Genomic DNA, 144,179 nt, shown 5'->3' on the forward strand with positions numbered 1-144,179 from the left:
AGATGTAGAAACACAAGCTACTTTACGTTAAGCAGGAGGTAACCAAAGAAGATGGTGTTCAGCAAACATTAAATTTCAGGGTAATTTACCAGCGACTTCCACCCTGTGTATGTAAAGGTATAGTGAAACTTTCTGACCAGCATAAAGAAAAGCACTGAACTTCGAAGCTTTAATGTTGTAAAACCCAATTATTACCAATCAGAATTATTCTTCAATACTTCCAAATTCATGACTCTAAAAAGCACGTACCTTTGTATTTGAATATTTTAGGTGGCTGACAGAAGAATACACAGAATATATCAGGCAATTATGGGCTTTTCAACCTTGCTACATGAACTAGTTAAGACATTTTTACTTACAGGACTTCAGTTAAAATATGAAAGATCATGCTGAAGAGCATATGCTGCAGTATTTCATTAGGAAAACGGCAGCCAAAGTTTTTTTAACTTGTGACCCACTTTTCTTTCATTAGAAAAGAAAGCTCTGGTGGAATTAGGGAGTATGTGAACACACTGAAACCTCAATTAAATAGAATTTCTTCACCAAAAGCAGCTAAATTTAAGAGCAAATAGTATGACTAACTGGAAGAAGATTGTACTGTAACTCATGGGCAACAGCAACTTAAACATAGAGGCTATTGCAGTCTTCCCTCCCCCTCCATGAAATACCAAATCTAACAGTCCCCAAAGTTTACTGGAGCTTCGTGCGTTTTCTCATTTCGTGTCCAATCCATTGGACCACATGACAAGATCTTCCCCATCAAACAGCATCAAGCTTTTTCATCTGCTCAGTTCTGAGCCAGAAAGGCACATTCTTCAGGTTCTAAACTTGTTTCTGGTTGTTGTAGTGTATAAATAGACCACAGGAATCTTGAGAGAAAAAAAGCAAAGCAAACCAAACCGCCAGGATATTACTAATTCATTAAAAAATACATAAATTTACCTTAATGGTTGCTTTAATGATACGTGATCTGTGCTACTGTTCATACTTAATATGAGGTCTTATATCATGAAGTCTCCAGGTCTGCTTGTTCTGTGGAACAATAAGTTGAGTTTGGAGATCTTGTCCATTAGAGACTCTTCTCTTGCCCAAACAATCAGCTGCTGGCTTTTAGAATTACATGTTAAGAATAGAGACACAAACCATCCTTCAAATAGCTAAACATAATTCCTAAGACACTTGGAAACATCTGTGTTCAAATGAGACACTGATTATTTGCTTGCCATTAAATTTTGTCACAGATAATCAGATATCTAATGGTACTGTATTGTCGTTCGTCTGTTTCTTCCATACCAGTTTATATTTTCATGGTGGAAACATAATTTCCACTGGTATTTCTCCAAGTCCTGTCGTGGCTTTCTGGAGTGTGCTCAGCAGCATCCTCTTGGTCTGCTTTAATTTGTACTCTGACCAGCACCCAACAGAAGATGTGCTGCTATGACAGCACTTGTCATAACATCACGCTCGACAATCGTGTGTGTGCATGTGGACATGTATATACATATACAAAGACAGAGATGGTAGGATGCATAGATTCCCTTACAAGATTTGTACATTTCCATTTCAAGTACTGGATATAAATATATTCCAAACCTATTTTAGAATACCATTTTAAAAAGGCACCAGGTTAAAAATGTTGTGGAAGATCATTTTCAATTTATATAGTACATCAACAGCACTGCCTTGGAAGACACTGGGGCATACTTCTCATTAATCTGATGCATAAGTACCACCTTGTGAATAGAGTTCATACCTGTGAGATCAGGCTCTGGTTTTATACATTTCTTAAATCCAGCTATAAATTACACCTCTCAAACTGGCAATCCAGCATTTTTTCTCCTAATATATATATATATTAACTACCAGCTGAAATTAGTCATTGACAAGCTAATAGCTAAAACTGGAGATAAATAGGAAGCATAATGGCAATATTGAAAACATATCTCTGTAAGCCAGTAGTACAAATGGTTTGTTACAGTCAGTTAAAAAGATGTATAGAATTCATCTACAATGATGTGCTGCTTATTGCCCTTCCTTTGTTATTTCGTCTGTTTTCAGCAAGTCACTGTAGGAACAGAAAGACCTGTAGCGTTAACAATTTCCACAGCGCCATATTAGTGCTTGATTGTTCTGGTAATGACCATCTGTATCCAGCACTGCTGCAGTTCAGTGGTTCCTGCAATACGATATGAGATTTTGATAATGCAGCCAACTATTTCAGTTGCACGTCAGATTCACGCTTTGTGCAACTCCATTTTATACATGGTTTGAAAACATATTGGGATAAACTGCAGACTTGCAATCTTGCAAAATATATATTCAAGATTAATTCGCAGCCTGGATTTCATGACGATTCCTCAAGTCATCCTTAAGGATAAGGAGGAGAAGCCTGCTAGCTCTACAAGGCATGTTTTTCTACATGACTTGTAGCAGAGTATGCATAATCTGTAGCGCTTGGAGAAACTTTTCTTTTGTAGTCTGAAGAGTTGCTCGTAAAGAAAGTCTGACTGATAACTGGGTAGGCTTAAAGAGAAATTTGAAATTCCCATTTACTTATAGTCAACTATCAATTGGAAGTGATCCACATTCAGTGTCAGGATTGATATCTCACCAAAAAGTGCAGATCAATCTACAGTAGCTGAGCATAACTGTTTTAATTCAGTTTTTAAAATGATAACTTGTTACTTGCATGGAATGTAAAGTTTGTACAAATCCAAAGTCTGCATTCAACTATATAGAATAAACAGGCAAAATGTTGCCATGGAAACATAATACTAATGAGATTCAGACTCGATCTACAGTTCACAGAAAAGACAGCATTTCTTTTTAATTGCTGCAAACAGTTAGCAGCACTGCTTGTGAAGATACAGTCACAGAATCACAGAACTGTCTAGGTTGGAAAAGACCTTGAAGATCCTCCAGTCCAACCATGACCCTCACACTGACGGTTCCCAACTCCCCCAGATCCCTCAGCGCTGGGTCAACCCGACTCTTCAACCCCTCCAGGGATGGGGACTCCCCCCCTGCCCTGGGCAGCCCATTCCAACGCCCAACAGCCCCTTCTGCACAGAAATCCTTCCTCAGAGCCAGCCTGACCCTGCCCTGGGCAGCTTGAGGCCATTCCCTCTTGTCCTGGCACTTGTTCCTTGGCTCCAGAGACTCATCCCCCCTCTCTGCACCCTCCTGGCAGGGAGTTGCAGAGGGCCAGGAGGTCTCCCCTCAGCCTCCTCTTCTCCAGACCAAACCCCCCCAGTTCCCCCAGCCGCTCCCCAGCAGACCTGTGCTCCAGACCCTGCCCCAGCTCTGTTGCCCTTCTCTGGACACGCTCGAGTCATTCAATGGCCTTTTTGGGGTGAGGGGCCCAAAACTGAACCCACTCAGCGAGGAGCGGCCTCACCAGTGCGGAGCCCAGGGCTCAGATCCCTTCCCTGTCCCTGCTGGCCACGCTATTGCTGACACCAGCCAGGATGCCACTGGCCTTCTTGGCCCCCTGAGCACACTGCTGGCTCCTGTTCAGCCGGCTGTCAATCACCGCCCAGGTCCCTCTCTGACTGGCAGCTCTCCAGCCACTCCTCCCCAGGCCTGTAGCGCTGCTGGGGGTTGTTGTGGCCCAAATGCAGCACCTGGCATTTGCCCTCAGTGAAACTCCCCCAGTTGGGCTCAGCCCATGGCTCCAGCCTGTCCAGGTCTCTCTGCAGAGCCTCCCTGCCCTCGAGCAGATCAACACTCCCACCCAACTGGGTGTCATCTGCAAACTGACTGAGGGTGCACTCGATCCCCTCGTCTAGATCATCAATAAAGATGTTAAACAGGAGTGGCCCCAACACCCAGCCCTGGGGGACACCACTCGTGACCGGCCACCAGCTGGATTTAACTCCCTTCACCACAACTCCTGGGCCCGGCCAGACAGACAGTTTTTTGCCCAGCAAAGTGTGCAATAATCCAAGCCGTGAGCAGCCAGTTCCACCAGGAGAATACTGTGGGAAATGGTGTCAAAGGCCTTGCTAAAAATCAAGGTAAACTACATCCACAGCCTTTCCCTCATCCAATAAGCAGGTCACCCTGTCATAGAAGGAGATCAGGTTTGTCAGCAGGACCTGCCTTTCAAAAACCCATGCTGACGGGGTCTGAGCATCTGGTTGTCCCGCATGTGTTGTGTAGCGGTACTCAGGATGAGCTGCTCCATCAGCTTCCCAGGCACCAAAGTCAAGATGAAGTCAAGAATATTTAAGTGAAAGCCAGCATGAAGCAGTTGATTCCTACTTACTCTTCCACTTCTTTCACCTGCACAGGTTTTTCTCCACAACCAGTCATCAAAACTCCCATGTGTTCCCGATGTTGACCAATACTGAGAGTTGCCAAGGGCTAGTATCTTATCCCTGAAGCAGCACCAGTCATGACCCTGACACCAAGGTAAGGCCTCTGCTAAAGGGCTTTGGCACACAAGAGTCTCGGGGTAGTTGCATTAAGCATCCGACTTGGTACTTCTCAAATACTACCTGTAGTAGCTAAACTTTTTGCTGAAGCTCCTCAAAGAAAGGCAGCCTGAGGCAAACACCCACGTGAAGAATTTCAGTCCAAGCAGCTCAAATGTGGCAGCATTAGAAAAAGCTCAAACCCAAATCTTGTCATGCTAAGTGTCAGGAAACTTTAACAGAGTGACACTAACACATGGGTCTATAATAAGCACATCTAAAAATGCAGATTTGAGACAGTATTTTTCTGCAGGGTCAGCACAAGGACAGAGGGTTTTGCAAGATCACCCTTGACAAAAATAGTTCACATGGGCTTCTGCTATAGTTGAAAAAGTTTCACTGGAAAGGCTCACGGACTGCTTGTTCGCTTTTCAGGTGGTAATTCGTAAGAACATGCTCAATCACCATGAATGTTTATCAGCGGACAGTAAAGGGCCAGGAACATAAAATCCTCTTCCCGTGGCCATTCTCCTCTAGAATGGGATTAAAACATTAACAGTCTCAGAGACTGATGTGTCCTGAAAACTGTGGCAACCAGTTTCGGAAACACTGGTGAATAAAGACAATTTACTGCAACAAGATTTGTTGGCAACACAATGCACAGGCAAAATTGTGGGAGTTTAAAGAAATAGTGAAAATGTCATAATTTCACTATGGTTATGGGAATGCAAACTATATGGTCTGCATGATGATTTCTGTTCAATTATTCCTAGAGCCTTCATTAAATATAGTCAGTCACACCGGAAAGCAGAAGTTTATATAATTTTCTAAGGTTTATAATGTATTTTGTAGGAAATAATATATTTCAAATGGAACAATAAAAAAGTCATAGTTCATTTATTGTTAAGTGACATTCTAGAATTGTATACATTTATAATAACATTTTGATGAATGTTCTTGTTTTTCCATATAGCTCTGACAAGTTTAACTATTATAATTTCCTAGAACTCCATTATAATGTTTTATAATTGATCTTAACCTTTACTTTTCCAATTTCTATTTATTGGACTATGATGTGGCATTAAACTGTAAATGAAGTTCTAAAATCATTACTCATTAATTTAGTGCTAGTTGTAGTCCATATGTCTAGGTAAAGTTTAGATATGTTCTTCTATCATTTCAAGGAGATAATTAAGGCAAAGAAACATTGCTACGCTCATGGAATCACACAGACAGGTTGCCGTATGACTGAAGAGACCATGAGACATCAACATTGCAAATATATGCCAGAACATGCACCCATGGGTGTTGGTGACAAAATAATTTACATATCACTAAAAGTTTTATCCTTAAAATCTAGTCTGATACTCTACACAAAAAGGGAAAGAAAAAAAAAAAGATTTCAGCCAAGTGTGCTGTCAGACACTCCAGGATTTGCTGACTGCAAACATCAATTTTTGATACTTTGTTTTGGTACAGGAAGCATATATTACTTTTTTCTTAAGGTAAAGGCTTAATTTTTAAGTCACATTTCAGGACGAGAGAAAAATAAGTGCATGTCTCTGCCCTTCACCTTTTGGGTTCCACCCCCCCAACCACACCCCCATACTGGTTTAAAATGTTTAAGTGAATCCAAGTGTTCCCCACGGAGCAGATACAACAGGTTTAAGCAACCCAAACACACACAAATAGTACACTCATGTATGAAAATACCATAGCCTTGTAGAAGATTCTGTAGGATGTCCCTGCTCTCACAGCCCTACCTTTTATATGCCACGCTCTTTGCAAGGGCCTAAGCATTGCTCAAGTCTGAAGAGGCAACTCTACAATATAACCCACATTAACGAGTGGTCAACCAGTAAAAGACCCAAAGAGGAAAGCATGAGAGCAGCTGCATCAAGCCAATTTTGAGCAGGACAAAATTCCAGCAAGAATATAATCCTTTAATAGGGTACATTAAAGCTGTACCAGTCTCTGGGAAGACAGACACTATGGCAGGGAACAGATTGTGAACCCCTCTGTCAAACTGGTGATGGTTATTAGACACACAGACACCAGATGTGCAGCAGCTTAATTCCAGTCTGTACCCAAGATATGAAACTGGTGCCCCAGGCAGGGCTGGAGACTATCAGGTGCCTGCAGAAACCAGGCAGAAAATAACAGGCCAAGAATCATCCGCTCTCATCCTTATCCAATCGTGGGAAAATGTTCTGCATTTTATTTGTTTTAGAAGTTACTTTATGCCAAATAACTCCCAGTCTATCTCTGCTGACATGCTAGAGGGAGAAAGCATATGCATTGCTGTATGTCTCGTTCTTGTAAAGAAGTTCAGTGCACGGTGATTTTTCAAACTGTGTAGCAGTACAAAGGCAAGCAGAGTGCAGACTGACCTTAAAAAGCAGTGAAATCTTCATTCTCGGTTTTAATTGCCCTTGTGCTCAAGCACAAGCTATTTCATGATGCAAATTTATCCTTAGAAGTGGTGACTGTAAACAGATGTCCTTTTGGCAGTCCATAATTACTGTCTGAGGTATTCTGAACTGATAAATGCATCATATGACCACGCTCAGCACAGTACCTAAAAGCATTCTTTGTTTCAGCTAGAAAAGAAATCAGAAGGAGCTTCACCAGGGTTCAGAGTTTATCATATGCTGGACAGTCAGTTGAGCAGGACTTCCACATGCTCTTACAGATTGTATTCAAGTATATGACACTACCGAGTCGTACACTCAATTTTCCCAGAAATGTTAGTGCTTCATATGTATGCTTTTTTTGCAAAGAAGGAAAACATATGGACATAAGGCTTGTATGCAGCATGCAAGTTTTTGGTCACCAACTAGCAACATCCATAAACCTGAAACGCTGTCTTGCTTCTGTGGAGCAGATCGTGACAATCCATGAGGAAAGATCTGAAGCTAATGGAAGGGGATTCATTGCTAATGAAGAAAAACTACCAAGATTAGCTGAAAGCTTCTGAAGTAAATTAAGTCCTAAGTTAAAAAACATCCCTCAGCCTTCATGGACCTCAACAAAAGCTGTACTCTCAGATCACAGAGTTTGAATTGCAGTCTGACATTCACAGTAATCCCTAAACTACAGTCTAAAAAGAAATTTGAAGAAACTCATGAAGTGAACACTGAATATGTGCATTCAAAATCTACAGTTAAGCACTACACCATATTCACTCACCTCTGGTTAGAATGAGTTACAATAATAAGTAAATTTTAAAAGCCAGCCTTGCTACATTCTTTAAACAAATTCTCAAACTTTCTATGGTGTTGAGAACTAGTTCTTTTAATCTGTCATGAACCATTACTTGTATATTTTCATCTAACTGCTTCTTACAGATCCCTTGTCCTTCTTTACATATTGTGCAGAATTATATACTTCTAAGTAGAGGGAAGTACTAAAGTTCATTATTATTTCACCGCTAATATTCTACTATGCACATATATAAAATATCTTTTTTTTAAATTGTCCAAAACGAACTGTATCAAATATAACTCTTAAGATACAGACTTATAAAAAGACACAAAATACTAAAGTCACTAAATTGCGCTCATCCTATTCAACTGTCTTTTCTCTAGGCCCACAATCAACCATAATAATTAAGACCCTGATTTGGCAACAGTAAGCAGAGATCCTTATCTTTTCCTACCATGAACTCCGATGGAACTACTAAGAAGGTGCTGTGGTGAGAATGAACTTATGTTTTAAGATTTCATGATCTCTGCGGTGGGAATCAACCTCCTCATATATAAATAAAACGCTATGAATAGAAACCAGAGTCACACTGTTCGTTAAACCCTTACACCAGTACTCAGAGCCTGCATCTCTAGTAACTGTGCTTTGGATGGAAAGCTTTACACACATGGCTCTTCTTGAACCCCCCTGAGAACAAAGGAGCCAGAACAAAGCAGCAGAGGATCTAAAACCAGCACCATTGCCAACTTCAATATATTCAGCGTGCCTGAAGTGTAGCAGAGTCCACCTGTTTCTTGCGGCCAACTACATACTGGCTGGATTATACATATTTTATACAGCACTTGAGCGGCCCTGAAGGGGACAGGACAGAGGTGGAAACGTTCCCTTGCAGCCCAATCTGTTGTTCTGCAGCTGTCAGGACTCCATAAGCACGTTTCCCTGCATTGCAGGTGGCATTTACACAGAGACAAGAACTTTTCTACAACCAGAAATTGATTTTCCCCCTTTAATTTACTACTTGGAGAGGATGGCAGCAAGGAACAACACAGCCAGAGAAGAAATAGTGTAAGTGGGACTGACTTAGTAGAACTGCTGGAGGCTGGCTAACCAAAGCCGATGGACACTGCCTGTCAGGACCACACCAGCTCTCACGGATATCAGTGACAGCCTTCGAGTTGATTAGCTTCAGTCCTTTCTTATTGATATTTAAGCCAATGACTAACGACTACAGAGTTACATATCAGGGCCACAAAGACATATATAAACATCCACAGATGCTGCAATGACTTTCCAGCAGACAGCCTGGCACTAAGCTCTTCCAGGCCTTTCCTGGAAAGAGCTCCATGTCTTTGTTGCTCTAAAAGCCACCTATGGCAAAAGCAAGTACTGCTGATTCCCAAACAACAGTTACAACTGAGGCACAGCCACTCTTACAGACGCTCGTCTTTTCTTGAAGAAAGATTCCTAAAGTTTAAAATTCAAATTAATATTTTTATTAGCTGGAAGAGAGGTACAATAAGTAACTGAACATTCTCAAGTTAAATCCCAACTACAATTTAACCATCAGTGAGTTTTACTTTTTAAATAATTAAATGAGCATGATAACTTTTTACACTATCAGTCAGAAATGGATTCTCTCTCTAGGTTTACGTGTAATAGCAATAACATGAATCCTTCATTATCAGGAAGTTTCCACATTCAAAAGGTCCACACTACAATTATGTGCCCCTTTAGACTTCATACTCAATACTCTCTTTTGTAGTGGCGTAACGATATGAAGAGTTTCAGAAGTTGGAGGTATTGAAAAAGGCATTTATGGGGCAGACTGAGTACATGTAAAGACTAATTTTCACTCTGGAATTGAAAGTCATCAACCTGTGAGTCACTGGGCCAGGCTTCTCGAAGCAATTTACCTGCATTATCCTAAACACACAATAGTGCAGGGTGAAAACTGCCTCTTTTTCCCCCCCTGCAGTCCTTGTCAGTTATTCTGAAAAGCTTTCTGGCACTTCCAGAAATCTAGCAGAAAGTAGCATCTTCATTCCTATTTGAAGCCACACTACCTGTAATATCAAAACAAAACAATAAATCGAAGGTGTGGTTATAGATTTGGGAAACAGAGGAAATTTTTGTGTCAATAGTACCATCTGCTGGCTTTCAAGAAGATAAGAGAGTTAGAGACTAATCAACATTGATCAAAGTCAGATTAAGATGCAGTTCAATACCATTCTTGCCCAAATGCCACCATAACTAAACCATTACAAATGAACCGATCACAGATTGCGAGATCTTCTAATGAGCTGCCAAAAACCTGCAGAAAGGTCACGGACATTTTCAATACGTATTTCTTGTTGAATCAGATATTCAAAACTCACTACACACAATTCATCACATGAATAAACAAATTCAAATCGGTCAGCCTAGCAGCCCCATTTAAAAGCAACGTGCAACTACTATTAAAGCCAGTGTTAAGTATGGTTTCTTTTTTTTTTTTTTTTAAATAAATAATTACATAACTATATGTGTTATTCCACTAAAACATTATTTGTTATGGTGGACAAAAATGCTCCCAAAGACTAAAACAAACAAACAGACCCCCATCATCTGTTCCTGTTGAGCTACCAGGCATTAATATTTCCGATCTCACAGCATCAAAAAATATTCAGCATGCAATTAATCAAAGAGCATTGCAACCCATAACAGAACATTCTTTGCTCTGTCAAGTGATCACTGCTGTGTCTATGAAGATGAACTTCACCCCCAAAGAACAAAGGATGCTCTGCACTGTTCACACCCAACACAGGGAGTAAGTCTCCAGGAGAAAGAAAAGCAGAGATGGAGTGGTAAGGATTAGAAGATGCTCTCTTAAAAAAAGAAAGATGGGTAACTGCTGCTGAATATTTTCGGATATGCTTCCTGATGCAACACAGATGAATTAAGCCAAAAACCACTGGCCAGGTCTGCTTTACTAGTGCTATCACATATCACACAACCGCTCCAGGGAATCAGCTGCCACAGTGCTACAGGCCAGAGCTCTCTATCAATCCTCACCCAGCTCTTGGAAGGCAGAAAGGTTAACTCCCCACTCATACTGAGCCTAAATCACCCCCCAAATCTGAATTTGTATCTAATTTCCAAGCTATTACTTGTTATCAGTGTATCTGAACAAAGATCCTGCTGAATTAATTTCAAACTACACATCCTCAGGATTTCTTTAAACTCATTCTGGGAAGTTTCAAGAAGAACCAGTTTTAAAGGTCCTCAGTCTAAGTGATTTTACTGAAAGGTTATCCCTAAAACTTCAGCAGTAAAACATCAGCCTTGAAAACCATCAGTGTAGATCCTTTGTTATAGAAAAAAAGTTGTTACCATATTTTCTGCTACTTCTCCATAAAAAACTTTGACTGACTTCTACAAGCACTTTGAAAAAACTGAAGTTTTGTTTGAACCGCTCACCTTTTCAGTTACGTGATTTGCCAGTTCATACCACCAGAAAGTGCAGAGTTGTGTCCAAGTGCGCTTCAGTCTTCCTCTAAATCTTCTAGATGCAGCACAGTATGCTTCAGCTGCTCAGGGATTATCATCTGATGGATCAAACCGGGCACTGCAATCAGCCAACAAGCCCTCAATTCTAACCTGAAGCTTGACAAACACTAAGCACTTAATCCACATAACTATAAACCAATACTTTAAAATTAAAAATAAAACAAAACCCAAATACTTCCATTATAAAGCAGAAAGTTAGATCATTACACCATGAAGCAGGAAAGTTACAGCACCTCTGCTGCAGCTCCTAGGCCAAGACAACACAGCCCAGCTGCTCTGAAGAGCTTTTGTGCACTCCTGCAGACAATCAGCCTCGCTAGAAGGGGCTGGGAGCAGGTGAGCCCCCTTCTGCTTCCCCTTCCACCAGCCTCAGCAGTCTCCCACAAGCACAGCGAGACTTCTGCTATCCAACTCAGAAAGCCCAGGACCAGGTTGTGACTGATGTGAAGTACTTAGCAACGTGATAAACCTCTCTGATGGCTAATTATAGCTGCAGCGAACAAACCCAAGAACTTAAATTACTACTTTACAATAAAATATGACACCATGGGGCTGTGGAATAAATCATAGGATAAGAATGTGGTGCAAAAAGGTATACCTTGTTCAAAATCAGAGAGGCAGGAGAGAGGCTGGGTGGATGTTGCATTGCTGATGAAGAATACATATTATACTCTTCACATACGCCTTAGAGATGGAGTAGATGCCAACACACAAATTCAGGAAATGTTGCTGAATATGGTAATGCTTGAAGTCTACTATAAATAGCTAGACGAGAAGGTGGCAACATTTTAAGAAAGAGGAAGAAAAATAGCAAAAGAGCCAGAAAAAAGACTTTTTGTTTCCTCTGTTTATTGATACCAAGTTTTCCAGTGAAGGCCAGCAAGGACAGAAATTCCTGCATGGCAGTTCCTGGCAGTAAGCCACAGCAAACCACTTCAAAGCCTGCAAAAGACTGAACGCAAAGTAAAAGCATTAATCCATCTAAAACCAGGAGCTTTCTAAATGACATGAGCATTTAAAAATACTAAAGGAGGGGAAAAGACTAACATACATCTCAAGGTGAACATAAACGATTAGCAAAGAAATGTGAATCGTGTTGCCCTCGGCTACATGTGCAAGTCCAAAAGGCTGAAAGCTGCTGGATGAGACACGGCTGTGGGGGGCTGCAGAGGTCCTCGCAACACGAGCAGCAAAAAGCTGCTCACGCAGATGCTGTTGGCACCTGCAGATGGGAAGGCTGCAAGCACAGGCCCCGCTCTTGTCCCAGGGGCAGATTGTTCCCCTGGTGTGCAGCAGGTCAATAGTCACACGCAGGAGAGACACTGCTTATTTATTTTAGGGTGGCACGAGCCCAGGTGCTCGGCGGTTTCCCACAAATCAAGCACACCAAGGGCATTTTTCGTGCTGTATTTATACACAAAACTTGCAGAATTAGTAATTTTCCAAGTCCACCCTCTGTACGATTGGTTGGTAATTTACATACAATTATAATACTGCTGACACAATACTTCTACATGTGCTCAGGGGAAGGGTCTTTGCCTGGGCAAGGGTCTTGACCTATAGGTGTGATTTTTGGTATTACAATGAGGGTAGTTCAGCCAAGGGTACATGGATTTTGGGTTTGCTTGCCAAGTTGGCAACGTATTCTCTTCAAGGTCTAATTGCTCCAGGATGTCCTTGCTCAAAGGCCAATCTACTGGTTGTTCTGATGCGGGATGCCTTCAGCTTTAACACGGATAACATCCTTCCTGACCTAAGCACAATATCGCTACGCTGGCCTAAAAATTAACCTTCGGCAGTGCCCGAGCACTGACGGGTTTGGCAGGGGCAGAGCAGCCCTGGCTTCGGAAAGAACCTCTGCGGCACCACCGCAACCGTCACCGCCGTGTTTGAGCTTCCAGCCCCGCTCCGGGCTCGCCCCCCAGCCCCGCTCCGCGCCAGCGGATGGCAGCACCGGCGCAGGGAAGGGAGCCGCCCGCTGCCGCTCCAGCGGAGCCCCAGCAAGCGCTGAATCCCGGTACCAGGTTACCGGGGGCGAGCTGGAAATAAAACTACCGTCCGTCTGCCCTGAGACCACGGGTTTAGTTTAATTCTCTGGGGAAAGGGCGGGGTGCGGGACTACCGCGGGCCGCCGGCCCCGCCGCTCCGGCCGGCCATGCCCGCCGCTGCCGACCCCAGCACGGGGCGGGCCCTGCCGGAGCGCGGCGCCGGGCGAGGGCCGCGGGCGGGGCCGGGGCCGGGGCCGCCGCCTCCTCGCCAGCCGCCGCCTCCCCGCCAGCCGCGGCCGGCCCTGCCGGGGGTGCCCCGCCATGGGGCTGTGCCTGCCCTGCATGGGGGGCGCCGTCAAGGACGTGGTGGAGACGCCCGACCCGGTGAGTGCGGGGCGGCGGCTCCCGGCCCGGGGGCGGTTTCTCTCCTTCCCTCCCTCCGCCCGGTTGTTTTCAAGCGGACGGTGACGCCCCGCAGCACCGGGACGGGGGACGAACGCGGGGCGCTCCGGCCCTGCCCGCCGGGGCGGGGTGGAGGGGGGGAACGGGGGAACGGGCCGCCTTCCTCAAAATGGAGGCCGGGGCCTCCCTGCGCCGCCGGGCGGGCTCCGCCGCAGCGCTGGGCCAGAGGCCTCATGGCTGCCGCGGGCAGCGGCCGGGCGGGGAAGCGCCTCCTGCGGCCTCGGCGGCCCCGGGCCTGCCCCCCGCCCCGGCCTGGGAACGCGGGGCCTGGCCCCGGCACCCCGGGGGCTCCCTCCGGCCTCTCCCAGCCCTCACTGGGGGCACTGGGATGGACACCGGGGATTGCGGGTGAAAGGGGTTCGGGCCGGAACCGAGGCCAAGAGCACTCTCCTTTTAACCAGAAGTGGGAAGAGCCGTGCTTTTCTCTCCAGTGCCCAGCGATGCTCGCTTCTAACTAAACTTCATAGAACAACATTTCTCTTCCGTGCGTAGGAGCCCCTCCCCATGCTTCCGTACCCCTCGCCTCGGGGTCGTGTGGGGGAAGAAGCCCCTGGGGCCCGGACGAGGGAGCTTTTCTCTCTTCAGAGTCGAGGCCATCGCAGGCTGCCAGCCTTCCCCGTCCAGCCTGGGTGTTTTGGAGTGAGGGCGGAATAGAGCTGAGCCCAGACTGCTGGTGGGGTGGGACTGGGGGTATGTCAGCAGCTGCTCTAGCGCATTAGTCACTAAAAACACTTTGTTCTTGCGGAGTGGCAGCGGAGGGAATGATGATGCTGACTTAAGGGTGGCATTTTGTGGCAGTTTTCATTACAGATTTGAGTCATATTCAGAAATTAAGACTTCCCAAAGAGTGTACTGACTGTATTGGAATAGAGTTTCACTGTCTTTCACATTTTATTTAGGAAATAAAAAGAAGACAGCTAGCAGAAGCTGCTGAAAAGAGGCAGATGGAGGTAACGTCTGATAAAATGCCATGTATTCAAAATACGTTTAGGTAACTGGTTTGTGGGGAAAATGGCAAGGGCTTCTGTGGGAACACTGGATATCATGCCTGGAGTGTGGCAATTGTCAATAAATATTTTCATAGTATTCTTGTTTTACTTTATGCCATTTAAAAAAAAAAATATTTACAGTAGAGTTTCACAGCTACATAGACGCTCAAAGTCCATTACAAGATGACTGAGCTTGTTCAGATAGGAGAAGTTTTGCAGTAGTTGAAGAAAGAACCTAACAATCAGAAGACTGAGTTCAATATTATTTTTTACCTCATTATAAGACTTGAAAGCAAGAGATTGAGAAATATCTCAAGCCAGCGTCGTCAAACCATTATTGTGGTGGCAATTTCAAGAGGTACTGCACTTGTACTCCTCTCACAAATACCAGGTTATGGGCAATTGCAAGTTCAGTTTATCAACATGGCAACAATTGAGCAAGTTCCTCTGCTCAAATTCCAGTAAAGCAGTATCTTTTTAAGGTTGCTGAGCTTTAAGTACTTCAGTATCCTTAAAGTTAGAAGAGGTAGGATTCAAATGTTCTAGCAGAATATGAAACTAGCTACCCTATTTCCTCCTTCCCTACCTCTCAAATAGGCTTATAATATGCACCATACAAAATCTACAATAAGTAAAAAGCACATCTTAGAGACCACAGCAGAACTAGGTAGAGAAAGGAATGTGTTATTTGCATGAGCGTTAGTGACAGTACATATTGAATTAAAAATCGACCATTATTGATGACAACCATGTTGACCTGGTTTTAAGGGAGTTCGGTAAACGGTGCAACAGCTGAGTGATGCTTCAGAGGCCTTCCTAAAAACTTTTGTGTCAGACGAAAAGCAATCCACGTGTAATCTTAAATCACAAAAGGTTTTTTAAGCATAACTGCAGGAAACGTACTTCCGAGAAACGTGTGAAAGATGAACATACCCATCTAGCTCTTTAAATTGCTAAAAAGCTTTCCTGAGAGGAAGTAGAAATGAAGCAACTTGGGTTACAGATGGCTTTGAGGTTCTGGGGTAGCCGTTAAGCTGCTAAAGAAAAATGGAAGTATCACTGTGTTACTTTTTGTTTTCTTAAAAGACAGAGATAAAACATCTAGCAGGATTTTTCAGCACTGTCTTTGAGAGCATTTTAGCCTCTGAATGTTGGGTGATAGCGACGCCTTGCAAGCAGGCTAATTCAGTTTTCCCTGCACGAGGGACAAGGGAGCAGATCAGATGTCTTTCTCTGCTTAGTGTTTTCTTGTACATGCTTCCTAACTGCTCATATTCAGCCTGAAGTTGTGTGAAGTGTTTTTCCTTTTGGGGTGCTGTAGAGACAGTCAGGGTGCCTAACTCACTTGGAAGGCCAAGTGCCTAAAAGCTAGGCATCACAGGGTCTAAGTGAGTTAGTATGTGTTGGCAAGATTTGCCTTAGGAGCCCATTGAGAACTGGGCTTGTCATCGGGGCTTTGGGTTTCAGGTGAGAGCATTGCTGTTGTCCCTTGGTAGATTTTAATAGCTTTTGTATAGCTTAGGCTGTAGAATCATAACCCTAAACTTAGCTAAGAATGAGTTTTTAAAACATTTTCTGTCCAGGTTTACAGTGTTACCTGTCTGTAGTTCTGGTGCTCTCGCCGTCTAGTCTAGGTCCTCATTAGACCATCACCATGAGGATGTGAAGCAGGCACTTGACACCAGGTTTTCTCATCCGTACTGCTGCTATCCACATGTCCTGTGAAGTCTGAAGGGTAGACTATCACACAGGTTTTTCTGACAGATCACAGCTCAGAAGTTGGGTTTAACAGCCTGGGCTAGCACTACTAACACAACGGTGTTTTCTCCCCTGCATGTAAAGTTCCTCTTGATTTCTGTAGTAGTTATAGAGAGCTTGTGACTCTGGCTGCTTCTGGAGTCTTACAAGCAGTCGTTATGATTTCCATCATCTGTATCCTATCTCTAGGTAGCTTTCTGATAAAACGAGATGGAAGAAGTGAACAGATGATGAAACAGCTAAAGTTTTTGGAAGTTTTCTTTGCCCAAAACATATCTTCCCAGTTAATTCTGTTTGTGAGGGCAAGATTAGACCCCAACACTGAAGAAACCACAGACTAGAAATTTATGGGACATTTAGGAGGGGACGTTCTGGTTCTACATCTTAGGATGCAAAGCAGGTACACATAATTGCATTCATTATGTTCACTTGGATGTAATAACAATATGAAATAAGACCACCTCACATACCTATGGGAGAAAGGGCTCACAGTACAAAGAGATATCCTGAAAGGTCTGCATTTATGTTATAGTAGCATTACTTAACATTTAAGTCTTTTCACGCAAACCAGAGTTCACAAAACGGTGTTGCCAAGACTTGCAGTTTGCTTTCTATCCAGACAAATATCTGACTGGTCTCACCCAAACGTGTTTTCTCCCAGGCTTCCTCTCGAGGTATTAAGAATGTTTACTCCGTAGAACAAAAGAAAAAGAAACAGGAAGAAATAGAAAAAAGAATTGCAGCTTCAGGTTCTGGAGGAGAAGGAGGACTGAGAGTAAGTTTAAAAAGAAACAACACAATGTAACTGCCTATATATTCAATGAGAAAATCCTGGTTTGTTGTCATCTACAAGATAGAATAACTCAAGGAATAACCAAGAGGAAAGGAAATGGAATAGCAACGGACTCATGGTTATTATCACACGGTGTTCTCAGTGAGACTTCAGTTCAGGGACGCAAAGATGGCAGAGAGCTTCCCCCCCCTCCTCCTTGCCCAGTTTCTGCACCTACAGTGCATCAGTTGTACAGTACTCTCAGCACTGGGACTCCTCACGGAGTTGACCCGTACTCAGTGTCCCTTCTCAGTACTGCTTTAGATTTTCTATAAGCTCTGAGGGAAGAGAGAAAATGTACAAACTAAGTAGGGTAATGACTCTGGGTTTCATGTATCCCTCTCTCTTTACAAGAGGGATATACACCGTTAGCACAGATTCTGGTGAACTTTCTGTTACTACTACTATTTTTCTCATGAAATTTTTGTCTCAGAAGGCCAGGCAGAGATTTAATTAAGAATTAGAAACTCTCAAAGGCAATAGATGCATCTGGTTATTGAAACAGCAGCTTTGTAAGCCTTCATCTCTTACCCTTATTGATGTATACAACTCAGGGGCAGGAGTTTGTATAAACTGCCACTGGTGAGCTGCGTGTCCCCTCCCTCACTGGATATAAACAGTGTTAGAACCAGACAAGCTTGTGGTTGAGTTTGTTTTGGGGTTTTCGGTTCTTTTTTTTCTTTCTTTCCCTTTTCTTCATACAGACCTGTGGCATATATTGTTGTTTTTGTTTTTAGTGGCAGGTCGGATAAAGAAGTACGAGTTCTGAAGAGAAGATGGATGTTTACTGCCAATAACTTGCTGGTTGCTGCAGCTGAGTGGCACTTACTCATCATGTGGCTTTTGCTGTTTGCATCTGAAGACTCAGCAGTACTTTGCCACTGTGGGAGAACCGATGTGGAAACATACACTAAGAAACTTAGGAACTAACTGAACACTAAAGTTTTGGCCAAATTGTTTGTTTTATGTGCATGTTTTATTGCTTCCCTGTCAAGGGAGAGAGATGGGTTTTCTCCCATGGAAGTGGTCTCCATACCTGTAGTCAGTCTGTATGTGTGTGCTGTCTGGTCAGTTGATGTCTGTCTGTCTGTGTATGACTGGCTTAGGCACAGCTCAGGTGCCCATGTGTTGTTTTTGACGCTTTTTTCAAGCTCTACAGTTAAACTTTTCTCTAAGTCCTCACTTAGAAAGTTGTTCATAAATAGATATATTTGAATATGTGGGTGACAGCATTTCTCTTCAGTTTCAGTTTCCAGACTTTTGAACTGCTTAGGGATTTAGTGCCTTTTTTCAAAAAAGAAAGTGGGTTGTTAAAATTGGAAGCATTTTGTGATGCTAGTTAAAAATAATTAGAAACCTTTATAAACCCTGTATCCTTATAGCAGGAAAGCTCTTTTATTACTAGTCTAATAATTGTTCTCCTCGTTTTCTGATGTGGATTTCTTTTGAGTCTGTAAGTATTTATAAAGAATACTGGAAGTTAAACATATTAAAGATACTGTTATTAATTGTTCTCCTTTATTACCACGAGAGGGCAATGCTGCACTTCTCAGGATTTAGAAAAGAAAAAAAAAGCAAAAGACTCCGTGCATCTCTTGGATGGCTCATTTCCTAAAATTTCTGTGCTATCTAGGTGTGCTTGTTACAGCGCAGTAACATTTGCTAAATGCCCAAAGCTCTGTCGCTTTTATTCTCTATTCAACAGCGTCTGTAATTCCTCTCCCAAATGTGAAGCTGCCTTTGGTTATTAGAGCTAAACCACCGTGTTAGAACTAGACGAGCAACAACGGCCTCGACCCGCTGCTTTGTTAGGGGAGGGAAGTTTGTTGCAGCATGATCATCACTAAGAGTCTAGCTCTTCTTTTCCCTGGAGAGCATTATGCTTGGATGCTTGGCCTCAGTATCTTTCTGGCCCTATTTCTGACCTAGTTTAGGCTATAGAGGCTTTTTTTTTTTTTCCTTCCCTTGAACTAAATATTTCTCTTTCCTTTCCCAGTAGTGTCTCATGCTGTCTTAGAAGCACAGTCCTGACACAATGTGTTTCCTGGCTTGGCCTTTAGAATTGAGTTGAGAAGGGAGACTTTTCAATATTAATATAGTATTTGGGCTAAAAAGCTGTGTCCTTGGCAGATGAGTATCTTCAGTTTCCTTTAATTGCTGGCAATTGCTCTCCTCACTGTATTAACTGGTCATAGTGATTTTTTTTAAAGTCTGATGAAAAGGCATTGAATTGTATAATAAAATACACCAAACATTAATTTGAAATGTGAATTTCAATCTAACAGCTGTCACAGTGGGTGTCCTGCAAAGACACTTAAGCACCACTTAACACTTAGTCTCTTGGGATATTTCAAGCTTAATAGATTCTTTTCTTCATCCTCTTATCATACCACTGCCCCAAATCTGTAAGGGGAGGAAATTACCAGCAGCATCTTCACCCAGGCCCCTGCTGTGTGAAAGAGGCAGTACACTGACCAAACAGGGGTCCGTGTCTGATTAAAATCTTGAAGACTTTAATTTTAAACCGTTGAAATAACCTAGTGAAAGAAATGACGGTTCCTGGTGACCCATTGATCTTTCGGTGCTGTCGGAACTGGAGTTTGGTGCGTGAAGCAGTCACTGCTCTGCGGCCCCAGGCAAGCCCGGCCTGGGCTGCTCGAGGTGCTGTGTGTTTGGGTAAGAGCTTACCACCCCGTCTGAACACCCACGCTGCTCCTCAGCCACTCTTAGTCCTGCTGAGGCAGTTGGCTGCTTGCGGCTGTCTGCCTGGCAGCCGTCCTGGAAGGTGGGAGTAGAGGTCTGAACGGCCTCCCACGAAGCAGACCTTGTATTTCAGAGGGGATTCTTGCAATTCAGAATTACCGTAGAAGAAAACACTGCTCTTCTCTCTCCGTCCCTCAGGTAAAAGCCAGATATGTCTGTGCTTTTTAAGAGTCCCTGTTACGAATGCCAAATTTACTCCTCCAGCTAAGAAACACATCAGCAGATTTGGGAGTGTCTAGTTCCTGATTACAAATTCCTGACTGATAAAGTTATTTTTTAAAAAGTTTCTATACCATACCCATCTAACTGTTCAGATGGCCAGTCTGAACTGAATCTGGGAAGTTATTTGGCTAAATGAAACCATCTCTTTTGGTTTAAGTTTTTTAGTAGCATTAATGGCAGTTGAGAACAAAAGAAGCAAACACAACAGTCTGGTAGTGGACAACCAATATATGAGTGGACAGGTAAATGGTGAAGCTGAGAGCTACGTACATCAGAGCTGCTGTATCCTTGTAGAACTACACACCTCCCCTCTCTTTACCACTCAGTGCTGCACTAGGTAAATAATAAACACAACGGGAATTTTGTCCTCATTTCCCCCAAACCTAGATGTTTACTTCCCCTCAGAGGCTGTTAAAATACATCCGCTCATGTAGATTATCTAGGCAGTTGCCATTTTGTTTGCTTTACAGCAGCACAACTGTACCTTTTTTCTCCACCTTCTAAAAGCACTTTCTGGCAGATGGCTAGAAAAAACTCCTGGCAGTCAAAGACCAGTGCTCGTAAACTGAACTGAAAGGGCTGCCTCTCGGTGACTGCGATAGCATAATCTCTGTGGCAGTAACAGAAAACGAAAACATCTGCTACTGCATATTGTTAAAATACACAGATTATGCCAAGGGAGAGAGCGTTTGGGGCAGAACTCCCCGAGGTTTGGGAGGACACAGAAGCTGCCTCCCCACAAGCGTAGGGAGCACCGCTGCGGGCCCTTAGGAAAACAGATGACTTCAGCATGAGGATTTGGCACGGTGACAGGCCAAATCGTTGGGACACAGCTCATCAGGCACAAGCAGTGCCAGCAGTTGGACCGGGATGGAAAATCCTCTCCAGCCCCATAAACATTCACATGATCCCACGTGTCTGCTTCACCTTACTTCAGATTCTTAACATAGCACAGGCTAAGACAGTAGGAGACACAGCGCAAAGAGAAATAGTTCTCCCTCCTTCCCCGTCAGGTACTGCGCGTTCACAGCCAGCGAGGCAGCACAAAACAGAAACCCAACGAGAACCAAACCCTTGTAAGCATCTCCAGCAGATGCTTCTGTAACACCGCGGTGTGGCAAACAGCTCATCTCCCTGATCTAAAACGAACACATATAATGAATTCAGTGTTGGGTCTTAAGTTATAAGAAACCTGCTATACCTTCCCACACACATATATTGACACCTCCCGATTTCACTCGTCCCCACCAACAGCCCTTGAACTAGTTTGCATAGCTTTGACGTATCATCTCTAAATCACTATTGGAAAAAAGGTGGTAATGAAAAGAAAGGAGCAATTATCAGTATAATAAAGAGAAAAAAACCCCCACCCCATCCTCAATCATTTATTTAAATAATCCTCCTTGGAAGAAAAACTCCAGGCAATATATGAAGAGCAAGGTGACAGAAGGTACCTCCTGCAGTGAGAAGTAACAGGTGTTACATTTCCAAACTAATTCTGAATTGCTTCCAGCATGGTGATGCTTATTTGACATTATACAATACTAATAGTTTTTAAAAGTAATCTTACATAATTTAGCCAGCTGAAGTTTTAGCACAGTTACTTATTTGCAGCCAGCAGGAGCTCCCATGGGCTTTGTCTTATGATCCAAGAAGGATTTTGAGAAGAGGTTTCATTGCAGCTCATAACAGCTTCAACTTTCCAGGATTTTCAGCCTCCTCAACGCTCCCATTCAGCAGCAGAATAAATGAAAATCACTACATAACGCTCTTCCTTACAATCACCTCCCATGGCCAATTTAACATTTCAGCATCCCATCGCCTGCCCTTTTAACAAGAAACTATTTCACAGACTGAGCAGACCCTGCCTCACTTAGGGGAACAAAAGAAGAGCTGCAGGTCTTTCCTGTTGGTGCTCCATAATTCAGTTCAGCCTCCTAGAAATCTACATCAGATACCTTAATACCATAGATTTTAGCACAGAAACTTCAAGCATGAGCCACTACAGCTAGCTAGTCAAACAGTGGGTTTTACTTTCCCACCAGATACATTCTATGTGAAGTCTGTTCTGCCCCCCATCGCTGCAACAAGGGCCCCATGTCTCTGAGCAAGGTTTTGCTGCTCAGCTTTAGCTCTGTAAGTCGAGCTTTAGGCTCCTAACAAACTCCCCAACTCCTACATTGGATTTAGTACACTAAAAAAATACCACTTACTAAATTAGCAAGACTTACCTTCTGAGTAAGGCGCACCCAACCCCTTCCTCCAGATTTAGCTAGCTTACTGCATTTTATTTTTGTTTACTCCAGCAAGTGCTTCTACTTTAATATCCTCCCCTGCTGCCCACACCCACCTCACACCACAACTGCTTTAAATGCAGTAAGTGCCACCTGCAAGCTTTTTACACAGATTAGGTGGTCATGGCAATACTTTAAGTCAAGTCCTTTATAGATCTCACATTCTGGAACTGCCTAAATTGAAGTTTTAAGTCAGGAAGCATTTTAATGTGTTTATTTTTTTGGTATTTTTTTTAAGGTGCTTGAGAACCCTGAATCAAAAAAGACTATTTTGATAGCTACAGTCCAAGCACATAAAGTAGTTCACGTTTAATTTAAAGTCTTGGTTTGGATTTACCAGGATTATTTGTTGAAGTTTAATATTAAAATAAACCTAAGAATACTTTTTTATCATTATCTGTTCCTGATTTATTACATGTAAACACCTTCAAATACTTTAAAGAAAAAACTTAATGGTAATGCAAACTTAATCCTGGATGGTGGAAATACGTTTATGTTTAAAAGAGTAACCGTTATTTCAAAATAAACATCTGACACTTTCACTAGTGATTTTTTTTTCCATCTCTGTTCATTTGAAAACAGATCTCTCAGTGCATATATTAAGATCATGATTTTTTTCAGCTGTGCTGCATTTTTTCAAAATAACATTACTTATGGTCTGTTCTCTGTTCCCATGAGGGCTAAATACGTTGCTTCTATGTGCACTGGGCCTTCCTATGGCTTTTCAAAGGATTTACTGCTTGAGTATATGTTTCATCTTCCTAGAGAATGTCTCAAAGTAAGAATAAAAGGTTGCAATTTTTCTTTCTAATAACATGTTTGTAATTATGTACTGCTACTTAGAATGATGCACCAAGCAGGCGCGAACTGTTTGTATTTAGCAGATATTTTTAGACTGCGAGGTAGAACAGTTCCACAGAAGTGAGATACAACACGCTGATTTTAATCAGGCATGGAACATGAAAGAAGGTGGTCTTGATCCTGTCTAGCCAGTAGATATTTTGTTGTTAATTTTAAAGGCTATGTTTTAAAATTAAACATCAAAAATTACAGAAAAGTACTGCTTGGTACTTCAAAAAATATTTCAAGAATGCTTTTGATTTTTTTTTCCTTTCCCTGCAAAGGAAAATTATTTTTCAATAAAATCCAGGTATTTCTTTGCTGTCTGTAGTGAGCGAATGCTTGCCTCGTTCACTGTGTAGCTCATTATTAGTTTAGCAAGCAGTATTGTGTATTGTAGGTATCCAGTCAGTAGCAGCAAACTGCGGGGACACAGATTACAAATGATAAAGACGACTTTCAAAATGCATGAGTATTTTAAAAAATTTTATTTCATTTGTAATGAAACAACTGAGTTCTGCTCCAATTTATACAGTCAGTGAAATAATCCTATAAAATGATTTTTCTAGAACGTTACAAGGCACATAAATTACCAAATATAAACATAGAAAAGTAGCCAAAATAATGAACTAAGCCCCCATATGCCTTTAGCTATTTTAGAGGTGTGTGAATGATTTACAAGAATGTGAATCACTCTACTGACAGAGTAATGAATATTTCACATTTGGTATGACCAACAAAATTAAAAATAAGGGGAAGGAAAAGCTCGGATTCAAGAACAGTGTAGTGTTTTGTGACTCAAGAGGGACTAGCATCTTCTGAACCTCCTCCTTGGGTCAAAGGGCTGGGCATCCTTTACTGCTTCCCTTGGTGGGCTGCAGTCCATCATCCCGCTAGTACAGCTCCATTGTCTGACAGAGGAAGGGGCAACCTCTCAACTTCCTCATGCTTCTATATTGGGCAACTTGGTAAAAAACAGGAAGGATCTACGTACAGATCTAGCACTGAGCATTGTCTTTAGCTTTAAAGAGTTGAAGGTGGTGGTGGTGGGGTTTCTTGAACTTTTTTTTTTAAAGTCATCACTTGGGGAAGTTGTTTGGCATGCAACAAGTCTTTATATTCTACTGGTTAAGAAAATCTTGCAACCCATAAAAATAGTCCATTTTTATTTCATTTCAAGAGGCATTACCAAATAATTTCCACAAATATTAATTTTCCACCTGCATATATATTTTTCAACTAGCCTAACAGTCAAGGATTCAATGTAATAAGTTTTTCATACAAATATATTGTATTGTGTATTTTCTTCCATTAACAGGATCCACTCCTTTATGTAACTCTAAGATACATTCACATATTAGAGAGTAATAATTTGGCTAAAAATATATGTCTATTTCTTATCTGATTGTAGTAATTAGCCTATCAAGGGTAATTTGCTATAAAAGATACAGTACTAGAAATAAATAGTTCTACAATTCAAAGATCGTCAAAATGGGTTGCCATTTCCAGTCTGTCTTAAATTTTCCAAAGTCCTTTTAAAGCAGAAACTAAATTTACTACATTTGAGAAAATAATTTGGACCTACGTACGTAGAGTCCCGATCACATGAGAAGCTTATTTCACTTAATCTCCTTCTTGGTTTTGTAATGGGCAGAAACAACCAGATAATTGTCTGGATTCATGTCCCTGAGGGTTGGAGACTTGCTCTGGATTGGAGAAGTTTTCCCATCCACTCGGGAGATCTGCAACATTCGGCACGGGTCGTGCTTCAGTAAGTAACCTGCAAAAGTCTCCCATCCTCCTCCAACACGAACCATCACATGTTTGTTGTGCAGCATCTGAAATTACACGTGCAGAAAAAACCCACAAACACTCTTGAAAGTGAACCATTCACTGGGAAATCACATTTTTCTACTGGAAAAAGCTGTGCTTACTTTAATTAAAAGTCACAGACATAAGTTAGTAGTCTGCTTGATAATAAAAGGACATTAAATAGTAGAATAGTTTTTATTTGAATTTAATAAGTAAATTATAAAAAAGCTATAAAAAGAATAGATAGTATTTAAAACTAAAGATGCTCATATTTTATGTAAACGGTGCTACATGTTTTTTTAGTCCTGTAGTACTGAGCGATCCTGTTCTTCATGCATTTACTATAAATCTGTTACGGAACATGAATGTTTTTCAGATTAATTTTTTGAAAATGTGTTAGTAAAGACACCATCTTCTATGTCTTGAAACTGTTTTTTCTTTAGAGGATAGGGAACTAAAGAAAGGGAGTAGTGAAGGACAAACAACCAAAACAATCACCTCTATCTCCTAAAATATCCAAATAATTATTTAATAAAGTACCATTTACTTTAACAACTTAGTACTGCTGACATATATTCTAACAAAAATAGCCTAATACTGTAATTAAATTAGTCTAATGAGGGACATCAGAAATAATATATCTCTAATTGTTTGGAGACACCTCAATTTATCCTGAGCTGTGAAAGAAAAAACAAGAGAAGTCCCCAGGCTCTTACTAGAGGGACAGCTCAGTACTGCTTACGCCTGTTTTATTCCACAAACACCGGGGCTCGACCTGCAAAGCAATTTCAGGTTGAGAGGAGTATCCAACTGCCAAATTAGGTACCTCAAGATCCACACTCATTTTCTGCCTAAACATAAATCAGATTTTTCACCGAGTGCCAACGTAACTTCTCGCGTGTCCGCGCCTGTGAGTTCAGCTGGCAAGTTCACTGGCATTTCTCTCCTCTGGTTCTCCATGCAGAACAGCCAAATAAGTACCAGTGAGGTATCATAGTGCAGCATATTCTATAGAAGCTACATCATAAATCACACACTGAAAAAGGCTTTGATTAGTACTTCTCATGAAATGCTAAACATCATTTCGCCGTAGAAATGAAAAACTGGCCCTGTAAAAGGCATGCTAGAAGATGTTTAACATAGTCTGGGTAATGACATTTAGATTTATGGCTGTGATGTGTATTTGAGTTCTACGTGTCCAAAACTCCCTCAGGGGCTGACAGTATTTGCAGGTGAGACTTATGTGGCACAAAAGCCTTTTGTAACATAGCACAATTCAGATCAGCACACATGGCATAGAAAACTAAACAAGAAAAACTCTTAAACAAATAAAATCACATATAATAAAGGCAAAAATATAACTCTCAAAAAAAACCCCAAACCAACAAACATCCCACCTCGGCCTAAAAATATGTTGTTTGACTTGGGTTACATGAGGAAACAGATTTGCCTGGAGGGATGAAAGCACGGCAAGGTGTATGACTTCCTAAAGTTTGAAAATCCGGGTAAGTTTCTATGGAATCAAACTCTTCATTTGAATGAGCAGCTGCAGATGAAATCTTGTTCAAAAGTTTTCATTTAAAACATTCAATTGCAAGAAAAGTCTTGTTTCTGCATTTTGATTTTTTTATGTGAAACAGTGGAAAGTCAGTTCATCTTTACAGCTACTGAAAAATAAAGTTAACTTCTGATCCATCCCAATGAGAGCACGCTCAAGTACTCTTAGTTTAATTAACATCTCTCAGCTGCCGAGTCTGTGCTGTTCTCTGGGTTGTAGGAATATTACCCTCTGCCATAGCTATACACAGGTGAGGTTTTTCTCTAGATTTACGTGGATATGAAAGCAGAATCAGACTCACGTCTTCGCCAATGACACTTTTTCGTCTCAGGCTTTGCATATTAGTTTCAAGACTTCATTTTGAACTGACAGTGGTATGATCAGCCTTCAGCAGTATGAGATTTCAATCATGTCTTTAGTCTGGACAATATGTCATGAAAGCAGCAAATGGTTTTTAAATCAAGTTTGAAAAGTGCAGTTCAAATGGTGACACAGCGTCGAATCAACAGTCTACAGAATTTTATTTAGCAACTTTCTCCTCTTTGAACGTCTGAAAAAGCCTTTGAGAAATGCCCCCGAATCTTTTCATATTAAAACAGTCCAACTTTGGTCCGCTACAGTGTGTGATGCTGCTGCGAGAAGGAGTTAACTGTTGCTGAATTTCAGCTTCCACATATTGTCACAGGGGGGTTCACGTTCCAAGAGCAGTTAGTATCTGGACTTTTGATTAAGAGTTTGGAATGGAAAGTTCACAAAAAGTATATTTGGTTCAATTTCCCTTAGGGACTACTGTGCAGACAAATAAAACCTACTGCTGGTATGTTATTTCCTGATGCTCAGGTTAAATGTACATCTTCTGTCTTTCCCCTCTTTTTTCTTTCTCTTTGTATTAACTTACTATTATAAAATTCACTGAATGCTTGCTTTCTATAGAGACTGGGTTTTCCTACATCCTAAATATAGTCATTGTTCATGCTCTGCTGTGCCACAAAAGCACCATTTTACTCCTACAGCCATGTTTTGATGTTAGTAACACCAGCACAAATCCAGAATAATTCTCTAGCTTCAGAATCGCTCCAGTTTCACAGAAGTATAGAGGATTTCTCACCAAGAAAAAAAAAAAAAAAAAAAAAAACACCACAAAAAAACTTGCTCTACTTTCTAACTGAAAAAGCCATTTCCTCCCAAAAATACTTCAGCTGGAGATGAAACTTTTGAGATTTAATGATCCACCCAATTCAGCTTTTCCATTGCATGAGAGTTGGATTCTACAATAATGAAGTTTATTAGTTTAATTAAATTAAAAATATATATTTACATTATCAATGTAAATAAATGAATGACATACATGTATTTTCACACGGCTATCCAGGCAACTGAAACTGAGAAAACCCCTTCTGTAAAATAAAATCCAACATATGTTTACGATTGCTGTAGATCTTCATTATTTCAGTTGTGTCTGAACAGGGCTGTCACCAAAGCTGTTCTCTCTAGAATCTGTGTTTAAGTTGAATCTACGGTGAAGCAAACATACGAGAAACCAGACAATAGCATGGCAGAGGGAGAAATTATAGATTGCTTTGATATGCATCAAGGCTGTATCAAGAGAAAACATGAAAAACAGTCAATAAAAGTTGGGTGAAGATGTCACTGCAGAGGGCTTTGGCATCAAAGTGAAATACAGTCTAAACGGTTCTGGTTTTCGCATGAATTTAGGGCTTATTGAAGAGATATTAGGTTGTATGTAAAGATATTAAACTCATGTAAATGAACACAGCTTTACTGACTTCAAAAAAATCTGTTGTTTCATAGGAACTGAAAATCTGACCCTATATTGTTATTCTTGATATTATAACTTTTTAAAAGAATCCTTCAGGAAGAATAGGGGAAGCAGGAGGAGGAATTACGCCCTAGATCTAATCCAAGTACTACAAAAGCCAATGGAAAGAATCCTACTGACTTGAAAAGAACTTGGGCTGGGCTCTGGAAGCCAAATGCAGCAACATAAAGCAAATCATAGCCTGGAGTTAGTTGGTATGATTTTAGGCCAACCTCAGAAACAGTGTAGGCTACAAACTGTGAGAATATTAACTATAAAATCCAAAGGTGTTTGGCAAAATAGCACAGTGTATCACACCAGTGGCTGTGCAAAGAAAATTTTGTATTCCAAAAGTGAGGCATTAAAGAGATCAGGAAACAGAAGAATCGAATACATTTCAATCAATATTTACTGAATATGAGCCACTTAGACTCACTGTCATCAGTAGGGGGAAAAAAAAAAAAAAAAAAAAAAGGCTTTCTCAAATCATTCACTAATTAATCTTAGCAAAAAAAAAAAGGTGAGAGCAGGGTACAAAATTCAGACCAGGCATGGAACCCAAATCTGGGCTGTCAGCCCTCCCCAGCAAGTTTTTGGGCCTGTATCTAGATTATGGTATTGTCGAAGTAATCATAAATTATTCCATAAGGGCATAGCTCATGTGGACATTTTCATGGGGTAGGATACTGCTTCCCTATGAGAGACTATGGTCTCCCTCTGCATCTTTCTAGTTGTGACCTGAAGGACTGATGTTAGGAGATAACTTGCAGCCTGCGCCTCTGTGTGTGGCTGACAGAAGGTGAAATCTTGCAATCTGGTGTACATATCCATATGGAAGAGGAAAAAGTATTATTTGGGGACTTGAGACACTATTGCTTCAGAGAACAAGGCTTGTAGCATCAAGTGTCAAAATTTTATTCTTTCTCACGGCAAAAAATTTTCACGGCAATCTCTGAAACCAGCAAAATTAGTCCTCAAAATCCCCAACAATTCCAATGCTTAGCAGTTACCCAGGTCCTCCTGAAGGTGGCCACTGAAAATTCCCACATCTCTCATTTAATGTGGAGCCAGGTCTAGCCTGCTGAGGTCCCGAGAAAGACACTGAAAGACTGGGAATGTGCAGAGAAGCCTGTCTGGCTGTATGACTTCAGAGAAGCTCCGATGATATTAGTTCAACAACCTTGACAGTCACCAAAACACACAAAAGTTCATGTAACGGTCCATTGTGTAACGCTAACAGTCCCTCAAATGGGTGATGGCTGGGGGCTTGTCAAGAAGAGAGAGGGCCCTGAGCGCTGGTCTGATAAAGGTCTGACAATTGGGCTGAAAACGGGTTTGATAAAAAAAAGAAATGGAGGAAAAACTACACAGCTGTGCAACATGTGCTGAGAGGGGCTGGTCTCTGATGGGGCAAACCAGGACCAGAGTGGAGTTTGCGTTCCTACTTGTTCCATGGAGGTTCTGAGGAGACCCGACATGAGCAAGGGCCTTGAACAAAAGGAAAGGAGCTGCAGTGCTGCGCTGTGGGTCATGGGCGAGCAGTACTAAATAGTGATGTTTAGGAACCTCATGATTTCTATAACCATTAATGTTATCATATTGACAATTTACTCAGTTCCAGTAAGCACATGCCTGTGCAGTAAACGCCGTAGTAGGTGACAGTACAAATTTACACCTACTAAATACTAAGTTTTCTAAATATATTCAAATGAGGATTTGAATTTTCAGAAACATGTAGATAACTTGCTACATGGAGTCTTTCTACTCTCTCTGAGAATTCAGTGACCTGAAAACACCGTCAAGAATGCCTAACAGTCTCCTGATTAATTGCTCCAAGCTACAGTACAGACATTAGAAATACCTTGTTAGCAGAGATTATGCAACTTTGTCTCTAGAGTTGGTCGGAAAATTCATAACAAAATGCTGCAGTACCGTCAGATTTAAACACCAGTCAGGTTACATTTACATACATTCCTATTTTTAAAAATTTACAGCCACTGTAGCATACATACATAGAGTTCACCCTTATAAACACAGGGGATCACGGGAGCAATTCCCAAGAGGATATGGAAGAAAACCAGATTCCAGCTGGACAGCTAGGAAGCTTCCCTCCAACTATCCTTTTTCTTGGCTTTCATTCTCCTTTTCTCATTTAATTTGTGTGTGTTGTCTTCTTAGAAAAAAGTTTGAGTCTAATAAAACATAAAGCCTATTTTAGACTTTTAAGAGCTCACTTATGTGCCTAAGTGCACATCTAAGGAATTCAAATCAAACCTCAACTCTGCGAATCTGAAGAAGTGCAAATTATGTAGCCAATTCCAGATATTAATTATTCATCCACACTGAAGTAATCTACTTAGAGTATATTAATGTGTATTTTGGCAGGCAACAATATACTCCTTCCTTCCAACCTGAATTATCATATGATCTGATTGTATTAAGAAAAAAAAAAAAAATTTAAAAAATTAAAATCTTTCCCCACCTGAAAAACAGGAGAAACACACTCCTCATTTTTCCATGTCATTCCGCATTAAGTCACATTTTGCCTAGCCCCCATCTTGATGTAGGGTGATACAAAACTGTTTTGGATTATGTCTGCTCATGGTAAAAGTTCCAAATGACACAACTTGTATCACTCCAGTCACTGCACATGGAATGGTTTAGGGATCCCCTCTGAGTTTCTGTCTTGTCACTCTAAAACCCCAGAAAAGGAGCCTGCACTTCCCCTCTCTGCAGACACCATGATAATGACATGGAAAACAGACAGCTCGCTGGATCATCGTCTCCCTCTCATTTTCAGGGATTTATATGTAGTAAATCACACTAAATGAATCTCACTTAGCTGGAAAAAAGCATTATAAAAAGCTCAGCTTGAAAAAAAAAAAGGACGTCATGAGTGCACGCTAATTGCTTGTCACAATATTTCTAGCTGTGCTAGAGTTGGGTTTTATAATTAACACGCTTTCTGAATTATAAAGAATTTTATTTTAACGTTGTCTCTTGGGCTGTATCAAACCCATGAACAGGTATCCACCCGGTTTATTGAAACAATCTCTTACACTATGTTGTATAAACAAAGAAGGGAACAAAATGATACTTTATAAACGATTTATAACATTCATTGGTTCAAGTCTAAATTCCTGAAACGTATCAAATGCAAACATTCCTGATTTTATAATAAATATTAAAGGTGAAAAATAAACCAGAATGGAGGCATTCATGAGAGTCCTAAATATCCATTTTGGGGCAGAATAACCTTTATTGCTTTGTGTCAAGTGGTATTTCTCACTGAACAAGAAGCTCAGTTTTCACATAGAACCTAATAAAGTTCCCAGCTGATTCAAGCAACACCATCACACTTATATTCTCCATGTCTATTGACTGACATATGGGGTGGAGGGAACTGAAAGAACTATTGGCTTAAATAGGTGATACAAAAAAAATCTCGTATCAGTGTAGTTCCAGCTGAAATGATTTTCAGTGGCTGCGGATACACTGAAGCCTGATAGATTTTGCAGGTGACTCAGCCATAGAGGCTCACACCAATAGGGCCTTCAAAGCATATACAGGCCAGGCCTTGCACTAAATATAGATCAGACGCCTAAAATTCACTGAGTAATTTTTTTCAAAGTTTGCTGCAGATCAAAAGAACAAGCAGATTTCATGTATGTAAATACAAAAGGCATCTAAACAATCATTTGCACGTGTAAATACCCAAAAGGCAATTTAAACACAAGAAGTATGAAACAGAAAATGGCAGGTGGAAATATCCACTTTTCTCCTTTTCAAAATCTGGCTATCCCTTCACTCGGTCAAACAATCGTCAAAGAGGACCATAGACTTACCTCTCTACAGACAGGACTTTCATTTAAGAGGTCAGCCAGAGTAAAGACAGAGGTTTTAAGCTTATTCTTATCCCTTTTGAAGTTAAAAATATACTCAGTGAGGCTTTCTGCAAAACTGAGCTGCGTACTAATTGTCACACATGCTCCTGGGCAAGAACTGTTAGTATAGTTAGAGTAGTAAACATAAAAGAAGGAATGTTAATGGTGCAGTATATATATATATAGTGACATATTCAAGACAAACACTGTCTTTCATTGTCTATACAGCAAGTTCAAATACTTAAACATTGATATTAAAATGAACCGCCTGAGGTACAGAAGTTAACTCCTGGTCTCCTAGCAGATTAACTAACATAGGCACCAAAAGGTCTCAGAGGAAACAACGAAATCTAATAAAACTGAATGAGACCAGTTACACGACATTTTCATTAAGCGACTGATCCAGTTCCTACCAAAGTCAACAGGAATTTATCCAATTCTTCAAAATGTATTTTGGGTCATGTTTTTCTGAAATTTGAACCTGACCCTTTTTCAAAAATAAGTATGTATCTTTGTCTTTTCTGAAAATGCTCCAAGGATAGAGGCTTTAAAACTGTACCCACCATGACCTTCGTTAATGAAACCCACTCCTTACAAAATAGCCCTCTCACTCTTCATTTCACAGATATTTCTACAAAAAGATATATAACATCAACTTTTTTACTTCACTAAATCACACTGCAGAGCTCTCTTTCAGAATCTGAAGAGAAGTGCTTTCGCCCAACTCATCCTTACTTATTTGATCAGTCAGACATTTTGCTTGCACACTGATTTCTCCTTTTTCTAGACTGACTGTTCATTCATCAACTGTCCATTTGACAACTGCTTCCACTTGCAAAAACACTCCTTTCTGTGAAAAACTTAAGGAATAGGAGGGCAAGTAAGGCTGACCTGAGATGAGCACACCCTTGCCTCTTGGGACTCAGTTTCTTTTCAAACCTTCTTTCTTCTATTTGCAAGTTGCTGCTAGAGTATCTTTGGACCTCATCTGAGATTTCCACCTCACAACATTTCAATTTATTTTTCCAATACTTACCCAAGCTGTTAAACTACCTTATCAGGCAAAATTATTTCTTTATATTGCTTTATGAAACACTCTTATAAAATGTCACATTTTCAGCACAGGGCTGATGTTGCAACTGGGAACTGAAGACATCTGTATCCTGCTGAAGACAGAGGCACACAACTAAGTGTCTAGTGATTCCACTGAAATCAGATCACTGTAGCTCAAAAAGGCCTCATATATTAACATACCTTGTCGGTATGACCTATATTACCTGGTCACCTGCTGAAGAACATTAAAATGCTCTAACACTGCTTAAGTGATATATAATTCAGACATGATTGTAAATTCCCCCTAACAGGAAGGCAAGCGGAACTTGTATAAACCTTTAAAAATCTGGGGATGGTGTGAGCAAGTGTATCAAGTCTCTGCATTTCACTCTTACATAGAGCTAAATCCTTCTCCTCTGTTATTGTTTCTGAAGGACGCAAATCCTTCTCTCCAAGCATCACAGCAGCATGAAATGAAAACAAAAATTCATTTAGATTTAGTCACAGCTCAGCAAACTAGCATGTAATCGGGTTAGAAACCCAATAAAAGTAGAAAGATTTTATAAATTGTTCCTGGAGCTATCCCCTCGTTGAGCTACCTATGTGGAAAAGTTGAGATGACTTCTTAGTTACATCCCGGTTTATAAGAAAACGCTGCTCAAAGTGGCCAGTTTATAAAGGTCTGAAAAAAGCCAGGAAGCATACAGTGGAGCACGAAAACACAGGCTATCTAAGCAAACAGAATGAATAGAATGCTAGATGAATAAAGCCTCATACAATCCGAGGGAAATAACAGAGGATAACTAGGACCGTGACCTCCCCTTAAGGCAGCCAGAGAACAGGCAAGTGGCATGTTTACAGTGGTAGTAGGCATGAGTGCCAGATTTTTCCATTTGATATTTCATCAGAAGATCATACTAGAACAGCACACAGCCTCCCAAAAAGGGCAACAGCAACTGCTGAAAACAACGCTCCTGCAAATCTGATGTAACGGCATACACGGGTACCAATAAAAATCAGCAATTGTGGATTTATCAGAAGTACAGTAACAACAGGGTGGTGACAGAATGGGAGAGTAGAAAAGAGGGTGTCCCAGGACGTGGGGATGAGTGAGATGCTGACAAACGGGCGACCCAGAAACACCCACTGAAACATTAGTGACGGCAGCACTTAAGAGCCAGTCGAAAGAAAGTTTCCTTTTGACAAGCATATAACAATAAGCAAGAATAAATCACCACACAAACACTGAATTGATGCAAGACATGGAGTATTAAAGGATGGAGAGGGAGATCGCAGAGCAACTAACAGTTATTACTGAAACTATTGAAAGACAATTTAAAGATGCAAAGGATAAACTGGAAGTGTGACCGACAACACTGTCCCATAAATTATGGGGTGTAGCATAGAAATGATTTTTAGCTGATACCCAGTCACCTGAAGGAATGGTAGAGATTGAGACTGTGGTGCAATGATCAAAAGAATCACACACGACACCCGCCATCGGGACCTGAAGCACATACAGAGACATACATGGAAGGTGGTGTCAGGGAAACACTTTTCTAAGAATTGGGGTAGGAAAGAAGAAAGGTCCACTTGTACAGTGAAGTGAATGGAAAGATCTCACTAAGCCTGAGGCACTGAGGAACAATCAGCGGATTAGTGTAGAGGTCCCAGCTTGAGGAGTGCATTTCTGCAGTCTTTCTACCATTAAAGATGCTTAGAACCTGTGAAATAACACCTCACCTTCTGCAAAAGAAATAACGAAGCAAGGATTTCTCCCTTTCACGTTACAAAAAATGCAAGCTCCTCTTGGCAAGAAATGAAGTGAATATGCTTGGTATAATGGCATAAAACACTAATGCACAGGAGTTTCACCACTTTTCATATACCTCAAGAAGCCATGAATTGGCTTAGAGGTTGAAACCACAGCCATATAAACCCTGCACGGCACAGACACATTAAGGTCAACAGCCTCTTGATCTCTGGAGGTTAAGGAAAAAGCAAAGCTGCATAAAAAATTTTTTACAATGGGAAAGCACAGGGGAATGTCAAATTAAAGTATTGTCTGTAGCACAAATGTTGCACTTAACAAAAGTATTTTTTTCTGTTTTCAGAATACAGCAGAGTCATTGAAACAATTACTCAAAGTATTCCTGCTTAACTAACTAAAATCAAGATACAACTTTGGATGTGTACTGAGACAAGTAACATGAGAGTTTGGACATTTAGGATTATCACTCTTGATTAAACTTTCCCTCAAACCTTACTTTCAGTTTCTGACACAATTTTATAGAATTTGGGAATAGTACACATTTGGTGTCTAATTAACACTAGACCTTGATTGCTGTTTGAAAAAAGCATCCTGTGTAGGCGAGCACTTTGTGTGCAAGAAATGACTCAGATGAAGACAGGAGTAAATACACTTGTTTATTCATTAAGCAACAAGCGAATATCTGACAAGTGGAGGCTTATATTTTTTGGATAAGGAGGAATAATGCCAAGGAAAATTAACTTGATGTGGGAGTCATGTTCAGAATGGCATTTGTAGGTAAAGGGACTGGGCATTCCCAAGCACTTTGGGTGGCACCTGTCTGGCTCTGAGGGCAGTGAAGGTGACACTTCCTTGTCGCTTCCCCTCCAGACATTTCTGTGGGGGCCAGCCACAAAGCAGAGATATTCCCTGTCAACTGAAATGTGGGATATTTAACAGATATCTAGTTGCTTCTAGCTACAGCACTGACTCATAAGAAATACTTTATGCAGCGCTCAGCAGAAAAGAGAATATGGCAAACAGATTAAACACAGAGAAAGAAATCAGGCCGAGTTTATGAGGTTAAGTGAAAGAGAAAGCGTAAACTGGCAAATGCTGTCTCTGGATGGAGACAGGGAAAACCAGATGTATTAAGATCACATAATGGGGGAAGGGAAGACTGTCTTTCAGAAAAACCATTTGAAAAACATAAGGCTGCCAAAATAAACCTGTGAATAATTGCTTAAAAGGAAGAAAAAGGCTTTCTTCTTGCCTTCGAATAAAAATTTTAAAAAAATATAAATTCTTAACTGTGGACAGTTAATGTTTCTATTAGCATTTTGAGCCTTGGAAAGTCTCTCAAAACCGAACAGCTAAGGGGAACAATTCTGTCTCACTTTCTAAAGTTAAGTAAGTTTTGTACCCCTCAAGGAATACCACTGAAATCATATATTGGAGCACTGAGATATTACTCAGAATGAGTGAGAGAGGCAAAAATCTAATGAGAACTCAAAACGTGAGTTCTGCTTATAAAGAGTGCGCAAATTTAAAACAGAAATTTCTTTAAGTAAAAAAGGAATTAATTTTACGCAGACTATGAAGATTCTCCTGATTTACATTCCTTTAAGGATATCAAGTCATTTACAGACTGTATTCAGGCACAGTGTGATCATCCGTTTCGATTTTGCCACTGATTTCAGCAAATCTAGGATTTCACCATGCAAATGTGTGTGGGTTGCATGTGAACACGCTCGTGTTAGAGCACTGCAGAAGTACACGAAAATGTTCTTTTGAACCCTAAAGTACCATCTGTTTTCTAGCTATTTTCTCAAGACTCATTCTGACTTCCCTGATTTTCTGAATAACAGCCTAAAAACAGTCAAATAAAAGAAAAGATTTCCCACAACCAAATAAGAATCTCCACCATCTACAGAATTCTTCTCACTGCCTGCCTATGGCAGTGATGTGCATGTCATAAGTGGCACAGACACATTAGAAGTCTAGGACAGATTCGTTTGACTTATCACATGCATCCAACTGCAGCAACCTGTACGCTTCCCTAACTCTGCCTAGACTTCTTCTTTTTAACGTTTCAGCTTGCTTTCAAGTGTATGCAAGATTAATGCAGAAGCTGGAGTTAAAATGTTTGATGTGCTTCCTTCACTGTGCACCCATATCCTCAGGGATACCAGTACAGCAGAGCCAGCAATAACTCTCCTGCAGTTGGGATCTTGGTAATATTTGTCACAAAAGTGACTGTAGGCCATCTTCCCCAAACCAGTATTTTCCTCCGTGGACAAGACAGGCTCTGGCCTCTATAGAGAGTAAACCTACAAGAGTGCTTTCAGAAGCAGTGTTGCAGCAGGAGCTTACCCTAAGTACAGAAAAGCAACCAAGTCAAAATGCAGTTTCTCAAAAGCACAGAGGAAAAAGAAGTAAAATTTCCTTATTAGAAGTCAATCATTCCACTTAAAGCATATGACAAGCAGAGGTGTTGTGGAGATCTGAAGTCCTTGAGCCAAAATAAAGTTTTCAGTATCTGGAATTATATTTTTCCTAACACACAGAGATGCTGATATAAAGCGCTCGTGAACACAAATTGCTCAGAGCCGGAAGGTGAAATCCCTTACCTTACCTGAAACAACGGGAGTTCGAACTGCATTTCACACAGACTATAATTCACTAGCGTGTGTTTTAAACCATCAGCATCTAAAGGCAATTCACGCTGCTCCCCATAATTCTGGTGCCCTCACTCCTTTCCTGCTTGCATGTCTCAATTTTCTTCCAGTTGAAACCATGTTCTGTTGAAAAATAATATGCCCATCTTTTGCCTCCTATTGAAATAAAGAAGCCAGCTCCTTTAGTGGTAAGAATCAAAACCCACGCATTTTAAAATTATGTTTAAGGTATTTTGATTTACCCAACATTCAAAATTCATTTCAGTTGAGATAGGTATGGCAATGTCCTCAACTTGGCTGTTAGTATTTCAGTTTAACATGTTAAGTCCAAAATCATAATCCTTTGGAAGAAAAAAATCCAAACCACAAACCCCAATATTAAAGCATAATCACAACAATTGGTGCCATTATTTTTCTTAGCTGACTTTCTGAGCTTCTGAAGACCTCAGGTCTAAGAAAGTCAGTGAGACAGGATGGATCAAGAACTGGATGCGTGACTGACCGTTATTTCCAGTTTGTATGACTGACATTCTCTATGATCCTGAGAAATTAATTTCATGAACGCACTCTTTTTTCTTTCACTACCCATTCACTTACTTTATCTAATCTGATCATCTGAAAACCTAAACAGAATCAGCTTTTAGTATGAGTTTTTACAATGTCTAACGCAAGAGACCCAATTTTGATTAGGTCCTGCAGACTTCACCGCAGAATAAAACCAGAAGATATGATCTTAAAGTTGTAAAACAGAACTACCCCATTTTCTTATACTGCTAACCAAATATTTGCAAAAATATCACCACTCTGTCCTAACCTTTAAAAAGACAGACATGTAACAGAATAATTCATTCAGGATTCCAAAATTTCAGGATTTTTTTACAGTTGGATCTGATTCTAACCGTTTTATTTTCAACCCTTTTTTAGTGTAACAACTACTTTTCATAGCTGGGCTTCCTATGCTACAGATATAACATCACTTAAAATAGAAAATGTGGTTGCCTGGAGCAGCTAAAAGCCATGCACAAGATGAAGTCACTTTTAGGATAGTGAATGTCTTAATGAGTCACAGGATTAAAAAAAACCTAGCCAGCAATGGGAAGGTATGATAGCATCAACTATCACTTACACAAAGAAAAAATGATGACAAAGTATGGGATCACACTCATCTGTTCATCAATGAGTCTCTCAAGGGCATCACTCTTACGTGTTTCTGAGAAATAAATAAAATATGCCATGCCGAGGTCATCACAATACAATTCAATTGCTTAGCATGGCCAATGTAAACCAAATCAAACCAACAAAAAACCCACAAAACAAACGAGAATCAAACCCACCAAACGCATCAGGCCTGCAATTATAAAGAAAATCACAAGGAGGCAGACAAACACCACAATCAATTAAATGCCTAAGAAAAAGAAACAAAAAAGAATATTCAGGACAAGTGAAGATCTCACAAAGGATAGTTAGAACATTTTCACTTGTTTGTGTAATGAAAACTGATGGAAACTAAAGCTCTTCAGACATTTTAAACAGATTACAAGGAACTGAATAACTGAATGCTATGTATTTTCTGTTTGCAGATTTATCTTTGTGAAGAACTAAAAAATATTTGACACTGCAGAGGTCTTCTGCACTGATCAGCATAAGCAGCACCTTGACTTTAGATAACTTTCTGCAGTCTGTGAGCTCATTTGGTATCAGTACTTTCCTTATTTCGTCTGACACTTCCAAGTAAGAGAAAGGAAAAACAATAGCCTGAGGTGTTTTATAGACTGGAGAAAGGCTTTATAACATAACAACTGTTACACTGAACTTGAAGCTGATGGCAACAGCTCCTGCTGTGTGTCTGGGCTTAGATATCCTCCATGAAAAGCTTGCTGCTGTACCAAGGGAAGTTCTCACAACCATAAAGTCTGCTGCTGCATCTAGCACTATCTCTGCATCACACTCAATCTCTGCTATATGGAGATGACATTGCCTTTGGAACTTACATAGGAAGTTATTGCATTACATCTTTTTTCCAGAAAAGCAACAATAACACTCAAACAAAAACCCTAGAAAGCACCCTGCAGTGAGGGCCCCAACAAAAGAATACCAGTCAGATTTGTATTTTTCTGGACATACTCAGAATAATCGGCACACTTTCACGTGCAGAAGTAGCCTAGAATTTTTTTGGTGAAAAGTTCCAATAACGCTTTTATTACTCAGACTTCTTACCTCTTCATGGCATTGCTTTCAGGACTGGCAGAGTGTTGGGGCGTCTGATCCAACCCATAGGAGTAAATAATATACAAGGACTATAATACAATTTCACTTCATCAAATTTATGAGATGTAGGTTTAAATATAAACTCCAAGACATACTTTTTGCATGACCTTCAGCAAGTAAATATACTGTAATTCTAAACTTCAAGTCTCTAGGCTGGGCATAACAAGACTGATTTTTTCCATTTCTTCTGTGTACTGGCTTGCCGGCTCTTCAGAGATAGGATCTTTGAATATATATGGATAAAACATCAACATTAGAAAGTACAGTTTCCAGTAACTGATGTAAAACAGTCAGAGGGTAGCTATGGTTGAAATTAAAAGGAGTTTTTAAGACTGACACACGCATTATCATGACTCCTCACTGAACACTTGCAGATGAAATTGGTCTGTGCTTATAATTATCAAGCCGCCTACATGTGCCTGAATATGCAGCAACTATAGCACACAATTTCCGTCTGCACTAGGCCCCTATATCACTGCGACTGCAGCTTATTAAAAAAAAAAAAATCCAACAAACACAAAAGAACACCACCAACACAACGCATCGCAACGATGATAGGTACAAAGTTTAAATGAAGTGAGAAATTTAAAACTGGGGAAGCCCCAGACGTGTGACTACATCAGCCTGGGGAGATCATGTGCCAAAACCCAGAAATGATTCAAGAGGAGCTGTAATATGCTTACAATCCATTTATTCCTGTGCCAAAGAACTAATGTTCTTTTAAAAAGCTTTTAAAAGCAATACAATATACCAGCCAGGCATAAAGCCGTTTGTCCTTGGTTGCTTAGTGATCCTAGAATAGAGATGTAAAGAAATTCACTGGGCCTTTATTCTGATGAATTCAAAAGGTGACATGCTATTATCTAGTCTTATCATTAAATACATTTAATAATATAGTCTTTTCGAAGGAAACTATTCCTTTGTACTATTTTCTATGAAAAAGTCTCATTAAAATGTGGCTACATGGAGGATATTGCTTACAAAATCTTTTCTAATAACGACAAGAATTAGTAAACACCACCAAGGTACATCTATTGTGTTTAAGGATGGTTTACATTTCAGTGATTTAATCCATCTATTTTTTCTCCATTTTACCTCTACAGGATTTTTTTTTTTTTTCCCCCTTCACTTTCCACAACCCACAAGCTTTAGGGAAATCTGCTCTCTGCATTATAGGCGAGAGAAAATTAAAACCTGCCAAAGAATGGAAGCACAGAGGAACAAGTATGGAAACGGAGAAGGGTGCAAGCCTTCTCTTTACAAGTGCCCCACGGTAATCCAGTACTTTGAAATGGCAAGGAGGAGAAAACAGGGGACAGTTCTTGCCCCGGTCTCCTAGCTCTCAGGTATTCTGAGGCCAGAATATTTTTCAAATAGGTGCAGTATAATTTTAGTATCAGTCCAGGAGGGACTAGTACTTAACATTTACCTTAAGGTGAAAGACTGCACGGGAACACTTGTGGACTAGCTGACATGCTGCTAACTCGCACCCTAAAAGTAACTTGGTTAATTTGCACTAAAAAAAATCTAAGTAGCATAATCTAGCTCTATAGAGATGTAAATTAATTCCCAACATACTGAAACAGATCTTCTAGTCTGACTCTCTTCCAAAAAAAGTTCTGGATCATGGAGTGAAGGCTTGGCCTCCAACTGCTTCCCCCCATGGTGTAGTGCAGCAGGAGCTGTAATCCCATCTCCTCATGCTCTCTCTGGCAGGAATATTTTCACCACTCCAGACTCGAACTCCTTCCCTTGATGAGTTGCAGGAGAGCACCACGTTGCATTAAGCACCTCACACCCTCACTGCTTGTCGTCAGCAGTGAGGAACTCTGGGCTCCAGACCAATGCCACTCCTGCCGCACCCGGGGTATGTCATGTATATAAAAGAGGGTACACGGACAAAAGGACAGAATAGCTAAGAAGACAAAAAGCCTTTTTTTTTCTTCCCCCCCCAATTTATACAGTTCCACCTCTACAGCTCCGTTCAGCTAGGTGTCCTTTTTGAAAAATGCCCTCCTAGATTTATAAACCCTGTAGGCAGAGTACAGTAAGGTAAAAAACATGAACTGACCAACATTTAAGATTAATGGTCGTGATATGCATATGTGTCTATCTCCTCTATTAGTTGTCATATATCTGGTAAACAGATAGTAGTGAATAACTGATATTTAAGTATACTTAATTATACTGATATCAGTATATTATACACTCATTCTAACAGCTATTTTTGATTCATTTCAGCCCAGGTTTATACGGGCTTTTTCACTTGTACAGCAGCTGTCTTTGAAAAAATCCATCATTTGTATATTTTACTTTATTCTTTTTCACATTATTTCTCTATCTTAGCCTTGAGTGCCAGCAAGTCTCTGCACTGTACTTGTCCCATGGCCTCACTCTGATGTCAATTCCCCCCCCGATTTGATTGTTCTCTCTTCTGGCCACACAATGTTCTCACTGTTGTCAAATTCCAGCTCAACTTCTTTTAAGATAGCAATATACCTTTATATATTTGGTACAGTCTAAATACAAACAATTTTGTGTGTCATGTAAATTGGAATTACATAACACAATAAGGGAACAAATGTTATCTACGAAACTGAGATCCCAAGTATTGAAGTACACTACCAACTCCATCCTGCCATAATAACGGCTCACATTGACCTACCACTGGAGAGGCACAGCTACAGGTTTTGTGGGAAAATTATTGCAGAGAAGAATCATTTGGTTACTAGCACCTATAAAGGAGATAAAGGGAGATCGGTGAGCTGACAATATTCAGATAACATTCCTGCAATCATCACTGACGGATTTAATTGACAAGAACTGTCAGGATTCTCTAGGATACTTCAGAAAACCTCTGCAAAGCACAAGTAGCTCAAGATACGGGTTGGCTGCTTATAGAGTGCTTCAGATTCCTTCTGTTTTGAGACTCTTAGTTATGCTGGAAACCTTAGTTCATGTTATCTTTTAGAAAAGATCTAATAGACAAAGAACACAGAAGTCTCAAGATTTGTTTTCCACCGTCTTATATATGAACAGTTCAGGGCGACACCAAAATTATGAAAACAGTCACAGATGTCCCAAAGTAGGATGCAGAGATTTGGAAACTGCCTCCTGCCTCCATCCCCTGTTTTTTAAATCAACAGAGCTACATGCCTAACCAAGAAAATGACATTTGGAAAGTATCTAGCAACAGATTATTTTATCAGATCTTGCTTGAATTAAGACTAGATATTATTCTTTTAAATGAACGGGCCTGAAACTTATTTAACTCTGTGGGTTTAATTTAAATGTCTTCTGATTTACACTGGGGTAATGAGGGGATAAAGAGGGTAGCATAATTTCAATAATGTTTATACTTAGGCTTAATTTCCTTTAAATAGTACAAAGCATCCTCTCAAAGTTTTCAAAATGATGTCAGTGTGAGTCTATGGGGTATGATGTTACAACGTTGGAATGAAATTATGTCACTGCAAATCTATGAAAGCAACATTGTAAGTAACGAACCAAAGCTATATTAATGTGTTAAAAATTGTGAAAACAATCTGAATGGAATAAACAACTCTGAATAAAATCAAGATATTACATACCAGAAATTATTTATCTGAGACTGCGATCATTGCTCTTGACTATAGATCCAAATATATATATATATATTTGGCTTTAGAGCCAAATCCAGTCAAGTGCAATCTGTAGTATATTACCTAAATTCAAATCCACCATAGTTCAGGTGACTGCAGCTTGCACGGAAGTCTTGCATGGGCCAAATTTGTTCACAGCAGAAATAATACTGGAAAGAAATAATAGTGTACCAGGTACAAGAACTAGAGAAGAGTGCAAATGGTTGGAGAATTTAAACTAGCACATCAAGTGGATAAAATTTACTCCTGATACTACATGAAAGCAGGAAATCCACATCTGGTTACTCTCCCAGCTTCTAAGAACAGTCATCCAAATTCAAATCAGAGGTGATTTAATTGCACTGACGAGGATAGCATAAGCACAAGTTCACATATGACAACACAGCTGCACGATCTTTCACTATTACCAAGATTTTTTGCTCTACCTTTTCCTTTCTTGCGGGGATCAGATTAGCACTCGCAGTCATCTTGAATCAAATTTCCAATGCGTTTGAATCTAAAATGGGTTTACTCTGAAATTATAGTGCCATAGTGAAATGAAGGATCTGCATTTCAGCTTACAAAATGTATGAATTTTACATATTAAAGTTGACTATTTCATTTCACACACATAACTACTTTGTCACAGTCATTACACCCATTTTTGGGCCTCCTTACCAGCACCCCATATACAGTCTTACACTATTTACGCCAACAATTCTGAACATAACCGAACAATTACAGTGATTTCAGTTCTCAGGAACATTAACAAATCTTTGATAACGTTCTAAACTGTACATATCTGATTATTTTTTTTTTTTTAAATCAGGCATTTTCCTTAAAACAGTTTAGTCTAAAGTGAAATTCAGCTGACATCACAGTTTCATCTAGTTTGATGTGCAATGTTGAACTTTTAATTGTTTTGACACAAGACTACTAATACATGGATATGAAGCTGCCAAGATTTACCAGTTTGGTACATTTGGGTGATAAAAGAGAAAATACTGATGTTTTTGTTCTCCTCAGCCCTACTTTGACAGCACATCTGATATTAGATTTGTGCCTAATCCTCACTTTTCCACAGGATGGATCCAGGAAAAAATCATGGTAATACTATCACTTTTGTTCTGCAGAATTCCAAGTTTATCTTTGGAATGTGTTCTAGGATAGTTTACTGTACTGTATTTTCATGACACCCGTGAGTCGCTGACCAGGTGCCAAGGCCTGAAATTCGTTCAAGCGCTGTGAGTGCTACCAAAAAAAGCCACTTCCTTGGTGTGGAAGTTAAGATAAAGAACCGATGGGGTCAAGTAGAGAAGAAATCAGACTTAAACAGTGCACAGATTTTTCACGTCATGCTCTTTTTCTTTGGGATATTTAATAATTTTAGGACTCTGATAACTCTCCTGACACAAGAATGAATTATTTAAAGTTAGTATTAGTAATTTAGTTTAGTTTTGATAGCTGCCAGCTGTAACTTGACGGCACTTAGATTTAGTCATATGGAAATCCCCAGTTGTATATATTCTAGTATGTTGGATCTCTTTGCACTCATCAGTTTTATATCTTTCCGCAAATACCAGAAGAAAGATCTTTTTAGGTTCTGGCAAAGATCTTGGAATGGGAAAATGTGCTAGTTGCCAAAAAGGCACTGATTACTGTAACAGAGTAGCCTGGAGTTTCTATCCTTTCCCTTTTATTATGTTAACTTGTTTCTGATTTAGAACTGACTCTCCTGGCAAAGGTGTTTTCCTCAGTGCTAGTTCGTGTACAGCCAGACTGTATGTGACTCTGTGGTCTTGGAGTACACAGCCCAGGTTTCACTTACTCAGAAGCACAAATAAATGGTATAATATTTAGTTCTACATTGCAGGAGATAGAGCGGGTACACATGATAGGGACAGAAACAGTACTCCTATTGCAGGTATGCTCCTTAACCATGATTTCAATAGCAGGAACTATGGAAAAGTCCTTAAAAAAAAAAAAAAAATCCATCTAACAAAAGGAAGAACTACCTTTAAACAAATCCAGTATGCAAGGATACTTGCACACTTCAATACTTCATTTTGAAATTTCACTTCCTTCAGAGGTATGATTTTTGCTTACTGTCAGCGTAACAGATTTTCCTTTGATAATGCTCCAATAGAGAATTTAATGAATGTTTACAAGATGACCTTGGACAATGACAACATTTGTGACTGGAGGGTGGAGGTTGGAGGGGTTGTTTTTCTTTCTTTTTTTTTTTTTTTTTTCTGGTAAGATGATCAGCTGATGCTCCAGTAAAGCCTGAAAAAGTTATGAAACATTCTTGGCTGAAATACCTTCTCAAATATTCTCTCAATCATTGAGGCTACATCTGAATTGTGGGGTAGAATGCACTTCTGATGTTCCATGTCTACATGGTGTGCCCTGGCCATATCTTAATTCATGAGAATGAAATACTTCTTTTTTAACTTTATCTCCCCTCTTACCTTCAGGTTTCCACAGAAGAAAAGCCACAACAGCTATAGCTGCATACTCAGTGTGGATATTCAAGAAACCCTGTGTGCCCAAAATGACATCTACTTCATAATCTAAACATAGTCAGAGCTGACTATAAGAAACTACTGTTGCAGCTCCTAAAAACCTTACCTGAATCTACAGGTCTGTTAAATTATTATGATCCCTTAGTCCATCCACAGAGAACAAAGCATTATTTTAAAAATATATACAATCTAAGCATGAAGCATGACAATCCTTGTCTTCCTGAAATCACCTGTGAAATTCTACAAATGTAACATATTAAACAGTGAATGAGTGCATCCTTTTAAACGAGATACTAAAGGCCTAAGTTTTCATGTCAAGAGTCCTGCAAAGAAATCCATTACAACTGTATGACGAGTTAGATACAGTCACTAAGCCAGATCCTGGTCGCATGTATTTTATGAAAGAAAATCAGGTCTTATTTCAAGGGTACTATCTGAGAAATCAGTTTCTCAACCAGCACCGGGGAGATTCCTTTCTACTGAATCCTTGTGCGCTGATCTTTGTCTTCACAGTGTCTCTCACCATATGCTATTTTAATTTATTCTTTTCACTACAGTGTATATGTTCTGCAAAAGAGTTTAACTAGATTAGAAAGTAGCATATAGACATAAAAATTTCCAATTCAGGGCCAAAAGAGAGAAGATTTAATCAACATTCCCTTCTTACATGTACAATGTTTAAAGGGCACGGTTCTCCGCTTTAATTCACTTTGGGTGTTTAACAATCACCCAGATAATATATATTTCAAAAGCAGATTGAATTTCATGGTCTTTGAATATTGTAGAATATTTTAAAAGGCATATCGAAGTGAAGGAGAGAAAAAAAAAAAAATTACAGAAAATGTGCAATTTCACAGATTGCTCTTCAAGGTGGGGATTTGGCAGGGTTGGATGACACCAAGAGGAGGGGGCTGCACTCAGGTCAGTCAGAGCATATAGGTGACCAGCTTATGTACAGAAGTAGAAGGTCAGCTAGCCTGAATTTGCTTGAAGCCATAGGCATTTTGTGAAGCAGTTAGGGTACTAAACAGGCCTTTAGGCTAAATCAAGAGCTATTTCTCAAAAGGAAAAAAAAAATAAAAATCTAAGCTTGGAAGACTGGGGGAGTAACTAAAAAAACAATGGTAACTATTGGAGAAACAATGGTGAAATTCAAGCACAATGAAAAGGCAGAAGACTATTTCTAAATCTGAACTGATTTATCTTCTCATCCTGTTTCTTACAAAGTTCACAACAGGGCCTACAGACTTTGCTACCACCAAAGTACAGCACAGAATGGAAACACAGAAGCACCCAGCTGGCACAGGAATTATACCTGGGAGCAGGTATAAGTGTGCACGTGGTAAGTGAAGCTGCTGTCTGCTGTTATTGCAGATCAGTGTCTGCCTTACGCTTTGATCTGACCTGCAGTCATCGTCCAGCAAATCAAGCTATCCGCTGGACACTACCGCTCTTTGATGTATTTTGAGCTGACATCACACAAATTTTAGTCAGAGGACTATGATAAAAGTGTGGCAGGTGTGTGTTTGTACACACCCATGTATAGGTGTACACACACACACCCCCTCACATAAAATAACTGTGCCCAGGTAGCATGGTGTATAAAGCAGATGAGAGTTCCTAAATGCAAACATATGTATTTAGGTGGTAGGTCAACTGGTTCATAAAACATCTTCCTAACATTTTTTTCCACTTCTGTACTATCACTAAAGCCAAAGAACTGTGTGTTGTAAAACAAACCACCTTCAGACTGGAGCGTCTATTAGGCTAGTTTTAGCTTTCATTCTAAAAAGACTTTGCTTTTAAAATAGTTTTTCTTATTAAGTTAATCTTGAAAGTGGGAACTAAATATTAGGATAAGACTTAGATTTAACTTCTTCCCTGATCATGGATAACCCCAAGCAGTAGCTCTAGACAAGACAAAGCTACAGAGATTTTCCCCTTAGAATAGCACTGCTAATGATAAGCACCAGTTCTAAGAAAGGCTTCCCATATTATTTTCTGCTCATAACATCTCTTAAGCAGGTATTATCCATTTTTAACAGCTCAGAAACATGAATGAATTCCTTTTAGGAAGATGACAGTGTAAAAATGTAATTATTTCTATTTTCACATCAACATCATATTTCATCATCATTATAGACTTCTTTTTGTAACTGGACTCTTTATTTCAGTATTAGCAAAATGGAGATATTATGTAACAATTCCTGAAACATCAATACATTAATATGCACTAGAATCTGCAAAAAATTACTTGATGTCTCTAAGCCAAATACAGCCAGACTCTTGGCTTCACAGAAGAACTCACTGACCAACCTTTTATATAGAAACAGATACACTGCCAGACCTGGATCAAACACTTGATCTCCACACTTCCTACAGCAACGATTTCATACCACAGACATCATACTGCACAACATAAAGCTTTGAGCTTGAAGGCATCTCATCTGGCTTAACCCTCAGGCCAGCTTTTTGGACAAAATTTAAACCCCAGTAGAGAAAAGTAGAGAAGTTAAAAAAAACCAGTATCACAAGCTTAGTCAGTATGTTAAGGGGGTTTTGCAATGCTTTTCACTAGCTGGAAGAAGGGATCTGGCTGTTTAGCACATTTAACAAAAGGTCTTTCCCCTACAGTTCTATACATACTCAGGTACTCCTAACCCACTGGCCGTTTACTCATCCGTACTACATTTTTTTGCACTGATGGGATTTGCTGAAGCACTGAGAAGCAAAGAACCAACTCGACTCCAGGTTTGGTTTTTTGGGTTTGTTTGTTTGTTTTTTGTCACTGGTTGCAAGGGAATCAAACTTAGGTCAATACCAAATACTTAAAACTATATCTGATTAAAAAAATTCCAAACCAACCAACCAACCCACTCCCCCACTTTGCTATTAGTTTTCTGTAGTTGGAAAATGTGTTCTAAAATTAGGCCAGTAAGACAGTAACCCTAAACAATTTAGCTACACTATATCTGAAACTGTAAAATAATGAAACACAACTATCAATACATGCAGACCAGGCTTTCATGGACTCCTTCAAAATCAGGGCTTATACTCAGAGTTGTCTTATGTAGGATTTTCTGTAGCATAATTTGCAAATACCATATTTAATTTAAACAAAAAAAAATATCACCACTCTACCAAAGCAGACTAAAGAGAAGGAGGGAGACTTGAGAACAATGTACACTTTCAGCATGAAAGCGCCATGATATCATTCTTTGGCTTGCTAATATATATATTTTGAGAGACTGGGGAGGGGAGGAGGGAAGGAAACAGAAACAGAGTTCTTTGTACCCTTATGAAATGCCAAATGACTCCTTCTCCCTCTTGCCCCTCAGTAAATCACAGTGTTAAATAACACGAACCAAGAAATTAGCACAAACAGCATAGTCATTTCTGAAAAACCTGCTTTAACTAAAATGCCAGCCTGTCATTTTACCTGATTTATGTGACTCTGGTTAGATGATTTTACACAGAATCCCGAATGCCACTGTAGTTCTACATCTTAGACACAACAAAATATTGATATTTAAAATACATACATTTTGCAAAGAAGGTTTTTTAGGCCAGCTGGGATTATTCCGATGTTCTTTGCAATAGATGTCTGTGTTTTACATGTATACAGAGAAGAAATCATAATAGTAATTATGCCTTGACATCAGGAGGCTGGGGGGGGCACGTTCATTTGGGGTTTTTTAGCTCAAGCTGTAAACTGTCTTGGAGTTTATTTTTAGACATTAATTTTACTTTCCACTCACAGATCCCATTGGCTTCATTACTTTTTTTTTTTTTTTTTTTTTTTTTTTTGTATTTAAACAGGGAACAGACTGGAAAGATATTTGATGGCACATAGAAAATGAACACCATTCTAAACATGCCAAAAGAGAGAAATTGACCTTATTTACAAGTGGAAATTATAAGCTGTTGGCATTTAACAGGCTGCTGTACCAGCCAGGAACACTTAGGCAGCCCAAAGGCAACGTCTTGCACTTTTTAATTTTTGCTATGCTTTCCCATGTACAGCAAAATTAGACTGGGCAATTAAAGATGGTCTAATCAATGCTCGTTTCGAAAAATCCACTGACATGAGTTTTGTAACAAGTTTAGCAAATAGCTGCTTTGGTTTCCACGTTGAAAGTTTTTCCCAGAACAGAAAAAAAAGCCATGTTAAAAACAGGTTGAAAATTTTATACTAACAAAAAGGAAAAATGGGAGTGGCTTTTGTTCACTTCATGTTTATATTTGCATAACTAAAGCGTTCCAGTTCTATATTACCTTCCCTAATTCCTTGATAAATCTCAGCCAGCTAGCAGAATATCAAACCAGGAATACTGATAATCCTGATGGATTTGTGCTGGATTTTATTTTTTTCCCCCACATTCGAATCTTTTATAGACTCAATTTTTCCATGCTTTCAATATGGAATTTTACTGATCTATGTTGAAGTTGTAAAACTTTTAAACGTGTTATTAGTTTCTTCTAATTTCAGTTTACCTGCCTGCCAGTCCTTACATCATAACACTGTGGGATCTCAGCACATCCATCTTAATGGATGGAAAGTGCTTACTAACCTAGAATGATAAGAAAATAACAATAAAAGTAATTGTGAAATACTGTTGTGGACTCTGGGCAGCTTATTTTCCACCTGACTGTTGAATACCCAGGGAACCAAATGATTCCTTTCAGTTGTGTGTGCAACCTTATGAAGGGTCAGCTTCACCCAGGTGCTACTCTTCATGACTGTGTCACCAAGGAACATCTTCATGGATTGAAACAAGATTTAAATACATGGAGGATGGGAGCCAAACCAAAGCCAGAAAACACAATATGAAAACATCAGTAGTTTTGTAAGACCATAGAAAAGGGTAATACAGTTGGAAGTGTTATGAAACAGGTCCTCAAAAAGTCAGTCAGGTTCCACAAAAATATCAGCTATTTTTGTTTCATGTTAAAAAAAAAAAAAAAGAAATTGTCCAATACAATGAAAATGGATGAAGAAATGAAACAATACAGATCATTGTGCTGATGATCAGATAATAAACATTAAAAGAAGCATCAGCAAGATAAACTTAGGAAATTTTTGACAGGGAAACATTTAGGTTACAAATTTTAAAATTCTGTCATAGAGTTAAAAGAATTCAGCTTAATTTTCAAAACAATATTCAAATCTTATGATCAACTACAGTCTTTGAAACTAAGTGAGCTGTATTAGTTTAACTGGTTGGGTAACAGGCTTGCTAATGATAAAATATTTCTCAGGTACAATATTGAAAGAAAAACCTGAGGTGTAAAAAGAGTAACTACTACAATTTAAACTTTTTTGAATGTGTTCCCTTGAAGGAAACAAGGAGAGATTCGAATGATGAAGAGATACTGTATACTGTATCAGGTAAGTTGAGCAGAAATGTCTTCCATGAAAAGCAGTGTGGTATCAGTTTAAAAAAAAAAAAAAAATTACAATAGACACTCATTTTGTGACTTAGTTACGTCATCTTTAAGTGATCTATAAATATGCTCCATGTAAAATAACGCTAGTAGAAAGGGACCAGGAAGCTGCCAGTTGCTAAAGGCAAAAGGCCCTGGCCACATGTCACATCCTTGTGCCTCCCTGCCACACCAGAAGCATTTGCAGCAAGCAGGCTTATTTAAATGCGTTATTGCTCTAACAGAAAGATTCCAAATTGCGTCTGGGATGAAAGCTGAAATTCAGATGTGTAGAGATCAAGTATTATACATCTACCTCAATCAAAAGAAAAAAAAAAAGGAAAATTTAAAAATTGGGGAAAGGCAAGGTTTCAGATTGGGGGCTTCTGGGGCAGAACACGAGGTAGAAACCAGTTCCTCTACAAAAAGCACAGGTAGCCTAATGTGTAAAACTTTGAGAACGAGGCACAACACCACTTCCTTTATATTTAGAAAATCTTTTGAGGCTGTTAAATCTTTCTTCAAATGAGAGGAATTTATTATGGTTATGCATTCGCAAATAGCTACAAACAGGTCTCCTTCTGAATAAATAATTACTCTGAAATACAGTAATGTTCACGTGAAGTTAAGATGGTCAGATGTTTAAGATATGAGAAAAGCCAGACTGTCAAAAGCTTTAGGTAGTAAATAGAGCAGAGGAAGCAGCTTCTTCTCCCTATTCTGTATTGTGATAGTTGAAAATAAGATCTTTATACAAATTTTAAAAGGATACTTAATGTTGTTTTAGCATTGTTTACAAAAGCAATCACAACCTCATAACTAACAGTAAATGGCATGTTTAAAGCAATAGTTCTGCCTTTCTTTTTTAAAAAGTACAAATACCGTTGTATCTAGTTGGGTAGACAAAAGGCATAACTTTGACTGTAAAACCTAAAATGATCTAATCAGTTCTGATTGTCTTTATCTAAATAAAGTGTTTATAACAACTGAAGCACTTCGGTATCTGCTGCCATGACTGAAATACTAGCTTCATAAAATAGTATAATTTTAATGATCTGGTATCGTGGATTTTTTTTTGGTTTTTTCTGAGTTGCTTTTTAAACCTTGGATGGTAAATCCATTTCTGGCAAGCAGAAAAGAAGGCATGATAGCACACCACAAAGCAGTCTGAATCAACTGATGCTGATTTATGACTTGAGGAACAATCTATATCTGGTCCTCAGTTTAATAGTTGCTGTTTTTTGGAAACACCTTTCAGATAAATAGTTGCGTCTGGGATCTCTGGAGTTTACTAATCTTTGCCAAAGAAAACGTTTGCTGTATTTAATACTTCCTTAGAGCCACAGATTCTTCTTGTTTTGCTCTGTGTTTCAAAAATTAATGACAAAAATAAAAAAGCAGAAGAGATGCTGCTCCTAAACTTCCACTGAAATAAGCACAACATGATTTTAAAATGTTAGATCAGTTTTATGTGTATTAGGTCTCAATGAGATTTGCAAAACAAGCTGATGTTAAGAAAAGGTTTAAAAATTTTTTAAAATTTGTGCATTTACCATTTTAAAAATCAACATATACAGGACAATCACAAGAAATCACATCTGGACTTAAGTAAAGAAAACAACGTTGTTTTCAGATAAGGATAAATAATGGTGTTGGGTATATATTTTAACAGAACTTCATATCTAGTTTTAACTCCAAATTGCAAATCTAGAGAGTCTCTAATTTTTATCCCTTGGCTTTTGTGGGCTACCACTGATTTCAGTGTTTGTCTACCAACTTAAATCTGTCTCCAAGTTGGCACTTACTCTGTAGCATTCATGTGATTATTAATAAACTTTTCATCACGGCAAAAAGGTGGTAATTATAGCCTCCTTAATGTTCCATTGCTAAAGAAGTAAAACTATGTGAAGAAAATAGCTTCTGTCAAAATTCATTATTTGATGCACAAAGCGTATAAGCAGACTTGGACTCAAAAAATGCTACTTCTAATGCCAAGAAGAAATTAAACCAAACCACAGAAAATAAAGTCAGGCTCAAATGTTGACCTTGGTTGAGCACTTGCAATTTCTATTGCTGGAGGAGCCATGGAAGCATAATTTTGGTCCCATGTGAACTGGGGTAGCCATATGCTGCAACTATTTCCATTCATGACACAAAGATGTCACACGTTCAAGAAGCAGAAACAGTAACTGATACAATCTAGTCTAGGGTCTGACAGTTACCCAAGGAGAACTAGTAAACCCTATATTTTAATCTGCTAATGTATTTTGATCATAAGCTAAATTTTATATATGTTCAGCACAAACAGCTTGAATGGGGCAATTGTCATTGTATGAGAACAAAACACACAATAAAATTAGAATGCACATGACCTTAAAACCTCTTTCCTTAATTTTCTCTTACTGTAAACAAGAACATTTGCCAACCAGTTTTCAAACTATTAACTTAAATTAGCAAATAAAATTTAAAATTGGAAGTAAAAATAACTATTAATACTGTGCTAAATTATGAACAGCAAATTGGATTTCAAAGGAAAATTTTATTATATTTAATTACAGAAATCTAAAAATCTGCACTTAAAAAGAATTGTTCAATATATCCTAAAAGTATTATTTCTATACTATTGCATATATATGCTAGATACACTAAATTTATCATGACTATTTCATAGTCTTCAGCTCCTAGACAGATTAATAATTCAAGGTACATGTTACAGATAAATGTCTCGTTGTTTCATCCTTTCTCTCTATAACAGTTTATTCTTGATAAATACTTTTTTTGGTTTTTGAAAGAGAACTCAATTCCTATTGACTCACAAACGCAGCTGAAATTTTGTTATGGTTTTTATTTCTTCTAAAGTCAGAACATAATACCTCAAGACAGAATCTCAAGAAATCAGTGTAAAAAAAACCCAACATAATTTAGAACAGAGATTATCACAAATTGACGGTTTACTCTTTAGATTTTTAATCTAAGAGATAAATAATAAAAAATGCCATGTAATTCTGTAAATTGATTAACAATTCAGTTAATCAAAATAATAGAAATAGAAAGGAATTGCTTGTTCCTCTCCACTGAAACAATCCTGTAGGCATCAAACCTAAGCAACAGTCATGCAGCCCTCAGACTCTAAAAATCAATATTCCTATCTTAAGAGAACAAAAACCAAAAATAAAAGCTTAGCTTCACCCTGTCTCCTTAGGAAGAGTAGGCATCTCACAATTTCTGCTAGGAAAAAAAAAAATCCTAGTGGAACCGACTGGTGATAAATTCATTTGTATGCAAATCATGAATGTTCTCATTAAAATACAATGTTCGGTATTTCAATGTGATAAAGATGATTTGGAAAGAAAGCATTTACTACTTTTCTACTGGTCAGAATTAGAAGGCAGCACAGAGGACAAGCTCATCAATAAACACATGGGATAAAATCCTGCTGCCTTTATTTATCGTAAAAAGTACACGCATCTTGCATGTTGCCACAGAGGTGCAATGGAGATGAAAAATAAAATATACTGGACATAAATAGGTTTTAGTGAACAACATGAAATCATACAAAGCGTAACTAGATGCAACAGGAGGAGCAACCATTGCTTTCACACTGATAAGAGAATGACAAAGAAATAAACAACTTTCTGATATGCACTTCAACTTGTTCCTGTTATTTCAGGAATGGAAAGTCCAAACCACGTTGCATTAAATATTTATAAAACCTACACATCATTTTTGTTAAATCATGGCCAATGTTCTATGTAGAACCATCATTTCTGAGGCAAGATACAGAGCCCAGTTGGAAATTCCCATATAAACTACAAGTTCTTGTAGAACGTTACCCTAACACTAAACAATACTGCAATAGATAATCAATGCACTTTTATGCTTGAATCCTAAATGTTCAACAAGAATCTCTGATAAGCAGTGCAGAAACTTTGACATAAGCCTCATTTATTGTCCATTCTCTAGACAGTAGTATGAGTTATGTTCATAGTGTAAAAGTATACTTTACACAAAGTATATCACAACAAAGAATTGGGGTGGGGTTTTTTATTTTTAATTAGCATCGTATACTAATTATGTAAAGCTACAGTGAAGAATATTAACTTTAATTCACCCCATAAAATAGTAGTATCATTCTATAAAAAGATAGATGTACTCACCTTGATGCAGTATTATTCACATTACTGTCAAACAAGACCTTTCCACCTCATCAAGGAAGAATTTTAAATAAGAAAATGTAAAGCTCAATACTATCCTTCTTAAAGAGCAACACTACGAAGAGCTGCATCTCCAGATGTAATGCATCAGGCTTACTAGCTCCAAACTGAGAGCATTAACTGCTGTCTCATCGTTAATGTAAAATGTATTAATGTCTAGTAAGTGTTAAATGGATTCTTACAAATTTATTAGTCTATTAAATAGAACCACAACAAGAAAATAACTGAACAAGAAGGAAATAGTTTCCCCTATCAACACTTTCAGAATAGAAGTTATGGGACACAGTCTGTTGTTCTCAACAATAAACTATAAAGGCTTTTTAATTTTGCAAATTCTTGTCTGTAGACTAATGGTGGAGTGGATTAGCAGTCTACCTGTGCTCTTAGAGATGCAGACGTTGATCCAGTACCTTTCATATAAAAGGAGTCCAAGGACCAGTTAAAAAAAAAAAAAAAAAAAAAAAAGGAGGAAGGGGGGCAAACAGGAGAGGAGTTAGTTATACAGTTTGGTCTATTTTAATATTCTCAACATTCTACGGGAAAAAAAGGGCCTGAAATAATACGATCTATAATATCTAACATATTTATCTAACTTTGTTACTCATCTTTATTGACCTTTAAAGTATTGAGAACTTTTTGTCTCATTAGTTACCACAGAGCAAACACTGCTGAGACTGGTGTGCAGGGCAGTTTCACCCTGGCACATTCTTACCGGAGAGGAAACCCGGGCACCCAGGGAGGTCTTGCCTTGCCGTCTTCAGCTCTTGCAGTAAGAGCATACCAAAGGCTTCCTCAGCCCGATTCACATAAGGAAGTCAGCTGAATTTTTAGGTGGTGCTTTTAAAGATATTACACACACAGCTTCAGAATACCCTACTGCGGCTTCCTGTTCTGAGCCACCTCCCAGGGGAGATTTCTCTTTCCACTGAACACAGGGAACCTAATATTGCTATAACTTCAATTCCAGGAGCCTAAATTATAAATATCTTGGTAGGAAATGACTGCAGGTGCATTAATCGTTTCAAGAACTAGAACATGACGCTTCTTGAACATGCGTTATATCTTAGAAAAGCACAATATGATTTGCTAAAGACTTTTCAAACGTCCAAGTGGAGTTCTCACTGTGCAATATTGCAGACGGGGAGACACTGGGAATTAAAGAAGACACAATATTTAATTGTCCCCAGAAGGAGGTCCCTAAGGCAAACAGGTCTAAGTTAGTGAGGAAAAACCTCTGAGCCTGTCAGCATAAAATACTGCATCAACACATGCTGTCAAAACATTTTCAACAAAGACTAACAAGAATATAATTTGGGTGAAACTAAGAAGGAGTAACTCCACCACTTATCCATTAATTTAGCAGCTAAGAATTTGACTTACACAGTTGGGGTTTTTTTGGAAAGAAGTTTACAATGAATGCTTTCAAAGCATTGTTGCTCACAGTATGAATCCCAAACTATCCCCAACACACACAAGTTCTAGACACTAAACTAACATGAACGGCCACACAAAAGAAGCATGTCAAGGAAAAAATACCTGAAATAAAATCAAGACAGAGAGGGGGGAAAGAATTATTTAATTTCTAATACTTTATGGGTTTGGCTAACCCTCAGTGAAAGTCTGTCAACCATTTAACTAGGAATGTCAAGTCTTCACAGAACCAGATAATGGAACTGTAGCTGCTCTTGTATTCAGCACAAACACAGCATCATCAAGTACAAGTAAACAAAGAGATGTCCACGGGCTTCTGGCTCCATGAAGGCTGCTAGGCCTGAACAAGAAAGACTCAAGGCAGGAAGGGGAAAAAAAAAAAAAAAAAAAAAAAGGAAAAAAAGGGGAGAAACAGGAGAGAAAGTATAAATATGAGAATAGGCAAGCTGTAACTTAAGTTGGAGGAAGTCTGCCTAATGTCACTCAACGGATTAATGGCAGAGTTAAGAAGAAAAAAGATATTGTCTGTCCTACAGGCAGCACTGGGCTCCAGTCACCCCACTGACATGTTCAGTATCACTGTTTGTCCAAGAGCCTGTGAGTCTTGCGGACTGAATTTTATGGGCCCTTTAAGGACTTTTTTTTTAAGACAAAAAACAAAACCTGAGAAGGTTGAGAAGAATTTCACCTTCACTAGCAGAAGAAAGACTGAAATGCGCCAACTGCTCTGTGAGGGAAAAGCAGCTGGAGAGTAATTGGCACATAGTAAAAATGTGTCCAGCCACCCACTGCTGGAAGGTCTCCAAAACCACCTTATATCTGGGACATTAATTACGCCTTGACTTTGAACATGCCTTTCCCTGGGTCTTTTGCAGTCTAGAGCTGAGAATTAGTAAGTTTGTCTATAAGCATGAGGAGACAGAGATTAGAAGCCCCAAAAAGAGGCCAAGGACTGTCGCTGTCCTGAGGTCTGAGATGTGTTTTCAGAATTCACTCACAAGATAACTCCCAGGCATCCCACTACCTCTCCTTTGGAATTAGGTCAATTAAAACGCCTGATCTGCTTACATTTTTGACATTTTTAAACATCCCTGAAAGGTATTTGATATGGATAAAGCTCTAGGGAAGGAATTTCCGTGTTAAAAAGGTAAACTATTTTGTAGACTAGAAGTGAATAGACCTGGGAAAAGCAGAAGAACTGTTAAAATCATTGGAATAAGGAAGACAATAAAAGACAGGTAATTATGCGGAAAAAACCCCCAACCAAAACACAGAAGTACAACAAGCAAAAGCTATGAGTATGACTTATGCATTTGGATTGGAAAAGAAGAACCATACATTTGAGTCTTGAGAACCATATAATCAATCTTCTTTACTTTCTTCCTTATTATTTACAGTTCTTAGATGGTATATCATTCCTACCTGGATGGTTTGGGGTAAAATATGCTTCCAAATACTACAAGAGTACTTTTTTTCTCAGCAGGAAGAGGCAATAACATACACCAGACTGCCTGCAGAGTGATTTTATATATATATATATATATATACACACACACACACATATATTACACACGCGTATTTTGATAGTGAATCCCAAGATAAAGTTTCTACACAGGTGCTGTAGCAGGTAAATAATGCCTTTCATTTCCTGGGATTTAGAGGAAGCTAGTACTAAACAAACATTTTATTATTACTACAGCAAAACAATGCTAAGTGAAATTAATGATTAAAAATACAAGGTCAAAAAGTGTAAGAGTAATCACGTGCTTATCATCCGGTCTGCAAGGTAGAGAACACCTATATGTTATAGAAAAAAACAACAGACTTCAAAGCCAGGACCCATTATATCATCTACTCTGACTCCAGCTTGCACAAAGAAATAATTTTTCCATTGTGCAAAACCCGATTTGAATGTTATTATGGGTATGGACCAACAGGACAGATGTTTCTGAGAAGCTTGCTAATTGTGAAGTGTACATCCTTATGAATATACACTGTAATAAACAGAAGATAACTTGAAATAAGAATATTTGCCATTGAAACTGTTTAAAAAAAATTACCTTTAAGGTCTGACTGACATTTGTTACTGTAAAAAACTCTATTAATCTAAATAACTTCTTTACTGGCTTCTCCAAGAAGAAATCACTTCAAACTCCATGACTCTTTTTTCCAAGTTAAAAAACACGCGTTTGTGCAAGTTAAGTTTTCATGACTTGTTATTCTTTATTTTTAAAAATAGGCTTATTAATTCAGTTCTCCTTTGAAAGATTAAGGCTTGTTCCCTAGAACACTTCATGGCGTAACGGTAAGATCTGAGAGTGAACAGGCAAATAATTGATTGTATATGGCAAAAAGAGAGAGATCTCACCAATTCTAAACCAATGTCTCAGTTTTAAATAAGGTAGTAATTTAATTTACTCCGAGTTATTAAAATTATTGTAAAACATGTCTTGCACCATTTTTGTGTAAGCAGAATTTAGACTCTTTCATTCCTATATGGCAGAAAGGAAAAAGAATTCATGAGCAGATAACTTTTTACTTAAAATAAATTTTTAGCATCTAAGCCATCACAGCATTCTGGTAATTATGTTCAGTTTATGCATTATGGAACTACTTCATGCATAAAGAACTACTTTTGTGACACGAATTTTTGTCAGCAGACTAAAGTATCTTAAAGTTTTCACGGATTCTCATAATTTCCATTACTTCATGGTTTTCCATAGTTTATTTTAATCTCAAATTGAAACATTTTTCCATGTTAAAAAAATATAAATCTTTATTCAAGTAATTTTAATGGGACCGTTACCTTGAGAAGTTACTACAATACGACAGAAATTTTGAAGGACTGTCCCCCCTGCATTTTGCTCCATATTCTAGAGGTCTTTTTCCTTAAACTTACTTCAGATTGACATGTGTAATTTTTAATGTGATTTTTTTTTGCATGAATTCTGTGTTTTGCCTGGTTTTATTTTCTTTGCTCTTCCTTTTTCATTTGTTTCATATACAGATATAAATTAACAAAAAGAGGCAAAAAGAGGGACTTGGACTTGTTCTTGGGGATTTTTGTGGGTTTTTTTTTAAAAGAACTTGCAGAACTAGAATAAAACAAATTTGTTACAGATAACATTGTTAAATAATTTCTGAAAAAATCTTAACCATCAATTAATAGGAGTTTTAAACTTAGCTCTTGTAAAGTTTTATCACATAGCATGCTTGTAGCATTACTGAAACTTTTAAATACTATAGAGCTTACTGGAGAAAGCTAATAGAGACAGTAATGGGTATACTAATTCAAAATTTTAAAATTACACTTTCAATTCAACTGGAACATGCTGGATTATAAACAAATGGCATATACCTGTTAAAGAATATACAATGTAGGAGGAACTATGTCAGCAGCATCAAATAGGCTGCCAGACACCAACAAAATTAAGTGTCAGCTACACATCTCAAATGTGTTTTGTCACAAGTGTCCAAAAGATTCCAAACAAAGTCTAATAAATCTATGTACACAATAAGAACATGTCGAATGAAAAGTAAAAACTTACCGTGATGCAGTGAAGCACTCTAAAATGAGGTTCAAATCAACTAAAACCAAAAGACAACCGACTTGAAAAAAAAACCTAGGAATACAGACTTGCTCCCACTGAAGCTCATGGCAGGTTTCCAGTGATATTAGTTTTGTAAGAATGATCTCTAATACTGCAGTTTAATGTCTAATCTATATTACTGTTATTTTTTGGCACAATTCAACTTGGAATGCAGTAGCGTGATATGAAAAGGGCGTTTTGTTTGCAAACTTGGAATGAAATCTGACTTGGACTAGATTGCACAATAAAGAAGCCAGCAAAAGGGAATTTGACACTCACCATTCTGGCAGAAAAATATAAGTTTCTCAAAACTAGAAGATTAAAAATACTTTGACATTGTTACTTGAAATTAAAGTCAAAAGGAAGAAAACGTGTTATACCATGCCAGATTACTGAGATCTTTAGTTAATGACCATTACCTTCTTCAAAGTCATTTGAGGCTAGTAATAAAGCTAGTAAGTAAAGATACTGCAGAATTAAAAAAAAAAAAAGTCTCACTGGCTACAAAACAGAAAAGCTATTAATCATTTATACTAACACGTTAAATCCGAAACTATCTGACAAATCCTGTATTTCTTCTTCTTTCTGAGCTATTACTGAATTAATTAGGAGTTCTCAATTCCTATTCAGCACAGTACTTAAACATGTTGTCAACATTATACACATGAGAAAACCTAAATCCTTATCTAAATTTGACTTCATTGCAAGTTAAGTACAAGTTTATGACAGAACTGGCACTCTGGAGTTTTGCTTAACTAGGAACTTCACTTCTACAGATGGCGAGTCCCTCTGACTTCTTTTGTTCTCACAAGTGCTAAATACTGAGTTTTATCAGATCACAGTTGTGTGCCTTTAGAAAACTAAGGGTAACAGTTATTTGAGAGCAAGAGCTATAATTTTGTCAAGTCACTACTCAAGGTTAGTACACGTGGAGAGGAAAATGGAAAGCAGCATAGCACGAATCAGATTCTTAACCTACTACTACAGAATAAAATGATTAGGATATTTTCATTATTACTACCATAAGCATATATAGCGAAGAGGATAAAGACTAGGTTTGGATAGTGTATTTGTGCTAACTTCAGACAGATACTAAAGCTAGCAAATATTTATATTAATGATTAACTTTGTGCTATGGGAGTTAATATAGTACATACAAGTCTGAAATGCAACACTGGGTTTGGAAATATATGTTAATCAAGTGAAGTACTATGGACACTAATGTTTTGCTCACTCTAGCAATATCTGTTTCCTGATCCATTAAATAGCATCAGTCAAAACAAAGTGGGATAAAAGCTGTTTTCATGCAGTGGATGTTGTTTCAAACCAAACTGAGAGGAAGTCATCATCTCCATTTGTGAAGGCTTTTGGTTGCCATTGATCAAAGACAAAACAAATTCAATGACCTAAAGTTAGACGTATCTACCACAGGCTAATAATTCCTTAGGTCAGTTATCCCACTGTAGTTTATTTCCTGACATGGTCATAAAAATGAGTCAGTGTTAGTTAACACAAAAATATCTTCTACTGTTAATCAGTGATATTAGTTGTAAAATGGGAGGTAGCAGATACTAGCAATTCACTACAAAATAAAATATAAAACCTTTACCCTAATAAAGAGGATCTTCTCTCCAACTCTGTATCTTCCTTGTGAAAGACGCTCCACACAGAACTTATTAGGGCATTTACAAGGTGGATCTTCAGAAATGTGTTTAACCTGAAAAACACAGAAGTATTAATAGAAGGTGTTTAAAATAGCATGTGTAGCAAAACATTCAAGAAGACATTTGCGAAATCATGGATCTAAGTCCTCACTGATGACATTTTCTTATTTTTGTCTTAATTTTGTTAATATTTCCGTAATCTTGGACTATGGTGCTTCCAATATCAAAAAGGATTTTACAGCTGTGATGACATAAAAACAGGAGACAAGTGTCACACAGTTCAGCATAAAATTTGCACTGTTTAACCCAAGTCAAACAGTTTGCTAATTTGAGTTCAGCATCAACCTTTTGTAGATGTGTTCTCAGTATTTTATGTTGAATCAGCTCAACTGTCAAAGTGCTAATATAGCCTTCAGGCAAAATGAAGATGTCATAATGATGTAGTTTTCCTTCTAAATAAATATAATAAATATAGAAGCATCTCACTTATCAATAAAAGACCCTGCCAATACCTTCACTTGGCACTTTCAAATAGTGCGCTAACACCTTAAAAAAGTATATAGAGAATACTGTGACATAATCACACATCCATGCCAAGATGCTCCTCAATCTTGGTACCTACTCTTTGATGATCTCCACCTGAGGGCATTAGTGTAATCAAGGGTAATTTAAAGGGTCCTCAAGAATACTCCATCATTGCAAACAATAAGGGCTGAGAAAATACAGATGAAAACCAGACTCTTGCCTTTCATCAGCTGCATCAACCTGACTTCAGCATCTCGTGAAAGCTTGGCCTTCCATGTGCTACGAAAGGCATTAATGCTTAGTAAAAATGTATTTTGTACTCTTCAGTGATCCGAAAGTAGCACAGCCATCAATGCCAAAAGAGCAGATCTGGTTGAGAAACTCTTATTTGACATTCAAATCGCACTACTGCATAGGAACAGCAATAATGAGTGCGGCATTTTCATATACTGCAGTTTTCTTGGGTGAAAACTGACCTACTGTGGCAGTGTCAGACAATGCAAAATGCCAGAGGAACTTCCTGGAGGAAGTTTTGTCCGCTTCAAACAGTATTCCACTTTTCAAATCCAGTTTGTAAACCAAGGTCTGTACAAATGGTTTGAGGTCTGAGAAACAATATTTTCAGAATAGCTAACAAATTGAAGTCTTAAACTGTTTCAGAAAAAAAAAAATCAGGGAAAATATATGACAATGATAAGTGTTTTGGCTATCTTGAATAAATGAACAGGAAAGACTTCTAAAGTACAACAATTGTTTTTAAGATCTGCTTTTAGAATAAAGTTATAGTATGTTAAATAAACCAGAAATAAATCAAAAGTTAACCAATTATTGTTTCTATACTAGAATAGGGAGCAAAAATGCTTTTGAAACTAGCCCTGTCAACTGATTTAAAGGCTTTCCATTTACTATTGAAGTTGTTCAATATTGTTATGTTAATATTACAGATTTTTTCTTTTTAATAACTATTCTTAGGTTGTTGGGTTTTTTTAAATCAGGGCATGATATTTTTGTGAAAAATTTCATTTAAAAGAAACAGCAGAGGACCTCTACATGTATTTTAACCACAAAAAGTGTTTCTCCAGTATCAGATGAGTTGTCCTCAGTTTGAATGTACAATCACAGTTATTTTAAGATTAATTATTCCAGAAATTTTTATCAACATGGGTAAGCGTTATCCTCCATTTCTGGAGAGTCAAAGTATTTAGATAGCCCATGTACAATAGGAATAACTTATATAAAGTCAGTGGTTGATGACCTAAATGCAAGTTGCTGAGGATGTAAAAGGTGCATTCCTGTACCTCTTGGAATGTGGTACAAAGACTGGGATTTAGAGGACTATTTGGTAATGGCCCTCTAAATGCTGCACTGAAATCAGTGGTTCCTGACATACTATTCCATGGCATTTATCACCTCTGGAGAACACCCTTGAAATTCAAGACTGAAAATGGATAGTGTGAACTATGCCTTAATAGCTGCATCTACTGCGGTTCATCTAAGCAAGCAAAAACCCAGAGTAGGCGGACCTAACAAGTTCAAAGTTGTTTTGAACTGTGTAAGAAAAGCAGAGCCATCTTCAGCCTATGGAGAATGAAAGCCAGCAGATTTATACTGGTGTAAAACAGACGATAATGAGACCTTCGCTGCTGATCCTACTATTGAGGCTTCCATTACCTTACTATCCCAAAGGACACAGAAGTATTATTGCGTGGAATTTGGAAATCAAATAAGGAAGCAGAGGGAAGAATTATATCCTATTTTATTTTGTGTCTGGACTATATGAGCACTGCTGCTATTTTATGGTGTGAGTGTCTGGGGCAGTGCGGGTCAGGAATCTAGCTGGATGAATTCCATTCTGTTTCTATCCCTACTGCTTTCTAAATTAAAGGAGGTGGTTGGAGACAACCTTCATACTCTCTGTTCTGTTCCTACAAGATACACAGTCACCACTCTCCTTCTACACGTAACTGTTCTTTCTCAATTCTGTTGAAACGCAAGTGAGTGCTTTTGCAGAGTTAAGGAAGAAATACAAAACGTAAAAAAAACATTAAATGTAATTATTTGCATCAAATAGTACAAAGTATTTCAATAAAATGAACGAACATTATATTCCATCTGCTCTTTGTAACAAAAAAGTGGCACATGGATTTTTCAAGAAGTGCTTTGTAACTCCCAGGTGGCATATCTACCTTGTAATATAGCAGTTACTATAGTAACTGCTTCTTTTTATAGAATATATTCGTACTTTTCAAGTTTAACCTCTTCATGGTCTCAAAACGTGTCCTTTTCATCTGATTCCAGCTGTTTCAAATGAACCCCTCTAGGGTTTGCAACAGAGAAATGAACATTGCAGTATAGTGAAAGAGCTTAATGAAATTCAAAGCAAGATACTTTCTTTATAACAATTAGGAAAAAAAATGCTTTGTTTTTTATCACGTGGAAAACATGCTGAACAGCAGCATAAAAATTAGGCTGAGATAACTTAGAAGTGTTTGTTAACATTCTGTACATGCCAGTATGGGCCAAATCTCCTAGTCCTGACTCAGTCCTTTCTCAGACAAAACATCAAGTGGGAGTTGATGAATAAGAAGTGAACAGAAAAAGAAAACGGAGTAATAAGAAGGGAACTTGGCCCTAAGCACAAAGCTAGGCTAAACTGCAGATCTCCTACACAGTGCGACATTTTTTCCAAACTTCAGGCACAAATAATTGTGGTCAAAAATAAATTAACTCTATCAGTCTGCAAATCTTTAAAATACAGCGAGATGTTAAACTCAGGCTTCTGTGTGCTTTGCAAGGAAGTGCATACCAGAAGGGGTCAGATAGGAAGAAGCTTCCTCCCACAACTTACAGCATCATCCAGCAGTTTCCCTGTGCTCTTTTTCCCAGGAGACTTTGTTGGTGACGGTGAAGGAGACGGAAGCGGGGCTGAAAGTGTTTCCTCTTGTTCAATCTCTTTTTCCAACTTTATTAATCCAGGAGGCTCAACCCCAAACCTTTTGGAAACATGAAAACCAATTACTAGTCCTCATAAAGCATTACATATTTTAAAACAAAATGGCGGAAAGAATTTATGCTGTCTGTATTGCGCTATTGTGCAATAACAAAATGCCACATACATTAGTAAACACGTATAAAATGTACCAGTCATTAATGCCATCATTCCAAGTTAATACGAAAAATTAATTTAGATGAAATTTCTCAGTTGATCATATTTAAAGGAAGTACATGTTTTTTTCATGTTCTCTGTCTGGTAACATATATGTGGGTGAATGACTAATTTATGAACAACACCTCAAAAAGGCCTCAAAAATTGCTATACCATGTGTTTTGCTTGTTTTTTTGGCTTTTTTTTTTCTCCCCCCAAACCAACATCCTTTCAAATTAATTGACAACTTATATTTTGTCTTAGTATTTTTCAAAGAAATCCAGATGAAAAGGGATTAAAGTTTATTCTGGTCTCAACTATTGCACTGAATAGGTAGATAAATTGTTACACGGCCAATATTTTTCAGAAGTTGCTAATATTTTTTCTAACCAATTTTTGATAGCAAATCTTCAGATCTCTGTTTACAGCTGCAAACCACTAGTAGCTCCAATTAAAATAAAATACATGCAACTTTGGCATGGAGCATCTCAAACAGCACTTGGAGAGCGAGGATCTAAAATACTGCCTCCTCTTGAAAGATTTATGGCAAGTGATTAAGTCAGTATCTCACAGCAAGCAGCAGAGCTTGGGCAGATGTCAGAGCTCTAAAAGCCCATCCCATTTTCCTAATCACTGATAATTCCCCTCTGTTTTTTTACTTTGTCAACGGTGAACAAAACCCAGAAAAACTGAAAGATTTCCTTTGTCAGAGGTCTTCAGCTTGGAAGAGTTATCATGGCAGGTAGGCTTCTCATAGCACACTACTTGCATAAATGAAACCATATTTTCTTCTGAGGCAGAGAAGTCCATAGCTGAGATGCAGAACTATGCTGACTTATCTAGATAAAGAGCTGGATGCTAAAATATTGAGCAGTAACAAATATATTACAAAAATCTAAACTAAATAGCATAATACTGTTAAAAGTGTATCGAGAAAGGGTGTAAGCGCATATACAGCCTTTTGTGTTTTTCTGATAGTTTTTAATTTAGTCACACTACTGCCTAATAAACTAATATAAAGAAAACCAAGAACAAAATCTGTGCTTGTATTGGCTTCTAGCTGGTGGAGTCTGCCTAATGAAATGTCAGCCAACATTGAAACAAGCACTTACATACAATCCATTTACTTCCTGTCTGTCTGCAGATGCCGACAGGCTGTAAATCATTTAATTCCCACTGGGCTCTAAGCCTACACCTGCATGCAGCCTTACTCATCAAATAACACTCTTCCACCCTAAGCAATGCTGCTTCTTTGCTTCTGCTGCTTTTCATAATCTCCAATTTTTGTCATTGTGACAGACTTTTAAAGTTCCCTGTACTATCAGTATTCTGAATTCCTCCGGTGATGAGTTGAAAAATAAAACCAATGAACAAACAAACATATTCCACACATTGAATTAACCTGAAGAAAAGTTGCTGGAAAGCTGAAATGGTAAAAAACACATCTTTCTGGGGAGGGGTAGAGGTGCAAATTCTGTTGTGGAAGGTATGCTGAGAATTTCCTTTTCTGCTCTTTTCTAGCCTGCCTTCTGGTAACTACAAATGAAGCAGCATTGGACTGTAATATGATCTCCAATAGATTTCTTAGAGCACCACTTCCCATCTTTACCAAGGAAAAAATGAATACAATAGCAGAAAGAGTTTTAAATTGCTCAACAGTCATTTCAAAAGACTTGTGGGGGTTAACCCCCCAGTTAATAATTAACTAAGAACTTAATTCTTTCTGCAGAAAAGATAATTTAGCTGTTTTCCACTGTATAATTTCTGAATTTAAATTACTTTGGGAGAATGCTGGACCTGTGCAACCCACAGCAATAGCCCTGTATATTGTCAATACTCAATTTCATCCTGTAGGACACTTCCTCTCCCATAAACGTTCTCACTCTACCCACATGAAATCTGCTGGTGCACACAATGGCCCATTTTAGCTACTGAAATTTCACCGATTCCCTAAGAATTTCAACTGAAATCCAGGATAGTTTACCAGGCAATTCTATTTTTATTAGTACTTGTGCTTTGAACCACCATTCTTTGAGCCAAATGATCACACCAGTTTTCCACTCCCTACGTAGACCATCCATCCAGTCCATCTCTCTCTATTTTGGCTAAAAGGACACTATGAGAGAAAGTGCTAAAAGCATTGCTAATGCACAGGCAAATTATCAACTGTCTCCCGTCATCCACCGAGTATCTGCTGAACAGGTTCAAGTTTAGCAGAACAGAGCTCAACTCCATCTCCTCAAACACCCCCCATCCCTGCTCACTTGTGCCTCAATCCCAAGCCTACCTTCATTAAGAAGAAAGGCCTGACTTGATTTATGGGACTTACAGACCCTGAAGACTAACAGTAATCTAACTAAACCAAGTGTGCCAAGAGCTGGCTCCTTGCGATGAATAAGACACTTGGAACATAATTGTTCTGCTTCTAAAACAGAAAAGTAAGAAGTTATTCACTGTCTCTTTTTTCATTCTTTAAAAACATACTGAGACAGTTCCTGTTCTGGAAAGCAGCCCTAGGTGCCAACAGACCCAGTTTGCTTCACAAAGCAAACATACATCTGACTTCTCCTGCTTAAAGCAGCAAAACTATGCTCTTTCCTGTGCTTAGCAGAGGCAGCTATCTATTCTCCTTTTCCATATAGTTCTAGTTTGCCATAGCCCAGGCAAAATTGGCATCATGTATCTGCTTTTCAATTTTATTAACTTGATGCTCCTCTTCAACACTTTTTGTGCACCTTGGAAACTTCCAAGATTATAAATGGGGTTTTGTTTTCAAAGAGATACCAGAGTAGGAACAATGAGACAGACATGTTATTTGACCCCTAAGCTATAAACAAAAATAAAATACAGTAACATAATGCATAAAATGCATTAATGATATATGGTAATATACAAGTGCTATAAATAAAAAATAAAAATATTTTAAAGGCAAAGGGATAGATACGCATAATAAATTAAAACATAGTTCATTTATTGGTTCAGTATTTGTTTTCATGCCTGGAACAGAGGGCATCTGAGACACGGAAGCTTGAGACAGAAGACAAATACAACGGGTAAGATTCTATCTTACTTCCCTTGTAGATCTGTTGAGAAATCAAATCTCATTGCAAAATGAGGATACACTAACTCACCCAACTTTAGCAGAATCCAACACTGCCGAACCATTGACCTGCACTCTCTGAGGAAGGTGGATACAATTGAGTAATCAACCTGGGGCAGACATTCCTGACAGTTATGCCCTGGATATAGGCTCTTTGGATGCTGGAAGGTCTGTCTCCAAGCTGGGGACTTTGAAAGCACAGTCTGTTTGTTCAGGTAAATTAAGATTCATGAAAATCAATTTAATTGAGTACCTACAGATCAGAATATTTTCTTATTCATGGAAAGCTAAATTTATTTTTATTTTTTTTTGGCCATGTTGGACTGAAGTTTTAGAGGTAAAAAAATTCCTGCAAACTGGAAATCAACTCTTTTTCTGGCCAACACTATTCCTATGCAAGCTTCCACTGACAGCAAGGGCTTTTCTGGAACTTGACCATGAGACAAATTTCTAGTTAAGCAGCTTCTCAAGGGAGTTGCATTTACAAAATATGAACACCTGTAACACAATTATGACATGAAAATACTAGTTCATAAGCTAGGAATAAACAGGGGTCTCTTCCACACCGATTGTAACCACAAGGAATTCTTCCAAAATTAATTAAATTATTTGAACAGTAAGACACTCCAATTTGATACATGTGGATGAATGCAACTGCAATTTGTATGCCAGACTGGGCAGCAGCACTGCTGTTTATATATTTTGTAGCAAATCCTATGCACTATGCTGGTTAAATCTGTTTCTGCAAAGAGGGAAAAACCACATTCTAATTACTGACATTTTGACTATCTAGCAAAAGTCACTGTTGTCTTGACACCAGAGGTAATCCTACAATGGATTGAAGGTCCAGCCTGGCTAGAATCATCTGACAGAGAGAAAACTCAATTCTTGTATTGCTTCTGTTGGTGAAAATCAGAGCCAAGTTCATTTAAATAATAAGAGTCAGTGTTGCTTAGGACAGATTTAGGTCATGTGAAGATCAATCTATTATCAGTAAAGTTAATGAAATCTCAATTGTTTATAGATAGAGCTGAGTATTAGAAAGAAAAACAGCTCAAAGCTTTATTTAGAAAAAAATTCTCAACTCTTTCCCGTGTTAACATGACAACAGCAAACAAATACCTTCACTGGGGTGATAGTACAGAGATTTGATTATATTTGTTACCAACTGCCCACAAGATATTTTTGAGTGACATCAAGACAAGAATTCTCCTTGAATCTAATGAGCATGAAAGTGAACTTGAGATGTGCTGATTTGGTAAGTCTCTCAACAGCTACTGCTGTCAAGAATGTAAATATTTCTTCATCCTTTAGATATTTTCACCTACCTTGCTGCAATCCTTCCAAGTTCCAGCAAACAAAGGCACACTTCTCTTGGCTGCTTGTGGAGAACTGGAAAAGCAAAATGAAGATGGAAAACATTTATAAATAAAAGCTATTTTAAAGATCTTAGTGATGAATGGAACCTAATCATCAACCTCTGTAACTCTTGACTCAGACAAAACTTGGTTTTCTTTGGCTTGAAGTAAAAAGGATGGGATTGAGGAGTGGTTCTCAGAGTGCAGATGATTTAGGAAGTTCCCATTTAGTTATCCTTTACTTGCTTTGAAAATACCATTTAAAATCCAAATCACTCAGTAATTATTTGGGCTACTTGGTAATATGCAAGCAGTTCATAACTATTCAAAAATAATCAAGAGCTCTGGCAGAACACTAAAATTAGTAGGATGTAAAAAAATAAATTAATGACATTAAAGTGGTACCTTTTTTCCTGCAAACTAGGACAATTCCTATCCTTTAAATCACTATTTTTCTTAGCCTATTTAAAATCACAAAAAAAAAAAAGCGCATTAGCAGATAGCAAGATATATCTCATTATAAATTTGGTCCTGAATTTGTTATACATCCACTGTTAAAGAAAATATGAAACTAGAATATTTTAAGAACTCAGCTCATCATAGGAAAAAAACCAACCAAAAAAACCCCCTTTTCGTCTGTATATATATACACACACACACTCAATTTTTCAGGCCTGGATTCCACACAAGACCTGTAGTTTTTAAGCTTCAGAAGCAGCTGTAACACAGCATAAACTTCTCATTAAGAAACACCACCATAATCGAAGATAACGCTTTTTTTCCACCCCCGCCCTCCCAATTCAGATAGGTAATGTTCTGTAGAGAAGCCCAGCAAAATATATAGACAAAACCCAAAAATCAGTAAGTGAGGAAAGTCCTGTGGCTGTTTGCATAATCAACTCCACAAAATTCAAAAAAAGAAGAAAGAAAAAAAAAAAAAAGAAAAAAGAAAAAAGAATTCAGATTTTAGAAATTTCCACGACAACTCAAAGATTTGTTTCTTAATTTTTCAGATTGAATTGACACAAAAAAATAGTTGTGTGAATATTGGTATAAATCAGAAAAAAAAAAGAAACGGCAACAAAATTGACCTTAACTCATTAAAAATAAATCAAGACATCTGCTGTATAACATTTTAGTTATCTAAAGACTCACCTAACTCAAATTCATGAAGAAAAAAATACCATACATAAAAAAAAGATATTTAAATGTCTAGTTAAAGCTCTGAAAGTCCTTACTTTGTCCTATACTTTATGTATGAGATCCAGAATGGGAATCCACATCTCTAAGTAACTAACGCCCTGGGGCAGATCTGCAGTTTCTGCAACTTCAACTTTCAGCTCCACTGACTTGACTGAATGTATGGTAAATTGTGCGAGTTGAACGCTCATCCCAATATCTTCTACTAGTGTATATATAGCACTTTGAGATAAATGCATTCTTCCTCTCTCATCTCATCCAAATATACTTCCAGAAGTGAAACAGCAGAGCATGAAAACTAAAATGGCACTACACTAAGGAAAGTATTTTTATCCTTCAGCCATCTGTTATTAAGAATATAAAAGAGGCAGACTTGGACATTCAGCTATTCTCAATGTTCTTCCTAGCCACAACACAGTAAATTTTATGCTAGCATTCAGTATTTTAAAGTGTTAGATTCATGACTCTAGAAATGTATCCTGCTGCTTTGGTTTTAAACTAGTTGGGACTGCCCCAAAATAAAACTTGATTTCAAAAAACAAGGCATCCCCCAAACTATACATGGAATAAAGCCGTTTTGGAATAGCCAACAAGAGTCCAATATTTCTGAACTGCAATCCACATGCATATGCACATCTGAATGACTTTGGAAGAGAGGAGAGAAAGAGGGGCTCAAGTAATATTATTTGCAAAAAGTTTCATAAACAGAACTGGATGAGGATTTAATTAAAAGAGATAAACTGTTTTTCTGCCAATGCTTAAAGCTCTTCTACCCAAACAGAATTCAAAGTCCTTTAGTGATTCTGACTCAACATAATCTAGACATTTTTCATGCATTTCATAGTGAACGACGTGACATGGTGAAATCATTGTTAGAGGATGAAGAGCTGTGCAGGCAATAACCAACCACAAAAACAAACATCTGGTCATTTGGTAAGATGACAGTGTCACAGTGCTTCCAACAAGAAAATGTTAGCATTCCTGAGGACTATACCAGCATATGTATTTGGGAACTTCGGAGACAAACAAATATTATTTTGTTTACTGCAATACCCACTGGAAATAATTTAGATTCTCAAAACAAAATTTTCCAAATTTTTCCAAAAGCACAGCTGCTGTTTAATGGGCTACCACCTCGCAAGAGACTGGTCAGGAGTTACAGCAAAATCCAAAGAGACACAAGACAGCACTTCCACACCTGTCTTGGTCCCAAACGCTCAGTATAACCTTGAGCGAGCAAATAAGACCATTGCTTTTTGGAACAAGTAGCACTTTCAAGTGCCTTGATTTCCAAGTACTTATTTAGAGATACTTTTTGTCTGGTGCTATTCTACAATAACTGAAAAAAATCAATATTTACAGTCACTTTCAAAAGGCTGCCTCCTAAGCTCTTTGAAAAAAAGCTACCTTTACACTTTTCTTCTATCTAGAGAACAGAAAGAGAAACATTTCTTACACATCCTTTCTTAGTTTTACTTCTAGAAGTTGAGTTGAGATTTTCAAAGCACTTCAAGACATCTGATAGGAGAGATGGCAAAAACTACTTCAGAGGCACTACACAGTGTCAAAATCACTTTTATTTAAAATAAGCACGCTACTAAAAATCTGTAGAAGTCCTCATAATTCACATTTAAATTCTCACTGTAGTGTACTTTAAATTCACATTTAAGTTCTGAGTGTAATGTAGTTCATGACTAACTACACTACATACTTGCACACAGTTTCATAAACATGTAATTGTACATATATATGTGGTAATAACTAATATCTTTTGAGGACTACAGGCAATTCATTCTGAAGTGACTGGTTGCAAGCTCAGGTTGAAATGTAGCATCTGTACCCATAGTATTCTGTCCTACCTGTGGGAACTACATCTACCATTTTCTGAATTACTTACAATAATCTCTATTAATATTTGCATTTCAATAATAGGCACCACCTCAACTTTTTGACCGAGCAGTTGCTTAATCTAAGATATCCTTTATGGCAAACAGACACTGGCTAAGCAACGCATTTTCTGTAATTGTAGCAATTTATATGCAGTTAGACACAGTAAGTACTGGAAGTCGAAAAATTACTTTGAGAAACCATCTCCAGTCTATCTACAGCCACATACACAATTCACTGCACATCATTTAAAGTCTACAGTCAGCAATTCATTTTCACAACAGTGCTGCTGTATGCTGTGAAGAATTCAAAGAAAAAGCAAAAATTAAGATTTCTCTAACACCTTTATGATGCAAGTAGTATTATTATCCTAATCTTCTACATAGAATTAAAGTAGAAGTATTAGACACACACACACACACACACACAAAAATCTCACTTATCTAGGTACTAGTCTGAAATACTGCAGGGTACTGTTGAGTTTCCTAATCCTACATTTTGTATGAAATCAAAGCCAACACAACTAGTGATCCCATTACAAAGTCTGATATGGATCTTCCCACTACACGTGGGAGCTATGTCATACAGCCATAGTTAATTCTTCTGACGCCACTCAGTAGCAACATCAAAATACTGTCCTTCAGCGTCTTGCATCATTCTTCAAACATCTTCAGATTTTTGCAGCAAATGAGGCATGTGAGGAGAAAACAACGTAACAGTAAGAGTTTCTTTACCTCCGTGAACCATACCATACCAAGATGCTGGCAAAGCAAGGTCCATCCTAAAGAGAACACAGCTCTTTTATGGAAAAAAGAGCTCACGACCACATGAAAAATTGGTAGGTGTATCATATTGTACTAAATAGCTTAACTAATGTAGTACAGCCACCCTTAATTATAGCCCAAGCACGTCACTTTGCATCTTTAATACATTTTTTTTGTATGCAATTTCCTACAATTTTTCTAGCTTTCATGTAGGGAAGAAAATATTCCTGAGGAATCATTGGCCAGTTCTCCCCTACCAAACATTAGCAAGGTGAATTGTGTGAGTAGGTGACTATAAGCAAGCAGCAATTTGTAAATGTAGAAAACACACATGCTACACAGATCTACTGTGTAAGATGAATGGAAATACCCACCTTGCCAGAGAATCCCACTAATTATATTTGCTTGACAAGAAAGCAATGTGAAAGCTTTGAAAAAGCGCATACAGGTCTGGCTTCTTTTAGGTGTCCTGACAGTTACAGACCCTTTTGCTTTCCATTTGATCCATTTCCAGTCCTTCTTATCTTCAGCATCTGCATCTTTTCAAGCTACTTCCAACCCCTCTTTCTTAACAACACTTTATTTTCAGCTCCTAGATAGCTTTTACCCCTGCTCCTCTCTGGCTAGAAGTTCTTTCTGCACACTGCTTCAATCTTGCTGCTGCCCCTTTCTCCTTATACAGGTCCTCCTCTCCTGATCACTTGTTCTCCTTCCCTGTACCTCATTTCTTTCCTACCTACTGTTGACCACATTCCTGCATCCTTTGTCCTTCCCTTCCCCAGTGCCTGGATGCTACAAGGAGAAGCAGAGGGAGCAGAGAAGGACCAGCCTCTGCTTTCAGTGCTGCTCAGACCCAGGGCTGTGAGGAGACAGAACACACCCTGCACAGGGAGACCATGTGTTTGCTGAGCACATATAAACCAAGACTGTTCACCATAACAAACTTAAGGGGTTTTGTTTTGTTTGTGTTTTGGTTTGGTTGGTCTTTCTTTTTTTTTTTTTTTTTTTTTTTTTTTTTTTTAAAAAAATTAGCAGAATGCCCAACCATGGTACAGGAACAAATTTCTTAGACCTTCTTGCCAATTTTCAAGCCTTGGCTCCTAACATTTTTATAAGCTATTTCTAGTGGAGTCAGTTTTTCTTCAAAAAAGATATCAGGCATAGCTGAACCAAAAAAGTGGATATGATCTCTGCTTCTAAAGCATGTTTTTGTTCACTAGAAGTGGTTTTCTGAAGGGGCTTAGCATTTATTATGATAGGCTTCCAATTGTCATCAGAATTCACATGTTTAGGGAAGTTGTTCAAAGTGTTGATCTTTTGATCCTTCTTCCTACTGCCTTTCACTTTCTCCTTTAATACATTTTCTTCTGATCGTACCGTAGGGGGGTTTTTTTGTTTGTTTTGTTTTTTTGAAACATTGCTTACTCTGTTCAACTTACTCCAAACACATTCTTGCTTCTGCATCAAAGGGTTATACTATGACATTCTAAAAATCAAGGAGTTGTGTTCCATCACTCCCTATTTCAGTACTATCACTTAAGAAAGTCTCAAAACAGTTAAGGTTTCAAACAAAGTGGATGTAGGGATAGCAAAGAATTAACCTAGAATGAATATAAAGATCACCTGAACACTAGTAATTTACTGGAATTCATTAATTTAAGATGCTAATCCAATAGTAATAACAGTGTCCATGATGCTTCTATAGTCCTCAAAATGACACATATTCAACAATATTATGAAATGTTTAGTAAAATGTTGTGAAAGACAGGACAAAGCCTTATTCTGATGCAACTGCATGTAGAATTTAACATGCTGTTACAAACTGTAAATGCCACTGTTAAAAAATGGTGAAAATAATTCTGCCTTGTAACATAAAATCAGATAGAGTAAGAGTATTAATGAAAGAAATCATTTGCCCCATGCAGAAAATATTTTAAGCAATCCACATCTGAGTGTTTTTAAAAAAACTTTAAAATTAAAATAGACATCAGAGGTGTCTGTGTTTAAATCTATTATTTCCACTAAAACACTAGGTGCTTTTGTTGAGGAAAACTGTCCATTCAACTTCATCAAATAAGTTGCATCAAAAGAAGTCCATGTCACATACTGTGTGTACACACTCACAGTTACATAATATACAAGCACAAAACATTAATACAACAATATCATCCAAGAATTCCCAAAACAAACAACACACATTAGCATGCTGGCACACTTGGTGGCAAACCCTTTTCTTGCTGGGTAGACTCTTTTTCATAGAAGAGATGCAGAATATTCATTGGTTCCAAATCCTATAATCATCCAACAACACTATGTTACCCACAAAGAGTTTATAACTTATGCTTTAAATTCACTTTACTAAAGCAATCATAGAAAATTTTACCATTCCTACTATTTGGTCAAGAAGAGTTTTCTTCCAGTAATACACTCTTCAGGCTTAAGAACCATAATTACAAATATCTCCATCTAGAATGCTTCCATAAACTGAATTACCATAGCACTAAAACCTACCAAGTGGATCTTACAAAATACGTGTAGCATGGGAACAGAGTAGTTACAGACAGTATTACTTTTCTTAGACTGCAAAGTGTTTGTGCATCATGTTTCAAGTCCTAGATATGGGAAGTTTGATACATCTAAGAACCCCATTCAAAGACAGAGTATCTCAAGATTTGCCCATATGATGAAAGTTTGGACTTCGGATCATAGGTTTTGGGATGAACAAAGCTAGTTTTTTTCTTCTTTAAACACACTAACTATAAAAATAACTATGAAAAACATGCTAAATTGTTCAACAAGTCTAGGGAGCATGTATGGTCTCCCTCTATTTTGCAGCAATCAAGATTATCCCTACATACTGTGTTGCCGTATTTGTTACAGACGCTAATGTCTTTTCTGCGCCTCATATAACAGGTACACCATTGTTGCAAAGGTGTTAACTCTGAGGCTCTCCTGCCATGTCTCCGCATTAAGATAAGTTCAAAGGGCAAAATACATACAGATTGCTACCAGCCAGCTCTGCCTGTATTATAAATCCTCATGGAAATCTGTATTTCCAATTTGTTTGTATTTTAAACTATGTTAAAGCATCGTAACGTTCATCAAGAAAAAATACATTATAGACTACTAACTACAAGTTAGTAGTAAAAGTGTATTGTTTTCAAACTTTTGGGTTCTATACTGATCTCTTGCAAGGATCTTTAAAGTACCTCTACTGATTAGAAAGCATAATCATATCTATCAGCATAACAAACACCACTTTTTTTTCCCCTTCTATTTATTTTGAAGCAAGACTTGGATCCCATTTCCTTGTTTAGCTCAGCTGAATAGCCCAAATCCAACAAAACATTTGAACTCACACTACAAATAATTAAATTACTAAATCAGTCCTCAAGTGATGGACAAGGACACAAAGTGACATGAGTAGGTCTCTACTCACCTGCTTGTCTGGATCAGCCCTATAACATTAACAATCCGAAGAAACAACCTCTAGGAACCCTCAAGATGCCCCATTAATATCACCCGCCTGCACGCTCCTCAGGCACAGACTGCACCCACCCGCCACTGTTCCATTCAGTGAGGAATGCCCTCATACGGCTTCCATCTGAGTGCTACAGAAGTGGGAGTGCTGGATGCATTTGTGTGCAGTTATTGATTGATTTTCAATATATCAAATTTTCAACTGACTTTCAATTTCAAAGACTTCAGAACTCATCAAGATGAGAACAGATTTTTAAGTAATGAGAAATAATAAAATTAATAATTTCTTAGCTAGTATATACTCAATTTTGCTGATCTCTAAATAGACTTGGGAACTTTTTTTTTTTTTTTAAATCACTGGTGTCATAAATCCACCATTCAAATATTTCAGTACCATAAATCTTCAAAATTACTCTTATAACATTAGAATACAAATTTTCAAAAAAAAGGCCTCAGGAATCTTTTATGTGATACAGTGGCGTGAAGAAAACATCACTATGTGCATCTAATTAAATAATACAATATTTACATACCGTAAGGCAGAACAGAGTAAAAATAGAAGATAAAAATCAAGTCAGTTAAGAACATTAGCACAGTAAGGTTCCTCAATATAGACAGAAAATAGTTGCTTTATCCCTACAAATTTACATATCAATACAGTTTATTAGCATGGGGAAAAAAAGACAAGAAAACACAAAAAGCAGTTATGTCTGTAACCATAATTTCACCACAATTATTTATTATCAAAAACACAGCAGAAATCCATGAGGCAGTGCGAACACTGAGATGTCATTTACACATTTCTTACCACTTTGAACAGAACCTTTGATATTACTTACCTTTGCTGAATTTTTATTTCCCATGCAGTGGAGAATTGATTTGTGGGAAAGAGAGGAACATAAAAGCTTTAGATTGGCAACTGTTACGATTCATCATTATACCTAATGCATTAGAAAAACCTCAAATGAAATCAAAACTTTTACAAGTTCTAGCTCAGACCAAGGGAGCATTGTAGCTTCTATTTTTATCTTTTTTAGAAATGGCGTGGTCACTATCACCTTCTCAAGTTCAGAAAAAAAGGTCAAAATATTATCACGTCTTAATCTTATTTCCAGCACTGTAAGTCTTTTCAACAAGTACATTCTATAAACAGTAACACTCAGAGAAGGAAAAAAACAGAACCTAGTTTTCAATCAGTGAAGAAAATCAGTCAGTAATCAAACAAAACTAGTACAGCACAGGCTTGCACACTGTGTATTTGGGCATATTTCACTTCAGTTTTCTGAGAGAGGAAGGCATCTTGAACATCAACTTTCCCAGTCCATTTGCACTCAATCTTACATTGTGGCAGGCAAAGCACTGCGTATGTGTAAAAATTAACTTATCCAGGGAATGTTGGAATTTCAGCTATGCCAATTCTATCTCTAAATGAGATCTGGTTTCTTAACAATGCACAAGAAAATTCTTTATATACACAGTTAACCTATTATTGGAACAGTGGTAAACTGCTGGGTTTACCATAGCAGTATGAAGTCTAAATCCATTTAAGTGTTGGATTAACTACAAGTTGTTCTGCTCATCTCATACATGGGAGGCCTGTGTCTCCTTCCTTCTTGTCTTAGCAAATTTCTTTCCTAGGTAATGTCCAACTTCTCCATTATTTCAAATCTTTAGAAATACAATTACTGTCAATCTTCCACATGATTTACCACATCCATAGAAATTTTGTCTTGAGGACTTAATCACCAAAACAGAGACAATACATATATCCTCCTTATTGTTTGTCACCATTCTGATACTAGCTTCTTCTCTGCCAAGCATTTTTTCCTGGAGATTAAATTAAATTATTTTACAAGAACCTCACAGGATAAAAGAATAGACAAATATAAAAAAAAAAAATTCAGAAATAGTTGTGCTAGAAGAGCAAGACTGTAAGAGAACGGGACCGGATCAGTTGCAACACAGATAAGAACTTCAGCTGTGCAGTCAAAGACTTTTTGAACAACAGAACAAAGAAGCTCTTGATTCAGTACAGTGTGTTCATTTCTCTTCCACAGAAACTGACCTATCATCACAACTGCTTTAGACTTTTATCTGAGTTCAGATAACAAATAAACATTTCATTCTGTTCATTTCATAATATTTGGCTGAAAAATTCTTGAGGTAAGATTCATAAGTTTTCCTCTGAAATAAGAAGAGTTAAAATAATGAAGAATATGTAGTACTAGAACAGTGATTTCCAAAGCAGCCCAATTCTTTTGATGGAACACCCTGAAGCACTAGTGTTGGATAAATTTTTGTCCAGAGCTGCACAAGGGGATCAACTGGAAAAAAGGTCAATATAGCACACAGAGAAAAAAAATGTATTTTCTCGCCTCCTGTGCAACCCACTGAATCTGCATGAATAGTTAAAAGTCTGCAGCCAAAACTGAGAATGCACTTCTATCCTACTCTCCCAAAACAGAAAAGCACCACCTTATACATTGAACTAAGGAACAGCATTCCATGATCAAAAAAGTGTGTGTAAGATAAAAAAAAAAATCTGTGTGCAAGATATTATAGCAAGATTTTTGTCTCATTTCATCTCCTCTTAAAATAGACTTAAACGAATGTTAAGTGGTTTACTTTATTTGTTCATGCTTCAGATAAGAGGCAGAATTAAAACAGTCAAATACAGGCCAGATTTGGAGACAGGATCTATTAAGGATCTTTCAAGGCAAAACACAAGTTACTTAAAATTACCAACTACTTTATAAACAAACACATACCCAAACCTTCTGATTCAAACAGGCAGGTATCATCCACCCCTACATCTCTGCACCAGGATAAGAAATTCGCTGTGTTGTCTCGTGCAAAAAAAGACCCTGAAGGAGCATTGGCTTTGCATGGAATCTTCCGTACTGGTAAAGTCTGAAAAAAAAAGTTAGATAAATGATACATGCAAGCATAACACTTAGGTATTATGAAATTAAAACACAGGTTTAGCATAGATGGGTGACTGCCACCAACATATTTCCTTTTCTTGGAATTCTTTAATAGACAAGAAGAATGAGAACTGAATTTAACAGCATGGCGTTGTCAACCACAAAGTCTTTTCAAAAGCATCATGATAGGCTACAAGACATGAAGTTCAGTGCTGAATCAGTATTAGCAACTTTTTAGGAAAATTAGCAACTACAATTGTGGGATTTAGTGTGTGGTTCAGATCACTGAATTAAAAAAAAAAAAATATAAAAGACAGATTTTCAACTAGGAACTGAACTTTCCCAAAGTTGAAGTGAATTACTTTCATATCTATATTAGGAAAGAATCATAGTGTCAGTGTAAAGCAACAGGTCTTGATGTCTAAAGACCATAAACACTTCAGAAAGGCCACCATCTCCCATTTAGCAACACACAAATGTCATCTACTAGCTACAAGATCAAGGTTTAACACAGAGCCAGGCTCTCATTGTACCAGAGTAGCTCTACTTACAGGATTTTGATACCAGAGGGGATGCTACGGATACAGCTTATCAATATCTGAACCAAACGGAGTAATTACCGCAGCAAGCTTTTTGCTTGTATTGCTACATTTACTGAGACACATGCAAAGAATCCTTTAGCATTTACTTTACTTCCATTTTTTCCTCAAAGAACAGCCGCCATCCGTGCCAAAATGAAGAAGGAATGAAACACTGTTACTATGTAAGTTTAGAAATCTCTATACCATAGAGGAATTCAGACCCCATGTCGACTTGAGGTGCTGCTTTTCTAATGCTGATTTATGAAATACTTGCTTCTGTTCTGGAGTCAGTAGTTACTCAATGGCAAATGAGCTAAGAGGTAGACAACTGAAAATGGTGTCTCTACTAGTTCCTAGATCTATGTCCAAAATTCTGTTTTTAACCGTCCAAAATAATTCTTCAAAACGTGGAGGACAAAAAAGACACAGGAGGAGGTTTCCCCTTAAAACAGCTGCTGATAGCATCCTAATGTCAGTATCAAAGACAGTTTATAAAGAGTTATTTATTATTTTTATATTAGACATATGATGGCAGCAATGTAATTGCAGAACACTTCTACATACACAGAGCTACTCACCTCTACATACCCTGGCAAACCAAATAAACTGCAAATAGAATAGCTCCAGGCATAACCACCATTCGACTTATTTTATCAATACGTCAATGGGAGCTTATAAATTATCTTGGACATATACACCCGCCTTATAAACGTTTAGACCTATTCCTCAGATCACCATCTAGCTCTCATTCCCCCATGATTCTTGTCCCAATTGCAATTCTTCACATTTCCTTGTTTCGCAAAAATTAAGCTTATGTTTCAAAATATTTACAAGGAGATATTAATACGTTTCTACATTGTATTAGGAGAAAACACTGACCAGTTTTACACAACATTTTAAAGAAAACTCTGAGTAAACCTTGTGTCACCGTCACGAAATCACTTCCTGGACCATACTGGAACAAGTGAGAGGAAGGAGGAAGAAAGTAGGGAAGAGAGCTGCTCATTAAAACCAGTATCAATAAAAACCGTAAAACCTGATTTCCTCCAAGGGGCTCTAGATATGGAATAACCTTACAGATCAATCCCTTGCCATTCTTCTGGGGGAAAAGAGAGGGAGGGGAAAAGAGAGGGAGGGGAAAAGAGAGGGAGGGGAAAAGAGAGGGAGGGGAAAAGAGAGGGAGGGGAAAAGAGAGGGAGGGGAAAAGAGAGGGAGGGGAAAAGAGAGGGAGGGGAAAAGAGAGGGAGGGGAAAAGAGAGGGAGGGGAAAAGAGAGGGAGGGGAAAAGAGAGGGAGGGGAAAAGAGAGGGAGGGGAAAAGAGAGGGAGGGGAAAAGAGAGGGAGGGGAAAAGAGAGGGAGGGGAAAAGAGAGGGAGGGGAAAAGAGAGGGAGGGGAAAAGAGAGGGAGGGGAAAAGAGAGGGAGGGGAAAAGAGAGGGAGGGGAAAAGAGAGGGAGGGGAAAAGAGAGGGAGGGGAAAAGAGAGGGAGGGGAAAAGAGAGGGAGGGGAAAAGAGAGGGAGGGGAAAAGAGAGGGAGGGGAAAAGAGAGGGAGGGGAAAAGAGAGGGAGGGGAAAAGTGCTCAGTTCTTACAGACCAGGGCTTTTTATTCCTTAGGAAAAAAAAAAAAAAAAAAAAAAAAAGCAGCTGTTAGCACTAGACACATTTCCAGACTGGCACCCTTCTTTCACATCACACTAATTTCTTCAAAGAAACAATGAGTATCTGTACCCTGAGGCAAATTCTCAAATTCTCATTATACTCTACAGACTGCTTCACACGTTCAATTTCCCTTGTGACTTACAGCCTTTAGAAAGAAGTAATGCAGCATTTGTCCATCTCTGCCCATTCCCCCCCCCCCCCCATGCTTTCTCAGGAGATTTTAATTGGACAAGTCTAACAGTTTTAAAAGAGCACCCGCTTCTGTTAAAAGGAGTCACACAAAATTCTCTGGCAACCTGCTGGAGGAAGGTCAACTAATCCAGACTGCATTTGGAGAAAAGCTGTCAAAACAAGCCTTCTCTTTCATGATTTTGTACTAAAAAAATCTTCCACAAAACACTGCAAAAACCTTAAAGAAGTTCCTTCTTCAAAATAATTTCCCTAGCGAAGGTCTAACGTGACCTTACTTCCTCCAGTGGAGAGAAGGAAGAAGCAGCATGGGCAGGGATGTTGGGCTGGCTACCAGCAGCATGAAGCCAGGTGGAACACACAGGGAGCAGCAAGAGCTGGGCTGCTGCATGAGGGAAGGTAAACCAGGAGCCAAGGGTGACCTGGCACAGGTGGTGGCAGCCCTCACTGGCAACGGTGCAGCCCCACACCACCTGAGTATGGCAGTGCTGGCGACATTACTGCTTTAGCCAACTGTCCTGTGAAAGATGAGGCAACAAGTCAGATCTAGTGTCTGTCCAGGAAAACAAGTCAGAAACAGCAGAAGACACGGCTGGACACAAGGCTACAGCAGAAGCTGAGGCTCCAGCCACAAAGCAAGGCTGGAAATGGTCTGTCCACATCGTGGCTCAGGCAAGAAGCGGGGATGAGGTCAAAGGGAGCTCCTGGGCCATGGGCAGAGAGGGCAGGTTGTGTCCCAGGTGAGGCTGGTCAGGACTATTGAGGTATTTTGGTTCTCTCAGGTCCTGACATCAATTATTCTGTGTTTTTTAGTGCTTCAGTGGAATCAATCCCTTCAGAAATACATGGCTAGTTTATAATCAAATCTGTCTTGTCAGTAAATTCAAAGAGGTGCCATTTCACAGCACTGTATCTTCAATCTCATTACATACAACATCCACTGTACACACAGTGTACTTGAATATATTCTCACAGAAACAAAATACCAGCAGATATAAATGGGTTTAACACAATTTAAAAAAATCAATCAGAATTAAATTATTTTACCATAATACCTCTGCTTAGACTAGATTATCTGAAGTAATTAATGGATGTTGAACCAACTGAGTTCACAGGTCAACGTAAGGAGGCCAGACAAATTATATCTGACAAAACTATACTCTTTGGAATTTTTGAATGATTATGTCAAATCTAAAGAACAAATCCTGGATGACCTTCTCGTGGATTAGCAGCACTGTGACAGGAACAAGATGACAAGAAGCCAGCTCCAGTACTCCTGGTACTTGCCGACTTGTGCATAAGCTACTTGAGAGAGCACAGGAAGGAGATAAAGCTGGTTACTTTTTGGCTGAAAGCAGGCACGGAATGCCAAATCATGTCACCTCCCAGGTCACTCTTCAGTTCTCATCTCTGGATTTTCCACAGTGCCTGTATATAAATTTGCTCTCAGGCTCTTCTTTGCAGAAAACTAGCAAGTCTCCTCCAAGACAAAAACTTTATAACGCCAGGAACAGCTCAGAAGAGCATTACAGGTGAAATCATACCAGCTTTGTTGCCTTACACTCATTTCTCCCAACTCCAGCCCAGATGATTCTGTGCCTTTAAACTTTGTCCTGTCACATCCCCTATTCTTTCATGTCATGTTAAGGGTATTAAACATCCCCTATTCTTTCATGTCATGCTAAGGGTATTCTGGAGGTCTGTGATAGAACCCTGTGATGTTATTTCGGGAAATTTGAACTAGGAAAAAAAACACAAAAAAAAGAGACATGCATGGCTGGTGGCTGCCATCTGGCAATCAGAGGAGACTTGGACCTAGTGCAGGCACAGCCAACCTGCTCCACTCGGCCCTGAGCCCACAGGGCAGGAGCAAGTCTGCAGCCCTGGTCCTGGAGCCCAGGAGCAGCTCCTTGGCACAGATGTCCTCAGCAGTACAAAAGCAGCTTGAAGTGAGGAGATAGCCAGGAGAACCTGCACTGCCTTTCTTTTAAGGGGCTATTGGGAAGGCATTCCTCTGCCTGGCAGGAACACAGAAAACTATTGTTTTCCCCCAGGGTCACTGCTGCTCCTAGTACTAATGACATATGAATAAAATCTTGTTATAAATATTTTATGTCTTCTGATTTAGGTAGATGGTAACGACCGAATACAGAAATGCTTTCAAGAAAAGCAGCTCAGAACAGATGGCTTATGTGTCAGAAATCTGTGCAGATAAAGCCAGAAGATAAACTGTCTAAAACTTCATGTACGTAACTGACCATCCATAAATTACACTTCTATACCTTGACAATCAAGACAGACCTTTAAACACATCAGTCAACTTAGCTTCATGGCAAATCTTAGACATTCATAGAGCTTGCAACATTTCTTTTACAATTATAAAGATTACAGTGTCTTTTAGAAATACGTTTTAGTAGTAACAGCTACTGACAGCTAAGAGTCTAGGTACAGAACTATCAAACTTTATTAAATCTTGTAATATTTTCTGGTTTCGTAGTGACAGAAAAGATGTCTGATTAATGGGTGCCCTAAACAATTCAGAAATGACAAACACCCAGGTGTAAAAACAAGGCATGTCTGGACTACAGAAGGGAAAAAACCTACATTACTGAAGGAACAAGAAAAAAAAAAAAGCTTTCAGTCATTTTATGGAACAAATACTACACAGATAAATATCTCCAACATCACATGTTCTCACTAAAATGTAGCATTCTATATTTCATCCCTTTTCCCACAATATTAGGGTCTTGCAGAAGAGAACAGCAAAAAAACCCTCCTCTCCATTCAACAATAGCACGATCAGGTTTATCACAGAAGTCATAAGGAAATACTTGTATTTTCTTATCACCTACTAAATTTCCCTCCCACCTTTTAAATAGAAACCTACTTTTTAAATATTTCCAAAACTATCACTGTAATTTTCAAGCTAAAACACATGAAAGCTCTTATTTAAGAAAGGTTTCATGCACAAATATTTTTTACTGATTTGTATAAATGGCCTGACTATCTCAAAAGTGCTTTCTAACAGATCATTCTGAAGTAATTAGGTTTCCATATGGCAAAAGTGACTTTTGTTGACATAGTATAGTATAACCGCAGTTGCTTTGAAACAGCAGTGGTCGCAATTACTCCTATCAAATATCATGAAAACAATTCCCCAGTTACACTCCTTTTACAATCTTGTCTTGTTGATGTGCATGCATGTGGTTTAATGCAGGATGTGAAAGTGTGAGTGAAACATATGATGCAATCCTGGAAAAATGCTGTCAGGTTCACTTCTAAACCCAAAAGGGACTCTCTTACACCGATGCCCTGAAATCACAGGGAAAAATGTAATTTTTTGACCTGTTTTTCCAAAATAAGGGTCTACAAATACATGTTGAAAACCCTTATTTTTTTATAGCAGACTCGAGCCACATATTGAAGATTCCTAATCGTACTTCCTTCTCTGAATAGATGATTTCACAACTTTGAACTGTCACTCCCACCTGAATAAAAGGAAAAAGATTAGCAATTCTGTTTGTTATGGAAGAGGGTTACAGTTAGCTAGGCACTCAGGAATATTTGCTTTTACTGCCTGATGACCTACATTAACCAAAATGGGGGGAAAAATTTTAGAGGCTGCAGTATCTACCTGCAGTGGTCTCTCTCATGTGGCTATTTAGCATTACATAAGCACAAATTCAGATTGAAACGTCAGTTTATCAGCGAGACACAACATGTATCTGTTTCAGAATTTTTCACAATTTTGCCTTTAACTTTGCTACTGGCCACAGAGCTATTCTTTCTCTTTAATTCTTCCCTCATTTCACTTAGATATTCTTAGAAATGCCCTCCTCCCCCTTACAAAATCTGAATTAGCTCATTAGGACAGGAAATACAAAAGAGAAGTTCTAATACAATCTTCTCTAAATATGATTTTTCACCTTGTGTTTTATTAATTTATTGAACTTAAGTGAACTGAAGCTCATTGTTATAAGAGCTTATTGAGCTGTTACAATTCACCTCACCACAGAGTGACAATACCCCTAACCAAGCATCATTTATTCACTTGCTATTCTTAATTCTTCAGGAACTCAAGCCTAAAAAGTTTCAGATCCTATTTATAAATCACAGAAGTGGTGTCCCAGACACTCATTTCAGTAAAGGAAAATTAAGTTTACCTTAGACCACTTTTCAGTGCCAAAATTCAGTTTTAGTGAATAGCCATAAAGTATAGACAAGTATGAACTCGACATTAAATAAGGAAACTCTAATACCGACAAGGTAAAACGACTATTCCTTGGCAACATGGGCCCAGTTCTGTCTTTCCCCCCACAACATTTACTATGGGAGAGAACATTTTCCAAATATAATGGATGGACCAACCATCAAAAGAAGGTGCTAAATGCATATGAAAAATAGAAAGAACTCTGAATATGGAAACAATACACAGAATTTAAAATTAAACATTTCCCACTGCAAAAAATAAAACATAAGAAAAAAAATATAATCCCCCCCAGTCCTCCCAAATTTGCAATAAAAGTTAAAATCCAGGAAAATTTAAAAACCAAAAACTCAACGTGGACATTTTGAAGGCTTATGAGACATCAATAAAAATTGCCCAATTTTTCAGCAGTCATGGAACCAGGAACAGCTTCCAGATTGATGAAAAATGACATTGCACTTACAACAAAGAAAGCATCCCTAAGCAACTTGCTTAACAACTGGTGAAACACTGTCCTTCAGTGAAACAGTCTTTGCACTGTCATATTAAGTAGAGAGATGTCACTTTAATGGAGGTTGGATTTCAAGTTTAAAGATCATGTGTTGACCAGATTTTTACCCTATGTAATCACTGCAGAGATCATCAAAAGCCAAAAATCACTCATTATCAACTTCCTAGATTCTAAGAAACCATTTGTGACCATTTCAGAATACCTAACAGATTTATGATATGCCAATAAAAACAATTAACATCATCAAGTCTTTATATCAACATACAGACTACAATGTTAAAATAAATACAGAACTAAGGGAATGGTTTAGCCCTGTTATTAGTGTCAAAGTACAATACATTCACCCACTTCTTCCACGTAGCATTAGTTTTAACTTCTTAACAGTAAGCATAGATGGTAAATAAGCTTAATTTAACAGCAATACCGTTTTCAAACTTCAGATTGTGTTCATGGCTTTGTTATTCTAAGTGCTCTGTCCAAGACACAGCTTGCTGGTCACAGAGCAAAAGATGAAAATGTTGGTTAACGTTCCAAAAAAGATGAGGTTAATAAATAGTTATGAAAAACTAATTTAACAGAGACACTGCAACTCCAACTTCCAGCAGCGTGTTAGAAAGCCAAGGAATACAAGAGACGATTCAATTCACATACAATGCACGGGAAAACTGGGATACCCAGAACTAAATAATGTCAGAAATTGGCAAGGCAGAAGTTTCATTCACCAGTTTAAGCACATCTGATTATTTGACTGATGACTAATTTAGTCAAGGGACATGCCCATTGCAACGTATGGAGGCAGAGTCACGATGTCTGCCAGAATCAGGCGGCCACCTGTGAGAGGCTGGCGATTGGGCTGCGGGATAACACGGAGACTGACAACCAGGAACCTTCTGCTGGAGAGCAGGTGAGGCACAACTAATGGAAGCTGACAACAAAGAGCCCATTTAAACAGATGTCAGACCCTGTTCCTGCCCACTCAATTTGTGCAACTGAGGGTGGGATTAAGTCACCAGAGTCCAAAACCTTGGGGAGGTCTATAAATTGACTTTCAAAACTTGCAGACATCTAACTCTGTAACATATCTATGCCTACCGACAAGTTCACTTTTATTAGGAGTCTTTTCAAAGGTCTTGTAGAAGTAATTTACTAACTCCAGGCATGTATGCCCCAGAAATTAAAAGCCATTACTTCTATTTATCCGCAATCTGAAAAGGCTATCAGGCCAAATGCCAAAATGAAAGGAGGTTTGGTTTCTTCCTACTGCTGTAGTAACATTAAAGAGAGAGGCTACCATTAAATAGCATTAAAGAGAGACTGTAATAAAAATAAAAAAGAATGTAAGTTTCTTAAAATTTTATAAACAGATAAACTAAGACAGATACACTAAGGTAAGCCATGGCAAAGACCTCCTTGCAGTGTTCCTGAAAACAAACACAAGGAGAAAAGCCTGGGATTTAGTAGTTCATTCCTGCTCAATAAATGCTCTATAATTTGTTCTTAAACACCTGTTTTTCAGAATTTACGTTCAGATGCGGATTTTTAAAATTGGCATTTCATAATAGATTTCTTAGTATCTGATTATAACAGAATGGGGCAATGCTCTTTCAGGACAATTACACCTTATCTTTGATAAGTCATCATGAGCTTTTCCCTATCACAACTACAGAGCCAGAAGTGAATTAATGTAGAGTTAATTGAAGAAGTTGAAGAATCCTAGTTTCTGAATTTCCCTCATTTATATTGTAATATAATGAGAAAGACAGAAGGATTTCATTTGAGTAAATTGTTAGTGGCTATTTCATTGTGAGACAGCACAACCTGTGAATGAACATGGCAACTACATGCTTAAGTAGCAATTTTTCCATGAGATATTAACCAGTCAAATCTGAGTGGATTTTCATAGGACACATTTCAGAAAGCATCTTATTAACCCACAGTCATGCCTTGTCAAATACTGCACTCTTGAAGGGGATATGATTCTCTCAAAATAAAGTTGAATATGAAAAATATTGAATTTTGGCAAAAACCCCTCATTTTAGTCTCAGAAATTTTAAAATCGCTTTTCCCCCTTAATCGTTCCAGAAGAACCCAAACTAAGGACAACGCTTAGAAAATTTCAGTCTGAATAGCTCAAGTCTATCAAAACACATTATAGCTTCTAAAATTTCATATCAAAAGACCTTTCCATACTTTCCCTTACGGTATGGTGTAATATAGTTCAAATAACCAACATATTACTTTGATCTATGGAATTATAGTGGATAACCTTTCACTGGCAGTCTGAATAACAAATGTCAGAAGCCATTCACGTTCCTTAATGTAACAATTATAACGGTAGGTATGCTGCTGTATTACAGTCATGCCTCTTCTTCCTTTTCCTGCTGTTTTTCTCTCAATGATCAACCTCACGCTTTGTGACCCTTTGAAGTGCAAGGCAGGGTGGGGGGTTCCCAGCCTGTTCTGTTAGATTAGTTCCAAATGGTGCTTTACCTAATGTGAGCCAAGTGTCAAGGAAGACTGTGATAAAGATCTACACAGACTAAAGGAAGACAATTTTTTCAGATGCTTTATCTGTTCGATTTTTGGTTTTCCAGATGTTTAACAAAGATACAGTTTTTATGCAGATGCTGAAAACATTCAGAAAAATTTTGACATGTAGCTCACTGCAGGCAACGCTGATTCTCCAAAGCCCGGTATGTTCATTTTTAAGAAAAATTGCATCTTTGCCTTTATGATAAAGAATCTGATTTTTCTGTGAGTTTTCCAATTAGAAACCACAAGGAAAATGCTAGAGCCCTGGGAATTCTAAGCTGGCGTAGAATTTTAAAATGTCTGTGATTTGAAAAACATGTTGGAATGTTAATCTATAGAGCCAAATTTCCAAACCAGCCTTAAATCAGCCTCTAAAGTTGCTAACAAAACTTTATTGTACACTTGAAGCATTTGGCGCCAATTTACATATACAAGCACAAATGGGAATTCATGTTCATTTAAATAAACAAATTGGACATAATTATGATACCTATAAATCGGTGTCTATGCCTCGAAGTGATTTCTGTTGTCTCCTTCTGCATTGCAGTCATCACTTATGGCTGTATATTCACTATTCGCATTGTTTCAGAAATTTTGGCTCATTACTGGAAGTTCAAGACTCGCTGTTGGTAAATGGACCAAATTCTGTAGTTCTTGCTTCTTCATTATTCCCTAAAAACTACTAACACTACGTTTGACCTAAGAATTGCACAATTAAGCCAAAGATAGTTGGTCTAAATTATGTTTTCTCAAGCTTTTAAAAATATCTGCTGATTTCCATTCAAGTCCCTAATCTTACATTTCTGTTCCAGACTATTCCTAATAGTCTAAATAAAAAGGCCCACAGAAAGATCTGTTACAAAGATTTTTACAGTTTGCTTTATAGACCTAACAAAATAAATAATAGGAATATTACAATGGATTTCACGTAAGAGGCAAAATCCAGCAAATCTAAAAATGGCTGTCTCTGTATTTCTCTCAAAACACATGCCACCCCTATATGCAGTACCCAGATTGAAATGGTAAATTAAATTTAATTTACCATTTCAAAGTTTAATGGTAAAAATGTTAGAAAAACTTCCAGTTTTAATACAAATTTGATGAAGTGTCTAAGTATTAGTATTTCATACAAAACCAATGTTAATTAAATATCTCTGGGAAAAAAATCCTTGAGATTTCTTCTAGTCAAATAATATTATTAGAAAACAAAGTTTCCTTCTCCTGTTGACCTGATTTGCAGTCTGAATCCTTCCGACATATTCCAAAGCAGGAGCTAACAGTCAGTTAACTGCTTAAATCTGTACTGCTTCTTCCAGGACAATTACCTTGAGATGCCAGTTCTGATTATTTCTGCAATGTCAAATAGGCGCAGAGGGAGAGTTACTGCAGGAGAATCCCTACCTCAGGTTTACTGACAAGAGCAAGGCCAGTTCACACAGAGATTAACTGTGGTCCAGCCAAACGAGGGAACAAAGCGTGCTTCCTAAGGACAAGACATATCAGTGGGAAGAACAATCTGGAGACATATGATGTCTTGGTGCTCCTTCCAGGATTGTGTAGCTCTGCCCCACCACAGTGCATGGCTTAAAGTGCTCCTAAAAATCTTTTAAGAAGTTCTTTAGTATATTCACCTGGAAGGTGCTAAGCAGACAACCACATAATATCCTAAATTTCTTCAGAAATCTCCTTTAATAGCCTGGTGGGAAAGAGAACTCTATCCTACCGTGCAATCCTGCTGCAAGCAGAAAAGCTTTAGTTGCACGAGTTACTGGCTGAGGCATACGGGGTTTGTCCACATGACCTGTGGCAGGCAAATATTACAGTATCTGCAAGAAACCTGGTAGCAATCCAGTTGAACATAAGCTCAGCAAGCTATTGACATGTCTGAAAAAGGTACAAGGAATTCTCTAACAAACAGCTTTACAGTCTTGTGGAAATGATTCCTTCCAGATGGATTAGCACTTGTGAGTCATTTCGCAAGATTATTCTTTTCCTCTAATATCCACATCAGTCTGCCACTACAAAGATTAATACACAGAAAGACAATGCTGTACTTTTTTTTCTCCCTCCCAAGTAACTGAGTACCATATCTATATTGTATACGGTCATAAACTGGGTCCACAAACTTTTACTGAAAAACAAAAGTCTCCAGAAAGTACAAGTGTGCAGACAAGCAAATTGCTGCCCCAGACCACAAAGAATCTGTTCATAGCCTAACCACATTCATGAAGTTCTCAACTGGAGAGTCAAATTTATAACTTACAGAGAGCATCCGAACATGGTTCTGGTATAGCTGAGGACTCTTTACCCTGGGCAGACAAGCTCAAGACAACCATTCTACAGATTACTGTATTTGCTGGGAATCCATCCCATCTACAGGACACAGATAACCTTGAGAAACTGAAGCCCACTGTAAAAATAAAACCACCATCTTGATTAGATCAGACTTTCAGCGTGGCCATCCAGTGTCTAAGAAGAGCAAAATCCACATACTTCAAAGGAAGATACTTCAAAGCAGACACAAAATAGAAGAAATTGTCCAAAGAGAAAATTTATTCTTAGCCCTTTCTATCTGAACTTGAACTACACCTTCAGGCATGAAAATTTATACCCTTTCCAAATTTAAAAAACATGAAGCAACTCTCTCTACTGTACCTATGGATGCTCTCATAGCAATCACACATAATCTGATTTCAGTTTAGGAATCTGCTAATCTTATTCTTAACTTAGAATACTTTGATGCAGCAAGTTCAAAAAGTATTATTTTACTTCAGAAAGACCAAATGAAAATATAAATTTAGTAATCTGCATTGCACAGTGCCTAAATCGTTTGTTGAGAGGAAGATTGCCTTTTCAACTTGAAGAATAAAAATGAAGTTATCTGTTTGGGCCTATTTTTTGCATTTTAATATCCGAATAATTTTAATGCACACCCACTTTTTGACAACTCCAGTAAGGGGAGCTCAAAGAGCTTTGGTGTTGATTCTACAAACTATAACATCTAGCCCTAAGATAGCCTCATCATTTTTAAGAGCCCTTCAAAAGTACTGGGGTCTTCAAAATTTTATTCTGGTTAGACAAATCTTAAACCAACTACTGAGTCTTCGAATTATGCCAAGCACAGCCTGCCTCCTGTCCACCAGCCAAGCTATCTACCTTGGGAAATTATTAAATATTTCTCTAGTTCTCTTCTTGGTTTGATATTTGATTAGTTCAAGTGAAAATATACTGACATGACCTATTATACCTTCTACAATTTGTCAGACGTATGTTATTCTGTAAACAAAAATAACAGTTTGCCCTTACAATATCTGTACAAATGTCTCACCTCGTCCAAGACTTGAACAGTCTGGATTACTTACAAATTAGGGTTACAGTAACATAGTCCATCATTTAACTTACGTGATAATATATCAATATGAAGATACATAAGATTTTCTATAACCAAATTTCCTCATTTCTAAACTGCTGCCAGACAATTTGCTTTCTTTGATGATGCATGCCTTGGAGACTCAGAGGCATTTGTTTCTCCTCATGAATCTCCAGGATTCTCATAATTTCTCCATTCATATAATTCCCTTTATGCAAAGGAATGACTGAAAAAATAGAACAACCATAAACACATCTTTTGTTCTTATAAATCATTAGAGCAATCCCAGGGCTGTTACTCAATTCCATCTCTCACTGGTTTGGGACATGAGTCAAATCCTAAGCCATCGGTCCAGATTCTCTTCTTTAGAAGGACTGTTTCTCTTCTTCTCTTTAGAAGGACTGATTCTCTTCTTTAGAAGGACAAGCAAAGGTCTGTTTCTTGTAAATGAGCAGTCAAATACCAATTTGTTTTCATGACGGGAACTACCTAATACTAATCACAGCTCACCAAATGGGGCAGCAATACTCAAAGGGCTCAAAGCACTTCAGTGTTCACAAATCAAGCCAATATTGTATAGTGAACAGTATTCCCAGGTTACAGATGTGGAAAATGTAAGCACAGAGATATATTCTCCCAAAAGCAAACAATAAGCTTGCAGCTGAGATGGGGAATTAACTTGGCCTCTAGTTTATAATCTTGTTCTTTTGCCACCAGCCCCTTCTTTTAATATTGACAGAATTCAAGGCAATTCCCTGGCTTTTCAAGTCCTTTAGCTTACAGGATTCTGCCTCTACTTTCACAGATATACATAATTTTCTTTAAAAACATAAATGCCTTGATATTTAAAACAAACTGTGAGTTATGAAACTGATTGTTTCACCTCTGGGATACAACTTCAATATTAGAACTTAAAATTAAGTGCAAAAACCTTCCATTCCCAATAGTGGTTCATGCCTATTAATTGCAACTTTCAAGATGCAGAATGTGACTCTTCAAGGGCCCTCACTATACAAAAATTTCACCTTATGCAAATGTGCATGACTCTGAGAAGCCAATGGTGTCAAAGTGATCTACACCCACCAAGCATCAGATTCGCTGAGTACATTTCCCAGAAGGAAGTGAAAGCTTTGGGTATGGAACAACTGCAAAATACTCTTCAGATACTAGGGCTATGGGTGAGACATGGACAGAATTTCTTATATGTTAGAAAATACATGAATGTGTGTGTGCAGAAATTACTGTTTTCATAGACAGTTTCAATAGAAGTGCAGGTGCACATCCAAGGACAAAATTTACCTGCCTTTTTCTACACAACAACTTTATTTCACTGCACATTCAGTTTAAACTTGTTAACTCAGCTCCCACTGGAAGAACAAAACTAAGTGCATATTTGAATTAAGCATTTTAGGACTTAAATATTTGCATCTGGATTTACTTTGTACTTCTATTTCTCTTACAGGCCAAACCAAATCTAGATCCCAGATTCCTAAAAGTGACGTTGAATTTTAGATTCCAATTCATTGTTCAGAAGTATTTCTAAGAGATATTTGAGTTGAGATTTATCTGATTAACCTTTGAGAACTTGTAAAAAAAGGATGACTCAGCTTCAACCTCTTTTCATTCGTTTGCCATGAAAACATTGTTTTCAGTAGACTGGTCATAAATATATAGGCAGCTTCAAGGATGGTGGGCAGACTAGTATGCCCTATCTATTAAAATGGTGATAACTATTAACACAATTTATTTATGTTTATTTTTAAATCTTAATTAATGGGCTTACTCAACTAAGCCCAAGCAAATGTGGTCTCTGTGCATACTGCACATGCCTTGATGTTCTGAATTTGTTTGTACAGCTGTGAAATTCTCAAATTAACTATCTGTCAGGAAAAGTGAAATACTGCCAGGAGAGCATGCAGATGAAATCCAAGCCAATGGAAGAAAATTACAAAATGGCATCTTATGACATGAATCACTTTTATGGAATAATTCCTGCTATAATAATAAGTCTGTAGTTTCTAGACAGTAGATCATTAGCAGCAGCAGCACAGGTAGTTCCAACAACTTACTACCACACAAATCTTGAGCATTTATTAAGATTGATAGCAGTCATCTCCTTGTCATTTTATAAATGTACACTATTAGATTTATTTGACTGGAAAATCTCCAGAAAGGGGAAAAAATTACTTTTAAAATATATCATACAATCCCACCAGTCTAATACCACCCTCTCTATTTAAAATTTCCAATTTCACTTAAAAGTTTTGTCTGCCTGAAGCGAAGGATCAAACACATCATCAATGTTTTCAGAATCCTCAGGTTTTCAATCATTGTTTACCTGCTTAACAATTAAGAACATTGTCTTTTGGGATTTGCAAAAGAACCTAGTCCCTAACATCCTTTGAAATGAACAATCATTAAGTTTAGAAACTGAATTGCTTTTAGTAACTTGTTACTGAATGATTAACAAATCAAACACCACAAGGTTTGGGAGCTAGACTTGTCGAAGACATGCCAGTTATCTATTAGGATATCCACAAGTGCCTATTATGGCATCAAGCTCAGAAGGGCAATGAGCAGAGACTGCGAAAATGGCACCAGAGGCTGCCAACCTCCAGGGCTCTCAATCACACATTACTCGCTTGGATAACAGATACCAAAGCAGAGTGCGACCCAGGTGCTGGTTTTAGCTGCAGGGATTCAGACCTGAAGAGGCATCTTTAGACAGAAACAAAAAATGTAAAGTTAAAATAACTTCTCTGAAGTTTGACCCTCGTGAAATGTCCACCTGTACAACCAGCAAGGTATTCAGCCCCAAGAGGCAATAATGCACAGAACATACGAGTGACCCTACTGGGTCAGCTAAAGGTTCATCTAACCCAGATGCAGACCGGCCACACATATCTAGGGAATACTAAGACCATAGCAAACGTGTTACACCTCTCAATATTTTCTCAAGCTCCAACCATTTTCCAGTCTGGGGACTTCCTCATCTAGATGAGGTTCCCATGTATTCAGCCTTCTAAGAGATATCTCTTTCATTACCCTACTAAGTGTTTTCTTGAACCCAGCTAAACTTTAACACTCATTGGCAAGAAATTTCCAACCCGTCTGTAAACAAAGACCCCCTTTTGTTCATTTGGTCCTGCTAGCTTCATTCGATGTATCACAGTTTTTGTATAGAAAAGACTGAACATCTACCATGCCAGTCCTGATTTTGCAGGTTCCATCACATGTCCCATGCTACCTCCTTCCACACTGAAGAATCCTACCCTATTCAGTCACTCATAAAAAGCTACTCCACTGATCTCCTTCACTCATAAAAAGTTACTCCTTCATTGCTTTCCTCTGACTCTTAAGAAGACTTTACTGCTCCGTCACACACCTTTTAATGTCCTTTTCAGTTTCTTAAAGCTGTATTGCCAAGTCACATTACCAGTCATTTCCTAACTCTTTTGAAAACGTTCCCAGGATCCACAAGTGTCTCCATGTGACAAAACAAGGAAGTGTTTATATCTGTACTACCATCTTCCTTACAGATTTGGAAAACAGTATTTTGGGTGGCTCAACTTCTGTAGTTTTCACTTCCCCGATTTATTCCACACTGAAAAAGGCTGATGCTGACCTAGGGGATCCCTGAAGGCTGAAGAAAGTTCAGTCCTCTCTAATAAGAAAGGGAACAATACAGTTCTGTTAAGAAACAAACTGCAAAACTGTCAGTGGGTAGAAACATATTGAGCAAGCAGTTAACTCAGAAGCAATAGGATTTAACCTCTGCCATTCTGTAGAGTATTGTGATATGAACTTAAGGAATTATGGCAAACAACTGATGAGTCAGTGTATGCAATATGAATTTTTAATGTCTTCTTACATGTGTTGCTATAGCTGCTAAACTGGCTGGACAGCCCCAAAAAGATGCACAAGTAAATTCATGGTCAGTAGTACATATCAAGCAGAACAAGATATATCATCTTCCTCTAAGACAAAACTAAACCCAAAATACTTTATGAAGCTTTGCCATCTAGGAAGTAGTTCATACACAAGGAAAAACTTGACTTATGAAAACAGACAAAATCTTAAAGCTTGTGGAGGGACTCAGTAACATTACACACACACACCCCCCTTTATCTACAGCCTTATCCTGTCTCCCTCACTCAGCTGCAACCTGGTGCTACCTTCAAGCTGATCCTTCTGGCAGCCACTCATGATGTATCACTCTGCTTCTAGCTAAAAAATTAAAGTTACACATCTGTATAGAAAAGCATGTTATCTATTCTGATAGAGGCTGAACTCTACAGAAGTCAGTAGCTTCTTCCAGCTGCCAGTGAAGTCACCAGGGCACCTGGGCGAAAGACCGTAACTTCTCCGTTTTCCTGTGCACAGAGGAATAGCCAAATGGCTTCAAAATTCCACATGTGTTATTAACAGAGTGCATAATAATGATTCAGGGGAGGATTGTGGAATTCTTACTGTGCTAAATTTCATACAGTATAATCTTGTTATAAATTTCCTTGGCACCACAAGTCAGATTTTCCAATGTGTAAACTAGTCCCATCGCTTAGGACTGCTACATAGGGAATTAAAATCTGAAAGGATGAATAGCGCTCTAATAGTCTACAATGGCACAAATCTATTACTCTGCCATTTCCTTGAATTCTTACTATACTAAGTATGAAATAACATACATTGAGAAAATAGCAGTGGAGCAGAATTTTCTCCCTTTAATTGCACTGCCTGTTATACCAGTTTGACAAATAAAAGACCAACAAATCTAAGTAATTACAATATATGGGATTACAAATGTCCAACTGGCTTCTAACATAACTTAGGTTCAAAAAAAAGGGATCAGCTAATTGAAGTAATGAAGGCCATATTCTCAGCTGAGCAAGTTTGAATACAAGAAAGGAGCTCTACCTCTTTTCAGTGGCAAAACAGAACTACCAAACATTGGTACATTTCTGGTTTATCTTTCCTAATCGTAGCTCCCTCCAAACGAGTCACCATCAGACAGAAGTCTGATGATACAAAAAACCCCCCAAACCCAACAAAATAACCGACCCCCCAAAAAAGCAGTAGTTAGATATCTAACAAAACCATATTGTTTGAATTTCTGAATATTCACTAGAACTTTGTAGTAGAATTTATGACTATTCTGTTTCCTGAGAATTTTACACTAAATAGACATGGCTTTCTGAGATATCAGTCTGTAAAAAAAATGCTTTACACTTTGAGATTTAATTCATTTTCTAGTACACCAGCTGGGCAAGATATGAAAAGGGAATGTTTTTAGAACTATGTAGCAAAGTTTGCCTTTTGGGTATTCACTGAAGCTTTTAGTAGTTTTTGCTAATAATGGTACCTTTTGCTGGTTTCTTTAAAGGAAAAAACCAAAACAAGTAACCCTTCTCTCTGCCTAGCTAGTTTCCAAGCTAAACCAAAAGACTGACAGAAGTGTCTTCTCAGCTTGGGAGCTACCATGACACCAGGCCATAATAGGCCACCACTGAGGTAAAGACAAGCTGGACCATATCATAAAGAGGAACTCAGAAGTCATCCAGTACTTGCACTAACCAAACCCCGATTATAATTTGAAATATGAAATACAAGTTCCAGCTGTCTTTTCCTTCTTTGTGGGGGAAGGCTTCCCTCTTTCTCTACTTCTTATCTTTCTTTCCAGCTATCTCTTCCTTTTTCTTCAGAAAGGAAACCCAAAGTAAGCAAACAATGTCCCCCTGCACACCCCCCACCCCCACAGAAGATTAAAAATAATTAAATAAATAAAGTCTGCCTTAGTCCAGACAATTCTTCTGCAGAACAATTATGAGCTTGGAATCAAGAAAAACAACTTATGCAGCTGCAGATAACACAAGACCGTCAGTTGTCTGAACTGCTGATAACATTTATGCTGTGCTCCAATTTCTGCTACAGAGTAGTTATGAAAAGATATAGAAGATGCATTATGTGATTTCTGCTCTTGGGCTCTTTTTTTTACCTGCTGTGCATTTGCCCGTTTTAGCTTTCAGGGAAGATACATCTCAATTCAACCAGAAAAATAAAAACAGTTCCACAGTAAATGCATTAATGTAAATGTCAACCATTTAATTTAACTTCTCCCAGAAAAACACTTGGAGCAGTCTTGAATTTCTCCCAGTAAGGTTGTCCTATGAAATACATTTAAATTAAAGGAGGTTGCGGTCAGATAAGATCTTAACCAGATCTTCACAAAGCTCTTCAGGATCATCTAAAGGTTCACATTTTCCCCATCATCCCTGCAACTCTTTACTGAACCCCTTCCATTACACCCACAGGACCTTTAAACTCAAAGTCACCAAAACTAACTATAGAATTTTATTATTGGCCTCCTCAGAGCTGTTTATGGAGGAAAAGGCACCTCCCACAGCCACTTAATATTCCCCTTGCAAATAAATACAAGGACCACATTATCTATCAGCTATCACAGCACCCTGCTAGATCTCGTTCTATGCCTTACCCACCATGTTAAAAGTCATTTTTTGAGTAACTGCTTCTTATAGTTACAATATTCACCCAAGATGTAGTATTTCCCCCGATTTTATATTGTCATTTTCCTACACAGAGAAATCGCCTCCCTGCCCATACAAAAGAAATCTCTTAACTGTGCAAGAAAGGTCAGTACCAAAACAGTCAGATACCTCAAACACTGGTAATACATGCTCAACATTTACCAACACTTACTTTGCCAGGCTTGTTTGCATCAAAGCTGTTTTCTTTAAATTTCTCCTGCAGCGTCTCAGCTAACCGACAAAGCAAGGCACCATTATCCAATTTCTCCATAAACGTTTCTGCTGTTATTTCTCTACCTGAACAGCAAACAGAAAGTTAACATGGCAGAAAGAGTGCAATAGTATAGACTGCATTTGTGTAAAAAGAGAAACCAGTAGAAATCTTGACAACAATTCGAAATATGCTGCAACTGAAAAATTTGCATTACTTTGACTATTTACTGAAGAACCTCACTACTACTTTACTGGTAGACATACAGCAAATTATTAAAAAATAACATGCTTTCTTTGAAAAGGCATGTGCTATTTCTAAAATAATTCTAGCGTATCAGACTTCACATATCTCTTTTACTTATGAAATTCCAGTGATTTTAACATAGCGTTTTAAAAGACAGTGCAGAAGGCAAACGGTTTACACCACTGTGCATGGGTAGCTACAAGTGTAAGAGTTGCTAACACTACTGTAGCTTATTTTTTAACAGAAATAGAAAACCACGTCAAGAAGGACTATTTTTTTTTAACACCACCTTTCAGACTTGATCCTGCAAGAAGTTGACAAGATGTTACAGGGACAATTCTCCTTCAGAAGAGCTTTTTCAGAAGTTAGGTACATTAAAAAAAAAGGAAGAGAATGAAATTTCATGTTATGTATCTACCTGCCACGCAGATTAACACTTTCACCCAACAAACAAAGCCAAAATACTCCGATTTGAAAATGTATCAATTATTATCATGCTAGACAATGCTGTACTTCAGCTGCAGGAGATCATTCCCCCCTGGCTACCGCAGACCAAACGACCTTCCATTACACCATAATTACATCCTCGCAGCAGAGGAGACTACACGAGTCCCACGATGAGATGTGCATTCTGACCAGGCTGGACAGGCCAGGTGAGAAGGGAATCATTTACTGCCCTAGACTGAACTTCCTAGATCTTAACGTTATTTCCGGGTAAAAATATTCCCATTTCTTACTGAATGTTTTCCATTTTCACATTTCTACCAGAAAATCTGCCTTCTCTTTGGACACTTTTTTGACCAGCAGCTGCATTTTTCAGCCCTCTTAATTTCTACTAATATCAAGAGAGCATCAAGGACTAATTCTTGCTCCGCCTATTAAGACAGTATTTATTTATTTTTGGTGATATTTACATACGTCATTTGGAAACACGAATAATACTATCAACTCATTTTTCATAGACTGTTCCACAGTAATTATCAGTAACAATAGTCTACCCTGCCAAAAAAAAAAAAAAGGGAGAGTGATACCTCATCCCATCCAGATCCACTCCTGCTCCTCAAAACCAGCTTGTTTGCAAGCAGGACAATGGATGGAAGTCTGCCCATGGCTGGTCAGGTTTTTTTGACTCATATTTTTGACCAACAAGCAGCTGTCTGACTAAACCAGGGCTTTTTTTGGTTTTCTAGTTACTTTGAGGAAATTTATTTCCCATTAGATGTCTGGAAACTGAAAACATTAATCCATTAATCCGTTTAGAACCAGTTCACAACATTTTTTTGACAAAAAAAAAAAAAGTAGGGAAAGTAGATTTTAAAAAAAAGGGAAGTAAAGCTTTTCTATACCTTTTCCCTCAGAAGACAGAGGAAAACTAACATTCAAAAGTAACTAAAATGAAGTAGCTAATCAAAAGTTAATATTGTACTTCTGTAATATATTGCTGCTACATTGTAATCTGACAGTTGATGTCACTTATAACACTGAAGATAGTATTATAAAGCAGTATGATTACAAAAATGCTAAAGAAAGGCTGGTTTCTCTAGGCCCTTGCCTAAAAACTGTTGTATATTTCAGCATCCTTTGGGCAAAAAATTGTGAGTCTTTTCAGTTCGGTCAGTTAAAATCAAAGACTAAGATAAAGATCTTCACAGAAAATCACCTTCAGATACACCAGTGGACATACCTTTGGTTGAAGCTAAACTTGGCTTTTCTAACACATCTCTACTTCAGAAATATCTCTTTAACGTGATTTTTTTTCTTCTTCTTTTTATTTCCCCTTAATTCTCTCTGCCATATAGCCCACTTTATAGCTCCTGTATACCTAAATGACTTCTCCAGGCAAAAGAGCAGTAGCAGCACTGCAGACATTCAGTGGTAGCTTGCGCATAACTGACAATACTTCAGCAGTGCCTCCAGCTCAGCCGAAGCCAGGACTGAAACTATGATAGCCCACAGATACAAAAAGTGAACATCTCAGCACCTCAAAATCCTTCATCACCATTCTAGCTTACATACTTTCCCATCTGCCCCATCAGCATTTTTGGCACAAAAGGCATAAAGCCATTAGAAAGCTAAATTTGAAAAATTACTGTGTTATATGAACTGCTTTAATTTGAATAGAGTATTGCATTTTTTAATGTGTTGGGTTTTTTTTTAAATTTGCTTCTAAAACATTTCTTTCAAATATTTTTAACGTACTCAAGATTTTTATTTTATTTTGGAAAGCATAATTTTTCACACAGGTAAAAGAAAAAACATATTCTACATATCTATTCTGTCCTATGATTTTTAGATTTATTATTTCACTGGTCAAGTATTAAAAAAAACTAAAATATATTTCTCTTTACACAGACATGGAAAAAATCTTCTATCTTCTTCTGCTATTTAACAATACATTTATACTCTTTTAAATGCTGAATTGCATTAGCAGTTCAGTCACTGCATATTGTGCACTAAGCTGGAGTATTTTAGTTCTGTTCCCTTTTATGAAAGCTGAAAGAATGAGTTTTGCATTGAACATCTGTATCCAATGAAAAATATATTAGGTGTCAGCTTTCAATTCACTGTATTTTATGGCTCCAAAAGGTGGCATTTCTTTGCTAAAACAGACACTCTGACATATTTAACAGTTGAAATGTATTGATTCAAATGAGAGTAATGTTCATAGCCTGAGGAAAAAAATGGCTCTGTATATTTGTATGGAAAAAACATTAAACTCCATTAAAAATGTATAACTCCCCCTATAATTACAAGAAAGCAGTTGCAATGTTTTTATAGAATGGTAATAACATTAAGTATAATAAAAAAACAACACTAGAAGTATGGGGAAAAAAAAAAAAAAACAAACCAAAAACAGGAATATGCAAGCTTTCTCAAACCTTGCAAGCACTGCTTACCCTCTCTTTTATCACAATTACCAGATACCCCTTAAAAAGACTAATTATACCTGAGCACCTACCACTTGGAAACTGCGGGCAGCTATCTGCAAGGCCACCCAGTCCTCGGGCTCCTAAAGCAATGAGACCAGCAGGTCTGTGAAAGAATACCCAAAAAGAGCCCATGCCCTGGGTGTGTGCCCAAGACGCCAAAGATAAAACATTCCCTATGGGCTGCCTCAGACAGCCAGGGCCTTCAGAAGAAGGCGGAGGGATTCAAAGGCTAAAACAAAGCACCACAGTCTAGTTGGTTCCTCTATGACTGCACTGATCTTCCACACTTATTTTAATAACTACAATGCAAGAGTGACTCCAGCCTCAACACCTAACTCACCGACTGCTGCAATTGTAAACTTCAGTGGTAACACAAATCTACTAGTACTACTTACAAACAGAAACATTTCACCCGAGTGAATCTCTGCAACACATCAACAGAAGGATGAACTTCTACAACACTGAGGCCCCAGTAGAACTTCCCAACCCTCTCCAATTGTGTGTCATTTAAACCCAAGATAACAAAATGCAATAAAAAAATAAAGAAAACAAAGGCCAATGACTTTATGCACATGCAAAAGTCTGACAAGGCTACTCTGTTTCTTTCAACAGCAGACAGCAGGAGAAATGGTTTTATAGCATTATCACTTACTTGAAATGGGACACATAAACAATCCCAAAGGCACACTGATGCTAAAGAAAATTATACAGCCACCCAGTTAAATAAGAAACTGCATCAGTGCCAGCAGAACTACCAGAAGCATCAGTATCATGGATGTATTGATATTCAGACAGTTAAAACCTGCGTTTCCCACTGGCTTGAGCTGAGTATGTTGTTGATGTTGAAAATAAAGGTACTGCTACAGAATCCTCCTAGTCAGCAAGATGAGCAATGACACTGACCTGAAGCAGGTTTTGCTTTAATTCAGAATCAGAGAAAGACAGTTTCCTTGCAGAAGACTTCCCACCCTTCATCCCCCAAGCTTTACACCTCCTTCAACACACCTTTAAACTGCAAGTCTGGTCTTCAACTCGGTGCCTCTCCTAACATCCACACCCCTCTGTTCCTTTTCTCAAAACTACTTCACTTTTGCACCCAAGCAACTTTTACACACCTCATATAACATTCAGCATGTACACATCTAATTCCTCAGCATCTTGTTTTCTCCAGCTCCTTACCTATAAGCTTCTGAAGCCCAGAAAGCTCTGTTAGGAAGAGGCCTCAGCACTGAAGCCTTGGAGCCCACAGACATCTGCCCAGGGCACATCTTACAGGTCTATTCCGTGGTCCCATGTGCTAAGTGAAGATGGATGAAATAAGCAACAATATACAATACAACTCTCTGCAGGTGGCAAATGGGCTCCATGAATGGGAAAAAAAAAAGATCAGAACTCCACACAATAGCCAAAGGGGAAACAGAGACACCATCCCTTTCTATCTGTCCTAAACTACAGACTGCTGCACAGACAGGCCCACTCCTCCTAATGTCAGCCCTTCTGCTTCTGTGGACACACAAGAGGAGGCAAGACAGTACCGGAGAGGACAGCAGAGATGCAAACCCCAAATGCTTTCAAACTGCTGTTTTGCCTCTGCTAGAACATTACTGTGGCCCAACTATGCTAAGACACACATGAAGCTTGCTCAAGGTGGAACAGAAGTTTTCAGTATCCACAGGGGCATTCTACTAAAATAAGTACATACATAATTACCAAATTTGGAGCGTCAGCAGTGAAAACATTGCCCAGTGCTTCCTTGGCTCCATACGTAATAAAAACAAGGCTGAGAGATGATCATGATTTGCAAGAAAATTGGATCAATATTCTTAATGTTGCCACTGCAAGGATCTCTTGACTGAGCCACCAGAGCTCAGCAGAGGGAAGCAAGGGTAAGAGACACAGCATCCACAGCTCAGTCTTCCTCTCCAGCATGCAAACCCCAACCCTTGCAATGCTGATGCGTCAGACTTTGAAAATGCTATAATGTACAATATTGTACGAGTTAATCCCATCTGACATATCGATTTCATCTGCAATGTCCTTCTTCCAGGCCCCAGAATACAGGCAGCTAGAATCTATTCAGCAATGAAGCTGTAATGACAAACAGTCCTCTAAGAAGCTCTGAGCTTCTCTGACACGGTTCCAAAAATAATTAGCAAAATGCATACAAAAGTAGTAGTGATTACTAAAAAAAAACACAACAATATCCATGAATATCAGAATAAAATGTCCAAAGTCTCAGGGTTAAAAATTCTTACAGCATTATCTTCCAGCTGCACCAAGTATCTCAACTCTTCCAGTTTATCACTCTGGTATGGTCAAATTCTAGCTACACCTCATTTCCATCTCATGTCAAAACTCTTCATTAGTATTATAAAGTGCACTATCCTTCTAATGTTTTCCAGTTCAGAATTTTAAACCTACACCAGGCTTTGCTGCTGCAAAAAACTGTCACTTCCAGCAACAGTGTGTAGGGCATATTTGCCTCTCCACAAGAATTTCCAAAAACACCATCAGTTGATCAAACTACCTCAAAGAAGTTCAGTCCTAAAATACTTACTTTTTTTTTTTTTTTTAATCTCCATTTATTTCATATTCATTTTCTTTATAAATTGAAAAATCCTACTGCATTAAAAGTGGCATAAAGACACTTCCAATGAGGCCATACAAATTACAGCATAGAGCAAACCAGGGTGTGGATACAGAATATTATCTGCTCTGTGTGATCTGCAGATCCATGCACGTGAAAATCTATTGACCGTTAATGCAAAGTACATTATTTCTCCCATGGAGGAAAAAAAAATCCCTACAACCAACCAAAAAAGTGTCTGGCATATCCTTTTATCCTTCTGGATGCTGAGAAGTGAGGGAGTACACACAGGTTTTTACGAGGTAAGAGCATGCTATAAATTCACACCTATTTTATCTTACAGCAACATGCTCACACATCCCTCCTCTCATTAAAGTTAACCTACATTATACAGTAATTAAACCAAATTTGAATTCCGAGTTAATATATTTATATGAATACTAATTGCTTTGATTCAGTTACACTTAAGTTATTTTGAATGTGAATTTTAACTTAATTGAATTATTCATTTGAATAACAATGTCCACACAGGAATTCAAAGCAGTTTAATAAATAACTAATTTCAGTTCTTCAGGAAAAACTCTGAGAAAAGAAGAGCTTAGTGTGAGAAGGTGTGGGGGAATGCATTAAGCAAATGAACTGTGTAGGCTGCTTAATTAAAAGAGGGTTGTGCCCATTTAGTTCTGCAGTGCAGAATTTGGTGTCCATATGAAAAAAATCAGATTTTTAATTATAGTTGGCATTTCCGAACCTCCTGCTGGTTGCTACTTTCTTGCGAAAAAGTGACCTCATTCCTAAACTTGTCACTGTGAGAACTCTGTTATGAACGGCAAACAAGCTTCTATTTGTTTTAGAGGGGCTCACTAAAACTTCATTGTTCAAATCATTTAAACAATATATTAAATGCATAATGGAATGGCTTCTTCTGATTCAAAAAACAGTCTTTTGGATTGCTGTCTTGTGGTAATTGGAATGAAAAGTCAAGATTTCTGGATTTTGTTCTGGCATTGCCGAGACAATTTTATATTCAAAACTCATTTATTTAAATGGAAGTACCACACAAAGACATAATTTAAAACAAGTGCCACTTTTGTAGTTCTGGATTCTATTCCAACTCTAAAACGGGTATGGCCTACCTGAAAATACTCTGTTCTTTCATTCTATTGACACTGTACTTACTGACTACACCTCTCATAACACAGTGATCCTTACCTTCCTCTTAAAAAAGAGGACACGCAGCAATGTAGAACATGCAGATAAAAGGTGCTAGATACACTCTATTACTGTACATTATCACTGAGATGGTTCAGCTACAGCATTTGCCAAGACAAGACACCGCCTATGTCTCACCAGAACAGACTTCCAGGAAAACAAACAAAAAAAACCCCCAAACCCACACAAGCCAAATTTATAAACACTCATCCAAATTTACCTCCAAAACAACATCAACGAAAGTTTCATGTAATTCACCTCCTCTGAAACATCTTCTCCTCTTTGTTTAATGAGAGGAACTGCTGGCACTTTTCCCTCAGGATGAGGTATTGTGTAAGTCATATATTTCTTTGGTAGAATCCTTTGGACTTACAGAGATCACAGAAAAGCCATTTTCCCCTGAATGTTCTCAACAAACAACATACTATTTCCTGGCTCATAGTTTCTAAATTCCACCTTCTTCAATGAGTCGTATATCCCAAAGAACTGTCTCTCTCGTTCCTGCCAGGGACATACTCTCATTTGCTCCTCTTCATGTGTACCTCATTTTTTTCTTGGCTTTTGGTTTGCATCCTCCTTCATCAACAACATGTTTTGGCTTCACACACCGAGACATACAGCTGCAACCAGTAAATCCCCAGGTCTCAGCTGCAGCCACGAGGTCAGACCCCTCCATGCACTATCTTCCACAAGTCTTAACATGCACTGCCTTGAGTGGCAATTATCAATCACTAGACTGCTTGGTCAGCAAGGAAATCCTTCTGTTCAAGACTGTCAGTACACTCACACTCTTTAGAAGGCCTACCCATAAAAATGGAAGATGGAGTTGATGGCAGTAATTAGCACCATTCAGCTTAATGGTATTAATACCGAAAACACATGCAAAAGAACATTTTAAAGGAAATTTGAAGAAAAATAATCATAAAAATAAGGATAAAGTTCAATTATGCTACTTACAGAAACACTGTGGAGGCAAATTACTTACTAGCTTTTCTAACCTTGCTAACAGTTCCACTATCTGGAGGCAGCTATGTACCTATGTACCTAATCATAACTCCCTTTATTTCTGAAACACAAAGAAGACTGAAGGACCGAATTTCTAGCTAACAGTGTATAGAGTTCTCTTCCTGCCCAGTATGTGCATTCCATCTTACTCTATCTTACCCAGTAGGTTTGTGAGCCACAGAGCCAAATCCTCCTTCATCGGCAACAAGTTGGCCTCGTGTCTACTTGCAAGCCACTGACTGTATTGATGCATATCAGAGAGGCCAGGCCCACGTGCCTTCGGGCTCAGAGCAGTGCACATTGCTTAGCCGCTTGTTGTACCTGTTTTATCATATTAAAAAAAAAAAAAGAAAAAAGAAAAAAGTACTAAATAAAGTTTCACGGATTCTGTTTTTAGAATTACAGAAGATAACAACAGTAGCTAGGATTCTAACAAATTACATGTCAGACAAACAGATATGGATCTAACACACGAATACAACATTGAGGACTGAAGTTTTGTTTTGTTAATAGATCACACTGCAAGTGATTAAGTCATACAGATAAATGTCAACTTCGTTTGTACTCACCAAGCTACACATGTTGCCAACACATAACCAAATATTCTGCAAGGAATGATTAAAAATCAAATCAAAATAAACATTTTACACAACACTAACAACTCACTACGGTGCCTGATCCAATATCCAGTCAAAATAAATGGAAGGCTTCAGAGATTTTTGGATCAGGCCCCAAAAAAACACGGGAACAACTGAGTTATGCTACTACAGCAAATTTACTAACAATTAAGAAATGCAGTTACCAAATGGAATCAGTCTATTCTACAGCTTTAGAATAATTAAAGAAAAAACCCACCAAATATATTTACTGAATAGCATTATTTCTTCAGAAAGCAGCACAACAGCTAGTGCTGGTCACCCACACTTCCCACTTCCACCTTTTATACAAATACTCCTCTGCTTCAGTGACAACTTTCTGAAACTTAGGTAAGACAATACGTCATGTGTTAAATATTACTTAAGTGTCCTGAGTCTTGCAGCAGTCAGAGACGTTAGGCCCACTGGACCTATATCTCTGCTCCTGAAGGACTAATTCCCCGATCTGTGGCAGAAGTGTGCTAAGGACAGAAGGTTATTTTTCTCTCTGAAAAAGAAACTCAGACCTGGATCCTAATGCTTGCAGTAATGAGCTGAGAGCCTGTTTGCCTGGTGTGCTGTGGCCTGCTGAACACCCAGTCACACCAAACAGCAGCGACAGGGCACCAGGCAGACGTTAAGTGGGGCTGGGAGGTCTGTAAGGAACAGTTCTGGGCCTATTGTCAACCAGCTGATCCACACCAACTGGGGTTACAGACATCAGCTGGCTTCAGCTTATGATACCCTGCAAGCACTGTTTCTTTCTGCCCTTGGCATACCTTTCAAGTCAGGTAGGAGGTAACAGTGACTTTAAAAACAACAACAGAAAAGAACAATTTGTTATACTATTCCACCGTGGCCTGGAATAACAAGAACACTGAAAACAATTCTTTTGCCAAAAAGAGAAAACATTTACTGAATGTAAAAAAAAAAAGCAATTGCCCTTCCATAAAATTGCGCTGTAACTGACATTTCCAAACATATGAAATACTATCTGGGTATTTTAATGCTTACATTAAAATACTCCAGCATTTTTTAACCATACCCTGGGTAACTAAACTCCTTGTTCACAAAAACATCTGCTTAAGCTCTTGTTGAGAGTAGACCCCACCCCAAATCCTGTATTTGGCTTGCCCTTGAGATAGGCACAGCTTTCACTACAAAAATACTTCTTACTGAAATTAGACAATTTTTTTCAGTTGGGGCTGGAGGGGGGGAAATAGACATAAAAAAGACTTAATTCCCTTGGATAAATACACATATCTGTATAAATCAGTAGATTTTGTATTTTTCTAACAACAACAAAAAAATCCTCACGTATCAAAGTTCCTTTGAAAGCATATGAGTTTAAGGCAGACTAAAGTACGTAATTTAAGCACAGCTCTGACTCTGTAAAAATGTCAGCTTGGATTTATGGTTTCCTGGTTGATTAAATCCAAATCATACCTGTTCATTTGAGGCAGGGTGTGAGGGAGTGGAGGGAGAATTAGGCTGTTAGCTCTGCAAAAATCAATCCAGAATGTCACTCTCAAAATAGATTCCTTCAGACTAGATGGTACTAACAGCTAAAGAATTAAAACAACAGTATATTTCAAGTTGCTCTAAGTCATTCAGAACCATGCCAGTTAGTGCTTCAAATGACTGGATGGAAACTGATGCACGATGGATAATTGACACCACCCTGTCTTCAAAGATTATATGGGGAAAATAAAGTATAAATATGTCAGTCATATACTTTATTACCAGAAAAAAGAAAAACTAAAAATATTTTTTGACTGATTTCTGGAGTCTGTAAACTCCATTGTTAAGGTGAGAACCAGAACCAAAACTAGTTTACTCTCTCGAATAACCTCTGAAATTATATTGGTAAAAAGTAACAAAAAAAAAATTTTCTCACTCTTGAACGTTCACTTCATATACATTACGTATATAAAGTAAAAATACATCATTTTTTCGCATCATTTTTTCCAGTTTATTAACACCTATGTATCTAAATATTTAGAAACAAAATCCTGCAATTTGTTTCTTTTGACATACAGATTGGAAAAATATACCTGAAAAAAGAAGCACAAGTGTAGTAAAGGAACCAGTTAGACAGAGCACCTCTTCACTGGAAATAACTTCACAGTTCATACATGCTTTGAGAAGGGGGTTAGACTAGATGACCCCTGGAGGTCCCTTCCAAACTAAATTAGTGTGTAACTTTGTATTTCAAGGATGCACACAGCAGTGTTCATCATGGGACCCTAAGCGGAGTCTGCCCTGCTAGGATTATAACATATGGCACACACACTGAGCTGGGCCATATTAAGAGGAAAACTACAGAAACAACATCCTTTTCTTTCACCTTGGGAAAGGTCCCCCTACCTTATCACTTCTAACATCACATATATGAAGTGCCCTCTGAAACTTGGAGCCAATTAATAACCAACCACATTATAATATGACTGACAGCCAGGCAGATATAATACAGGCTGCTGCCACTGCTGAGGCTGATGTAATTCTAAGGTCTGAAAATTGTATTTCTTGAAAACTAGAGAAAAGAGGGAAGGCTTCTGAAGCAGCTACATGGAGGCAGTCTGGGTTTCCCCATCAGTCTGTGAAACAAGCACTGCGGTCTGTTTATGCTTCACTCTGATCTCTGGGGAGATGCAGAGCAGAGAATTCAGGGATTTGAGATGTCACTTCAGGTGTCTCAAATACAGGGCTGTCTTTAAATACATTTCATACTGACCTACCTTTGTTTCATAAAACTCAGCAACCAGGTTGTGTAAAGGTCTCAAGGAACTTTTGAGACTCACTGAAGGAAGAAAAGTGAGAGAACAAAGAGCTCCGACTCTGGAGGATTCATGGGCTTCAGTTTCATAGTAACTGTGGTAGTAGGAAGAGAGAAGATCCAGAGACAAGATGCATATTCTGAGTTTAAAGTAGTTTTATTAGGACACGGGTTCTCAGAACAGGAAACTAGGAAAGACGAGAAGATAGAGAGGTGACAAAAACCTCTAGAAGCTGAAAATGACTCAGGCATCTATACTGGAACTAGGTCTGCTTGAAATAGTAGCCCCGACTTAAAAAGTTAATACTGATGAGTCTCCACTGGGAAGAACCCTGAAGACTCACAGATTAATCACATACCATCCAACCTCACCTCTCTAAGTTTTATTTAATTGCACTTCTGAAAAGAAAATTAATTTTCCCCTTCCCCAGTACTTTTCTGAAATCCTGCCCTACACTTCAGTAAAATACTTTCATGTTAGAATCAAAGCAACAAAACTCCTACCTTGGATTTTTAAGAAAAAGCATAACAAAACAAAACAGAAAAACACCCTTCAAGGAGCAGAGCATAATTTGTTACTTGTAGTTCCTCTCACAAATTCTGTAACTGACATTGGGGGTCAGTTATCAAAGTGCAAGCATCTGAAGCTCTCAAACTCTTAATTATTCTTCTATGCAAACACTGAAGGCTACTGAACTTTAACTTCAGCCTCCACGATACTTCAGTGCTAAAGTACTTAAGCTTCATTAAAATGTTCATCTACTTAATCAATTTAGCCCATACATTAGCTATTAAAACTTCACCACATACTAACTGGGACCTGTGAAGAAGCTCAACTGAGTTAGCTGGATGAAGCTGACAGCAGTTGGGTCCTGAGCTCCTCCTTCAAGATTTCTTTGAAGATTCTACCTGTAGCCAAGGCCAGACCCTTGATTCTTTGCTCAGATACCATCAACTCACCTCCTTAAAATGTCTGGTGAGCCGGACAAAAGGTTAGTGAATAATTTGGTCAGGAAAATGGACTAACTTGCCACAGAGGTAGACAGTAGCATTCAAGGATGCATCACTGCAGCTGAGGCAAGGCTCTTTGGCTCCAACAGCTACTTCATCCTTTCCTTTTGGCAGACATAAGGTATGAACAAAGTAGCCAAAATATATTTGTTGTCCTAATCTCACTACTTTCTAACAGCAACATCAAATCATCATATATAAAGCTCTTAAAAACTAGCCAACACAAACATGTCAAATATTTTCTAGAATGTAACACTTCCCTATAAACTGTTGAGGCTGACGTGAGATATGCACAAGCATTTTCAAAACTTACCTCTCAATGCTGCGTTCCTCAAACAGCAAAATCTTCCCCCTACTATTCTGAAGGCAGACAAGGAAAGCTCTTTAACTACTTTTCATTCTGTTTTGCTACAGATCATATTTATGCAGCACAGCCCTTTTTTCCACCTCTCTCAATAAGAGGACGACATCTCAAATTCTTAGACTTATTGTCTAGCTGAAGAATTCAGCATGGGATAGTTTACAGTATACCTAGTGACATGTAACAGATTCAACACACTGAAAGGGTCTATTTCTCTCTCCTTGCTTCTACCAAACAGTGAAGTTTTTATTTTGCTTTACAGTAGTACATTTAGTTTTCTGTGTATTGTAGCTCACTGTTTGCCTTTTGCCAGCAGTGTAACTTACACTATCTGCTGATTTTTGTCAGTGATCATCAGGTGAAAGCAATGAGAATCAAACAAGTAATCTTCTGTAATTCCACTGGCTTTTGTTGGGGTTAACTGGTAGAACAAAAGGATTCAAGAATGATACACTCTGTACTCAAAACACACAGGAGGGAAAAACTAATCCAGAAAGTAAAATTGGCTGCACAATTAGGCACTCACAGTTGCAGATGCCTGGATTCAATTCCATTTCCTATTCCAACCAGCCTCCTTACCTGTAAAATTGTGATAATAGTACTCTTCAACCAAAACCAAATATGATCAGGAGGAAAAAATGTACCAATATAGTAAAAAATTATATATAAAGGTGTGTATGCATAGATACACATACACAGAAAATACACATGCTCCACCTTGTGAACTGATTTTACAAACGAGTAAGTTTTTACTCCAAATTACCCATCCAGTTCCAGCATATAGCGCATATATATATAATGGCTGATTCTGAATCGCTGCTGGCTATGCAGTGCTCTCTCTATTACACAAGTTTCACTGTTGCTTCAACCTTATTCCTAATTACAACATGTGCATTAGTTCTCAAACAAAAGGAGGCTTGAACCACTCCTTTTAACTTGCTCCTAGATGCAATTCTTCCAGGTCAGGGGTGAAGCAGTCTTGTTGAGTTACTTGCTCTTTATGACTAGGTTTAAGAGTTAGCATAGAAATTCAGTATCCAGTGAAACAAGCATTTTTCTTTGTATTTGCATTCAGTCAGAAAAGAATTAAAAGATCTTAAAAGTGTCTATGGATGGAAAAACAAAATCATAAAGCAAAGTCAGAACTCTGTTTAGAGATCAATCAAATGATCTCTGTTGCAAAGGTCCTACGTGATGTCCTCTTTGCACCACACCAGCTTCACTGTGACGCTGCACAACAGACACCCATCCTGGCCCCCAGGTACCATCACCTAGCAGACCAGCTAAGGGGACTGGCTCTGTTCAGCTGGCTGCCAAACCAGAGTATCCACAAGTGAAGATACACACCTATGCCAATTCAGGGACTTAGTTGCTCTATAACTGGAACAGAAGATGGCGTAACACTGCCTTGGACACTGGGTTCAAAGACTCTAGTTCATCAAATCTTCACAGAATTAAATACGCAGCCTTTAAGCTTGTGAAACGAGGCCTCTTGTAATATGACTGAGGAAGCACGTTAGCTATCAGTTCTAGCAGAAACACATCACGCACACAACTGTGCAATAGCTTTACTGTCAGTGGCAGAGCAAACAGCAACTTAGACAAGCGCAGCAATAGTTTTACTCTGAAGGAACTGGAACTTGAGCACCAAACTGCACACTGGCTTTGACAAAGGGGTATCAGCTATAACTGCAGACAATCTCCTGCTGTCTTAGAGAGAAGGTAATGCTATTGGAAAGCAGCCATCCTGGAAAGAGAGGAGACAGAGGATCAAAAGCCAGAACAGAGCTCATGAGTATCTGGCAAGGGTCTCTGCTGGATCTCCCTGCTAGTTCTAATCACCTCAAGCAGATGGAAAAGAACAGAACTTTTGAAACTTATACTGGAGTTTCAGTGGACTGTGTGAAGCTTGCACTTACTGCAACTGCAAGTTGGGTGCAAAAGAGCCTTAAATAAAAGATTCAGTGTTCATAAACACATTAGGTTGCAGCAACAAAACACACATTTGTGCAAGCAGAAATGAGGCTGCCTACAATGTGGGACCCATACTTGCAGTCACCACTTTCATGCAAGCAAGTGCCAGTTTTACACATGTAGCGCATCCAACCATTCACATCTGAAAAATGATTTCAGTTTTCCTGTCTCAGTGTTGGCATATTTTTCAGATATGGAGAGTATACGATTAGTCCACAGACTAAAGGCTGCTCTTGTTTTTTCACCCCCTCACCCATATACATACTTGTGTGTATACACACAAATACATGCAGAAAGAAGGAAAAAAAGATGTATGAATGTCTTCCTTTGAGAGCCACAGAGGTAACTAACAACTTCTGTAATTGGTATTGTTAATGTCAGGAAACTGTTCCCTATGGTGAGATCTGCTAGACAGTGGAATAATTTCCCCAAGTGAAACCATGAAAGCTCCCCTACTTGAAATCCTTAAAGTGGACTAAAACAAGCATTAAGAAAAAACCTACAGACCTGTCACTCACTGGTAGATGTTACTCAGTCCATCTTTACCACCTGCAATTTCCCGTTTACTACAGAACAGTAATTGCTCTAATTTTGCCTTTTACATATGTAAAAGCAAACACAATCACCTTTAAAGTGATACTGCTACTAGATTGCAAAGCTCCTCCTGGGCTATTGCAGAGCTTTCCCTTCTGTAAGGAACAGGTCACTCTTGTCTGCACCATCCTAAATACATGTATCTCTAATCTTAGTTTTCTCACTACCATAAAGAAGCAGATAAAAGATAAGCTCAAAAATGCAGCAAGCATATTTTTGTAAGGAAATTCAATTTTTCTAGATATTTTATTATCCTTATAAACTATACCACAACCTATTTAGCCCAAGGTTTCTGGAGCTTTCCCAGATTAACTTGGAGCATACTGTATGTTAGGCGCAGGGGGAGGGGCACTGGAGGGGAACCACCATCTGAAACTCATTAATCAATTAGAATTTTTAAGGGCTTACATCAAAATGTGATCTACACTGATAAAGTAAACTTTATTCACAAGAAGCCTTTGTCCTTTACGTTATGAATATACGTGTTACAAATGTGTGCAGTACTTTGAGCAGAGGATAGAGAACCTGGCACAACAGCTTACCAATACTTTAGACCTGTAAGGCTCTTGGTCTGAGGCCAGACCAAAATGAAGTTAACTGCACTTAAAAATCTGAGCTAATCATTGGAAGCCTAGACATTTTCAGGACTATGCCTAGTAGAAATAGTTTTGCTGCCTTGATAATGTCTCCTCTACAAAATGAAGGCAAAAAGTCCTTCTCATATAGACCAAAACAAAACTTCAGGAATGTTCAATATCTACTTGCTCATAAAATTATAACTTCTGGAAACTGACCCTGATTCCTAACACAGTCCAAAAACTTTCAAGTTGACTTCTCTTTGCCTGTCTCTCACTGTAAGCTTTTCTGCTTGTCTAAGCAAAATAGCTGTTAAAAATTAGTACAGAAGAAGTTTCAACCTCCACCAACTAGAAAAGGAAACACATATTTAAACTGACATATCTCATCTTCCAAGGAGCATAAGCGTGTCTCTTGCTGGAAGCACACTATGCAGGCAGAATTACAAGCTGACTCCCAATCATCAGCTTTGCTTTTAATTATGAAGTTCCATTTCTAAATCCTGTCCTGAAATTAGTGTGAAGCTTAACTGAGAGGTGTAAAGTGGAGTTGAAGAGGTACTTTGGATAGTAAGTGTGCCAATTTAAATAAGACTGTGGGTAAAATAAATAAAGTGACCAAATAAGTTAGTAGCCTAAAGTCAGTAAGAGCTAGAAACTTGAGGGTAGTATGACTCTTCCTCACCTCACCACCTCCATCTAGGTTTGGTTGTGGTTCCAACTAGGGTAGAAGGGTGTAATGCTGATCAGATGGCCTATGGTACCATGATATGAATTTAGGAATGTCAGCTAATTTCCTATTAAATCACAAACCACATCACAAAACCAACATAAAACCATTACACTTGGCTCAGCATCTAGTCCACAGTGAAGAAACCATTCATAATTTAACGTGCGGGGGAAAAATACTGGGTTTGTTCCCTTTTTAATTTCAAAGTCATGTCAGAAGTGGGCTGGAATGGCACTGGGGAGCCTGCGCTGCGCCCCCCTGGTGCCCCAGGAGCGCCCCTCGGCCGGGAGCGCGCAGCGGCGCGGTGCCGCAGGCTGCGGACAGCAGTCCCCGCTCGGGAAGGCGGCAGTGCGGGGCTCCGCGCAAAGCACGAGGGAAGAAGCGCAGCCCTCTAAAAGTCAAACGCTGCCCTCCTGAGAGCTGACTCCAGAGCCTGAGGACGACACCGAGAACCTGGACGGGTGGATTTGAGATTCCCCGCTCTGGGGCGGTGGGGGCCGGTCGGGAGCGCCCGGCGCAGCCTCCGCAGCGCGGCGGGGCTCGGCCGTGCCCCCCCAGCCCGCATTCCCGCAGCCCCCGAGCTCGCCCCGAGCCCGTCCTGACCCCCTGCAACCCAGCGCTACGCGGAGCGGCCCGAGAGATAAATCAGAGGGCGGGGGGAGGGAGCTGAGCCTGTAGGAACGACCCGACAGACGGGCTGGAAACGCGCACGGCGCCTCGCAAGGGGAATCCCCCCCCCCCCTCCTCCCTCCACAAGCGCCCCGGCAGCCGCTCCCCCCGCTCCCCGCCCCGCTCTCACCCGCCGCGGAGCCGCGATGCGTTTGTCCTGCCCGGGCCGCGCTGCGCAGTGAGGCTGAGCTAACGGCTTTGCCATGAGCGCTGCAAGCGCTGCTCCCAGCTCTGCCCCCCGGGGGCAGGACCAAGCAAACCCGCCGCGGGGCCAGCAGCCCCCGGGCGAGCCGCCCGTGGGGTCTCCCCACGCACGCCCGCTCTCATTGCGCCTCCGCGATGCTTTCAAATTCCGGACGGTCAGAGAGAGGGAGGGGAAAGAAAAAAAAAAAAAAAAAAAAGACAAAAACACCAAACCAAACTCACAAAACGCTACAAGCAGCCCCCGCCGAGCCCTGCCGCTTCCCCCGCGGGGCCCCCACAGCCGCCCCCCGGGACACGGGGGGAAGGAAACAAAAGCACCTACTGGCAGCGAGGAGCGCGCCGGGCGAAGCTCACCTTCCCGCGGCGCCCCCCGGCCCTGCTCCTGAAACCCGAAAGCGGCGGCGAGACACACGAAACGCCCTTAATTTAAAAGAGCCCGGGCTGGCAGCGCTCCCCCCGCCGCCGGGGCAGGCAGGCAGGCAGGCAAGCAGGGCTCCCCCCGCCGCCGGGGCAGGCAGGCAGGCAGGCAGGGCTCCCCCCGCCGCCGGGGCAGGCAGGCAGGCAGGCAGCGCTCCCCCCGCCGCCGGGGCAGGCAGGCAGGGCTCCCGGGGCCGCACTCACCGGCCGCCCGCCGCGCCGCTGGCCCCCCCGCCGCCGTCCGCCGTCCCGCCGCGCTGAGCTGAGCTGAGCAGACCCGCAGCAGCCGCGCTGCCGCTCTTCATACTTCTGTCCGCTCCGCTCGGCGCTCTCTTTGGGAAACCCTTTTTTTTTTTTTTTCCTCCTTTTTTTTTTTTTTTTTTTTTTTTTTTTCCCTCTCCGAAACCGATTTCCTATATTTCAGCAGTCCACACAGGCTGAACGGAAGTTAAATACTTACTTTTTTTCAGAGGGACGGCAAACGCAGTTCACACTGATTTACCCTTGAAATGCTGAGATATTGTATTACAGCCCTTGGCAGCAAGTTGGTCCTTGGGTCCATTTCTCTTTTATTATTATTACTGCTTTTCCAAGACTCTTGATTGTGGAAAAAGAATCTAAAAAAAAAAAAAAAAAGAGAGAAAGGAAAATTTCACATCCAAGATAAAACTCTTTAATTTGACTAATTGTCTCTGGATTTTTTTAACCCTTAGTAGCACTTCTTTTAATTGTCACTTTTTTTTTTTTTTTTTTTTTTTCTGACTAAAGGAACATCTTAGGGAACTCTGCTTTATGGCATATTTCTCCAAAACAATTTCATGCCACCTTGTAGTCTCTTTTGATTGAACATAAACTGTATGCTGTTCATAATTAATCAATCTTATATTACATTTTTAGAAGAAAGATGGGTAGAGATTTTGCTTGCTCATGTATGTCTGTGCTTCGTTTGCCAAGCTAAGTCCTAGCACACCTTTATTTCAGTGATTTCATTCTCACCTTCTTTCATTTTCGTGACATTACAACATTTTTTTTAAATGTCAGAGATAACCTTCTCCAACTGTTGTTTATTCACTTATTCCCTGCACGGAGAAGCCCCTTTCGTGAATTCAATAGCGGGAAACAGATGTTCAGACTTCTGCTCCTCTTAATGCATGGATGTAGATTGTCCTGTTGAGTTTTCTAATGGTATCATGTTATCACTTTCCATAAGAGTGCTCCAGTCAAACAGCACACTGATTTTTTTCTTTCACAGCATATATCCATTTACTTAAATTGTTCTAGCCAAAGCACATTATGTATAATGGTACTGAAAGAATTGTTTTAACCTGATTGCTGAAAAGCACATCAAGCTGACCCTTGTTTTTTATTTACATTCATTCCTTTGTACTCTGATCTTCTGGGAAAATGGGATTTGCACAATTAATGCTGGACTATTTCTCAATAATTGCATTGTAAGCAAATTCCTGTTCTCTGAGCAGATGTTCATTTCTAGCCAATCAGAATACATTCATCTTTCGTTATTTATTGTATTACTATACTCATATTATGCTGTTCTGATGGATTATTAACTGCTGTGATGAGTGCTACTTAAATGAGAGCATTTCATCAGCGTGCTGATGTATTTAACTATGATGAGCTCTAGCCATGTACTGTGTAACAGTACAGAATTAAATGAACTCCTAGTTTTGTTCTGCTTAGCAAAATTTGGAAGCCCCTGGGCATGATGGTTTTCTTGGTCAGAAAAACAAAATATGAAGGAAGCTCTCAGATATCCTACAAATGCACTGAGGCAGAACTGATGGTGAGCTGATGAGCAGATTCCTGTATGCATTTAACTACCTTACAGAGGTTTTATCTGACCTTGAGAAAGATTTTAATTTTTTTTTAATAACAAGCAACAATTTAAGTACAATTTATGTGTCACCTCAGTATAATAACTTGAGAAGACCAATTCTGTTAAGGTGTCCTCTATACTTAAAAGTCCTGCCACTTTCTAGAGAAGTCAGAAAACATTTCCCTTAGCAACATCTCCAGCAAAAGCTTCTCAAAGTTCACATGTACTCTTGAAGTTACAAGATTCCTACCAAGCTGAGGAGCAGTTCTACACAGGGAGTTAAGCTGAGGCTTTTCCACATGTCATGCAATAATAAATCTTGTATGTGTTAGCATATGTACCAATGGGGAGGGCTGAAAAAGCAGTTTTAAGATTTTGAAGCCCAAGTCAGTTGTGCACTCTTTGATATGGTCAGTTTGTACCACAGAATAATCTCACATCAGGTGATAGTAAAAGAGCATGCATTCGTAGATACACTATCTATGGATCTTTTCCTACCTTTTGTTATTTCAGTCATTGGTTTCTTACCATTACTTTGTAAAGAATCGATAAGAGATGAACAATGTGCAACACCCAGTACAACAATTAAGAAAAAAACCCGAAGGTTAGATCAAATCTTGTACAAGCAAGACCAAGGGGAACACAGCGCCAAGTATGCATCTGAAATGCACATTATATAAATGCTGTGGAAGTTTCAGTAGTGACACCGCCATTACGAATGCACTGAGATTCACACTTCATGCAGAACTACAACTTCTCTGTTTCACACTTAAGCATTAGAACTTGGCTTTCAAATTTGACACAGTAACTTCCGAGTCACAGCACAAATATGTTTTCTACATAAGGTTGTTTCAATAATATCCTTGCTAACCTTTGAGGAGGAAATACACAGATGTTTCCTTGTGAAAAGCTGTAATTTTCTTCACTATTTCCCTACATAAACAATCTTAGCTCCTCACACTTTCAGCTTCCAGCATCCAGATGTTCTGATAATATCTTTGACGCAACCTACTTCCAAACAGATAAGAGAATGGTGGGCATGTAAATAAATAATGATTTAAAGACAGGCATAGGAAAGAGAAGGGAGAGAGGGAGAAGACTTAAAATGGCTGAGGAAGGTAAAGCTTGTTTGGAAGTCGTATGCACATGCAGGAAACCTGAGCAAAATTATTACCATGACTAGGACGAAATGGTTCTACACATTGTCATTTAGATAATTTCAACAGTAGGAAGGGAATATTAACCCTCAAAAGAGAGAGAAGACGTGTGTTATTGGCTGAGATGCAGCAAATTCTATCTACAGTTATCATAAACTTTTTATGATTTGGGATAGAAATTCAGGTTTAAAGATTCTGACAGATTTACTCTAACTTGGTTGCACATTATAAATCTTGATGATAGATAATTCAAGATGAAATTTTGGAGCACAAGGTCAGCAAGGATGATCACAGTGGCCCATTTTAAGCCATGAAATTCCTCAGCCCTTTTCTAGAATTGCCTTGTAATCACCATCTCTGGTGACCTACAGATGCTATATCATTCTATGGCATTATCAGGATTTTCTGAAGAAGGTATCTTGCCAGTCACTTACAGATGGGGGCAGAAATTTACCTAGATGAGAGGGTTATCAATGCACACAGAGCTGAAGCAGCAGTCACTAAATGAGTGAAAGAAAAGGGAGCAGGAGAGGGAGACTGTAGAGAGGAGGTTGAAGTTCTCAGGAAGCAGAGAAGAGACACGGGCATCTGGTTTGACATATCTCCAGATCACACTTTCCTGGTGATTTTCTAAATTTCCCAAATACTCCTTCTTCAGTATGGAATTAGTGTCACAACTGACCAGTACAATACCAGTCAAATATAATCGATAGAATGGATAGAATGGAATTTATGACATCCCAATTCTATAACAACTCTCAAAACACATGCAGCCATTAAACAGGACATACCTTGGTCAGCTAAGAGAACAGAGGTGGGGTGGGAGAGAGCAACTGAGGTGAGTAGCAGGAATGATTAATAAAGTGTATATTGCATAGAGAATGTCATACTTGTTAATTTTCTTGCTTTTTGCCGCTAAAGAGACTATGCAATTAAACTATTTAATTGAAAATAAAGCAAGTTTGGAGTGCAGAAATATATTTACTCTGTTCTTTCTTTCACAGAAGTTAAAATTCAAAAGATGTGGAGTCAGAGGCGAATAAAAATTGCTGGTACTTGAGTCAGTTTGCTAGAATATGAGCAGCCACGAGTGCAGACCTTGTTTCATAAATGACTTAGCATTGTCCCAATATTATAATCCTTTGCACAAAAAATTCCATGTCTTCCTTGACTTTTAAAAAAGGCAGAGTAGTCAGTAGCCTTGCGGGCCTGTGATCTATAAATATATCCTTGTGGAACTCAATGAAATGTATTGCACTGACCAGTACCATATACCTCTTAATTTTATGTTTTTTTCTAGACCACTTGGAATATAATGTATAAATCCTAGTTAAAATGAGTCCTGTGTTTGGCAATTTGAAGAATATGTGGAAAATCACGAATGGGTAAAACTTAAAATTAGTTCAGTTATGCATAATTTTCCATTTTAATTATAATGAAAATGAGGCATGCTGTAAGTTAATTCCATCCTCTGATACTTCAGTTCAACACACTCAATGACTTTGTAATCAATTGAACTTTCATCAAACCTGTGTTAAAACACCCATTTTAAAGTTCTGCGAATAAACTGCAAATAACTCCTTCACCATAGAAGTAGTATGTTTTGTCCTTCCATCTTGTAAACCTACTGTGCAAGAAATGTACTTTCTATTAATATAATTATACATGACTTAAAATAATTACAGCTTTCATGAAACTTTTTTGGGTTAATCTTAAATGTGAACTGACTGCTATAATCTGAGATAAACAAGTTTTCATCATTGTAAGCCTAAATATCAGTTAACTGTTTCCTCTGCATCATATTTACTAAAACATACCTTCTTCTGATCTTTTGGAGTAATCTTCATCAGCCAGGGGAAACACCTGGTTGAAATTTGACCCAATAAAAGACATTTTCTACCATCACGGAGTACTCATACTTCAACTGACCTTCCGTGCACCAGCAGATATAGAGCGTGCAGAAACTACAGGTGTACAGTACGTGCTCGCTGGGACATACATTATGGAATATGCACTACTGGCATGAAGTGCTCACAATTCTGATTTATATAGAGAGCTATTTTTTGGCTGAGTGTCATACTAATTTATTCATGGATACATAGCATGCAGTTGACATACAAAGAAGAACACAGGGGTTGACACAGTGACTAGGTGAAAGTCTATGTTCTGTTCGACAGCTAAAGTGCAATGATCTGTCTCTACACAGACCAGTGCCTTAAACATTAACAAGGCAGATTGTGGGTTTTTTGGTTTGTTTTTGTTTTGTTTTGTTTTTTTTCTTAAATATGATGACCTCAGATACTACATTGATAAAGATAATTTAAATGCCTAGGTAGATTAGATAGGCCCCATAACACCTTCCTTCCTTCTTGAAGTGCAATCAGTGATTCTCACATAGAGAACTCAAAGTTGTCCTCATACTGCACTGCCTCCCCACTAGAGAAGTAGCAACTGACAGTGACTCAGGACACAATATAGCAACTGAAACTAACTCAAATACCTGCCAGAACAGCCTAAATGTAAATAAAGTCATGGCAAAATGCATATTCAATCTCTGTTCCTGTTCCTTATATTTTACAAGAGCCCCAGATTTTGTGGTTGGTTTCTACTTGGGATGGACAAGTCATTAAAATAAGGTGCTATCCAAGGTCACATAGGAGCATTAGGTTTTAACTATCACCAGCACAAGAACAGCAATAAGAAAAAAAAGGATGTAAGAATGCCAATAGCTACCACAGCAACACAGTTTTCTTGTATCAGAAGTGTTCTGGAATTATTTTATCAGCTTCTTCCTGTACACAAACTGATTTTCATAGGAAGTAACAGGTAAACCCTGTGCTTTGGGAGGCAATTTACAAACAGTCCAGATTCACACATCACAGTTTCTTGAAAATAACAAATTTTCCAGACCAAGAACACCGGAAGACCAATTCATTATTCAAGAACCCAAGAAGTCTTTTAAACAGAAAATGTTCTAACAGTGTAGTAACATTTGACCACTGTAAGGTTTCCCCAGAGCCTTCTCTTCTCTGGGCTGAACCCCCCCAACTCTCTCAGCCTGTCCTCACAGGGGAGGGGCTGCAGCCCTCTGATCATCTCCATGGCCTCCTCTGGACCCGCTCGAGCAGGTCCATGTCCTTCTGATGTTGGTGCCCCCAGAGCTGGACACAGCACTGCAGGGGGGTCTCTCATGAGAGCAGAGTAGAGGGGGAGAATCCCCTCCCTCGCCCTGCTGCCCACACTGCTCTGGATCCAGTCCAGGACACAGTTGGCTTTCTGAGCTGCAAGCTCAAGTTGCTGGCTCATAGCCAGTTTTTATCCACCAGTACGCCCAAGTCCCTCTCCTTGGGGCTGCTCTCAACCCACTCCTCGCCCAGCCTGTGTTTGTGCTTGGGATTGCCCTGACCCATGGGCAGGACCTTGCACTTGGCCTTGTTGAACTCCATGAGGTTCACACGGTCCCACCTCTCCAGCCTGTCCAGGTCCCTCTGGATGGCACATCCCTTCCCTCCAGCCTGTCGACTGCACCACACAGCTCGGTGTTGTTGGCAAACTTGCTGAGGGTGCACTCAGTCACTCAGTCCCACTGTCCATGTCACCGACAAAGATGTCAAACAGCGCTGGCCCCAACACTGATCCCTGAGGAACAGCACTTGTCACTGCTCCCCACTTGGACATTCTTTGCTTCAACTTCCTTTCCTATTAACTTACTCCCTTTGCTATTGGACTTTGTATGAAAATATTTTGCTGAGCTTCTATTTGTAGTAAACCAAGGCCTAATTCTGTCATTAATGTTACCCACAGTGAAACTCCCTTTAACATTAACGAAATCAGATGAGGCTTTTTTTGCACCTAGTTTATAAGAACTAAATTATTAGCAGTTACTCAAAACCTGAGAACTATACATAACTACAGATACAGCTTTAAATCTCTTCTTACAGTCCTATGGACTCATCTCAAAGCCTCCATAACTTCATCATATCTGCACTGATACTTTCCCACACAACTCCATCCATATTTCTCAGAATCATTGTCATAATATTTTACTGAGTGGGGAAAAATATATTTCAATAGGCTAGCTCATGTTCCAATACCTGTAAATGAAAATGCTAAGCTCAACCCAGAAGAAAATATGTGGCATACAGAGGTATCTCTGTACAGGCCTATGTGACACAAATACGTGTTTTTTCCCTACTGACTACCTAGTGAAAAGATAGCAATTTCATAGGGCTGCTCTAGCCTAGTTACTGGAACAGCTTCTGCAGTCCAATTTAGGATTCTATTTCCATATGAAAACTCCACAAAGCAGCAGATTCTCTGGCTGTCTCACAAATTCAGTTCTAGTTTTCTCACATTGCTCTGTCTGTGAAGTAAAAATGGCAGATAATTAATTCTACCCTATTTGAAGCAATGCACTTTCACAAAAGGTGTAATTTGTAATAAACCTGCCTTTGTAACAACAAAATTCAAGAGCTTCATTGCCTGGCCAGCAATGTAAAGGAAGAGACAGAGGCTGGTCCTTACAAGTGAAAATTAGGTGCTCACCTATGTTTCTGTGAGTTTGATTTTCTTTCCACACTACATTCATAGTTCTCCCAGCCTTTGTCCTGGTGTTTCTGACAACACTTTTCAGTATTTATCTCTCAACTCTACACTTCCTCCATGAACATTTCAACTTAATTTTCCTCAGAAGCTATTGTTGAGATCCTACTTCTATTGCTATTCTTTTCCAGGTTTTTTTTGTCCAACTGCTCAGTTCAAACAGTCAGTCTTATACCTTAGGGAATGCTTCGAGTCCAGCATTCCTTTCCATTCTTCTATTAAAGTGGCATCATCGAAGCATTCCTAATGGAAAGAACACCGTTCCCTTCTGCACTGTATTACATTGCCAAATGAAACAGAGTGAATGCCAGCTCATTTAATGAGTATAAGTCATTCCTGTCTCATGGGGCTTGGGAGACTCAGTTCCTTTTCCCAGCCCCACAAATTTATCTGTTGTATGAGTTTCATCAAATCACTTCTTATATCAGTTTTCCCATCTGTAAAATAGGCACAGTCATAAAAACTTTCTCTTGTAAAGTAGTCTCACTGACATTAGTGGACAGTGAGAAATATATAAAGATGGGCTCGATTTATTAATTCAATTTAGAGAAGAGTCCTGCACATATTTCCGTTCTCTGCCTTTCCTTCTTCCTTATCCTGCAAACCACATATCTGGTAATATGCTATTAGAGAAGGGAAGTAAGGCAGTTTGGGAATAATCTTGGCTCTGGTTATCACTTGCTGTCATAACAAAACAAGAAATCTGTGTGTGATCTTGGGAAAGTTACTTAATCTTCCAGATGCTTCAGACTTCCAATCTATAAGATGATTATTAAATCCATCTCATGAGGGTTGTGAGGTAAGAGACACCTATTAAACATTTTGATGTAACAGACTGGGGATTCAATAGAAATGATAAATATTACTTTTTAAATGTATTACCTCTTTTGCAAGCATTCTCCTTCCTGTGAAGAATTTGCTCAATTCCAGAATCGTCTCTGTGACATTATTTGTCATGTAAGGACATGTTGTGAAACTGCAGTTTCCTTCAGAAGAATCTTCCCAGTTCACAGCCTTACAATCTGAAACATCATAAAGGAACATCTAATTGTTAACAAAAGACTATTATTTATATTTTTAGTACGCTTCTTTCAGACAAAATTATGCTTTTGTAATTACGTACATTTTTAACTTAGGGGGTTATTATTTTGCATAAATGTTACTTCAGCACCTGTAAGCCACAGATCATCCTTTTCCAGTTTATCTTTCTTTTCACTGGGAAGGATTCTTTATCTTTGCTGTTAACCATACCAGTGTCAAAATAGGGAGTCGGTTTTGCTCAGCAGGTTTCTTGTTCAGAATAAAAGCAAAGCATCATTGCCAAGTGTACACTTTTGGTTTTCCTCTAGGGAGGAGCCTGACATATCTCTGCTTATGCTATAGCCTATGCCTTGGGCATGTTTTCCTAATTGGGGCTGGCCGAAACTGTTCTGCTTTCCTGCTGCCTGTCATAGGCTGAATTACAAACAATGGTGAGACTGGTTACCCAGCTCCCTTCATTAATGACATATGTTGCTGAAACGCATTGAGAGAATTTGAGTAAGATCAAATTTCAGACCAACCTTGAAACCAGATGCCCAAAGCCAATAACGAGGAGAGAAAGCTATAGATAGAAAGCTAGGGTTTTTACCTTGTGAACATTATAGCCATGCTTGCAAATAACACCAGGGTCAGAATTCCTGTATTAAATTTAAATCAGTCTGTGTGATCTTTTAATTTAACGTGTTGCTTTTTCTTCATCTGTCAGAAGTCCAGGCAAAGAGCCCACAAAATAATGAAATCAAGAGATAATTCAACAAATATGAAAAAACACTTGTGCAAAATAGTGTAGACCTGAGTAGTGAGAAGAATTCGAAACAAAGTAGACCAAACAACTAAGACCGAACTTTCAGATCAGTTTTCGGAATGATACAACAGCACGAGATACTTAGATTCTACTAATTCCATATATAATTTGCTACCAAATACTGTACTGTGGCCCTCAAGCTTCATTCAACAAAAAACAAGATGGGAAAGACAGTAATTTGAAACACTTCAGTCTTAATATATGCAAGTGCTAGGGTCTGAATCCAGCATAAGGACCTCTTTATTTCCATCCCAGTAGTTATGCATGGGGAATTTTGATCTGTAGACAAAAATATAAGGTAAACAAAAATATGCAGTTATCTACCAAGGCATAAATATCTTCTGCTGTAACGTACTAAGCCTTATTGGACATAGATAAAAAAATATAGCTTTCTTAGGATAACTTTAATTTTTATTACTCTAATAATAACTAGATAGCCTAATAATAAATATGGTAGCTTAAGTAGAACAGATAATCATATTTCGTATCTTATGAAAAAACTGAGTTCACTATCTGCTTCTTCATGAAATGCTATAAAAGACAGAAATCAGTAGAAACGCTAACGAAGCCAAGGGATTTACACTACTGTGAAAGTGGAGCAAGTACAAAGAATGACAGGCCCAAAATGTGTAAATTTTAGGAAAAAGAGACCGGAATATTTCTCCTTAAAAAGATACTGAAAAATAAAATAAAATCCAACAAAGACTCCCAGTTTTGCGAAGTTCAACAAAACTCTTCCCAGGGATTCAGAACAATTCCATGGATTTTGCTGAACATGGCAGTATACAGACCAGTTACAACTGACGGGGTATGTTCAGTGAGCTGTTGAGAACTGGGACACTTTGGGGACAAATTTAATGGCAAATCCATGACCAAATCTGTTGGATTAAACTTCTGTTCATATCTGTTAATATTATAACTGGAAGAATACTCAGAACAGGACTGAAGTCACTATTTGCAGTTTACTAATTAAAACAACATGTAAAAAAAAAAAAAAAAAAAGGAAATAACATCCATATTGTTATTTTTGAACAATATCTTTGTTAGTACTTAATTCAAACTACTTAATTCAAATTATCTGAGATAGTGAGGCATTAGCCATAGCATCAAGTTAGGCAGAAGACATCTATTTGCAGGACAAATTACCTAGAACCAACGTGCTGTGTATAACTTGAACCTTACGTGTTTAGTATGAAGCCTAAATACACATATTGAAATCATTCCCATGTGAAAACTTTGCAAAAATTGTAAAGGAGAAGGACTTGGAAACTAGGAAGAACAAAATGCCATTTGAAACAGTTATATATTCAGAGAAACAAACAACAAAACAATAAAATGTAAGCAATAGGAGAAACAAACATTTTCTGTTTGGATATCGACGTATGTAAGCGTACTGTCTGAGGAACCACTGGTTCCTCCCAGGCAGTCTCTACATTTCCAGTTCTTTGTCTTTCGCAGTTCTTCCCACACCAGCAAGAGAAAGGGTAATTTTGAACCAGCCCATGTATCTCCATCTTGTCAACAGGACAGGAACTGACAAGACCCTTTTTTCTTTTCCAAGTCCTTTAATAGATCAAGTCAGAGAAGAGCAGTTCTAGCCAGTGAACACCTATTCAAACTAATCAGGCTTCAAAAGATTTCAGTGGAAGGCTGGAATGTGCCTTACTTGAAGTTAAATCTCCCAAATTCTCTGCTTAGAGTAAAAATTCATTGAGGTAAAAGTAACAATCTCTCTTCAACATTACTACGGAATTGGAATGCTTTTTGAAAATATTTTTGAACAAATGTTTTATTTTTTAAATCTTTAAAATAATGTTAAAATGTTCATTTAAAAGTTAAGTAAAAAAATATAAAACCAAAATTGCTAGTTTAGGTAAAATCAGCATGTTGCTTTATCTGAAGTCATCTTATTTGATAACTTCATTCAGTAGAAAATTCTAATCCCTCACTCATAGTGAAATCACTGTTTGATTGCAAGACTACCAAAGAAAATGGGAGCAAATTTAATTGAGATTTAAAAATCACTAGATGACTCCCGTAGAAATGCTCTGGACTATTCTCTTGGATAAATCATTTCTATACTACAGGTCGTAGCATCTATCCACCAGGACAGCAGGCCTTAGGTGAGTTACACCCAGATTACAAACTGTTAAATGTCCCGTGTAAAGCTTCAATCCTGACTGTTACCAGATGCACAGGATGCTTTCGCTAGATGAATGAGGATCCCTAACTTGGACACAAGCATCTCTGTTAATACACAACTTTTCAAGAGTTCTTAAGACCCTTAGACATCTGGTTCCCATTGACTTGCTATTGTGGCAAGGCGCCTAACTCCCTTAGGTGTTTCTGAACAGCCAATGAGAGGCAAGTTTTGTCTGGAAGACTTGATCTATATTGTCCCTTTTCTAAGAACTATTAGATTCAGCTCTTCCTACAAAAAGCAAGGGAACCAATTCCAGCCCTCAAGGGTCATAAGTTATCAGTTAACAGAACTTCACACTCTTTCTGATGAGCATCAGTACTTCAGGAAGAAAAACAGACACAAACAATAATATTTCATTGTTTCATGAGTGTTATTTGCTTCATGCAGAGTATAAAACTCCAATACATTCATTATAGAGTAATTATTCCTTGATGCAGTTACAAATGTTATTTCTCTCAAACTAGGGGAAGCTATTGTTAATATCAAGAAATATGAGGACACTTGCAGCAGTTGTTTCAACTAAGAATAGTGTTTTTGCTGTTTTCATTAGAACAAATGGAATGAATATGAACTTGATTATCTCCAGGTTTAGTACTGGGTGATTATTACCTTTTTCTTACCCCAAAAATGGGACCTTTAATAAAGCAGACCTCTCTCTCAGTCTCTTTTCTTCATTCTAGGAATATATCTTCACCCATCACCTTCATCCCATCCACAGGTATGAACTACATAGCATTTTTTTTTCTGCTGGCTTTTAGGTTTATGCAAATATCCTATGTGCTAGAATCTCATGTCTGCTGGTTGTTTTTTTTTTTTTTTTAAAACTCATTGTTACTATTTTCTGCAAGTACAATTCATTGGACTAGCATATTCCAATACATATATTACCTGTATTGTGATGCTTTTTGGATACACAAAAGGCTCCAACCTTTGCTATTATACAAATTCTTAAGTGTGGTTCAGCACTGGACCAGGAACCAAGTCAGATAACCAAAATAATATGGAATTATGTGAAATACACAAATCCTAACTGCTGTGGAAAACTCTAACACCAAAACAAAACATTTTGGTTTCTGGGCCTTTTTAAATACCTGTATTTTCTGTAAAATGTGGGAAAAACTTCTTCTTAAAAACCACCATTGTTAAAAACTCTGGAGCTAGGAAGAAAGCTTGTGTTTATCTGGCCTGCCCTTTCCAAAGAAAATATCAATATCAGGACAATATGATAGTTATTGTAGTGGTTTCTGTGATATGAAAAACTTATCATCAGGAAGATCCTGACAAAATCTGCCAGAGGCATTTCCCAGAGACAGGTACACAGCTTGTTATTAACAATTGGCCCTCAATAGAAACTGAAATTGTTTTACTGTACGACTGATCCTATAAGCAACTGTACCAGTTTTAATAATTTGCTTGTGCTTAGATAAATAAACAAACAAAAAACCCTTAACCTTTTATCTTCTTAAGTTTTGCATTAACATTTTTTTTGATTCAGCCATTTATATTATTTTTTTCATGGGATGTTCTCCTTGATATACTAGGAAGGAGAAAAGTAAAATCTTTTAATTGTTAATGAGATTAACATATAACCCCCCATTCACCTAAGTAATGATTCTTACCATCTGCCTATCCCACATTTGCTTCACAATGCAAAGGATGTTAATATGGAAAATTGAATTCCTTTGTAAAGATTAACCAATGAGCTTCTTAACAAAGACTGAAAAAAATTTATGTATATATTCTGTGGTTTCCATTTCCTTGGCTTTATTGTTTTTATGTAAATTCTCCCAGGACATTTCAGGTTATATGTCTGGAAGCCCCAGCCATTCAGCAGAGGAAAGGTTGAGAGAATAGTGAGAAATGTGCTGGAAGAATTCACATAAAAGCTTTGGAGACATGAAAATGGAAACAACAGATACTTAAAAGCCTTATTGCTCAAAAAAAGAAATGTCTATCCAGCATGTGCATGTGTGTGTTTTAATGTAGCTATCTCTGCATACACAGACATGTATTATCCGTAAAGACACTGTACAGAGCTATGAAGGAGTTATGTTAGTGTGTCTGATAATTTAAGACGTTCTCAGGATATTAGGGCAATGAAAGTGAAAAATCCAAGTGACTTATGTTATTAGAACCCAGACATAGGTATAAATAGCTCTATACATAATTGTCTTGCACTGAGTTTTATATATCTTTTTATGTAAGTGAAAAATATAACCAATTCCAACATGAAAGTGTGTTTATAAGATCTCCCTATTCTCTTGTGAATGACAGCAATTTAACTGTCATGGAAACACACAGAATCTATGAGTAGGAAAGAATTTTTAGATGCTGTTCTTAAACGTACAGATTTTTTTCCTCCCAGTACTCTTAAAGACACTTCATTGTCAAATACTAAACCCATGATGCTAGACTAATCTTAGGCTTAGTATGCTTGACTTCATACCAGTACCACAGCATGATATGTCAAAATTACAAACGTTTAGCCCTAGACAGTGTTTTATGACTCCAGTTTTATGGAATATTATTTTCAGAGGATTCTGATAAGATGGTCTCTGAAACAGATAGCTCTTTAAGACACTTCTTAACATGTACCCTGAAGAGGGGGAATAGGCTCAGACTACCTAGAAGGCTGAATTTGGGTACCTGATCCTGTAATAAAAGTACTTAACATAAGTAATTAAGAGTTTTCTTGGCTTAAAGGAAAAGAAGACCTGAAAAAGGCATGGAGACAAATACTCTAATCAGTGCATACTGATCTATCCAACCCCCCACCACTACTGGCAACAAAGGAAACCTCTTGAAAAGGTATCACAAACCACAGCAAGCGATCAAAGCACACAGCTTAATACCTTACCACTCATCAGCTGAGCAACATTAACTGACGGCACACAGACTTTTATCCCACAGCAAGTGTAAGCTAAATGCATTAGCTCAAACAACCTTATGGCATAACTAAGCACACTTAAAAACTGCAACTGGTTTTGGAGTGCACACGTGATCATTTAATGTGGCTCATCAAGTGAGAAGGAGCTTTGTAAGTGTGTAGTAACTTCACTGCTTCTTATTGACCATTCACAGCTAGAAAAAGGTAGTGTGATTTGCTACCCGAGTCTCTAATAATGAAGCTCTAATACTGAGGAGTTATACCCTAACTTAGTAGCTTTGCTAGTATAGTCCTGACTCACGGTATCAAAATCAGAAATGGGGATAGGCAGCAAAGTCTGTCTGTTTATATCAATTTCCTAAAAATACAGTTTTAGTATATATAGCCAGGAAGAGGCAAAATTCCTAATTAAAATGGTTTTTAGGTTATCTCAGTAACGACATATGTTACATACAGCACTCTTCCAACACAGTGATTTTCAGTCAATTTTCATTCTAGTGCGTTGTAAAACTGCTGCTTAGTCATTGACATCAGTTACTGTTCTCATTTCAAAAGCCCATCACAACCTTTCTAGTTTTTGACATACGAGAGATTACAGTGACAAAAAAATTTCTAAGGACCTCACCAGAAGTTATGGAAGGGCTGACAGAGTCTGACAGGTACTGGCTTGACTAACCACCGTTTTACACAAAGTTTTTTTGAGAAATAAGAAAGAATTCTACATGAATGGTCCACAAGTTCAGAGCCTTCAATATACATAAGTCACTATATAATGAGTGTGGCAAGCTTATGCCTAGCATGCACTTTGAGGCAGTTAAACAAACCTCCTTACTGTTACAAAGTGAATATTAGTACCAGAAATATAGATGATCATACATCTCTCTCAATGTATTCACTTCTGTAATTTGAAATCACACCTACTACCTAAGGAAAGGCCATTCTCAAGTTCTATAATGCTAGGTATACCGAGTAAAGTGTCCTAAATTTCTATTCAGGATAAATAGTACAACCATGTTACAGACAATATGACTTCTGAGAGGAAGGAAAATACAACAATGGAATCCAGACTTCAGTCTAGTTTGACCAGTTTTGCTTCAAAACTGAGATTGCCTGCCAGGGTAAATTTTACTGGCTCCATAACTAGGGTGAAGAAACTCGCTAGTTCCATAAAATTTCATATGAATCTTTTACTTGACTTCTCCACTTAGATAAAACAGTACAGTAATTCCTACAAAACGCAGGGCTTGTGAAACTGTTTTGCAGCACTTCACTGAAAAGTGGGCTTATTTTCAGGGAGCTGTGGAAATGACTGCCCAGATTCTGTATCTAACAGACACTTTTCTTAGTTGGTCAACAACTGTCTTTGCCATGTTATCTTCTCAGTCAAAAGCTGTAATGGAGAAACATTTACTACAGCTTAACACAACAGTAGATGAATTCTCTCAAAGAGTCTTCTTATTTTAATGCTCATCTTAGGGATTAAAGTAAAAGACAGACTTTACTGAGGGGAGAAAAAAAAACCACAAAAACTAGAACCAAAGCCCATAACAAGAAACACTCGCTACACCTGTTCACACTATCATAGCTATTTGCAAGAAGCATATAGCAGAGAGCTTAAACAATCTGAAGTGTTGCAATTGTAAATCTGTACTCTAGCCTATCATACAAAATATGCCCTATTGTCTCTTCTATTTTCTTCTTTGCTTCTAAGTTTAAAAAAAAAAATCTTACTTTGCAGACTCTGTGATGAAGCAATAGTTCTTCAACATAGCTGAAAAATACTACATTAACCTAGATTTCCATCCTCCAAAGAAGGAAGCCTCATGCACTTACACATGTAGTCTGTGTGATTGTTCTTTAAGACATCTTTGTGTGTTCCATTTCTTGTTAGAAAAAAATTAAGAGATTACATATTTTACATGACATGAAATACACATTGAACTCTACCTAGAACTGCATGAGACTACCACAAGAGTCATTAATAGGGAAAGCAATCTGATATTAAACAATCAAGGACCTACATGAGGCCCAGAAATTAACTCCTAGGTTTTTTCTTTAATAAAGTTAAGCAGGAAACCACTCCACACACATAACCAGCTATCTGAAAATTCACTGTTCTATTCCCTGCCAACTATGTGCTCTTGCTGTGTCTCCTGACATCCTGACCCAATCTTTTCAATCCCCTTCCCCAACATTAACTCTCTACCTCACTTCCTCAGTACCTCCCCACTATCCTATAAGCATTCCTCAGATAGAAAACCAACTTGGCACTATACAGATACTTTCAAACAATCCCTACACAACTCAGCAATAGCATCAGATAGCAACACACTTAGTAGAAGTTGATAAACAGTAACTACAAAATACAAACTTTAATACTTAGCAAGCTTACTGTTGGTAAGAAAAACTCTAAGGCTTCTCAAGCTAAGACTAGGTCATAGAAAAGAGAACACTAACACTTAAAAGGTATAGGAAAATAATTCACCTGTGAAAACAAAACCATGTTTGTTCAATGTAATTTGATTACTACATGGCACAAGCATCAGCAGATCAATCAACAGATAAATAGATTCCAGTCATGCAGTGGATGATCTCAAAACACATTTTGAGAGTGGTTAGGCTCTCAAATAATAACACAAAAATTAGAGTAGAAAGGAAGTTCAGTCAATAGTGAGTGTGGAAAAGGAATTACTATTTTTAAGGGCTATTGTGATATAACAATTTATTACACAAATTGTAGTTATCTCAGTGTTACCTTGTTTCTTTTGTTTGTTCCTTGAATTCATCTTCTAATGCTACCTTATGCAGAACACTGCTAGTTCTTCAGCTCAGGCTCTATTTTTAGTTATATGCATCAACTGTGCCCTATCATGACTAGAGATTCCAAATGCAGCTGCAACACCTAAAAATACATAAATATCTCTTTTTTTTTTTTCATGAACCACTTCATTACAAAGCTGTCAGATTGCATCCCCTTGATGAAAAATGCTGATATTCAGACTTTTCATCCTCATGTGAGACAAAACTAAGTGCTAATATATTTGGAGATTTTTGTAAAATTAAAAATCCATTTTTCAATCGGCTCTGCAGAGACTCATTAGAACACCCAGGCCATGTCCCTTCACATGCAAGAGTATTCCAGATACCATAGTGTTTTTTCTAGCCTGGTCAGATTTTCATAACTTGTTTTTGTTAGCTTCCTAGTGCTGCAAATGCGATTATTTGATTTCTTTCAACTAAAACATAAAGAGATATTGACAGGGTATAAACCCATTTACTTTATCCAATAAAGAAAAAGAACAATGATGTGAAAGATTTCTTGTGAAAAGTTTTGTGACGTAAAGGGAAATACCTCTCCTTTATGACATGGAGCATACACCCCTCCAAAAATATTCCTTACTAAAATAGAACATGGGTCTGGAATTCACTGAAACTGTTTTCTTTCTGTAGGCCACAGCACTTCATTCAAGAGATGCTGTATTAAACATAACCAAGAGGCCAAAATACATAATATCATAGAATGGTTTGGGTTGCACAGGACCTTGAAGACCATCTAGTTCCACCCCCCCGGCCATGGGCAGAGTGTTTTGTTTCCCACTACAGTATTGTAGGTCACAGTATTCTAGTTTGGTTTCTGTTGCTAATTCCTGCAATAAATTCCAGTCTAACATCTTTCACTCTGCCAGGTGTTGCTCTTGCCTTTCAGAAAGCCCTTACACAAGTAGTTGCTCAGGCAGGCTGGCAGTGGGATTTGTGTCATCCCCCCCTACCATCACCCCCATCTTAGCCTCACGGGGTCCTGCCAGGCGTGGCTGAGGGGGAAATGTCTCCCCACAGGCTTAGTCCAGGCCAGCCCAGCCCCGGGCACTGCCCTGCAGCGCAGCTCCAAGCCCAGCCGACAGCACTGGCAGCTCAATAGGCCTTCCACTGCCTCCGTACCCTCTCCGTGGCCAGGATTATGCCACAGGGCTCGTGAATTCCCTGAGGAGCACCCAGCAGCTCCAAAAACTACCAGCTCCAGCGACCTGACACCTTCCCGCCATTTCTTCACCCCCTCAGGGGCAGGGGCGCAGGGGGCACCTTCAGAAACGCCAGAAGCCAGGTCAGGCTGCGTCCTGATGCCTTCCCGCCATTTCTTCACCCCCTCAGGGGCAGGGGCACAGGGGACACCTGCAGAAACGCCAGAAGCCAGGTCAGGCTGAGTCCTGATGCCTTCCCGCCATTTCTTCACCCCCTCAGGGGCAGGGGCACAGAGGACACCTGCAGAAACGCCAGAAGCCAGGTCAGGCTGTGTCCTGACACCTTCCCACCATTTCTTCACCCACTCAGGGGCAGGGGCACAGGGGACACCTGCAGAAACGCCAGAAGCCAGGTCAGCCCACGCCCTGATGCCTTCCCACCATTTCTTCACCCCCTCAGGGGCAGGAGCGCAGGGGGGCACCTGCAGAAGCTGCCAGAAGCCAGGTCAGGCTGTGCCCTTCCACACTCTGAGGGAATGCTCAGTGTGGCGGGTCTGTCATGGAGAAGAGGATGGAAGGAAAGGACTCCTCTTCCAGCTGAACAGAAGCCCTTGAGGTGGCAGACATGAGGGAAGCGCCTGGAAACAGTCAATCCAACAGGTACGCTGTGTCCTGCAAGCTACACCTAAGAACCCTGAAGCCAGGGCACTGGCCATGTAAAGCTGTCCTTTGGCTGTTGGAGGCAGGAAAGGGAGAAGGGGTCACCTCTCCTTGCTACAGAGAGGAGTGATTATAGCACATTTCCACCATGCTGTCTGGGGTGGGGGGGTCTGTGAGGGAAATCCTGGCTGTGTTGGTGCCCAGAAGGCCAGGGTGGGTGTTAGCCATTACCTCTTCAGGCAGCCAGGTACCCAACCAGGGAAGGCTGGGTACTCTGAGGAACCGCTAATGAGCTATGAAGACATTAGTTGGTAGGTCTGTGGGTCGAGCCTGGCTATGTGGGCTGAGCAGGGTTTGGCCCTGGCAGGGTGAGGAGCTGTGGGCAGCACTGGGGAGCCAGCCTAGCTCTGCACTGAGGTCAGCTATGGCTTCCCTGCAGGGATGGGGCATATTGCAGAAATTGGGAAATACCCTCCAAATGTGGGACAGGGAAATGTGGCCTCCTGAAGATTTTTTTTTTTTAGGGCATTTTAGGAGTATTATTCTAAAGGTTATTTGAAGCCTATTAATGGTTGGTTTTGTGTTGTGGGTTTGGTTTATTTTTTAACTTTTTAATCCTGCTGGGTTTTTAACGCTTTATTTCGGCTCAATTCCTCCCATTTGCCTGCCCTTTGCTGAGGAATTAAGTAAAGGGCACAGGAGGAAGGTTAGAGTCTCCTTTAATGGAAGAGCAATCCTCACAGAGTTGGCGTCAGATTCAGCCAATAGAGTTACAAATACACTCCCTCGCCGCTTCGGATTGGCTGCGGTTCCTAGCGGGAGGCGGGATTTCTGCTCAAACCGGTGGCGCCAAGCCTGGGCTCGGCCGCCATGGAGGCCGTGCTGGGGCAGGTGGAGCAGCTGCCTGCGCTCATGGCCGTCTCCCGCTCCGCGCTGGTGCGGGACTGGGACTCCCTGACCCTGGACAGGGCTCTAGAGTGGGCCCGGTATTTCCAGCACCTCCACGACCGCTTCCGCACCCGGCCTCGGCTCCGGGAGGCCCTTGGGCGGCGGCTGCGGCGGGGTCAGCCGGGCCCTCTGCTCGGCTTCCCCCAGCTGGGACGCTGCCCGCAGCTGCTGGGCCTGGCGCTGCTGGAGAACCGCGCTCTGCCGCCCGCCGCCTGCCGCCGCCTGCTCCATAGCCTGCTGCAGCCTGCCGCCGCGGAGGTTGGCCCCGAGCCCCGCGGCCTGGTGCTCCTCGCCCGCCGGAAGGCCGCCTCCAGCCTGCTGGCGTTGCCCGGCGGCCCGCCGCGGCCTCCGGAGGGGTTGGAGCCGCAGCTGCAGGCGGAGGCGCAGCTGCTGCTGAGCCGGCTGCGGGAGGAGGGGCAGGAGGTCGAGCCGGCTGGGGAGGCCGCGGAGCGGCTGCGCTGGCTGTCCGGTGTCCTGGAGCAGCTCCCCCAGCCCCGGGCCTTTGGGGTGGTGGCGGCGGCACTGCTGTTGCTGAGGCGGGGGAGCGGCGCTGAGCAGGCCGGAGGCAGGGGTCGGGATGGGAGCAGCCTGGACGGAAACCAGGAGAGTGCAGCAGGAGAGGAATGCGTTGCCGGGCCCCTGCTTTCCTGGCTGCTGGGGAACTTGGAGCGGTTTTCTGCCTTCTGCCTTTTCCTCCCAGGCTCCCTTCTTGCCTCCTTGGCTGGCCACTATTCCCAGTTAAGCAGACCTTATTTGGACCTCTTAACCGGCTGGGGAAACCACTTGGTCTATGACCCATTGCAGGGAAGGTGGGTTAAAAGTTCTCTTGACAAAGCTGAATTGTCCTGGGAGGAACTGAGGGAGCGCTTCAGCTGCCTCTGTCAGGGATCTGCGATGCTCAGGGGACAGACCCAAGCTGCTCTGAAACTCCTGAAGGGACAGGATGGAGACTTTAACGTCCGTGGCCTAAGTGTGTGGACTGACGTACTGATGGAAGTAGAGGAATCTCTGAGGAAAGAAGCAGAGCGCTAATGTGTGAACGCAAAAGCAACATGAAAACTTCTGAAATCCAGCAAATCTGCTTCACTCTGTTTGATGAAAGGCAAGAAAACCGTGCTTCACTTTGCGTTGGAAACCAAGTGTTGGGACTGCTGATCACATTGTTCGTGACTGCATGTGAAGTCTGTCAGGGAGGCCTGGTGCTTTCTTGTGACTGCACTGTTAGTTCTGGTCACTGCAGGAAATGTCATCCTTTTCAGTACTTGCTGCTCACCTAATAAAATGTAGAGAATGCTTTCTGTTTAAAACTTAGAATAAATAGTTTTATGTTTAGAAAATTACAGTTCAGATACGGTCATGGTAGTAGTCCTGTCTCTGACTGTTGAAGGCTGACCAAAAGCTCAAAGGAAAGGTGGAGTTTTAAACATGAAAACCCCAAATTCAGTATTAATTTTGTAGCAGTTGTCTTCACTGGGCTGTCTGCTCCGGTGTCTGCTTTCATGCTTCTTTAGATCTTGCACATGACTTAGCCCCTGGGCCTAAATGAAGGTGAGAGAAATCCAACTGGAAAGCTTATTGAAAAGTACTAGAATTAGAAGTCTTTATTAGTAGCTATATTATATGATAATATGCAAGCATTTCCTAAGAAAACTGCAGTAAAACGTAGGGTGTATTGTGTGGTTCTCTTTTCCGTAGTCAGTTACATGATTTTTATTTTTTTTGTGGAACCATAAAGTGAATGGCCAACTATTTTTATTAGATGACAATTTTTTTTCTTTGTTCTCTTATGTTTAATCAGTTTCTGTGAGCAAAACTTGATAGAGTAGTATCAATCTTACCTTAGCACTGTCTTTTAAAATGAGTACTGTAATGCAGAGGTAACATGTGCATGTTTATTTAGCGCTGTAAGCTACGACCAAACGTAAGGAGTGTGATAAGAGTGTAGTCGAGGAAGCTGGGGGGAAATTATGTAAATACCACAAAAAGAGGTTTTCATTAATCTTTTGTGTGGAATACCTGTCAAAGAGTTCCTGTAGCTCCTATTTCAACATCATTTGAGATCTCTTTTCTGTTGCTGAAGTCCCTTTAGGAAGGGTTAGAAGGTGCTTTGCTTCAGCTTATGAGCTTAAAAAAGCAAACAGGATATTAAAAAGTATAAACTGGATTGAAGCTAATTAGAGTAATAGCCCGTATTACAACATAAAATATTGTAAACAACTATGGCAGATATTTCTGTAAAACAAAATGAGAGTGGGAAGGAACTTGTGATTTTTGAAATGGAATCAATTAGTACAAGGGGATAAATGTTTATCTGGGAAAAGAAATAATGCCTATTCTAACTTGCATGGAAATAATTAAAGACTTACATAAGTTCTTATTCTCCTTCATGCTACCCTGGGGAGATACTCCAGGGTAGCACACTTTAAATAGAAGGACAGGCTGCTAATCTCCTATCAAAAATATGACTGTTTTCTTTGGATTCCTTGCTACATCATGTCAGTGAGGCAATGAAGTTAATGGAGATGTGCAGATGAACATATTCTGAAAGCTACAGCTGTGGCAGTTGTCTTGCTCTTTCTTAAATGGGGTTGTCTCCCCTTCTGGAACTTGTGGTGGTGGTCAGTCTTAAACAACAGCTCCGTGTTAGCAGACCTCATTGGAGACAGTATTTCTGTGGTATCAAATGGAGTATGAACAGTCTATAAGCATTTAAAACTTGCTTAGAAAAAAACCCCCATGCTTAGAAGTATAAAGCATGAAGTTTGAACTTATGTTGTCTAGCCACAGTTCCCTGTGTTATGTAGTTTTGGCATTTGGTATGGAAACTCTGCACTTGAGCTCGCTCTTAACGCTTTTAACAGGCGTAAGGCTTTTTGTCTGTTAGAATACTTTTTCCTATCAGAGGTTCCTGATGAATGATACACCCAAAGATACCAGTCACAGTCATTCCCTTCTTCCTGACTATATGTTAAGGCTGAATATCAATCGTTGCAGTAATGTTACAGTAACAAACCAAACCTTATCAGTGCTCCTTCTGCATGGAGATCTAACAGGGAAGGTTGGGTAGGAGCTGCTGGCATTCCCCCTCCTAGTGAGCGATAATTCATCTCAACTATTAAAAAATTCACTGTTCCCAGGTACCTGAGTGTCTGGGACGAATTTCAGTGAGAGTTAAGTCTTGTTTTCGCTTGTCAGGGTGAATATGTTTCCTAATCTACTCAGCATGTTGATCATGAATTAAGTCTCTTAAGCAGCTTTTAACTATTTCTAGCATAAATCTGATGCTGTAGAGTTCGTACTTGCACTATTTCAAGTCTTGCTTTTTGATGAACTTAAACTTTCTCTTATAAAATTCAGTTTATGAAGACAGATGTCTTCTTTCCAAGTAATGTATCATTACACCTTTTACTAGCTAAGTGCAACTGTGGGATCTTCTACTGGAATAGCTAGGAAGTAATAGGCCCTTCAGTGTGACCTTCAGAAAGTAAAGAAGTAATAATGGAGGGGAGGCAAGGCATGAGCTGATGTAGACCATGTATACTTGATTTCCTATTCCATCCTTCTTATGGGAAACCTGAATAGTAAAAGGTGGTTTAGCCTCAGTGAGGCAGAAGCACCTGGTTATTGCAATTTTGCAAAAATGTTCCAATCTGTCTCAAATATATTATAAAGAGGTGCCAGATCCATTATTACGGAATTCCAAAATCCATATGGCATTTATTGAAGTAAATGCACCAGTCCACATCTCCTATTATTTCAGCATGCTTGTTGAGTTTGCCAGGTAGCCCGTGCAAATGACACTTAATTAAAATTTTTTTGGAACTCCCATTTTTAATAAAAGTGTAAACAGGAAAGAAAAAAGTGTGATGTCTGTAACCTCCTCCCTTTATGTATTTGCAGCTCATGTTTGCATTCTGAGTTTTGCAGACCAAACTTGCAAACTCTTGACCTAAAAAATCTCAACTGTCATGGGAAGTATGATGCTAGAAATGACAGACCACAGACTCTTCCCCTGCTGCCCACTTCCCTTTTTTACTAATAAAGAGAAACAGATCTCTGCTATTTTCTTTATTAAAATGATTATTGAAGCAACTGTTATATTCCTGTTTCAGAAGATTGGTAAGGTTTGTGAAGTGAATCAGGATTTTGCTTGTTCAATAATAGCTAAGACAGATACATTTTTCTACCACTTATTATTTCTTTAAAGTAGTCAAGGAAGATATTTTAGCTTTACAGTACTGTAAATCTCCGCAGGTGATATACTAGGAGATGTCTGGATACTAAGTTGCTTTTTTCTTATTTTTCTTGTAAAATGTCTGTGACCTTGTAATAACCCTACTAAGCAAAATCTAGAAGAAAACCAACTATATGTTTTATTAAGTTGCAGTATGTATCTAGATACTGGAATAAGGATTAAATGGTGTAGAATAAATTGTTCATTTTGGAAAAATATATAAGCAGATTGGTACCATTCAGATGAAAATATGAGCCCAATTGAGTCTGAAAGAACATATGTTAAAATCAACATGTCTCAAAATGTCAAGTCTGACAATGCATTGAGATGAATTCTTGTTTTACACTCAAGGTTTCTTTTCCCCACCCTCCAACTTGGTGAATAAGGATCTAATGTTCTTGTTCTTCAGTGACAATGAGTGGATGAGTGGGCGTTTTTTTGTTTAGCTTTGGTTTTGTGCACAAGTGAATATTTTCTGGGTGATGAAGGCAAACTAACATTTTGATCATATGGCAGTAGTATTTTCAGGTCCTGTTTAACTAGAAAGTTTAGTTAAATCTGTATGGCTAATACTAGTTCTGCTGTTTCTGAGAAATGGAAGATTTAAAGATAAATTCTATTCCTTGGATGAATGACCACTTGCAGTGTGTCAGTGAAGGCCCTACACCATCGCCATGCAGAATACAGCAAAAAGCACTGGCATTGGAATCGTCTGCCTGAGATGCTTAATTAGTTTGATGGGCAGAGTTACAGAAAAATAAATAAAATGCAAGTGGAGATGGTGAAAAGACACAAAATTGCTCCCTTCTGAAGGCCCTGGAGAAAGGGTAGATTTTTTCCTTCACCAAAACTGAGTGGCTTTGCTACTGCTGGGGACAGCATTGGGCCTGTGAGTGTTGTGATTTAAAAAAAAAAAACCCAAAAAAAAAAACCCTCTTGATTTGATGCTGGCTGCTCTGCTAAAGCACTCAGCCTCTGTGTTCCCTAATGACCACTTGGATCAATGGTTTAACAGGCCAGAATATTAAGGTAGTGAATGAGCAATGTAGCTGTGTGTGCAGGGTAGGAAACAGTGCTTATTTAAGTAGGGGTTTCTCTCACAGAGGTGAGAGCACAAGAGCAATATCCTATATGCT

General features: G+C 38.9%; 3 protein-coding genes across 7 annotated transcripts; 2 read left to right on the forward strand and 1 right to left on the reverse strand.

Moving 5' to 3' along the window:
• The first annotated feature begins 13,381 nt into the window (after positions 1–13,381).
• SVIP (small VCP interacting protein) lies at positions 13,382–18,707 on the forward strand. The gene is made up of 4 exons (XM_074918527.1): positions 13,382–13,537; positions 14,515–14,565; positions 17,024–17,137; positions 17,932–18,707. The coding sequence occupies exons 1-4, from the start codon at positions 13,475–13,477 to the stop codon at positions 17,944–17,946; spliced, it is 243 nt and encodes an 80-aa protein (XP_074774628.1). The 5' UTR covers positions 13,382–13,474; the 3' UTR covers positions 17,947–18,707.
• Positions 18,708–23,829: 5,122 nt separating this feature from the next.
• On the reverse strand, positions 23,830–119,029 carry GAS2 (growth arrest specific 2). Of its 5 annotated transcripts, none has more exons than XM_074918187.1 (9): positions 118,223–118,257; positions 109,337–109,372; positions 108,927–109,088; positions 100,749–100,873; positions 80,831–80,972; positions 70,702–70,765; positions 65,977–66,121; positions 62,549–62,656; positions 23,830–25,151 (listed from the first exon to the last, which is right to left on the reverse strand). In XM_074918187.1, the coding sequence occupies exons 3-9, from the start codon at positions 109,066–109,068 to the stop codon at positions 24,933–24,935; spliced, it is 945 nt and encodes a 314-aa protein (XP_074774288.1). In that variant the 5' UTR covers positions 109,069–109,088; positions 109,337–109,372; positions 118,223–118,257; the 3' UTR covers positions 23,830–24,932. The 5 variants fall into 5 exon arrangements, with proteins under 5 accessions (XP_074774288.1, XP_074774290.1, XP_074774289.1 ...); XM_074918189.1 differs by lacking the exon at positions 118,223–118,257 and adding an exon at positions 110,849–110,884; XM_074918188.1 differs by lacking the exons at positions 109,337–109,372; positions 118,223–118,257 and adding an exon at positions 118,918–119,029.
• A 19,702-nt stretch (positions 119,030–138,731) lies between these two features.
• FANCF (FA complementation group F) lies at positions 138,732–139,841 on the forward strand. Its single transcript, XM_074918586.1, has one exon. It carries the CDS (start codon positions 138,732–138,734, stop codon positions 139,839–139,841), a length of 1,110 nt encoding a protein of 369 aa, XP_074774687.1.
• Positions 139,842–144,179: the final 4,338 nt, after the last annotated feature.

Source organism: Athene noctua, chromosome 14, assembly GCF_965140245.1.
Source record: "Athene noctua chromosome 14, bAthNoc1.hap1.1, whole genome shotgun sequence".
Classification (NCBI taxonomy): domain Eukaryota; kingdom Metazoa; phylum Chordata; class Aves; order Strigiformes; family Strigidae; genus Athene; species Athene noctua.

Excerpts from the sequence above, each read along its gene's own strand:
- GAS2 (XM_074918188.1), bottom strand. The coding sequence starts at position 109,068 with ATGTGCACTGCTCTGAGCCCGAAGGCACGTGGGCCTGGCCTCTCTGAT. Across the intron at positions 80,973-100,748 it reads ATGCAAACAAGCCTGGCAAA|ACTTTACCAGTACGGAAGAT; the intron begins GTAAGTGTTGGT and ends TTTTTTTTTCAG. Across the intron at positions 66,122-70,701 it reads CTTGGAAGGATTGCAGCAAG|GTTTGGGGTTGAGCCTCCTG; the intron begins GTAGGTGAAAAT and ends TGTTTCCAAAAG.
- FANCF (XM_074918586.1), top strand. The coding sequence starts at position 138,732 with ATGGAGGCCGTGCTGGGGCAGGTGGAGCAGCTGCCTGCGCTCATGGCC.
- SVIP (XM_074918527.1), top strand. The coding sequence starts at position 13,475 with ATGGGGCTGTGCCTGCCCTGCATGGGGGGCGCCGTCAAGGACGTGGTG. Across the intron at positions 13,538-14,514 it reads TGGTGGAGACGCCCGACCCG|GAAATAAAAAGAAGACAGCT; the intron begins GTGAGTGCGGGG and ends CATTTTATTTAG. Across the intron at positions 14,566-17,023 it reads CTGAAAAGAGGCAGATGGAG|GCTTCCTCTCGAGGTATTAA; the intron begins GTAACGTCTGAT and ends GTTTTCTCCCAG.